We start from the raw sequence: 144179 nt of genomic DNA on the forward strand, positions 1-144179 counted from the left end.
TCCTGACCCAGGGATCAAACCTGTGTCTCTTATGTCTGCTACATAAGGTCTGCCTAAGTAGACCTTATGTCTACTGCATAAGGTGGAATCTTTACCACTACCGCCACCTGAGGAACTGAATCCTTGAATATAAATGACCTACTCTTAGTTCTTTAAAAAAAAAAAAAAATGTGGACCATTTTTAAGCTCTGTATTTAATTTGTTATCATCACTTCTTTTATGTTTATGATAACATAAACACTTGTTTTATGTTTTGGTCTTGAGACACGTGGGATCTTAGCTCCATGTGGATAGAAGCTGCACCCGCTGCATTGGAAGGTCAAGTCTTAAGCACTGGACCACCAGGCAGTTCACTCCCTATTTCACTTTGTGTTACTGGATGTTGATCTCCAGGACAGTTTTTTTTTTTTTTTTTCATTTCCTGGGACAGAACATTTTGGTTTTAAGATGGTTTTATTATCCATCAGTATTTCATTTCAGGATAGTAAATGATCATTTCAAAACATCTGCTACACCACCCTAGGAAACCCCCTTTAATGTGAGAAGGCAAGTGAATAGCAGTGACAGCTCTATGGACTTCTCTGTCATTCTCCAGCTAAGAATGAGAGGGCAGGTAGTGGGGTGTCCACGACCAGGAGCCTAAGCAGGTCCTCAATCTAACTGATAGAAGCAAAGTTTCTTTTGATCACTCTCACATGCTCAGGGTAGAGTTTCTTCTCAATTAGATCTGTACTTGGAAAACGGGCTCTAGACTCCCCCTCCTACCCCAGCAGAGGGCTTCACATAGGCTCACCTGAGACCAGCTCTCGACCCGGTACACCAGTTCTGGAACCATGTGGTAATTCATCAGGTTCGCACCACTGATTTGTTCAGACCCTGGTATATCACCCTTATCAGTCAGTTCACTCTCTTAGTCATGTCTGATTCTCTGTGACCCCATGGAATGCAGTACGCCCTTCCGTACACTTCCCTGTCCATCACCAACTCCCAGAGTTTGCTGAAACGCCTGTCCATTGAGTCAGTGACGCCATCTCACCAGCTCATCCTCTGTCGTCCCCTTCTCCTCCTGCCTTCAATCTTTCCCAGCATCAGAGTCCTTTCCAATCAGTCACTACTTCCCATCACGTGGCCTAGGTATTGGAGCTTCAGCATCAGTCCTTCCAATGAATATTCCAAATGGATTACCTTTAAAATGGACTGGTTGGATCACATTGCAGTCCAAGGGAGTCTCAACAGTCTTCTCCAGCAACACAGTTCAAAAGCATCAATTGTTCGGTGCTCAGCTTTTCTCATGGTCATCCTTATAGCTATTATTAATATTGTCTCCTCCAAACTGAATATATGCCATGCCATATCATGTAGCATGCAGAATCTCAGTTCCCCAAGCAGGCGTCAAACCTGTGCCCCTGCATTGGGGTCCCTGAACCACCAGTGTTAAGGACAGACAGGTAACAAAATTCCTCTATATCAATTCACTGTTAAAGTTAAAGAAATCTTCTTTAAAAAGAAGTGCTTGGACAAAAAGTTGAAGTGCCTCTGAAGGCCCCAGGCACCTCCATGACCCAACCATCCCCACCCCACCCCTTGCCTTTTGCTTGGTGCATCCTTGAGGGCACTCCGGCTCTCCACAGGAAGCTCCAGCCTTTGGACTTTTGAACTCCTTGCTTCCTCTCGGGAAATTCCGTCCTTCTTATGCTCACTGGACTTACTTCCTCTCCTCCCACCTGTGTCCTGCTGTCACCTCGAAACCAGGCCGGCCTTGATCACCACCTACCCTCCCATCCTGACCACCCCTAGACACTCCTCTGTTCTCCATTCTCCACTTTATTTTTCTCCAAAGATCTGGTGGTCAGTTGACACACTTGTTACACTTAGGTGCTGACTGCTTGTAGCCAGGCTATGAGCTTGGTGAAGAATGAGACGGCCTGTGTGTTCTGCTCACTGCCCATGCACAGTGACTGTGCATGAGAGGCCAGCACACAGTAGGTGCTCAGCTAATGGAACTTACATTCCACATGGAGGGTCGTTGATGAAACCATGTGTCACAAAGGTAACTGTTTCTTGACAAGAGAGGAGGAGAAATATTGGGAGCTGGTGGAGGGAATTGCGGGCAGGCCTGGCTGAGCTGGAGGGTGGGAGTGCGAGCTGGGAGGGAATGCTTCCTCTAGAGTGAGCCGGAGCTGGAAAAGCGTGAGTCCAAAGAGCTGGGCAAGGGGAGGAGCCTTCCAGGAGGCTGGAACGGTATATGTATTTTTATCCCCATTTCACCGACTTAGAAACTAAGGCTTGGGGAGTAAGAAAGTGGCAGCATTGGGACTAGAAATGGGTTTTATCCAGTCAGAGGCCCGAAGTTCTTCCTGGGACTTTACTCTTTCTGAGAACGGGGTCAAGTTGTAGATGGCACATTTTATTATCCGCCTACTCAAATTGTATTCCCTTTACCAGCCAGTAGCTGCTTAAAGTCATGATAATCAAAAACATCCCCATGTGCCTCCTGGGGGAGAAGCAACCTCACCTGTAAAGAGTCAAAGACTTAGAGAACTCCAGAAATAGTGATCAAGGGTCATTGGTGAATCAACCCTGCCTCCAGCACCTTCCAGGTTTCTTGTACAATATGATAAACCAATCCTCTCCTGACACTGAAGCTGGTGGCTTTCGTAACTTGTCCACACATTAGAATCCCCCAGGGAACTCAGTAAGTCCCAATGCCAAGCAGCAGCTAGGCCAAAAAAGCAGAACGGTAAATTCGTCAGGGGATCCCAATAGGAGTCACGCTTGAGAACCAATGTTTTCACGAATCACCTGGGAGTCTTGTTAAAGACACAGATCTGACCCAGATGCCTTGGGAGGGGCTTGGAGTCCACATTTCTAACAAGCTCCCAGGAGATGAACTCGTGTGGCTGCTCCAGGGACCACAGTCTGAGTAGTCAGGGCGAAGCCCGAGGTCCTCAACTTCCAACAAGCATCAGAATCACCTGGAGGTCCAGTTAAGATTCAGAGGGCCAAATCCCACCCCAGAGCTGTCAATCTGACAGGTTTGAGATGGGGACCAAAGAATCTGCATTTCCAAGACCCTGCATGTGACCCTGATGCTGCTGGTCCAAGGACCACATGTGGAGCACCACGGTGGGGCTGGAGGCATAATCATGGACGGGCAACACAAGTCATCTCTCCGTCAGCTTCCCCAGACCCAAAGTGGGGATGATGAGATCCTCTCCCAGAGGGTGTCATGAGGGCAACACTGAGTGAGCTAGGATTTGTAAGCCTCTTGGAAGCTGGCACCGAGCAGGTGGGATATGAATGATAGCATCCATTCTTAATGAATTTCCCTTGGTCCTGGGGTGCTCCTGGAGCCCAGGCAGACAGACCCTTCAACCACCATGGATGGCCCTCTCCCTGGCCCACTCACTGCCGACACTGTTTCTGTAGGCATTGTATATCTCCTTCACCCAATGGTCGCAGAAGGCCAGCTTTCCGATCCAGTCCACAGCATAGTGCACACTGGAACCTAGGCACAAGCTGGCTCCCGGGGCGGAACTGTGGAAGCCATCAGTGGAGAAGTTGCAAGTGCTGGGGAGACGGAAGAGGGCAGGGGGATGGAGAAGAGACAGTGTCACTGCGGGGAGCTGGGAGCTTTTTACCAGGAGACCCATGGGTGGGCTTAGGGCTGTGTTTCACTCTGTCCCCGAGTGCGTGAGAGTACTGTGAGTATCTGTCTTCTGGGAGAAGCAGGATCAGAGCTTCCATTAACTGCCCAAACAACAGTGGCTCCCTGTGCTCATGCCCAGTCAGCCTCCATTCTCTTTTCTTCCGGTATCAAAGAACATCTTTGGTTTTTTGAGGGGCAGTCATCCAGTCCCCTGCATGCACTGAGTGACCAAGCCAAAGAAAATCCCTCTATCTCCCACTTTGGGCTTTGGGGCATGAACACAATTACAAAATGTGGTGGGCGTTAGTTCATCCCAAGAGTAGGGTGCAGAAGAAAATACCAGTGGGCTCTTGATATTTTGATCCCCAAATTTGCATGTTTCACATGCCTTGAAAGGCCTGGCTGCTAACCCTTTCTTCCTATTTTGTGAGCATCTCCGTATCTTTCTATAGGCATTCCTCATGTTAATTTTATCTTTTCAATTAGGCGGAGTCAGACTTCTCTGCTGGCCCAGTGGTTGGGAATCCAGTTGGCAATGCAGGGGGACACAGGTTCAATCCCTGGCCCCAGGAGATTTCACATGCTATAGAGTAGTTAAGCCCCCAGGCCACAACTACTGACAACATATTCTAGAGCCTTTGCTCCACAACAGGAGAAGCTACCTCAATGAGAAGACTGCACTCTGCAATGAGGAGTAGCTCCTGCTTGCCCTAACTATAGAAAGCCTGTTCACAGTGTTGAGGCAAAAAAGAAAAAAAAAGTAATAATAATAATAACAATAATAATAATCAGGCAGAGTCAATTGCATACGTACAGAGTACTTTGCATACAGTACCCTCCTTCAGCATGAAGCATGCCCTGGGAACACATCCGAGTGTCATGGGAAGTTAATGACAGGAGTGGCAGCTGAGAGCCAGAAAGGGAGTTGTGGGAAATTTGTCACTGATAGCAGCTAGAGTATGAAAATGAAAATCCCAGCTCTCACGGAACACCGGTGATTTTCTTTCCCTCCACCAGAAGCCTGGTATAGGTCTGCAAAATCACTGGACATCCCAAGGCAATGTGTAGACCAAAAACTTCAAAAAAACTTTTCAGAGAGTAAAAGCCTGGGTGGGGAGCAGTCAGCATGGTACACCAGGGCCTCTTAATGGGTGGATTTGGCTGACACTTTTCTTTTTCTCTTATTTTGCTGTTTCTGGATTTTCTGTGATGAGTTTAAGGGTAGAGATATGATGTACTAGGAATGAAAAAAATGCTTGGGAATTGTACCTAAGGTATTCCCAGATTAATGCCAGTGCTGCCACAGAGAAAACGAATTTGGAAATGGGAAGCACAGGGTCATTCTCTCCTGTGCTTTAGGCTCAGCTTGAATATCAAACCGGAGACAACAAAATCCCTGCAGGATCCACAGAGATGCCTTGAGTGATACCTCAACTTCGAAAGCAAATTTCACCACTGGGGCAGGCAGACCAGAAGAACGCTGACTTAATCTGAAAGGGCTCAGTGGCAGACTCTAGCGTTCTCTCCAGGAGAGGCTGGAAAGACAATCACAGAGATACCAACAGGCTGACAGAAGCTGTTCTTCAGATATCTTCAAATTCTTGCCAATATGCCCAGTAAACATACACTCAAGCACATACACTTTCACTTTAGTCGTTTTTCACAGACATTTGTGAGTGTGTACAAGATTGGAAGCAAGAAAGTGATAATGTCAGGAAGTGGTGTTTTGGAGATGGTGGGAATAGGGGTGATCACAGTCTCTGCTCTGCTCTTTACCGAATTACTCAGATTTAAAAAGATGAGGAATTCCCTGGTAATCCAGTGGTTAGGATTCCGTGCGTTCCCTGCTGAGGGTGTGGGTTCATTCTCTGGTCAGGGTACAGGGAGCCCATAAGCTCTGTAGCATGACAAAAAAAAAAAGAATAATCAAACAAAAATCATGTGCATTTAACTTGATAGACCACTAGCTTGATATCATGGTATTGAACATCCTAACTTCTGAGATCTTGAGAAGATCACCAAAAAATGTTTTCTGCATGAAGATAAGTTGTGGCTGTTCTAATAACTTGCCGGTATGACTCTGTTCCCAGAGCTGACCGCCTGTGTCTCCCAGAGACACTTGGGTTAACACGCCCACTGCTGTTCTGTGTGCAGACTCTCCTCCCCACCATCCATGCACCACAAGGGAGCCTCCACAGTGGATCTGATGTAGTGGATGCTGGCCAGGAAGCCCTGCCTATGCTGGGACCATCTTCCTTGAGTACTAGAAAGTGAAATTATGAAATCCTTCTTCTTCTCCACGAGAGATACCAGTGGGTTTATTACACAGAGGTGTTGCTGTCACTTTTTTCTCATCCTCTCCCTTGGGTGGCAGTAATCTGGGGCTAAAGAGAAAGAAAATACCGCCAACTACTGAAAGGGAGCAGACAACATCTAATCAGAAAGACAGAGAGCCATTTAGTGAGGATTACTCACTGTGCTTGTCACTTTTTGAGCACATTCTTAACTTTATGAGGAAGGGGTTATGTGACTTTATCCCATCAGGGCTTCTCTTTTCCAGAACCTATGAGTTTTCTTTTCACCTGAGAATTTTGATTTATTGGATGTTTTGAAAAATATAAGGTTACTTCTCATTAGAGTGACCACCACTATGACTAACGTAAAATGGAAATCATCACCTAGCTTCTTGTATATAGACAACTACAAGGCCTCTTACTCTTTTTTTTTTCACTTTTCACTCATTATTTTATCAAGTATAGGGAATTTTATGTTTTTGTATCCGTTGATACAGTAAGGGAAAGTTTTTGGATATTTCATGATGCTTTATAAAAATATTAAAACCCTTTTTCCTGAAATTTAATATTTTCCATTTTGAAATAGTATTTAAAACCATGGATATGACTAACCTAATGAGTGAGATTTGACTAGAATTTTTTGCACATGTTGTAAAAATTCATACTTTTTATGAAAGTCAGTGGATTTTGATAAATTACAATACAAGGACCATGTCCCTAGGAAGATACATTATAAGACGCCATGTTCCTAAGTTTTGAAATGCAAATGTCGTTACTAAGGACAATCCTATTCCCGAAGAACGTATGCTCCTTGCCACATGCTCCTCCTTCTCTACTGTCAAAGTTCTCATCTTGCTACATGACTTTGTTTTTTTTTTGTTTATAATTTCTTTCAACCTCTTTTCTGTGGATTTTTTTTTTAAGAGGCTGTGGAAGAGTAGCTTCAGATCATTTCCCATCCAGTGGTCTGAGCACTGAAGTCTCTGGTAGGGAGCCGCTGGGCAGGCATAGACGATATCTGTGTGCCTCTAGACCACAAGATATTAAGAAGAGGTAGCAAGAATACCCAGAAAAACTGTACAAAAAGATGTTCACGATGCGGATAATCACAATGGTGTGATCACTCTCCTAGAACCAGACATTCTGGAATATGATTTCAAGTGGGCTTTACAAAGATATACTAGGAACAAAGCTAGTGGAGGTGCTGGAATTCTAGTAGAGCTATTTTGAAATCCTGAAAGAAGATGCTATGAACGTGCTGAACTCAATATGCCAACAAATCAGGAGAACTCCGCAGTGGCCACAGGATTGGAAAAGTTCAGTTTTCATTCCAATCCCAAAGAAAGGCAGTTGCAAAGAATGCTCAAACTACCGCACAATTGCACTCATCTCCCACACGAGTAAATTAATGCTCAAAATTATCCAAGCCATGCTCCAGCAATATGTGAACCATGAACTTCCAGATGTTCAAGCTGGTTTTACAAAAGGCAGAGGAATAGCATAGTCGAAGCTATGGTTTTTCCAGTAGTCATGTATGGATGTCAGAGCTGGAGTAGTAAGAAAGTTGAGAACCAAAAGAATTCATGCTGTGAAACTGTGGTATTGGAGAAGACTCTCGAGAATCCCTTGGACTGCAAGGAGATTCAACCAGTTCACCCTAAAAGACATCAGTCCTGAATATTCATTGGAAGGACTGATGCTGAGCTGAAACTCCAATAGTTTGGCCATCTGACATGAAGGACTGACTGATTCGAAAGACCCTGATGCTGGGAAAGATCGAAGGTGGGAGGAGAAGGGGACAACAGAAGACGAGTTGGTTGGATGGCATCACCAACTCAATGGACACGAGTTTGAGTAAACTGCGGGGTGTTAATGATGGACAGGGAGGCCTGACTTGAAGCAGTCCATTGGCTCGCAAAGAAATGGACACAACTACGCCACTGAACAGACTGACTGAACTCAAAATCAAAGAAAGGGATTCTAGGAAATGTAGAACTAGCCTAGACAAATTAACACAGCAGAGCACAGACCACTTGACTTACTAAACCCTTCCGCTTTACTTAGTAGGATGAATTGAGCTTTGAAAAGCTGACCTGACTGATAAAGAGACTGTGGACAAGTCTGCAGGGAGGAGACTTTTTAGTCAATGCTTTAATTGTCCATCTTACAAATCTGCACTAGAAACAGTCAGAATCTCATTTTTGCCACCTCCTTTGCAGTCAGAATGTAACCATGTGATATAGGCTCAATCAATTAGATGTACCTAGATGGTACCCAGGCTCAGCCAATCAAATACATCCAGATGGCACCTAAGACTCAATTACTACAGCCACATGGAATGCAGGCTTAACCAATGGATACACCTACAGGTGAAAGCAATGCAAGTGGATTCTGATGCATGGAATTCAATCTAGCAGAGGTGCAAGAGACATAAGCCATCTCACTAGTGACAGCCGCTGTGTCTGAAGCCAGTGGTAGTGACAGTTCAGTTCAGTTCAGTCACTCAGTCGAGTCCGACTCTCTGCGACCCCATGAACTGCAGCATGCCAGGCCTCCCTGTCCATCACCAACTCCCAAAGTCCACCCAAACCCATGTCCATTGAGTTGACGATGCCAACCCACCTTCTTATCCTCTGCCATGCCCTTCTTCTCCTGCACTCAATCTTTCCCAACGTCAGGGTCTTTTCCAATGAGTGACAGAAGATCCTGCAATTAATTTCTGTATTGTCATGGCTGCCTCTCCAGCCTTCCCTCCCAGAAATCTGTGTCACTTAATATTCTTAATAAGTTTCTTTCCTGCTCAAAGTTACCTTTAATGGATTTTATTCTTTTCAAGTAGAAAGCTGACACCCCTCTAACTTCATTTAACCATCAAGCCTCTTTGCAAAACTAGACTAAGTAAGGAACAATGTCCAACCCCATGGGCAGTGGAGTCAGGGAGAGGCATTTTGTCAAATTATTATAGTGCCACAGACTCTGGGCCAGTGTCCCTCTGAGGGGGTCACTGACCTGGGTTGTGAGTCGGGTAGACCCATTTGAATCCAGGCTGTGGTGCTGACTGACCTGTTGTGTGACATGGAGCATATCACTTTCCTCATCTTGACAGTGGACTATGATTAGTACTTGCCTCCTCGGGTTGTCATGGAGACCAAAAGATTCCTGTACGGAGCAATCTCTCAACCACACAGCTCAGCACGTGGGATACACCCACACCAGTGATGCTAGAAGGAATGAGAGTCACCTTTCTTTTGCTGGATTAAAAAAAAATCAGTAATGATAGAGGTGGTGTCCTCATGTAGTCCAAGATGAAGATGGTCTGTGAACACTGCAGTTTAGAAAACAGTTACATGTTTTTCGTTTTGAATTTTTTAGTTTTCTTTCTTTTTTTAATTTATTTATTTTAATTGGAGGCTAATTAGTCTACAATATTGTAGTGGTTTTGCCACACATTGACATAAATCAGCCACGGTTGTGCATGTGTTTCCCATCCTGAACCCCTCACCCGTCCAATCCTATCCCTCTGGGTCACCCCAGTGCCACATCCCTGAACACTCTATCTCATGCATCGGACTTGGACTGGAGGTCTGTTTCATATATGGAAATATACATGTTTCAACACTATTCTCCGAATCCACCCCACACTTGCCTTCTCTCACAGAGTCCAAAAGACTGTTCTATACATCTGTGTCTCTTTTCCTGTCTTGCATATAGGGTTATTATTACCATCTTTCTGAAGCCCATATATATATATATACATATGGCATAGATATGTGTGTGTGTGTGTGTGTGTGTGTGTGTGTGTGTGTGTGTGTGTTATTGGTGCTTTTCTTTCTGGCTTACTTCACTCTGTATAATAGGGTCCAGTTTCATCCACCTCGTTAACACTGATTCAAATGCATTCTTTTGGATATATGAGTAATATTCCATTGTGTGTATATACCACAGCTTTCTTATCCATTCTTCTGCTGATGGACATCTGGGTTGCTTCCGTGTCCTGGCTATTATAAACAGTGCTGCGATGAACATTGGGGCACATGTGTCTCTTTCAGTTCTGGTTCCCTTGGGGCTTACGTCCAGGAGTAGGACTGCTGTTACATATGGCTGTTCCATTTCCAGTTTTTTTTTTAAGGAATCTCCACACTGTTCTCCATAGTAGCTCTACTAGTTTGTATTCCCAACAACAGTGTAAGAGGGTTCCCTTTTCTCCACACCCTCTCCAGGATTTATTGTTTGTAGACGTTTGGATAGCAGCCTTTCTGCCTGGTGTGAGATGGTACCTCATTATGGTTTTGATTTGCATTTCCCTGATAATGAGTGATTTGAGCATCTTTTCATGTGTTTGTTAGCCATCTGTATGTCTTCTTTGGAGAAATGTCTGTTTAGTTCTTTAGCCCATTTTTTGAATGGTTCGCTTATTTTTCTGGAATTGAGCTGCAGGCGTTGCTTGTATAGTTTTGAGATTTATTCATTGTCAGTTGCTTCGTTTGCTATTATTTTCGCCCATTGTGAAAGCCATCTTTTTCCCTTGCTTAGAGTTTCCTTCTTTGTGCAAAAGCTTTTAAGTTTAATGAGGTCCCATTTGTGTATTTTTGCTTCTATTTCCATTACTCTGGGATATGGGTCATAGAGGATCCTGCTGTGATTTCTGTCAGAAAGTATTTTGCCTGTGTTTTCCTCTAGGAGTTTTATAGTTTGTGGTCTTACGTTTAGATCTTTAATCTATTTTGAATTTATTTTTGAGTACGGTGTTAGAAAGTGTTCTAGTTTCATTATTTTACAAGTGGTTGACCAGTTTTCCCGGCATGCTTGTTAAAGAGATTGTCTTGTGTTCATTGTACATTCTTGCCTCCTCTGTCAAAGATAAAGTATCCATAGGTGCGTGGATTTATCTCTGGGCTTGCTATTTTGATTCATTTATCTATATATCTTTTTTGTGTGTGTGCCAGGACCACGCTGTCTCGATGACTGTAGCTTTGTAGTATAGCCTGAAAGCAGGCAGGTCATTTCCTCCAGGTCCATTCTTCTTTCTCAAGATTGCTTTGACTATTAGAGGTTTTTTGTAATTCCATACAAATTGTGAAATTATTTCTTCTAGTTCCCTGAAAAATACCGTCGGTAGCTTGATAGGGATTGCATTGAATCTATAGTTTGCTTTGGGTAGTATACCTATTCTCAGTATATTGATTCTTTCAATGCATGTACATGGTCTATTTCTCCATCTATTTGTGTCCAGTTTGATTTCTTTCACCAGTGTTTTCTAGTTTTCTATATGCAGGACTTTTGTTTCTCTAGGTAAATATAGTCCTCACTATTTTATTCTTTTCGGTGCAATGGTGAATGGAATTGTTTCTTTAATATTTCTTTCAGTTTTCTCCTTGTTAGTATACAGGAATGCAAGGGATTTCTGCGTGTTCATTTTGTATCCTGCAACTTTACTATATTCGTTGATTAGCTCTAGTAATTTTCTGGTGGAGTGTCTCGGGTTTCCTATGTAGAGGATCATGGCATCTGCAAACGGTGAGAGTTTTACTTTTTCTTTTCCAATCCGGATTCCTTGTATTTGTTTTTCTGCTCTGATCCCTCTTGGCCAAAACTTCCAAAACTATGTTGAATAGTAGTGGTGAGAGTGCACATCCTTATCTTGATCCTGACTTTAGGGGCAATGCTTTCAATTTTTCATCATTGAGGATAATGTTTGCTGTGCGTTTGGCATATATAGCTTTAATTATGTTTAGGTATGTTCTTTCTATGACTGCTTTCTGGAGTGTTTTGATGATAAATGGATGTTGAATTTCGTTCAAGACTTTCTCTGCAGCTATTGTGATAACCATATGTTTTTTTATCTTTCAATTTGCTAATGTGGTGTATTATGTTGATTGATTTGTAGATATTGAAGAACCCTTGTATCCCTGGGATAAAGCCCACTTGGTCATGATATATGATCGTTTTAATATGCTGTTGGATTCTGCTTGCTAGAATTTTGTTAAGGATTTTGCATCTATGTTCATCAGTGATATTGGCCTGTAGTTATCTCTTTTTTTGTGGCATCTTTGTCTGGTGTTGGTAGTAGGGTAATGGTGGCTTCATAGAATGAGTTTGGAAGTCTGCATTCCTCTGCAACTGGAAGAGTTTGAGTACTATAGATATTAGCTCTTCTCTCAATTTTTGGTATAATCCAGCTGTGAAGCCGTCTGGTCCTGGGCTTCTGTTTGCTGGAAGATTACTGATTACACTTTCCATTTCCGTGGTTGTGGTGGGTCTGTAAAGATTTTCTGTTTCTTCCTGACTCCGTTTTCGAAAGTTGTACTTTTCTAAGAATTTGTCCACTTCTTCCAAGTTGTCCATTTTATTGGCATATAGTTACTGATAGTAGTCTCTTATAATCATTTGTATTTCTGTGTTGTCTGTTGTGATCTCTCCATTTTCATTTTTAATTTGTTGATTAGATTCTTCTCCCTTTGCCTCTTGATGAGTCCGGCTAATGGTTTGTCAATTTTATTTATCTTCTCAAAGAATCAGCTTTTAGCTTTGTTGATTTTTGCTCTAGTCTTTTTTGTTGCTTTTACACTTATTTGTGCCCTATTTTATGATTTCTTTGCTTCTATTAACCCTGGGGTTCTTCATTTCTTACTTTTCTAGTTGCTTTAGGCAGAGGGTTAGGTTATTTGTTTAACTTTTTTCTTGTTTCTTGAGGTAAGGCTGTTTTGCTCTGAACCTTCGCCTTAGCAGTGATTTTACAATGCCCCATAGGTTTTGGCTTGTTGTGTTTTCATTTTCAATTGCTTCTATGCGTATTTTGATGTCTTTTTGATTTCCTCTGTGATTTGTTGGTTATTTACCAGCGTGACATTCAGCCTCCATATGTTTGAATTTTTAACAGTTTTTCTCCTGCAGTTGACATCTAGTCTTACTGCATTGTGATCAGAAAATATGCCTGGAATGATTTCAAGGTTTTTTGAATTTATCAAGGCTGGACTTATGGCCAAGGATGTGATCTCTTCTGGAGAAGTTTCAATGTGTACTTGAGAAAAAATGTGAAATTCATTGTTCGGTGTAAAATTAGTATAGATATCAATTATGTTTCTCTGTTCTAATGTATCATTTAAAGTTTGTGTTTCCTTGTTGATTTTCTGTTTACTTGATCCATCCATAGGTGTGAGTGTGGTATTACAATCTTCCACTATTATTGTGTGATTGTTAATCTTCCCTTTCATGCTTGTTAGTATTTTCCTTACATATTGCTGTTCTCTTATGTTGGGTGTTTATGTATTTTTAATCATTACATTTTCTTCTCGGTTTGATGTTTTGATCATTATATAGTGTATTTCTTTGTCTGTTCCACAGGCTTTATTTTAAAGTGCATTTTATATGATATGAGTATTGCTACCCCTGCTTTCTTCTGTTTCCCCCCCCCAACCCTTCACTTTCAGTCTGTATGTGTCCCTTGTTTTGAGGTGGGCCTTTTGTAGACAACATAAGTAGCGGTCTTGTTTTTGTATCCGTTCAGCTAGTCTCTGTCTTTTGATTGCGGCATTCGACCCATTTACATGTAAGGTAATTATTGACAGGTATGACCCTGTTGCCATTTGCTTTACTATTTTCGGTTCAGGTTTATGCAACCTTTCTGTTTTTCCTGCCTAGAGAAGATCTTTAGTATTTGTTGAAGAGCTAGTTTGGTGGTGCTGAATTCTCTCCGCTTTTACTTGTCTGTAAAGCTTTTGATTTCTCCTTCATATTTGAATGTGATCCTTGCAGGGTACAGTAATCTGGGTTGAAAGTTTTTCTCTTTCATCACTTGAAGCATGTCCTGCAATTCCCTTCTGGTCTGAAGAGTTTCTGTTGAAAGATCAGCTGTTATTCTTATGAGAATCCTTTTGTGTGTAATGTGTTGATTTTCCCTGGCTGCTTTTAATATTTGTTCTTTGTGTTTGATCTTTGTTAATTTGATTAATATGTGTCTTGGGGTGTTTCACTTTATATTTATCCAGCCTGGGTGTTTCTGGGTTTCTTGCATGTGGGTGACTATTTCCTCTCCCTTTTTAGGGAATTTTTCAACTATTATCTCCTCAAGTATTTTCTCATGGCATTTCTTTTTCTCTTCTCCTTCTGGGACTCCTCTGATTCAAATGTTGGGGTCTTTAACATTGTCCCAGAGGTTTCTGAGGTTGTTCTCTATTCTTTTAATTCTTTTTTTTTTCTATTTTCCTCTCTGCTTCATTTATTTCTACCATTCAATTCTACCTCAGTTATCCTATCTTTTGCCTCTGTTATTCTACTTTTCTTTCCCTCCAGAGAGTTTTTGATCTCATATATTCCATTATCCATTATTGATTGGCCCTTTTTTTTTTTTCCATCTAGGTCCCTGTTCAATGATTCACCATCATCTCAATCCTTGTCTGCAGGCTATTTATCTGTAACTCCATTTTGTCTTCCAGATTTTGGATCTTTTTTAACCTCCTTATTCTGAATTCTTTTTCCAGAAGACTCTCTATCTCCTCCTATTTTGCTTGGTTTGGTGCACATTTATCATGTTCCTTTCCTGCTGATTTACATGTTTAAACCCCAACCTTGACTAACACACATAAAAAATGATGAAAAGGACAAATTTTGTTACATCTCATTTACCATATTTAAAAAAAATGTGAAATACCCAAAGCAATTATACACTTTAAATGCTATCTCAATAAATCCTTTTTAAAATGTCAACCAACCTGGCTTCCCAGTTCCTTCTGATCATAATTTAGCCCCCATACCCCTTGATTTCTTTTCATTCTCTGATCTCATCAGCTCCATCTCCAATGCTGAATCCCTCATTCTGGCCCCCTCAACTTTCTCCTATTCTGAGAAGATCCAGAAGCCCCCTGAGGATTTTTTATTTGCTCTCCCTTCTACCTTGGGTGTTCTTCCAATAAAGGTACAGGCTCTGAGATCTAGCTGCCCAGCAGAATCACCTGAAGAACTTAAGAATGCCCCAACCCCACCTGAGAGAGTCAGATATCGTTACTTGGGGAAAGAGGGTGGCACCTGAACATTTATTGTTGTTTTAATACTTGCCAGGCACTTCTAACATTCAGCCGGCACTACTAAATCACTGCTGAAGACATCGTGCTCAGTTCCCACATAAAGGTTTCAGTTCAAAGGCCAGTTCTACAGGAGGCCATCCCCAATCACACCAACTACTTCCCTTCCATATGCTACATATTTGATTCTGTCCTACCTAAGATTCTATCATATACAGATCTGCTTCCCAGTGAGAATGTCAGATGGATGAAGGCAGAGCCTGTGTCCTCAGTGCTTGGTTCCCCACAGATGCTCAGCACACAACTGTTTCATGAATGACCCTCCACCGGTGCCCTCCTGGGTCCAGCTTCCGCTCTAAGGGCTGCAGTTCTCCATGACGACCATTAGGTGGCGATAGTGCCTGGCTGCATTAAAGGGCATCTCTAGACCCACCAATGGAGAAGGCAATGGCAACCCAATCCAGTGCTCTTGTCTGGAAGATCCCATGGATGGAGGAGCCTGGTAGGCTGCAGTCCATGGAGTCGTGAAGAGTCAGACACGACTGGGCAACTTCATTTTCACTTTTCGCCTTCATGAATTGGAGAAGGAAATGGCAACCCACTTCAGTGTTCTTGTCTGGAGATTTCCAGGGACAGGGGAGCCTGGTGGGCTGCCATGGATGGGGTCCCACAGACTCGGGCACAACTGAAGGGACTTAGCAGCAGCAGGAGACCTACCAGGCCAACTGTGCAGGTCGGGGCAGTGGTAGAAGGGGGTACGTGGTGGGGCCCATCTTGCCCTGTGCTTAGCCATTGCTCAGAGAAAGGAGAAAGGACCACGGCAGACAGTTGTTGGCCTCCCTCTCCTCCTCATTTCTAGACTCTGAGCCACTGAGCCCTGAAAACAGCCCACTCAGACTAAAGTCAGAGGCAGAAGGTCCTGCTTCCCTGTCTGGAACCTCCAAGTCCTGGCCAGTCCCTGAGCCCTGGATGTAACCTCCTGAGATGAATTCCATAGGTCCCTCACCTAGCTGATGACTTGCACACAAGGCTGGTCTGCTGGCCATGGCTGGTATCAGCAGACAACCTGAATATCCATCAACTGGGAGTTGTGACACACACTGCCACCTTCCACGTGGCAGGCTCCCATACCCCGACAGAAGAATAAGGAAGCTCTTGTAAGGTCTTCTCTAAACCAGTTCCATTCCATTCCTTTCACAACACCAGCCAGGGATGGCTTGAGGGGCCAAACATGCCCTGCTTTTGTCTAGCCATGGAGCTGAGGAGTGTTCCCATGTTTAATGATGGAAAAAAAAAATACTTATGTGACCCATGAAGATGAAATGACCAGGATGTGCCTGGGCAGAGTCAAGGTCACACGTTGCCCACAGAGCTCCTTGTAGCTCAGGTTGCCATCTTGGCTACTGAAAGACAAATTCATTCCCTGCCAGTGTTCTTCTGAGACTGACCCCAGATTTCCCTTCTGTCTCCATCTCTGTCAGTAAATTCTCTCGAACTGAACTTCCCAGGAAAGCTGCAAGTGGGGACATTTATTTATAATGTGGAGAGAAACCTTCCCGACCTCATGTGACCCCGTCTCCGTCTTTGGCCCAAACCTGATACATCCATCCTGACCAAATGGAAAACTGTCAGTTCGAGGAAGAGCAAGGCATATTTTTCCCAAAACAGCTTAATTTAAAAAAGGTGAAGATTCTGAAAAAATTAGGGGGTGGGGAGAACCCATAAGAACATACCTCGTGAATCTACTGGTTCAGTCACAAAGAAACACCCTCATCAGAGAAGATATTTAAGTTTCATACAAATGTTATACTAAGAAATTGTGAAAAAAATACTTCCGTATGCGAAAAGCAATTATGCTTCACAAAGAAGGCTAGGTTTTTGTTTCTTTTGACAACTGCAATTGACAAATGTTCTTTCTTGTTTTCCTCTAGTACCCTCTTTTTTATTTCTTTTTATTATGAGTAACTAGCTGGAAACTATACAGTTCACATCCTCTTATCAATAATGAAGAGAAAGGAAACAAGATTAAAGTGTACAACAAAATGTACTGAAATGGTATCGTACAATTAATTTTTATCCTATACATACATCACCTTTTTGCTTTGTTCAATGCTTCTTGAACATACGTACAAAATGGTACTATAGCATACAGAGTGTAACGGCAGAGTGGTGTCCTGCTTCCCCTCAAACTGCTTTTGTTTCATATTGACATATAAACCTAAAATTCCATCGTATAAATATTACATACATGCTTCATCTCAGGCTCAAATGTCCTCCGAGTGTGTCTCGCCTTTGACTTTTCACTTCTATGAAGCATGGCCATCTCTTACCAAGAAGGTGTGAGTGTCTTTAAAGGAACCACAAAGCAAAGAAAATCTCTGTTTTGGAGCTTCGGACTTGAATGCTTTCTACGGTCTTCTCTTCTGCAAACTGCGGTGAGCGGGGTTGTTTCTAGTTAATCATCTGTAAACAAAGATATGGGTTTTTCCTTTTTTTTCTTTTGTCCCTTTTATTGGAGTAGAGTCATCATGGAAATCACATCAGATTAATGAGCACATCTATGTGCTCTTCTGGTCCAGAGAGCTTCCCTTTTAAAACATGGTAACATAGCACTTGAAATGGGCCAGTGGGTGCATGTGACGTGTCCATAGCAGCACTAAACTCCGTGCTGGAAATTCCTGATCCCAATGTGCTGTGTACAGACATAAAATGGAAACAGCTCACAGGGTGTCACAGAGAAGGAGCTGTGCACCATAAAGCAACCCCTGTCCCCTCTCTGTACCCCTGTGTCAGACTGGCTGGGTGACCATCCTTTCTCCAGCATCCAAACATTCTTTTTGTTGTTGTGTGGGTCTTTTGTTTTGTTTTGTTTTGTTTTGTTTTGCTTTTCTCTTTCTCTCTCTCTCTCTCTCTCTCTCTCTCTCTCTTTTAAAGAAGTTAAAGTTAGTACAAGTGTGAAAAGGGGAAGGTACTCTAGGCTTGATGACAGTCACAAATTGTATATTATTTACATCTAAAGCAAAGATTTCATGTGGGTGGAACATTCCACAGTGAAGGGTAATGCCAGACATGATATAATGTGCCCTGCCCTCCATGCCAGTTGCAGAGGCCAAGTCAGAGGGTGGCAGTCCTCCTGTCTCATGTTTCTTTGCCATTTCTGGTTTCCCTGGTGTCTGGATTTTTTCCCTCTATGGAGTGGGTGGTGTGTGTCCTAGCATGTCCCTAGGCACAGAAGGTGTCCAGGTGGGACTCTTTCAGGATGAGGCTCCTTGAACTGGTACCAGTGTTCTGCTCAGAGCGGGCTGAGCCTCGCTTCTCCTCACTGCCGCTCCAGTAAGTGGATTTACTGCTCTGGGAACGGTCTGGGAGGGGGAAAGCCAAGGGGAAAGGGAGATTTAGCTTTCCTGCCCATCCCTGGCCATTCCTGCCCACCCCCTTCTACTTGATCTGCACCTGCTTCCCCAGGAAGCCACCTTCCCCTCCCAACTCTCCAACACACAGGGGGGAAATCCTGCCACTGTTTACTGATCTGGATTTTTGGGTCTTTAAGGATTTAACAAGAGCTGGTTGAAAAGACAGAAGGGCTTTGTGCTCAGAAAAAATAAAGATGAGGGGGGAAACGTATTAACGTATCGAGAAAGGGGTTTCTTATGCAGTAATTGGGACCAGGCACTCTTACTGCATGTGTAGACACAAAGAACCCCAAGCCCTTGTTATATTTAAACTTGGGCACCAAGAAAGGCACTGAGATTTGGTGTTCAGTCTACTTAATCCTGTTAACGGAGTTTCTTTCATCACTGTATAGACAACTTGAAAGCAGACTTATACCTCAACCAGCCAAAGGAAAAAGAGTGAAGACCAGAATGGTTAAGCCCACCTGGGCTTAACGGTTAAGCCCAACTGGCTCCGAGTATGGACAAGCTAATGGATCAACAGAGGATGAAAGAACCACAGTAAGGGCTAAGGGAGTTTCAAGGACACGTGCACCATAAGGAGCTACATTGTGGATGAGTAAGACGTGAGGACACTGAAGAAAGAGCCAAATGAGGTGTCTGTCCAGCGGGGAGACACCCAGCCTGCAGGCTCAGTGGGATGGCCGACTCTGAGAGACCCACCAGCACATCACTGAGATCTCATCATATATTAGATCGTTTACCAAGTTCAGACAGATTGGGACAAAACTTTTTTTTTTTTTTAACTTCTTGAGGTGGGATGATAATATATGAACACAAGAGGTCGACTATCAAGCTTAGAGACAGAATCAGAGTGGGGGAGCAAGGGACCAGATCATCACCTAGAAGGGTAAGTACTCTTATCATCGCCTAGTGATAGGCAGAATGTGTGTGGTTCTGAGCTCTGGTTCGAGAAGAGAAGCAGCAAAGACAGTGATAAGGATCTCCCAAGTCACATATTCACTCAGGAGAGAACACATTCTCGTCACTTGTATCTATGACCCAAAGGGAGCGCTATTGTGGTGGGCAGAGCTGGGTTCCAGGGTGGAGCTATCTTAGGGTTCTTGAGTCCAAATCCACCCCTTCTTAGACATTCTTCCCTACTCGTGACACCTACATTGTTAGTCCTCTGGAAAGTCGGTGATTGAGCTGGTCATCACGACACGGAAACTCTGACAACAATGTACTCAAGTCACATCGAATCTCCCCAGCTCTGACAAAGATGTACTCAAGTCACATCGAATCTCCCCAGCTCTGCTGAAGGCAGAGAACAGCTAGGCAGCGGGGCTTAGCTTACTTAGCACAGGAGCCACATCCCAGAGCCAGGCCACCTGAGTAAGTGCAGAGCCTGACCTCTCCCATGGACAGGACAGGGCACGCTGGCTGATTCAGCCAATCACTGCAGAGGAAATGGGTGTTACTTCAGCACTCACCATGAGAATAGCAAGGATGAAGCCCCTTCAAGAAGCCAGATCGGGAATTCCCTGGCAGTTCAGTGGTTAGGACCTCGTGCTTTCACTGCCAAGGGTACAGGTTCAATCTCTGCTTGGGGAACTAAGATCTCATGAGCTGGTTAGCATGGTCAAAAAATAAATAAATAAATAAAATAAAATAAAAGCAGGAGAGAGAGAGAAGCCAGACCATCCATCCTCTCTCTCTCATATCCTCCTGCTGTTTCCAATGGCCATCAGGAGCACAGTGAGGAAGAAACCAGGCAAAGCCAAGACCCATCACTCAGAAACATACATGCTCACAAAGAAAACACACACACACACACATTCACTCAGGAGACGAGCACACTGCCTGCTGGGAAAAGATCCCCATTGGCTGTCATGAAGTTGGTTCATACTTCCACTTCTGCACTGGGTAGTTTGTGTGAGGCTGGTGCTCTGTGATGTTTGGGGGCAGAGGCAGGTGGTTTGTCACACATGTTGCTAACTGAAGATACAGCAAGGCAACGTCAGAGACTGGCAGAGAGCTAGAGTCTGGAAGAGAGCTCAAGTCCGTACAAACCCACCAGCTCTCTATCCTGCTGCCCAACAGGCTACTGATCTTAGAACTGGAGAGCTTCTGAGTCAGTGTTGCCATTTTCCAAATTGAGGCAGTCATAGAAGACTAAGGCTTTTACAAATGTATATTAAACCATGAACTAAGATCACTGGACGCTGAACGAGATTACAGGTGGAAATAAGGCATACCATGATGTAAAAGCCATAAATTCCCAGAAGTTTGAAAGCAAATTTCCTTCAGAACCACTCTGCCAAGAGCTTAGTTCATCCAGGGAAACTGTAGGCGCTGGCTCCACCACACTTAGGTGGCAAGGCTCCATCAAAGGAACCTAGATTATTTAGGCTAAGTATAACCATGAATCTACTGCCAAGGCTGATGAGAGATCAGGAAAGAGAGTGTGATGGAGGTGCCTGGAGTGACAAGGGTTGAGGAAGGAGCCACAGGTGAGATTTTACTGGACCATACCTCAGCCATGATGGTAGGACTCAGACACATACTTATTTGAAATGGAAGAGCCCAAAATGTGCGCCATGAAGTGTCTCAAGAAAACAACCCTTATGGCAAAGAATTTGGCAGGGAAATGGTTGAAGATATGCGAGTGGTGAGCGGGGAGAAAAAACACCCAGGGAAAAGTAAGGCTATACAGAGATGGAAATGTAATCACAGTGCACTAGTTGACTCTGAGACCAACAGCACGACCATAATGATGGACACACAGATGGTCATCTGGCAACGTTTATGACTCAGCCAACAGCCGGAACTGAGGTGGGCCATCTGCAGTTATAGAATAGAATGCACAAGATCTCTCCACCTTGGTGATGGGAACTCAGAGCAGGAAAATGGAAAAGTCTGAAAATGACAGTGGAGGAGAGGTGAGGGAATAAATGTGCACCAAGAGAGGGGTCCAGAGACAGTTTCCTCCAGCTGGGAGAACAAGGACTAAGGAATAAGTGTTGTACTGGAGCAAGGAAGCCTATAGAGCACGTCAAACAGTGACAGAGTGGTCTTGGAGAGAGGGGAGAAGAGAGGTGATAAGTGACCCCAATTCTCATCTTCAAAAGTCTCAAGTCAACACACAACGTCTAGATAAAGTCAAGAAACAGCAATATGAGGAAATAAGTTATCTATAAATAAGTACAGGATGCAAAAAATAGCCATGAAGACTGGGGCAAGGAATTGTTTTTCCCTGTGTGATTTTACTTTCTCTGACTACACACATCCCGTCGTATCAGGGATGGTACAGGGGATTCATCCCACGACCCACCATGGACAACAGATTGCATGGAAACTTAATCTCATGGCCAGCCCTCCATATCCACATCCACAGACTCAACCAGCTACAGATTGTGTAGAAATTCATTCATTACAGGAACATAATTCCGCTCAGATTTGGACTGCATAATCCAAACCCATGTTGTTCAAGGGTCAACTCGATATGCATGCATCACTTTAAAATCTTAAGATGAAGAGACAAGTGAACAGGAGAGTGATATGGACACCCAAAGGAAGTTCCTAACTCCTGTTTAACCTTTCTTTCTCTCAACTAGACCCTCATCTTAACCAGCCGGGTTCCAGAGGTTGATAAAGAGCACAGGAACCTCCATGTTTGTAACGCTCAGCTTTCCTCCAGCTTCCACCCACACTGTCAGCAAGCAGTGAGCACATACAGAAGTCGTCAGGCATATGAGGAATGAGAAAATGAGCTGGTCTGCCTGCTTTGACACAAGCCTTCAGCCAGAAGGCTGTGGAGTGCAAACAGGGGGAAATGAACAGGCTTGAGCTCACAGTCCTGATCAGGCATCCAGGAACCTCCAGCTCAGCTCACACTCTAGAATAATCATGAAACACTCCCTAATAAATGCTGACAATTGAGGCTCCTTCCCTCTGTCCCCTCTAGTCATCAGGCTCCCTGAGATGTTCTTCTCCTACTCCAGCCTCTGCACCAACTCACCAGCATCTCTAGACCCTTACCTCTTCTCTCCACCCTCCCTTTTCATCCCCTCACACACTAGGGTGCTTCAGGTCGGGTGGTCAACCAATGATGGTCCACAGGCAAAATCCAGCCCAATGCCTGCTTTCCCAAGTGCAAGTTCACTGCAGCACAGGAACGTCTCTTTATGTGCCATCTCTGGCTGCTTTCATCTGACAACAGCAGTTCTGATAAAAACTGGTGGTCCACCAACCCCTAGGCCAGGAAACACCTCATTCACCTCACAACTGCCAGATGCTGTATCTCCCAACCACGTTTGTACATGCAAGCCTCCTTGTCACACCAGATTCTGTACCCCACAGCATCACCAATCCTCCTCTTCCCATGTGGATGACACCACTGTGCTGCTCCAAATCCCCAACAGGGCTCCCTGCCTGCAGCAGTGTTTTCCCAACTTGAACGCTTCCACCGACCAACCACCTCCACGGCTTTGACACATCCAAAGTCCCCCTACTTATGGCTCAGCTAATGTTTCTAAACTCACTTTCCACTTAAGTCAAACAAAAACTCTTCTATCAACACCAAAAGCAGGAAGTCAGAATACCTGCCCTACACAGATGGCAACTCTACAAATCAACATAATGAAAACCCAACTGTAGCAGAAAACTCGAGGTGGGTGCTGTGCTGCTGTTGAAGTCTCAAGTCTCCTCTGCCATTGTTAAAAAGAGAAGCTAGAAGAAGGGATGAGGAAGACACCTCAGCTCCAAACTCAACGTGTCCTCCAGATGCAGTCACAAGACCCGAGTGAGAGTGAGAAGGGAATTGACAGGCGGTTCAGTCATACTTCCATGCCTATTCATCTTCATGTTCCCCCGAAAATCAGCTCATGCCACTCTCTCATCATGTCTCCTGGATCTAAACCCCGCTTCCAGTGCCACTGGGAAACCTCCAGCCACTCTAACAAGATACATCATTTCTGCTCTAAGTACTCAATATGCAGAAACTAACTAACAAACAAAAGTTTGGTTTTCAGCTGAAGACAATAATCTGGGAGAGAGAAAGACCCTGGAGCTGAAGGACCCTGAAAGAAGCAGAACTGTTCTCACTGAGGATGAACCATTTTAGAATGCCCTAAAACTTACTTGAGAGGTTGCAGGGGAAAGCCTAAAGAACACAGCTCAAACTCCACAGAAGAGAACTAGAAAAGTTAGTGCCAGATAATCTACCCAAAACAGCCTGCCAGGTTATTCCTCGATAAGAAATATTTCTACAGAAAGATCACTTCCGTAGAAATGCTTTTCTCCTCTGAAGGCCTCCACGGAATGTGGATGCTGGGAACTCAGGGACAAGTTCACACAGTTTAATTTACTATGGTCATTTCTGAGGGCAGAAGAACTGTCCAAACAAAATGTATCTTCTGCCCCACCTCAGTTCAGCAATAGAAACTCTCTCTGTCTTTGATTCAGAACTGAAAAAAACCAAACAAAACACAGCAAAAAAAAAAAAAAAAAACTAACACAAATAAGGTAAATTCTCAACTTGGAGAAATGCCTCAAAGCTGCTTGCTAAGCCATCCTTCACCTCTACTGACCAGCCCAGGGTTCCCTCAAAGATCCCTAAGGAACCACAGTTTGCAAACCACTTCCCTGAACCCTTCAGACTCCTCTGGAGGAGATGGCTTCCCTGCCCCTGCGAACATGAGAGTACATACAACCATCAGGGGGCCATGTACCAGAGTCTAGCTTGGAGCATAAGAGAAAGGAGAGGGTATTTCCTTGGACCCAGAGAGGTCAAGGATCTAGAAACACAGAAAAAGACAGATGGAGCCAAGGCACTGTTTTAAACAGGGCCTCCCCAGTACCCCGCCCCAGGGAAGCCCGGGGATCCATAGGGGTGCTCATCATGGCCCCGACAACACCTTAACGCCCTCTGCCTGGCATGCTCAGGGAGGGAAGGCCAGGCCAGTCAGTGTGGCCTAAGCCCTGTGCCCTTTTCTGCTCCATCTCCCTGGACACAGAACTAGGGAGGCCCCTTACTCAATGCTAGAGCCTCAGCTTCAAGAACACTGTTTGTCAACTCCCCCCTCTCTGACCTATTCTACTCTCTGGATTTCTATCCTATCCCCAAAGGATGTACAGCCATCCCCTAGTACCCAAGGTGGAATGGTTCCAGGACCCCCCAAGGATACTAAAATCCAAGGACGTGCAAGTTCCTTATATAAAATGGCCTAGAAGGATGAATACAACTGTGCCTTTGTATCCAACGGTTCCACATTCATGTATTCAACCAAACAGAGATGGAATTTTGGTTGTTTGCATGTACACATGAGAAATCCATGGATAGACAAGGCTACCTATATACTAAATCATATTATATCAATTCACTTTTACTCCACAGTAACCTCTTCCTAGGCAATGATATCAATAAAGTCAAAGAGGTTTGACTTCTGGGATGAATTGATGTTTTTCCCTGATACACACGAATTAAAATCATAATGACTACAAATGTAAAAAATGACCAATGTGTCCTGTAAAATAACATCTGCATGCAATCAATATGGCACCCCCTGGGAAAATCAGAAATTTGATGTCTGTGTCCAATATGGCAATCACCAGCCACCCATGGCTATTGTATCTACATTCATTATCATTAAATTAACCTGAAATCCAGGTTTTGGTCACACTAGCCCCAGTTCAAGAGTTCATTGTTCAAGTGCCATATGAGGCTGGTCGCAGGTTTTCACAATGGGCAGAGGGGATGTAGAACATTCCCATCATCACAGGAGGTTCTACTAGACAACACTTGCCCTCTACATGCAGCCTGAAGACAGACAACTTCCCACATCATGGGAATCACCATGGTATTGGGAGGGGGCTGCTCTGAGATTCTGTTTGGCCCTAGGTGTGTGCAATGGATACTCACCGAGCCACTGTCCTTGCATTTCTCAGCTGGCGTCCCCTTCGCTTTCAAGGCGCTGGTTTACAGTGGGGCTGCCTGAGTTTCGGAGGAAGCGCCCTGGGATAACTTATTTAGTGTTTCCGTGTTCACATCGGGGTCTACTTCCTGCTCAGGGGTGGTAGTTGAGTGCAGAGGGGGACAGAAGTCACATATACGCCGAGCATAGTAGTTCCCAGGACTGCGGGGAACCCTGCTCTGTGCAAACCACCATGTGTTAAGACATGCCAACCAGCTCCACCCAGGTTACAGTGTGGTCCCTGAATAGCTGGATCGAAGCCTTCCCAGACACAGGAATTCCAGACTGTGTTTGAAGATATGTTCATTTTTAAGAGTGAGAGAGAAGAGTGAAATGGTTGACTGAAAGCTCAACGTTCAGAAAATTAAGATCACGGCAACTGGTCCCATCACTTCATAGGAAATGGATGGGGAAACAGTGTCAGACTTTTTTTGTGTGTGTGGAGCTCCAAAATTACTGAAGATGGTGATTGCAGCCATGAAATTAAAAGACACTTATTCCTTGGAAGGAAATTTAGGACCAACCTAGATAGCATATTAAAAAGCAGAGACATTACTTTGCCAACCAAAGTCCATCTAGTCAAGGCTATGGTTTTTCCAGTAGTCATGAATGAATGGGAGAGTTGGACTGTGAAGAAACCTGAGCCCCGAAGAATTGATGCTTTAGAACTGTAGTGCTGGAGAAGACTCTTGAGAGTCCCTTGGACTGCAAGGAGATCCAACCAGTCCATCCTAAAAATCAGCCCTGGGTGTTCAATGAAATTATTGATGTTGTAGCTGAAACTCCAATTCTTTGGCCACCTGATACTAACGGTTGACTCACCAGAAAAGACCCTAACGCTGGAATAACTGGGAGCAGGAGGAGAAGGGGACAACAGGAGATGAGGATGGCATCACCACCATCCAGCAGAGTTTGGGTAAACTCTGGGAGTTGCTGAACGACAGGGAGGCCTGGTGTGGTGCCATTCTAGGGGTCGCAAAGAGTGGGACATGACAGATTGACTGAACTGAAAGTCGCTCATTCGTGTCTGACTCTCTGCGACCCCATGAATTGCAGCACGCCAGGCCTCCCTGTCCATCACCAACTCCCGGAGTCCACCCAAACCCATGTTTATCGAGTAGGTGATGCCATACAACCATCTCATCCTCTGTCGTCCCCTTCTCCTCCCGCCCGCAATCCTACCCAGCATTAGAGTCTTTTCCAATGAGTCAACCCTTCGTATGAGGTGGCCAAAGTATTGGAGTTTCAGCTACAACATCAGACCTTCCAATGAACACCCAGGATTCATCTCTTTTAGGATGGATTGATTGGATCTCCTTGCAGTCCAAGGGACTCTCAAGAGTCTTCTCCAACACCACAGTTCAAAAGCGTCAATTCTGTGGCACTCAGCTTTCTTCACCGTCCAACTCTCACATCCATACATGACCACTGCAAAAACCATAGCCTTGATTAGACGGACTTTTGTTGGCAAAGTAATGTCTCTGCTTTTAAATATGCTATCTAGGTTGACCATAACCTTCCTTCCAAAGAGTAAGTGTCTTTTAATTTCATGGCTGCAGTCACCATCAGTTTTATTAAATCATTCTGGAGATATAAGCATGTTCGTGAAGCAAATAGTACGACTGTTCCAATTTCATAATTTCCTATTTTAGACGAGTGTGCACCCCCATGCACTTGCTATCACCCTGTTACAGCATAGTTGAAAGGTTTTCACAGACCACATGGACCACAAATCCTAAAACGTTTATTCTCTAGACCTTCTTAAAAAAAGCTTACAAACCCCTGCCTATGCGTCTCAAACTTGGGTCATTTATCTACCACCCTTGAAAAATTTAGCAATCCACTGACACATTTCCTTGTCACATTATTTATGTTATTTGTGTTTAAATATATTCTTTGAAGTGGAGACTTCTTCTAAACACAGAACTCTAGTATTGGCCATAAATGAGCACTAAGTATAAAATATTACTAATACATATTATTAATCAAGTCTTACTAGGTGGTGTCTCCAGCTAGAGTTTCTTGGCCTGGGATCTGCTTGCTGTGTTTTGGAAAGAGATTTAAAAGGCAGATTAGTTCCAAAGCAGCACTTTGTCCTTCACATAAGCACTAGTGATTGTTATAGCCTTGAGTCCAAGATGGGCTCCATGGTGGGGGCTGTCTAGTATATTGTACATTGTGCATTGCAGAATGGGGTAGAAGATGTGTTTGATTTGTGTGTGTGTGTGTGTGTGTCTGCTTAGTCACTCACATTTCTGACGCTTTGCAACCCCATGAAATGTAGCCTGCCAGACTCCTCTGTCTGCGGCCTTCTCCAGGCAAGAATACTGGAGTGTGTTGCCATTTCGTTCTTCAAGGGATGTTCTCGACCCAGGGATCAAATCCAGGTCTCCTGCATTGCAGGCAGTTTCTTTACCACCTTAGCTACCAGGGATGACCACATTGCTTGGGGCAGAGACAAATATTGCCCCAAGCAGGGAACCACAGCAAACCACATGAAGCTAAAGTCATCTGGGCTGTCATTACAAGCTCCATTCACACAAGTGAATGCATCCAAGTAAACTGGACTGTGGAGACAATGGTCCCTGGAGACTTGGCTATGTGTCTGCCTGCTACTCTCGTGTATGTAGGAGTCATATGTGGTGAGTGAACGTGGCAAGCGCCCTGTGATCCAGGAGGAGCCAAGGACCCATCCACCCCAGTCGGGTCCAGGGGACACTCTTAGTCCCACCTGACTGGGTGCAAGACTTCATGTGCTCGGGCCAGTGGGCCTTCTGGCAGGGGTAGTCAGAGTAGCTGGTATTCCACAGCAGTAGAAAACATCCTCCTTCTTGCAGTTGGTACAATACAGCTTCCTCTTGGTCTCGGCCACTGCCTGCTGCTTCTCCAGCTCCAGTTGCTTCTTCACCTCAGCAATGAGCTGGTCCTGCTCCTGTTCTAGGCTCTGCCGCATCTCTGCCTTTTTCAACTCTGCCAGAGGAGGGGAGGGGAGAGGATATTGACTTCATCGCCCATCCCAAGCCATGGGTTCATTCACACCAGGTCAGAAGGTGAATCCTAACAGGTGTGAAACCTTGGGTCGGGGATGCCCTGGTCATATGAGCCCGTGCAGAGAATCACCCAGCTTCCCTGAGCTCCAATGTCTTCATCTGTAAAATGGGCATCCACCACGCTGACCACGAATGTAAGCATGATCATGAACGTCAGGTCCTGAGGATACTGAAAATGGGGCCCTGCGGTGATTCTGTAGGAAGTACTCACATAAAACCTCTGAAAAATGTCCACTCAATTCACTTTGAAATTTATCATTTGAATAAGTTTTTTCTCTATCAAATACAGAGTACCTATGATCTGTAGGCACTGTTGTAAACACTTTATAAATGTGAACTCTTTTAATCCTTACTCCAACCTTAAGGAGTGTATACTCCTATAATACCCATTTCACAGATGAGGAAACTGAGGCACACAGCTAAGATGAGCAGAGCTGGGGCTACAACTTGGATATATTTCTTTTCTGATGTGTTTAGTGGCAGCAGATCTAATCTTCCAGACAGGGCATCAGGACTGATCATTGGGCTGACAGGACAATGATCAAACTGCTCAGGCTACTGAGATTTCTCTCAGTTTTACAACAGGTCAGAGCTCACAAGCAGGAGAAGCTACCACAGTTGTTGTCATGAATTTGTTGCTGATGTTGGTATTTGGAAGAGAGGAAAACGGGTTTCTGCCAGCTCCTGCTTCATACCTGGTTTCTCCAGGTTAGACTCCCTAAGATGCCGTGTTCTCCCTAAGATTGGTAAGGCGGCCTGGACTACTTTTGACTGAGTGCACATTTGGGCCTAACTCTAGACATGCCAAGAAGTTCCTATCCAAACCTTTGTCAGTGGAGGCCAGGTCAGCAGCACTTACCCAAGTTGTATTTCATGTCCAAGAGCTCCTTTTGGTGCAGCCACTGGATATCCCCCCCCATGCAGTTATATATTTATTTCTCATTCAAATTCTCCATTATTATATTTTTTATTTTTTTTAAATATAAATTTATTTATTTTATTTGGAGGCTAATAACTTTCCAATATTGTAGTGGTTTTGACATACATAGAGATGAATCTGCCACGGGTGTACATGTGTTCCTCATCCTGAACCCACCCCACACCTCACTTCCCATCCCATCCCTCTGGGTCATCCCAGTGCACCCGCCCCGAGCACCCTGTCTCATGCATCAAAAATGGACTGGTGATTCATTTTGCATGCGATGATATACATGTTTCAATTCCATTCTCCCAAATCATCCCACACTTTCCCTCTCCCAAAGAGTCTAAAATACTGTTCTATACCTTTGTGTCTCTTTCCCTGTCTGTCTCGCATTTAGGGTTATCATTACCATCTTTCTGAATCATATATATATATATATATATATATATGTATGTATATATGCATTAGTATGCTGTATTTGTGTTTTTATTTCTGGCTTACTTTACTCTGTATAATAGGCTCCAGTTTCATCCACCTCATTAGACCTGATTTAAATGTTTTTTTTTGTTGTTGTTGTTTTTTAATAAATTTATTTATTTTAGTTGGGGGCTAATTACTTTACAATATTGTAATAGTTTTTGCCGTACGTTGACATGAATCAGCCATGGGTTTACATGTGTTCCCCTTCCTGGACCCCCCACCCACCTCCCTCCCCATCCCATCCCTCTTGGTCATCCCATTGCCCCGGCCCTGAGCCCTTGTCTCATGCATCGAACATGGAAGGGTGTTCTGTTTCACATATGATAATATACATGTTTCAATGCTATTCTCCCAGAACGTCCCACCCTCACCTTCTCCCTCAGAGGCCATACAATTGTTCTATGCATCTGTGTCTTTTATTCTGTCTTGCATATAGGGTTATCGTTACCATCTTTCAAATTCCATATATATGCGTTAGTATACTGTATTGTTGTTTTTCTTTCTGGCTTACTTCACTCTGTATAATGGGCTCCAGTTTCATCCATCTCAGTAGAACCGATTCAAATGTATTTTTTTTAATGGCCGAGTAATATTCCATTGTGTATATGTACCACAGCTTCCTTATCCATTCGTCTGCTGATGGACATCTAGGTTGTTTCCATATCCTGGATATTGTAAACAGAGCTGCGATGAACATTGGGGTACACGTGTCTCTTTCAATTCTGGTTTCCTCGGTGTATATGCCCAGCAGTGGGATTGCTGGGTCATATGGCAGTTCTATTCCCAGTTTTTTAAGGAATCTCCACACTGTTCTCCATAGTGGCTGTACTAGTTTGCATTCCCACCAACAGTGTAAGAGGGTTCCCTTTTCTCCACACCCTCTCCAGCATTTATTGCTTGTAGACTTTTGGATAGCAGCCATTCTGACTGGTGTGAAATGATACCTCATTGTGGTCTTGATTTGCATTTCTCTAATAGTGAGTGATGTTGAGCATCTTTTCATGTGTTTGTTAGCCATCTGTATGTCTTCTTTGGAGAAATGTCTGTTTAGTTCTTTGGCCCATTTTTTGATTGGGTCGTTTACTTTTCTGGAATTCAGCTGCAGAAGTTGCTTGTATATTTTTGAGATTAATTGTTTGTCTGTTGCTTCATTTGCTATTATTTTCTCCCATTCTGAAGGCTGTCTTTTCACCTTGCTTATAGTTTCCTTTGTTGTGCAAAAGCTTTTCATTTTAATTAGGTCCCATTTGTTTATTTTTGCTTTTATTTCCAATATTCTGGGAGGTGGTTCATGGAGGATCCTGCTGTGATTTATGTCGGAGAGTGTTTTGCCTATGTTTTCCTCTAGGAGTTTTATAGTTTCTGGTCTTACGTTTAGATCTTTAATCCATTTTGAGTTTATTTTTGTGTACGGTGTTAGGAAGTGTTCTAGTTTCATTCTTTTACAAGTGTTTGACCAGTTTTCCCAGCACCACTTGTTAAAGAGATTGTCTTTTCTCCATTGTATATTCTTGCCTACTTTGTCGAAGATAAGGTGTCCATATGTGCGTGGGTTTATCTCTGGGCTTTCTATTTTGTTCCATTGATCTATATTTCTATCTTTGTGCCAGTACCATACTGTCTTGATGACTGTGGCTTTGTAGTAGAGCCTGAAGTCAGGCAGGTTGATTCCTCCAGTTCCATTAAGCAAACATTATCCTCAATGGTGAAAAATTGAAAGCATTTCCCGTAAAGTCAGGAACAAGGCAAGGATGCCCACTTTCACCACTACTATTAAACATAGTTTTGGAAGTTTTGGCCACAGCAATCAGAGCAGAAAAAGAAATAAAAGGAATACAGATAGGAAAAGAAGAAGTAAAACTCTCACTGTTTGCAGATGACATGATCCTCTACACAGAAAACCCTAAAGACTCTACTAGAAAATTACTAGAGTTAATCAATGAATATAGTAAATTTGCAGGATATAAAATTAACACACAGAAATCCTTTGCATTCCTATACTCCAATAATGAGAAAACAGAAAGAGAAATTAAGGAAACAATAACATTCACCATTGCAACAAAAAGAATAAAATACTTAGGAATATATCTACCTAAAGAAACAAAAGACTTATATATATAGAAAACTATAAAACAGTGATGAAAGAAATCAAAGAGGACACAAACAGATGGAGAAATATACCGTGGTCATGGATTGGAAGAATTAATACAGTGAAAATGAGTATACTACCCAAAGCAATCTATAGATTCAATGCAATCCCTATCAAGCTACCAATGGTATTGTTCACAGAACTAGAACAAATCATCTCACAATTTGTATGGAAATATAAGAAACCTCGAATAGCCAAAGCAATCTTGAGGTAAATGTATTCTTTTTAATGCCTGAGTAATATTCCATTGTGTATATGTACCACTGCTTTCCTATCCATTTGTCTACTCATTGACATCTAGATTGCTTCCATATCCTGGCTATTATGAACAGGGCTGCAATGAACACTGGGGTATACATGTGTCTTTCAATTCTGGTTTCCCCTTTGTATCTCAATCCTCAGCCTGTGGATCTGTATGGAGACAGAAAGACTTATAAAGTGCATCTGGGCGTTTGTTGTCAATAGGGCTTGGAAGCTCCAGCTATCACGATAGGGTTAATGTCATGTGTTGAGTCAAAGAGCGGGAAGCCTGGTCTCTGCTCGCCTCCCCCAGATGGTTGTCAGTTGGTTAATTCAAATTCATGAGAAATTCTGCTTAAACAAACAAACAAACAAATAAAAAACAAATACCAGTGGTCCATCTTTTCTAAGAGATGCTCCAGTAAAAGCCATTTAAAGTCAAAAAGACCAGATTTTCAAAATAAATAGTACAGTGAGTGACCTACTTATGAACAGGTTCCATTCCTAGAGCATGTTCCTAAGTCCAATTTCTTTGTAGAAATCCAACAAAGTTAGCCTAAGCAACCAACTAACACAATCAGCTAGATAGTACAATACCAGGTATATCACTGCTGCTTTTATGCTTTCTTATGGACATCCTGGGCTTGAAATAAAGATACTGTAATACTGCACTCTGTACAGTAAAGCACACAAAGCACAACGACTTGTAGAGGATGTGTGCGGGTGACAATATACGCCAGGGAGGTGAACTAACTTACAGGATTAAACATGCAAACATTCACGTCTTTCAAAATTCCCAACTTGAAGGTTCACACATAAGACACTTCAGTTCCATTCAGCCCCTCAGTCATGTCCAGCGCTCTGCGACTCCGTGAACTGCAGCACGCCAGTCCTCCCTGTCCGTCACCAACTCCCGAAGTCCACCCAAACCCATGTTCTTTGAGTCGGTGATGCCATCCAACCATCTCATCCTCTGCCGTCCCCTTCTTCTCCTGCCTTCAATCCTTCCCAGCACCAGGGTCTTTGCAAACGAGTCAGCTCTTTGCATCCAGTGGCCAAAGTATTGGACTTTCAGCTTCAGCATCAGTCCTTCCAATGTACGCCCAGGACTGATCTCTTTAGCATGGGCTGGTCGGATCTCCTGCAGTCCAAGGGCCTCTTAAGCGTCTTCTCCAACACTACAGCTCAAAAGCTTAAATTCTTCTGTTCTCAGCCCTCTGGTTATCCCAATTCTCACATCCACACACGCCCACTGAAGAAACCATAGCCTTAACTAGACTGACCTCTGTTGACAAAGTGATGTCTCTGTTTTTTAATATGCTGTCAAGCTTGGTCATAACTTTCCTTTCAAGGTGCTGGGAAAGCTGGTCAATCACTTGTAAAAGAATGGAACTAGAACACTTCCTAACACCATACACAAAAATAAACTCAAAAAGGAGTAAGCATCTTTTAATTTCATGTCTGCAAACAGCATCTGCAGTGATTTTGGAGCCCAGAAAATTTAAGTCAGCCACTGTTTCCACTCTTTCCCCATCCATTTGCCAAGAAGTGATGCGAGCAGATGGCATGATCTTAGTTTTCTGAATGTTGAGCTTTAAGCCAACTTACAGAAAAATACATATGCATACGTGAATTAGAAAAAGACCTTATGGTTAACAATACCTCTGAGAAAGGGTGGAGAATGAAATATGAATTCAATCAAGACTGTAGATTTTTGTGTGTCTAGGCATCCATTTCACTTCGTTCTAAGAAGACATGTATGCACTGTTTGTAAAATGAGAAAAGAAAAGTAAAACAGCAAGCTGCAAATTAATTTTTAAAAATAATGCCAAATGGAACGTGTCAGACCTCTAGGATAGAGTGGCCAGGCAACCAAGGGGAAGTAAACAAATAAAACAAGGACTATTTTTCTCCTGTCCATGAGGCAAAAATAGAGCTGGTGCCATGGAGTGCAGAGTAGGGAGGCTCGGTACATTTCACAGCCTGTCTGTTCTGATATGTCGTCCTCTTGGAAGACTGAGGCTGCTGCTGCTAGCTTTGCTGCTGCTTCTGCTGGTGCTGCATCTTCTGCATGTGCCTCTTTTGGGAGGACGTTTGAAACTTACTTGATGAGTTCCACACAACCTGCTGCATGGCCAGGGCAGTCTCCTTTGGTAAAACTGGCCTCTGCTTTTTCACTGGGTTTCTCATGCTGCTGCTGCTGGTGGTGGTGGTGGTGGTTGCTGGGCCGTGACTGTGCAGACGGTGCCGTTGGCGGCCGTGACCCCAGCCGTGGAAGTTTGGGAGGATGAGTGGGTGAGGACCAGCATTTCGGGGGGAGACTGGCTGCCCATTGTTGTGGATGTTGGAGCTTCACCTACGACGGAAGCCAACACATGAAAAAACAACACAGAAAGTAGATGGGACTCAGGCTGACCTGCAGGGTCTCCAGGTCAGTGAGTTCTAGATGACCATCCCAGGCTGTCATGCCAAGGGCCTCCCCATGAATGGGCATATTCTTGCTTTATATGCTTAGGCCACTTCTTCAGCATGTGCAACTTCAAATATCAGACTCCTTGGGTTACTCAAATGTGGGCTTGCTCACATTTGAGAAACTTGTCAAGGCCTCTGAGGGACTGAGGCCAACATGACCCACCCCTTGGCCTGGAGTTGCCCACCTGTTAGTCGATGACCCACTGGCTGAACAGAATCGCTGCAAGTACCTTGTTTCACAGTTAGAGTTCAGTAAGCACTTTGAGAAAGACTTAGCCAAAGTCCGTCTGGTCATTAACAGGAATCCTTTGCTTGGACAGGAAACCTACAGAGCATGTACCCCAAGGAACCAGACAGCCTCCCAGTGGCCAAAGCACTGAATACCAATGAACCACCCAGAATGAAGAGTGTTCCCTTTCATCTCTTCTAATTCCTTCCCGAAGAGTCTCAGTGTGGTCCTGGCAGTCTTGACACCTACCACTCAAGGGAACTCCACACCAAGGACAGAACCATCCCCAGCACAATGGTATTTATGGAGACTTTAGAAGCCTTGCTTTCGTTTTGACTGTAGTTCTCCATTTTGCATCTTTTATGCACAGCACAAAATACTGTTTTCCCTACTGTGTGCTAGTTAAGTTTCAGTTCCAAATTGAGTTCATTTTTTTTTAAACAGCTGCTGCATCAGATAAAAAATATATACTAGGGCAATAAGTGAACAAGCAGGTTTTGGGAATGACAAAAATAATGACTACGAGTGGCTGAGTTTGAAAAATGCTGCCTTTTGGAGTGCATCTACTGGGAGAAAATGAGCTGTGAGAGTGGAGGGCAGGATTTCAACAGACAGCAGGGAAAATTTGGAAGAGAACAGTTTTAGCCAAGACATGCCCAGGAATAGGCAGAATTTTGGAGGGTGAGGTCAAGCAGTGTGAAGGGCTGGCCCGGGGGTGACCACAGGAGTGTTCATCTGTAAGCGAAGGGGTCCATTACGACTGCAGGGGCCCCAGGCACTGGACAGATGAACATCCATCCCCAGAGAGGATTCCCTCGGGTTCACACAAAAAAACACGGATGCAAGTCAGCATCCTTGGTCTCAGACGATGTGCCTGGACATAAAACTAGGTTTAATAAGGACTGAAAGTGAGTTCGCTCCGTCGTGTCCAACTCTTTTGCAACCTCATGGACTGTAGCCCTCCAGGCTCCTCTGTCCATGGGATTTCCCAGGCAAGAATACTGGAGTGGGTTGTTATTTCTTTCCCCAGGGTATCTAACCAACCCAGGGAAAGAAACCTGGGCCTCCAGGATTGCATGCAGATTCTTTATTATCTGAGTCACCAAGCAAGCCCTTAATGACAACACCTTTTTTGGGGGGCTCAGCATGCTTCCACTGCATGACTCCATGCCTGTCATTTTTAGATTTCTGTCACCCAGAAAAGACGTGAGTTCTTGATTATTCTAGGGGAAATTTTCAGTTAACTGTTGTTCTAGGAAAACCAAGGAGTGTGAAAGGAGAAGAGTGCTGACAGGCTGACTTTTCCACCCGAGGGGGGAGGGGGTCTTGGTGGTTACACAACTGACTGGCCCTCTTGCTCCTCCGGGGAAGAATTCAGCCCAAGTCCTGGGCCAGAACACAGGGTGGGACTGAGAGAAGATCTCTACCTAGAGTGAGGTTGCCCCCACCCGTTCCCAGGACAACCTTTCAGATATCGGTCACAGCCTCTGCCCCTTCCCCTTGCAGGGGCAGAAGTGGCTTTGAGCTTGCCCCTTTTAAAAGGCAGAGATCCCACAGGCAAGGCTTCTAACTTGCAAAAGCAACGTTAGTGCCTCTCTTTTCTGCCATGTGGTTAAGAAACATACTGTCCTTGTGGATAAGCTAGTCTGATACCTTCTTGGGCAAAGGGCAACCACAAAAAGGCCCTTTCTCTCTCTCATCTTGCAAAAGCAAACAACTGGCTTTGTAGAGTGGTAACTTCTCTGAAAGAGTCCCATTCGGGCTCTTTTTCAAATTAAAATAACAAACAAACAAACAACAACAACAAAGCAGGAGTATGCAATCTGAAAACTTTCCAGGCTTGACACACTTTGGGGGAGTTTTCATTTAGTCACTAAAACGCTTTAATTTCTAAAGGATATGGAAGGTTTACTGGGACGGTGGGGAGGAAGAGGAAAGGCCATGGAAAATTCCATTTGTCCTAAAAATTTTGGAGTATATACTCACCTGCAGTCTCAAAAAGAAGTGACTTTCTTAAAAGTCAACACTCCAAAGGTGACCCCACCCAACTAGCCTACTTATATCAGACTTAGGTTACTGTCTTGTACATTAAAAAAGGACTTTTTCAGAGAAGGCTGGAAACGACTGATATGACACATATCATAAGTGGAGTCAAGGTCCTGAAGCGAGCTCCATTAGCCTCTGCTCTGGCATCTCTAGCTAGAAAAGCCATCTTTCGATCTGAGGATTCAGTTTCTCTGTATAAGCTGCACTTCTAACTGAAGATCACTTGGAGGTCACCAAGCACTCTTCAAAGCACCAGTCACTTAATAAACACATAAGTGAAATCACACCTTTTAAAAGATGCTCAACTGCAGAGTCTGACATGAAGCCAATTCTTCAAAACCGAAATCATCCTCAGGTGGCTCTGGATTTCAACTTCTGTGAAGTTCCTCTAACTGACCTATTGTTTCAGAATCATCCTCTACATAAAATTCCCACCACGTTCAGAGGATCCTAGAGAAACTTCCTTCCGACACCAGTGAGAGGAACAGCTCAGCTTCATTTTATCACCTGGAGTGCCTTGTATTTGGGGGGGGGGCATGAGCTCTTTTAAAGCACTCATATGTTTTTTCCCTTTTCATTTCAACTGCAGGAAGCTCAGGGCCAAAAGGGAAGAGTGACTCTGCTAATTCTGAAGGCTGACATAGTTATTTCTGTATGTAAAATTTCCCTACATCTCTCACTATTTCATGTTCATTTTTCTCGGTGTCTTGATTTCCATTTTATCAGTATATCTGAAATCCTTTCTGGAAGCAGTGAAAAAATCCACAACTAAACAAACAGTCGACTTCAGAAAGAAAGGAATAGTTTAAATCTATCACTCATAGGAACACTGCCATCTGGGACCCAACAATTCCACAAACTTCATGGAAAAAATGCTACTCCTGTTGCAGCATTCTGCAGCATCAGAAGTGGTCCCTCAAACCGCAGTCCACACAGAATTGGATGTTTCAGATGCCACTCATAATTTTAAGGGATGAGGTGGTGATCCATCCTTCCTGACCGACTCAACTGCTCTCTATCATCCTACCCTGCATCACTGAGAGATATTCCATCCTCTTTCAATGAATTCCAGGAACTGAGGTTCAGCAACAGTTCACAATGATACAAACACAGAGGAAAAAAGCTCAAAACCCATCCCCCCTCCTGCTTTAAGCAGTGAGACTAAGAAAACCCCAGGGCACACACAACTGAGAAGATGGGTCCTATCAGAAGCTGCCCGTTGTCTGTTTTGTCACTAAGTCGTGTCCAGCTCTTTTGTGATCCCATGGACTATATAGACCACCAGACTCCTCTGTCCATGTAATTCTCCAGGGAAGACTACTGGAGTAGGTTGTCACTGCCTTCTGGGGATTTTCCCAATCCAAGCATCAAATTTTCGTCTCCTGCATTGGCAAGCAGATTCTTTACCACTGAGCTACATAATTAAAACTGGCTATCCGTGTATGTAACTCACAAAGTACAAGAGGTTTTATGGCTACAATCTCCAACTTGTTCTTAGGCCATGTTTCTCCTGGGCTCTTAATTAATTCTTATCTTTCTTGGGCATATCAACAGCCACTTGCCAAGCCAGCGGAGAAATTCACTGACTGCTTCACCAATGGGCCAAATATCTTTTAAATCATTCCTATGTTCCACTGGTATGGATCTAACAGAAGCAGAAGATATTAAGAAGAGGTGGCAAGAATACACAGAAGAACTGTACAAAAAAGATCTTCACGACCCAGATAATCATGATGGTGTGATCACTCACCTAGAGCCAGACATCCTGGAATGTGAAATCAAGTGGGCCTTAGAAAGCATCACTATGAACAAAGCTATTGGAGGTGATGGAATTTCAGTTGAGCTATTTCAAATCCTCAAAGGTGATGCTGTGAAAGCGCTGCACTCGATATGCCAGAAAATTTGGAAAACTCAGCAGTGGCCACAGGACTGGAGGAGGTGAGTTTTCGTTTCAATCCCAAAGAAAGGCAATGACAAATAATGCTCAAACTACCGCACAATTGCACTCATCTCACAGGCTAGTAATATAATGCTCAAAATTCTCCAAGCCAGGCTTCAGCAATACGTGAACTGTGAACTTCCAGATGTTCAAGCTGGTTTTAGAAAAGGCAGTGGAACCAGAGATCAAATTGCCAATATCTGCTGGATCATCGAAAAAAGCAAGAGAGTTCCAGAAAAACATCTATTTCTGCTTTATTGACTATGTCAAAGCCTCTGACTGTGTGGATCTCAATAAAGTGTGCAAAATTCTGAAAGAGATGGGAATACCAGACCATCTGACCTGTCTCTTGAGAAACCTGTATGCAGGTCAGGAAGCAACAGTTAGAACTGGACATGGAACAACAGACTGGTTCCAAATAGGAAAAGGAGTACGTCAAGGCTGTATATTGTCCCCCTGCTTATTTAACTTCTCTGCAGAGTACATCATGAGAAACGCTGGGCTGGAAGAAACACAAGCTGGAATCAAGATTGCTGGGAGAAATATCAATAAACTCAGATATGTGGATGACACCACCCTTATGGCAGAAAGGAAAGAAGAACTAAAGAGCCTCTTGATGAATTTGAAAGAGGACAGTGAAAAAGTTTGCTTAAGGCTCAACGTTCAGAAAACTAAGATCATGGCATCTGGTCCCATCACTTCATGGGAAATTAATGGGGAAACAGTGGAAAGAGTGTCAGACTTTATTTTTTGGGCTCCAAAATCACTGCTGCTGCTGATTGCAGCCATGAAATTAAAAGATGCTTACTCCTTGGAAGGAAGGTTATGGCCAACCTAGATAGCATATTTTAAAGCAGAGACATTACTTTGCCAACAAAAGTCCGTCTAGTCAAGGCTATAGTTTTTCCAGTGGTCGTGTATGGATGTGAGTGTTGGACGGTGAAGAAAGCTGAGCGCTGAAGAATTGATGCTTTTGAACAATGGTCTTGGAAAAGACTCTTGAGAGTCCCTTGGACTACAGGAGATCCAATCAATCCATCCTAAAAGAGATCAATCCTGGGTGTTCATTGGAAGGTCTGATGTTGTAGCTGAAACTCCAATACTTGGCCACCTCATGCGAAGTGTTGACTCATTGGAAAAGACCCTAATGCTCGGTAGGATTGGGGGCGGGAGGAGAAGGGGACGACAGAGGGTGAGATGAGTGGATGGCATAACCGATTCGATGGACATGGGTTTGGGTAGACTCCGGGAGTTAGTGATGGACAGAGAGGCCTGGCGTGCTGCAATTCATGGGGTCACAAAGAGTCAGACACGAATGAGCAACTGAACTGGACTGATGTTCCACTGTAGGGTCTACCAACATGTCTGGGGTGTCTCAAGTTTGAAAGAAGCCACTGGTGGTTCAGTCCCTAACAGCAGTAAAGGGAGAACTGCTAAGACTCAGGCAACAGTTCACAACTAGGTGAGATTTAGCTTTGTCAAGACACTTTTGAAGTCCTCCACTGGGTAGATGCTACTGACAGCCAGTTGGTAAAGACCAGGGATACTGCTAAACATCCTTCAATAAACAGAACAAAGAACTGTCCAGCATAAAATGTCAATAGCGCCAAGGCTGAGAGGCCTTGGGCCCATGTCAGCTAAATGCAAATATGGCAGAAAACAGGCTCTGGTGCGCATCATACAATGCCCCTTGGATTTCTACAGACCTGAAGAAGAACTCAGCAGTCTGGTGCCGCTCACCCGGAAAACCTTATACTCTAGTAAGAAAATGTATTTTGAGATGCCTGGGCAGTGTGAGGGGAGGTAAGGGAGAATAAACTCATCAAGGTCTTTGAACTGAACGCTTTTCTCCATTTCAGCCCTGTCCAACGTCTTAGCATTGATAACCACTTGAGGCATGTAAGTGAACATATTCGAAAGGAAACTGCTTAGGTTCAAAATGACCTGACTGCTGGAAGCACCTATTACTTTCTAAGAGACTTCTTCTCCTGTGCTCAAAATCAACCACATTGGGTATCAAGAAGGTTAAAGGTAGGCAGGCCCAGCTCAAGTCCTTGTCCTGCTCAGTAACTAGCTAGGTGACTTGGAGATACCCCAAGCTTTGTTGTGCACACTTCATGGTGTCTGAGGGTGACATGACATATGATAGTATAAATGGCAATGTGGCATTCTAAAACCAAATCAAGAAAGCAGAAACTGATACAGTCACTTACCCTCCTGCTTGGGAGATGTTTCTTTGGGTTCCTTCCTAGGTTTTCGACTCTCCAGTGCAGAAAGGTCTTCTCTTAAATCTGTGACCAATCCGCTCTCTGAATCAGAATCCAGGCCCAAATGCACTCTTGGGGAGTCAGTCTCACCTTTTCCCTTCAGCTTATCCTTTGTGGGATGAGGAAAGAATTTTGCTTTGTCTGAAAAGTCCTTCTCAAGCTGGGGGCTCATCTTCTCCTTGACTGATCTTGGCTTTCTCACTGGCTGGTGACATGCTTTCAGCTCCTCTTCTATCTCTACTGGGTTTGCCAATTTGGACTTTCTCCTTTTATTTTTTTTTTTTTGAAAGCAGATGGCTCTTTTCCCATCTGAGACAACTCTGTGTCTTCAGCAACTTCTGGCTCATTCTTGGACCTCTGCTCCTCATCACTGATAGGGTCACTTTCGCTACTATCTGACTTTTCTGTATTCCTGGAATCGCTGGGCTTGACAGTCATATAAACACCTTCTGAGATTTCATTTATGCCTACATTAAAAAAAAGAAAGAAAGAAAACAGGATGTAGCATGCTCACAGAAAAAGGAGCAGGACCAGAAAACCACAAATATTTAACATGCTCAATGCTGAAATTTAAAAAAAAAAAAAATCGCATTGCCTCACACTGGCCTGGTGGCATTAGCAGTAGACTTAAGTTGCAGGTGAATACAAGTGACAAATGGAACTTGCCTGGAGAGTGTTTCAGTTACTGACATTCAAAAATGACATCGGACCAAACCACGTGCATTTCTAATTTATACAGAGCTCAATCTTGGCAGCATAGGTAAGTACTGGGAAACATAGAATGGGAGGGATGGAAGGGAACACTACACCGGATTTGTTAAAACTGATCAATTTTCAGTTCAGTTGAGTTCAGTCGCTCAGTCTCGTCTGACTCTTTGCGACCACATTAACAGCAGCACTCAAGGCCTCCCTGTCCACCACCATCTCCCGGAGTGCACCTAAACTCATGTCCATTGAGTCGGTGATGCCATCAAACCATCTCATTCTCTGTTGTCCCCTTCTCCTCCTGCCCTCAATCTTTCCCAGCATCAGGGTCTTTTCTAATGAGTCAGCTCTTCGCATCAGGTGGCCAAATATTGGAGTTTCAGCTACAACATCAGTCCTTCCAATGAACACTCAGGACTGATCTCCTTTAGCATGGACTGTTTGGATCTCCTTGCAGCCCAAGGGACTCTCAAGAGTCTTCTCCAACACCACAGTTCAAAAGCATCAATTCTTCAGCTCTCAGCTTTCTTTATAGTTCAACTCTAGCATTCACACATGACAACTGCAAAAGCCATAACCTTGACTAGACAGACCCTTGTTGACAAAGTAATGTCTCTGTTTTTAATATGCTGTCTAGCTTCATCATAACTTTCCTTCCAAGGAGTAAGTGTCTTTTAATGACATGGCTGCAATCAGCATCTGCAGTGATTTTGGAGCCCAGAAATATAAAGTCAGCCACTGTTTCCTCATTTATTTGCCATGAAGTGATGTGACTGGATGTCATGATCTTAGTTTTCTGAATGTTGAACTTTAAGCCAACATTTTCACTCTCCTCTTTCACTTTCATCAAGAGGCTTTTTAGTTCTTCTTCACTTTCTGGCATAAGGGTGGGGTCATCTGCCTGTCTGAGGTTATTGATATTTCTCACAGCCATCTTGATTCCAGCTTGTGCTTCTATTTTACAGATTAGAAATAAAAGAGGGCCTGAGAAATCCCTTGTCCTGGGACACAAAGAAAACCAAGACAGAGAGGCGAGGCTAGAGACATGGATTCTTGAGTCAACAGTTGGGCTCTTCCCACATATTTCCAAAGCGTTAAGTCTTTTACTCTTTCTGTCCATGACTCAAAGAAATAAGCCAAGCTTTAAAGCAGGGATTGCAAACTCACAGTGCAAGAGCCACGTGGGGCAAGCAGACGTGTTATTTAGGAAGCAATGATTTGACCTAATGCTTTCCAATCTTTCGTTATTTGTCGCTTTTAACTTAGAATGTGCGGCCAATTCAGAAACCCGGAAGTTTCACACAGAAATTAAGATTTTAGGCTTGCCTGAAAGAGCAGAAGACCTGGCCATTCTCAGTCACAGGGCTTCAAGCCTGGCTGGGGCTGAGAACTACTGTCCCATTTCGGTTGGGGGAGCACTGTCTCCAGGTCACCCAGCTGCCCAGCCCCCATCTTGCTCCCTGCCCTGGAGCAGAGTCAACCATCATTGTGCTTCTACTTTTTTTCTACTTGTAACTGAGTCCAGAGGAAAGGCACCCATTTCCATGTCTCAAGGAAAAGGAAAAACGATAAAACAACAGGAGTTTGCTACATATACAAGCAAAAATTGGCAAAAGTCTATTTCTAACAATAATTTCATTTAACCTGTTTGTATTTCCTACTCCCAATAGTGAGCGTCATCCATCTGTAGGTAAATAATCCGTTACCCTACAAGCTTGAAAAGAGGAAATCCCCATCAACTCTGTATTGTCTTCATTCTAGAGCAATGGTTACCATGAGTGGGATCACGGAAGAGAAAATCGTAAAAGGGCAAGAGCCACAAACAGCCCAGCAGGATCAGGAGTGAACTATATCCACCTTCTCCAGGGCTCAAAGGGAAAGAATCAAAAAATCCAATCTGGTTTGATTTCTGGATCTCAGGGCTGGTGCAGTTGGTAACTAATGTTCGGACCCAAGAATGACAAGCATGACCACATTTGCTTGGATACTGGAGCCCAAAGGAGGTGAATTCAGATCCTGCTCCTCTGCTTCTATTAGTTGTGTGACCCTGAACGGGTGGACTACCTCTCTGAGCCTCAGTTTCTTCCCCTGGACAATGGGTTTGATAACATTATCAACCTTCCAGGACAATCTTTGCACAGTGCCGGGGGGATAGGAAGTCCTCCGTAACTCCTTATTGACAATAACAAATCGAGGAGCTAGACTAGCTGCCTGGAAGAACCCAAGAAAGATATGGACTGCATAGTTCCTCCACGTCACTCAATGTCCTAACCAAATGGGCAATCCAGCAAGGAGTGCTTTGGTTAGACAGCCTAGGTGACATCCAACGACAGCTCCTTTCTCACCCAAAGGTCCAGAGCACCCAGTGACAAAGAAATCTGAAGATTCCTTTAAAAACTGTAAATAGAATGGCCACACGACCCAGCAATCCCATTGCTGGACTTACACACCGAGGAAACCAGAACCGAAAGCGACTCGTGTACCCCAATGTTCATCGCAGCCGTGTTTACAATAACTAGCACATGGAAGCAACCTAGATGTCCATCGGCAGATGAATGGAGACGAAGGCTCTGACCCATACGCACAATGGAATTTTACTCAGCCATTAAAAAGAATGCATTGGAATCAGTTCTAATGAGGTGGATGAAACTGGAGCCTATTATACAGAGCAAAGTAAGCCAGAAAGATAAAACACCAATACAGTAAATTAACACATATATATATATGGATCTTAGAAAGATGGTAATGATGACCCTATATGTGAGACAGCAAAAGAGACACAGATGTAAAGAAGAGACTGCTGGACTCGGCCGGAAAAGGCGAGGGTGGGATGATTTGAGAGAATAGCATTGAAACATGTATAGTGTGTGAAATAGATCACCAGTCCAGGTTTGATGCGTGAGACAAGGCACTCAGGGCTGGTGCACTGGGATGAATGACTCTGAGGGATGGGATGGGGAGGGAGATGGGAGGGTCGGGATGGGGAACGCATGTACACCCAGGGCTGCATCATGTGAATGTATGGCAAAAGCCACTACACTATTGTAAAGTAATTAGCCTCCAATTGCTATAAATTTTAAAAAAGAGGTAAAAAATAAAAAGAAAGATTAGAAAATATTTTAACTAAGTGATAATAAAAACACAGCGTATCAGAATTCATGAGATGCATGTCTAGAAGTGTTCACAATTTTAAATGCTTCTATTAAAAATGAATAAAAGCCTAAGGCAATGGAAAAAAGAAAAAACAAAAACAAAAACCTCCCTCAAAGCGTTCAGCAAAGGCTATGTATAGGAAAGGTGAGGGATAGGTGTGATTAGCTCTTGCAAATTTCTTGCTGTCAGATCTTATGTTCTTGAAGTAAGGTGGTGGTCAGCTAACTGTGTTCCTGTAATCCTTGAGGGAAGCAAATATTATTCCCTATTCCCTATTTCCTGAAAAGATAGGTCCCAAGCTTGACGTTCACCCTCCATGGTCCTGGTTGGGGGGGAGGGGTCCCTGTGCAGGCTGGTTTTTCTAGTCATGGAGCATTCATCTAGCACCCACTCTTGTTACTTCCAGCAGTGCTCAGTCCTAGGTAGAAGAGGTAATTCTCAGTTCTCTGTGCCCTCCTCTTACCAAGGCCCCCATACACTGCCCAGCCACCTTCAATGAGGGAGCCAGGTACCCAGCATGTAGCTGACCCTCAGCCTCCTCAGTCTACCCAGTTGGAGAGCTGGGTCCTGTACACTGTGACCCATGCAGATTGCCACAACCATTCGGTCATGGAGGTGGGGATGGAACACGTTGGCCATTGCTTTCAAACCTGGTCCAGACCAGTCAGTGGCTTCAGCAAGGGCTCTGGGACTCTGCAAGACACAGCCTGTTCCCAAGCTCCACAGTTCATTCCCCATCCCAAGGCCCAAGGGCCTAGAGGGCTCTATGGGAAGGCTGTAATATATCTCACTACACTCTGCTCAGAGGCTTTCTGTTGGTGGTATTGGGGTTTGTAACGCCACTGAAGGTCTTGGGCTGAGGTCTGCAGCACCGTTTTCCACCCTGCCTCTATTACAGTATCTTCCTTGATGAGCTTATTCAACCTGGGACTAAAAGTTGGTAACTTGGACCATCACGGACCATTTCCAGTAGCCCAAGAACCACATTCTACTCTGTTTCTATAATGAAGGGATTTCAACTTCACAATGTCATGTGATGTAAAAGATTTCTTCTTCCTCTAACTGAAATATTTAACTTAGAATAATGTCTCAATGGATATATATTGCAAACGAGGCTACCATTTATTTATTCACTGCTGGAATTATACTTGATGTGTAAGGTGATTGAAACAATTATCATTGGGGTATAGTTGCATTACAATGATGCTTTAGTTTCTGAGTACGTATGTCCAAGTGAATCCATTTTAGGTGTACACATATCCCCTCGTTTTTGGATTTCCTTCCCATTTAGGTCACCACAGAGCAGAGTCGAGTCCCCTTGTTCTTTCACTTTTCTCATACTGTAACATTTTGGTAAATGTTAACTGGAGGTTAATTACTATACAATATCGTGATGGTTTCTGCCATGCATCGACATTAAGAAGCCGTAAGTATATCGGGGTCCCACCCATCCTGGAGCCTCTCCCACATCCCCTCCTATGCTATTTTTCTGGGTTGTTCCAGAGCACTGCTTTGCATTCCCTGCTTCGTGCCAAGGAAAATCTGAAAGATGATTTTTCTGTATGAAATATGTAATTTTCTTTATCTCACATGTGAGAACATGGGTGCAGATTTTTCTACGTGAAATAGGAAATATGTACTTCATGTTTGAAAATCTACTTGTATAATTTTTTCATCATATATGGAATCTTGTCTGTTTCACATGTGGATATCTGTGCACACTTTTTCCTACATGAATGGGGAATTCCAGATAGTTCAGATATGAAAAGTTGAGCATATGCTTTCCTGTCTGACCTCTGAAGTTGTATCCATTTCCTATGTAAAAATCTCAATGAAATTTTACTGACATGAAGTATGCAATTAAGATATGGGAACCAACAGGAAATTGGAATTCTATTTCATAAAAGAAATTCTGGGCACCACTGTTTCTTCATGAAATACTTAATTCTTTGTATTTCTTACATAGAAAACAATGACTGTCCACCATGAAATAGGGAGATCTCTGTATTAACTGCATCAAAATCTAGGCACTAATTTTCCTTCATGAAACTTGAACTTCTCTATATTTCACATCTGATAATCAGAATGAACATTTCCCTACGAGAAATAAGGAAATCTCTGCATTTCATGTAAACCATTGGTTCTTCAGTCTCTGAAACACCTGTTTGCATTTGTGTCCCTGTGTTTTACATGTGTGTGTGTACACATATGTGCTTGTGTCACCTGTTCCTGTGTGTGTGTGTATGTGTGTGTGGCCTAATGTAGGTGCTCAGTGTGAAACACCAGACATCCTAGGAGGCAGAGTGTGAGCATTGCATCTATCCAGGCACTTAACGTGAGTGTGCCCACGTTAGCTATGTGGCCGAGAGGAAGAGAGTAAGCGATGGTCAGGAGGAGCACTTTACTCCACTTGAAACACTTGCAGGAGGAGCTCTGCTTCTCTGGGAATTGCATCCGCAGGAGCACATCCTTAGCCGCTGGGGTGCCTGCTTTAAGCCGTGGGCCAGGGGAAAGGCCAAGAGCTGACAGACAGCAGGCCAGGGGCTCCAGGGTGGTTTGGCTTGGGGCTGCATTGTGGGGCCCAAAGAGCGAGCCAAGGAAAGTGTGCTGCTTCATCCTCAGAGTATGGCTGCATTCCTGACACTGCTCAAGCCTAAGGCACACGGTTAGGGACGGACTCTGCAGGCAGTGAACTTTGGTGAGGTCAGCGGTAACAGCGCCTCCCCCGCCGATCCCCACCCCCCACCACACCCACCCACGCTCTGCCCGTGGCTTGCCGTTTAGATCCAAGGTGAGCACCTGTGTCCCTGACGTACCCACGAAACTTGTGTCACCTGTGTGAACCCCTGAGCACACAGAGTCGCCCGCTTCCCCAGTGGCAATTTCAAGCTTGACGGTGGCTGCAGTGTCACCTACAGATTCCTTGCCTTCAACTCCAGCTGGCCTGGCTTGCCCAGTCGCTGGTCTGGCACATCTATACTGTTGGTCAGGCAAACGGCTTGTGTGGACCGGCGCACTGTGCACTGAGCCAAGTTGGGCCCCTGCATGCCCAGAATTCCAAGGGGTGTGTCTGTCCCGTGAATGAACGCCTTTTGACTCCATTTGATTGGTCCTGTGATGAGGTCTGGAGGTCAGGGTATAGAGTTCAGCTCCTTCCCGCCACCATATTACCCGTGCGTGGTGGCACACGGTTCTGCGCATGCCTGTCTCCCTTTCCCTGCTCATTGGCTGTGGGCAAGTAACCAGTTGGTTGTGCCACGTAGACTGCGGCTGGTTGGTGGGCTTTGCTGGCCGCCAGCTGTGCTCTCACGTCCAGCTTCTTTGTGGCTCTGGGCTACGGCCAGAACACCATGGAGACTGAGACGGGGCCAGAGGAAGGCGGCAGCACCCCGGGATCCTGGGTCTTAGTTGTGAGCCCGGGTCTTCTCGAGGGAGGGACCCTGGGGCCTACCAGCGCGGTGGGGGCGGCAGAGGCAATGCAGGCCGCAGGTAGTGCACCAGGCGAAGAGGCCGCCCTCTTCTGGGTGGAGGCGGTAGAGAAAGGTGCAGCCCTGGAGGAGGGAGAGTTGGCGGGATTCGGGCAGGAGTTCCAGCTGCTGGTGTTAGACATCATGGAGGAGGTGGAGGTGGTGGCCTACGAGGAGCAGGAGCAGGTGTCCTCGCAGGAGCAGGGCCAGGAACATCCAAGCCCCAGAGCCCCCAGGGATCAGCCCGCACTGGAGGCCCTGACGGCCCTGCAGCTGGAGCTGGATTTCGTGAATAAGAAAGCCCAAAGGGCCCGCGCTCGCCTGAAACACAAGAACTGCCAGAGGCGGAAGCTGCGTCTAGAACACAGAAGTGCCATCATCGAGGGAATCCGTGGATTCTGGGTCGAAGTTGTATCCCTTGGTGTGGTGCTTGTGAATTTTTTTTTTTTTTCAATCTGGGTAATTGCAGAAGCAGTTTAGAGATCTGGCAGTTCTGGTACAAAATGTATTTTTTTGGATGCTGAGTATTGGTTACCGTTCTGTGTATCTGTTCCCGATATAAGGTGTGATGTCCTTGCTGTTCTGGGTAGCACAAATTGCTACTTGGGCTTTATTTGCAGAGGTCCCAATCAGAATTGTCATTAGCACCAGGGACTCTTCAGAGAAAAGGCTTGTCTGGGATCCAGGTCTTCTCTGAAAAGCTGCGTGAATTTGGCGGTGAGGTTGGGATGTGTAAATGCTCATGCTGCTTGTACGTAGGAGTGCCTGTTTTCCAGAAGTAAGCTAAGTTTTAGGAGGCTGAGATGGAGCTTAGGGCCTTTCCTGTTAGGAACAGAACCTGCTCTGGTAGTGCATTTATAGGCACAGCCTTGGGGCTTGTCATGCCTTCATACAGTCTGCGTTAACAGAAATGTGACGAGTTAACTCGTCGCAAGATGAAGTCAGACAGCGCCATTCTACACTTTAGGCTAGATTTGTCCTTCCAGCACTTTTTTCCTCTAGCATCTAGAGGCTCCTTGACCTAAAGCAGTTTATGAACCACCCTCAGATGTCAGCTATGATGGCTGACCAAGATGAAGACATACTTCACTTCATGACCAACTTAAAGGTCAGGCAGGGGACACTGATAATTGTGGGGGGAAGGTGACTGCGGAGGGGAGAGGACATGATTTACCCCTGAAAACAGGAAAGGACAGCTCTTCTGTAAAGGGGTTTCACACCCATCCACCCCTACCCTACTCCCCACACTTTCCTGGCAGGTGGAGGAACTCAGGCATCCCTCTCATCACTGCAAGATCACATTGTCCTTCTGGAAGAATAGGTATTTCCAGAATGAAGTGACTGTTAAGGATTATCTCATTAATGTCACTGGTAAGAGGCAGCTCCTTGGATTTGGTGGGTGGGGGCAGAAAAGTGTAGGTTGAATTGGAAAGTGATTTAGGTCTTTCTCCCATACTCCTTTTCCTGCAGGATATCGAGCATCTCATTCCACCCTAATTCACTGGAACCAGGGATTTGAACGCAAGGCATACAGCCGCAGGCACCATGACAGCAGCGTTAACTTCTTCAACTGGCCCTTTGACCACAATTTCACAGGATCTGACCGGATTGCTGAGGTAGGGTCCCACGCGGCCACTGGGCCAGAACTGGTGATGTATGTTGGAATTCTTGGCGGTGTACAGGAGGGCTCAGGGTCTGGCCAGCCCCGTGCTGACCTAGCTCATTGCCCTGACAGTTCATCATAAAGGATCTCTGCCCCAATCCCATGTGGTACTATATGAGGAGGAAGGCTCTGACACGAGAGGTACTGGGAGGACGAGAGGCGAGGAGCCCAGGGATTGGGCACTGGCATAAGTGTTTTCCAGAAACTTGGGTCACTTATTTCACTTGTGGAGAAAGTGAGACTCTGTGGAATGCAGAGTAACACCATGGAATGAGGGAATCAGCAAGAGACAGCAGAAGTAGAGAACTGTAGTGAAAAACAGGTTCTAAGTAGAGAAGCTTGAGGTAGATGAAGTGTCCTGGTCAGGGCAATGTCACTCCAATTTATATCTGGCTCAGCTGCACATCTCTGAACTGGCATTCCATGGCCAACAAGGCAACCCTCAGGCTCCTCTTAAATTGGGGCCCACCTACTATTGAAATCCTCTTTCTACAACGGTCTGTGAGTCTCCTTTCTGCTAGGCTGTTCCCCACTGACCATCATTTGATTCCATTTTGATCATCACACTTGTTTCTATTTTTGTTTTCTTTTACATTTTCCCCACATGCCACTCGCATTCTGAGAATACTGACCACTGTGTAGGATTATGGAGAATAGTCTTTTAACTTATTTATTTTACCTGGAGGATGATTACTTTACAAAACCATGATGGTTTTTTTCATACATTGGCCAACACGAATCACCCATAGATATACACGTGTCTCCCCAAATGCTGAACCCAACCCCCACTGCCTTCCCCTACCTGTCTTTCTGGGTTGTCCCACAACATGACTTTGGTTGCCTTGCTTCACGCATCAAATTTGCGCTGGTCGTCTATTTTGCATAAGGTAATGTAAATGTTTGAGGGCTATTTTCTCAAATTAACCCAGACTCACATTCCACCACGGAGTCCAAATTCTGTTCTTTATATGTCTGTGTCTTATTTGCTGTTCTGCATGTTCGATGTCCGGTACCACCTACGTGGTCCTAAACTCCATATATTTGTACTAACGTGCAGTATTTGCTTTTTCTCTTTCTGACTTTCTTCACACTCTTAATAGGCTCCATATTCATTCCAACTCATTAGGACTGAGTTCAAGGCATTCCTTTTTAGAGCTGAGAAACATACCATTGTGTATATGTACCCCAACTCCCTTAACCCTTCATCTGCCGATGGCCATATAGGTTGCTTGCATATCCTAGCTCTTGTAAATAGTTGTACAGTGAAGATTGGGGTGCGTGGTTTAAAAACCTGTATGCAGATCAGGAAGCAACAGTTCGAACTGGACATGGAAAAACAGACTGGTTCCAAATAGGAAAAGGAGTACATCAAGGCTCTACGTTGTCACCCTGCCTGTTTAACTCTCTATGCAAAGTACATCATGAGAAACGCTAGGCTGGAAGAAACACAAGCTAGAATCAAGTTTGCCAGGAGAAATATCAATAACCTCAGATATGCAGATGACACCACCCTTATGGCAGAAAGTGAAGAAGAACTAAAGAGCCTCTTGATGAAAGTGAAAGAGGAGAGTGAAAAAGTTGGCTTAAAGCTCAACGTTCAGAAAACTAAGATCATGGCATCTGGTCCCATCACTTCATGGGAAATAGATGGGGAAACATTGGAAACGGTGTCTGACTTTATTTTGGGGGGGTCCAAAATCACTGCTGATGATGATTGCAGCCGTGAAATTAAAAGACACTTACTCCTTGGAAGGAAGGTTATGGCCAACCTAGATAGCATATTTAAAAGCAGAGACATTACTTTGCCAACAAAAGTCCGTCTAGTCAAGGCTATGGTTTTTTCAATGGTCATGTATGGATGTGAGAGGTGGACGGTGAAGAAAGCTGAGCGCCGAAGAATTGATGCTTTTGAACTGTGGTGTTGGAGAAGACTCTTGAGAGTCCATTGGACTGCAAGGAGATGCCATCAGTCCATCCTAAAGGAAATCAATCCTGGGTGTTCATTGGAAGGATTGATGTTGAAGCTGAAACTCCAATACTTTGGTCACTTCATGCAAAGTGTTGACTCATTGGAAAAGACCCTAATGCTGAGTAGGATTGGCGGGAGGAGGACAAGGGGACTACCGAGGATGAGATGGTTGGATGGCATCACTGACTCGATGGACATAGGTTTGGGTAGACTCCTGGAGTTGGTGATGGACAGAGAGGCCTGGAGTGCTGCAATTCATGGGGTCACAAAGAGTCAGACACGACTGTCCGACTGAACTGAACTGAACCGAACTGAGAGAGGAAATGTAAAAGTTCACAGACTCTCTCTCCTGGAAACTGACTTGAAAGGTTAAAGCTGTCTTTAGTGTTGTTCCGGGAGGCTAGGTTGACATATATGTATCTGTTTCTCTGTCCGTTTTGAAAGGAAACCCCCGATTTTGAGAAACTTATGTTGGAGTGTCCCCCTTTACCTAAAATAGAAAACCTAAGAAGGTGCTTCACATGAAGATCAATGGCCAACTAGTCCTCTCTGACATGAAAGTAATGAAGAGTGGTCTGCTGGTGAAACAGATCGAGAGGGAGAAACCAGTAAACATGAAATAATTCTGAAGGATAAATAGAAAGCATCAACCATAGGTGTCTGTGTATTGTTCGGCCAGGTCCTCAGGACAGATACTTCAACTCCATGTAGGATTCTCACTTTAACGCGTGGGAATTACCAGACCATGGAGAGTTATAGAGGGGGTTAAGTCATATGTTGGGGTTGTGTCAGGGGACAAGTTCTTCCTGTGGGGTGGGGTTGGGGAGGAAGGAGAAGGAAGAGGAGGGGCCATTAACTGTGGGTCTGGCAACTTGACAAGGGAAATGTGGATGTTCATGGAAAGGGTCTGGTGAACAAGAGCCAGAGATCGAAATAGTGGGACACAACTTTGTTGGAAGGTGGTGCCCCAGGTATCGTCACTGTTGGATATCATCAGGCATTTTAAGAGTACAGGACAAGGAAAAAGCCTTAACATTCAACTCACTATGAACCACATAGCCTCCTTGTGTATATGACTGCACAGTTCACCCTTTCTCAGAGTCAGCTTCCCAGGCCTAGGGTTCCAGGTAACATCTTAGGGGATGGGGGCATAAAGTATATGGAGGGGCTGTGGCCCAGAGCAAAAGCGAGGGGGTGGGAAGGCAGTAAGGATATTAATTTCTGGCAAAAGTGACCAGGGGAAAAGATAAATAACCAGGAAACAGACAAACAAAAACAGATCCCATCATGTATGTTTGAGCTCATGTGAACTCTGTTCTTTTTTCCAAGAACTCAATTTAGGTACAAAGTCTGCAGGGGCAGAAGTCAGGGGAATGGGGATGTTAAACAGGCAAAGTCCAGCCTACGCAGCCGTGCACTCTGTGTCGCATGATGGCTCAGTGCTTAATATGCTTTTTTCCAGGAAGGCTTAAGCTCTGTGCCCAAGGCCCTCTGTCAGGCCTAGGTGCAGAAATAACATTTTTCCACAAACCCTCTGGTGACAGGGTCTATTCCTTGCTGAATGGCTCAGCACCGGCTGTATAAAACCACAAGTGGCCTTCTTCTGGGCTTTGTCGCTACTCTGTGGGCCAAGGGCCAATGGGAACACCTGGAGAATACAGAGCTTACGGAGGGACTGGTCGAACTTAGGGTGGCCCTTTCCAGGTAGATGGCTGCTTTCCGGAATCACGTCCACCTCTGGATTGGGCAAAGGACAGACTGGCACAAAGGGAGTAGGGAGAGGTCAACGTTTGTCCTCTCACCCCAGATACAATGGCTCCAACGTGGGCATTCCTGTGGGTGATATTTCTGTCTCACATGGAGTTCTCACTCCAAAAATTGTCTCCCGACAGCAGCATCTCTTTGGAGGGCAAAGGGTAAAGGATGAACGTCAAAGTTCATGGGTTTATGGATGCCCCCTTCAAGGTGCACTGAATGAGATCTCCTGCTCAGGGCCAACTTTTGCATTTGAATATCTTCACCCTAGTATGCCCCTTCTACAGAGGAGCATCTACAGTTCCAGAAGGCAAGGCTTGTCCTTCTCTGGGTGCTTTCTGTACAAGCAGCGCAGCAAACAATGGAAACATGTCTTCTTACTTTCTTAATCTGTAATCTTCAAAGGATCCTGGGGGCTCCGGCAGGCTGGTACCTGTCTTTCTCAGCGCCAGTTCAAAACAAAACAACACAAAGCAGAAACTATGCTGTAATAAGTCTGCTGTGGGTGTGGGATGGTGTATTGGTGCATGTTTTGGGGGACCTTAGACTGGGCTCATTCTAGGGGCTGCATGGTAGTTATCCACATTCAGAAGTTTTAGTAAGGCATTTCAAAGAAGTTAAAGACAAGAAACGTTAAGGACAGGGTTCCCCAACACCTACTATCTCCTGTCTTCAGTATCAGTGCTTCAGTACCAGGGGTAGCTTTAGCTCTAACCTGTCGTGGAGTGAAGAGTGCAGAGATAGTCATGGATCGGTTAGTAAACCTGAACTATGCATGGTTGACTTGATGGTCATTCTCTGGAAACTTGCCATGACATGTGTCCCCATGTCTTTCGGGCTTTCACTTGGGCCCTAAGGTCTAGGCGCTATTAGATTTGACTGCACACTTGGACGTGTTGTGTAAGGTTTTCTTCCATTGAATATCAACGCGTGTGAGACTTGGCAGATTACTGATAATTTCTTGAGCATTCTGGCTCAATCACCCTGAGCTGCATTTGTTTTCTGTTCCCTGGATATGTTCATGTTTTCCTCTGTTTAGAATGAAGATTGGGTGTCTCTGTTGTGCCTGCCCATGAATGTGAGTTGATGTTTCTTCCCGTGGGTCTGCCTATGACTCCTGTCTTCTTTGATGTGGCACCGATGCCTGTGCCATTATACACAGCTCTGCTGCAATAGCTATGTCAGTTCTTGCATGGCCCTATTCAACATACATGAATTGTGTTGCTCGTATTCACTTTTGTTTTTTAAGTTTGTGTGTCTTTGTCAGATTGTGTGTGAATTGGATGATTTCTTTCATTCCTGGATCAAATGTTTCCAACCTCTTGAATTGTGACTTTTTTTTTTTTTAAGAGATACACGATATTTGTGAACAGCAAGAAATGCTTTATCGCAGGAATAGTTAACAGTGACCCACGTTTGGAAACAGCAATACCCACATATTTACAGAAATGCCCGTTGGGCAAGAATATCACTCGTTGAAATGAGAATATGAATCAGGATCACAAAAGGCAAAGATGTTGCAGGAATGCATCTGTCAGAAAATTTTTCGTCTGTCAGGAGAGATTTGGGGTTGATTGTTAAGTGTTCTATAAACACTGCTGCAGAAAAGGAGGACATTGACTATTACCACTTCTTGCAGTGATCGTTAATCGGACATTACCCATGCAGAATTTCTTCATGATTTTAAGTGAAGCATCACTCAGGCAGTAAGAGTTGGGGCTTGCCTTTCTGTGAATAGGAATTTGTTAAAGAATTCTTGTCCTCGGTGACCTTCTATAGCCTGGGGAAAGGGGCTTGCATGATCAAGTACAAGTTCAAAGCCCCTTGCTATTTCTGTGCTTTTTCTGGAAGGAAAGCACAGGGAATGGAATGATGCCAATGTGATTGGCACTGTGAACCAGTCTGTGGTGATGGGAGTAGAGATCAGAGGCACACGTCACTCAACCGTCCACAGTGAGGACTTCCAGCCCTGCCAAACTCTTTGAATGTCAGTCCCCCTCATGAGAAAATCCCATTCACCTTCCAGGATTATCATAGAAGTAGAATAGGATGCTGATTTGATCAACTAGTGAGGGAAAAAAATAATAATAACTGGGCCAAAAAAAGAGGGGTGCTTACCAAAGTCCATTACACTGGACAAGTAAGCAATTAGTTGCACATCTGTGCAAGTTTCTTTTCAGGATTGTTTGTGTGTGTATGTGGGTAGGTGGGTGGGTGAGCATGCAGACACATGTGCGCTGACACAAATGTGTGTGTGAGCTGTCTGAACTGGTCTGGCTGGGGGATGGAAGAATGTACACTGAAAACGCGAAAGAGCTTGTGTAAGATGTAAAGATCATAGGGCAGCAGAAGCACTGACGCCATGGAAAAAAGCCCAGGGATCTCACCGACAGACCAAGCTAGAAGTGTAAACAGGCGTGTAAGTGTAAACATGGATCGCTGAGCAGAAAGGAGAGGCAAGAACAAAGCACCTGGGTGCAGTCAGGGAGGATGCGAAGGAGCAGAGAAATGGAGTGGGCCAGATTCCCAGGCACAGAAGAGGGGCTATGCACAGCCCCTAGGACACCCAGCTACAAAGGGTTTTCTGTCCTTCTCAAGTGCAGGACCATTCTATCCTCGACATGACCAGGCATCTGAGCACAGCTTGCCCTTTTCTGTAAGGTTTGGGAGACTGGTGGCACTGTAGCATAAGCACCTGCTACATGCAGTTTGTCAGTTTGAAACATCACTCCTTAAAAGGGTGTCTTGGGTTGATCCTCTCACCCCTCCCAGTCCCACAGGCCTGGGCTGATGGTGTAGGCTGGGCTGTGTTCTCACGGGGAGGCTGGATGAGAACAGAACCACTTTGAAAGGGCCTCTGTACAATAAATGGACAGACTTCAATTCCTCTGGCAATGGAGAGCCGTGGCCCTTGGTGGGGCGCTATCCTTAGCATCTCTGTATAAATTTCTCTCAACAGAGAGAATTCCATGTCTGTATCACATTTAGACACGAGGGCAAAAGTGTTCTATGTGAAGCATGGAAGTTGGTATTTCACATCTGAATACATGCATGTAGATTTCCTGAATGAAATACAGAATTCGCTGCATTTCGCCTGGGAATATCTCACCACAAACTTTCCAAATTGAGAATGGAATTCCCTATATTTTACAGTATGAAAATGTATGCACATATTAAAACATAATGTGACACACATGAGAAGCAAACTACTAAACGATGGAAAAGATAAAAGATATACTCGCTCTATATATCCTAGCAAATCAGCTCATGACAAAGTTTCCAAAATAATGAGTAGTCCTCAAATAAGACCTGATGAAAACCTTTGTCACACTTTGTCCTAAATTCACCTGGTAACTAGGAGAGCTCTCAGTGTCTGTTAACTTGCTTCACACACAAGAAAAAAACTGCTCATCCTTTTATGAGTGTATGTGGTTTTGAAGTGAGACATTATCTCAAGAGATTCTGTTAACCTCCATAGACTTAAGAGATAAGGTGTTACTGTAACTAAATACCCCTGTACCCAACAACCTTGGGCCAAGCAATATCGAAACATTAAAGTTTAAAGCAGAGTATGTTTTACTGCAGAGCCATGCAAGAAGTGTGGCTTATGCCTTTAAAAACCTCAATCTACCTAAAGAGAAAAAAGAGCTACATATAGAAAAGTATAAAGCACTGATGAAAGAAATCAAACAGTACACAAATAGATGGATAAATATACCGTGTTCATGGATCAGAAGAATCAATATAGTGAAAACGAGTATACCACCCAAAGCAATCTATAGATTCAATGTAATCCCTATCAAGCTACCAGCGGTATTTTTCAGAGAACTAGAAAAAATAATTTCACAATTTGTATGGAAATACAAAAAACCTCGAATAGCCAAAGAAATCTTGAGAATGAAGAATGGAATAGGAGGAATCAACCTGCCTGACTTCAGGCTATGCCACAAAGTTACAGTCATCAAGATAGTATGGTACTGGCATGGAGACAGAAACATAGATCAATGGAACGCAATAGCAAGCCCAGAGATAAATTCATGCACCTATGGACACCTTATCTGTGACAAAGGAGGAAAGAATATAAAATGGAGAAAAGACAATTTCCTTAATACGTGGAGCTGGGAAACCTGGTCAACCACTTGGTAAAGAATGAAACTAGAACACTTTCTAACACCGTACACAAAAATAAACTCAAAATGGATTGAAGATCTGAATGTAAGACCACAAACTATAAAACTATAAGAGTCCTAGAGGAAAACATAGGCAAAACACTATCCGACACAATTCACAGCAGGATCCTCTATGACCCACCTCCAAGAATAATGGAAATAAAAGCAAAAATAAACAAATGGGACCTAATGAAACTTAAAAGCTTTTGCACAACAAAGGAGACTAGAAGCAAGGGGGAAAAGCCTGCCTTCAGAATGGGAGAAACTAATAGCAAACGAACCAACTGACAAAGAATTAATATCAAAAGTATGCAAGCAACACCTGCAGCTCAAGTCCAGAAAAATAAGCGAACCAATCAAAAATTGGGCCAAAGAACTAAACAGACATTTCTCCAAAGAAGACATACAGATGGCTAACAAACACATGAAAAGATGCTCAACATCACTCATTATCAGAGAAATGCAAATCAAAACCTCAACGAGGTAGCATCTCACACTGGTCAGAATGCCTGCCATCCAATAATCTACAAACGATAAATGCTGGAGAGGGTACGGAGAAAAAGGAACCCTCTTACACTCTCAGTGGGAATGCAAACTAGTACAGCCACTATGGAGAACAGTGTGGAGGTTCTGCCATATAACACAGTGAACCCACTGATGGGCATATACACCGAGGAAGCCAGAACTGAAAGAGACATGCTGCTGCTGCTGCTGCTAAGTCGTTTCAGTCGTGTCCGACTCTGTGCGACCCCATAGACGGCAGCCCACCAGGCTCCGCCGTCCCTGGGATTCTCCAGGCAAGAATACTGGAGTGGGCTGCCATTTCCTTCTCCAATGCATGAAAGGGAAAAGTGAAAGTGAAGTCGCTCAGTCGTGTCCGACTCTTAGCGACACCATGGACTGTAGCCTACCACGCTCCTCCGTCCAGGGGATTTTCCAGGCAAGAGTACTGGGGTAGGGTGCCATTGCCTTCTCCGGAAAGAGACATGTGTACCCCAATATTCATCGAAGCCCTGTTTATAATAGCCAGGACACAGAAGCAACCCAAATGGCCATCAGCAGACGAATGGATAAGAAATCTGTGATACATATACACAATGGAATATTACTCAGCCATTAAAATGAATGCATTTGAATCCCTTCTAACGAGGTGGATTAAACCGGAGCCTATTATACAGAGTGAAGTAAATCAGAAAGCAAAACACCAATACAGTATACTAACACATATATATGGAATTTAGAAAGATGCTAGCGATAACCCTATGTGCAGGACAGCAAAACAGACACAGATGTATAGAACAGATTTTTGGACTCTGTGGGAGATTGCAAGGGTGGAATGATTTGGGAGAATGACCTTGAAACATGTATATTATCATATGTCAACCCAGATCATATGCCATATCATGTCATATGCCAGGCCAGATTTAATGCATGAGACAAGGTGCTCGGGGCTGGTGCACTGGGAGGACCCAGAAGGATGGCATGGGGAGGGAGGAGTGAAGGGGCCTCAGGATGGGGAACACATGTGCACCCGTGGCGGATACATGTCAATGTATTCAGAAACCACTTAGATATTGTAAAGTAATTAGCGCCCAATTAAAATAAATAAATTTATATTAAAAAAATAAAAGTTACCTGAAAATAAACTACTTACATTTTCGTCAAAAAGAAAAAAAAAAAAGAATGCTCTTGAACTAACAAGTCTTGGGAACTGAACTTCATGCCATTCTGCCCCTTCAGTTTGGACTAGGCATCAGGTTTTTTTTTTTTGTTTGTTTGTTTTTTGACTACTGAAAAGATGGAGTAGATTTCCTTCCAGTCTTTACATCTACTTAGACATAATCTTTCACAATTTTTTAATGAAACAATGCATCTATTTCTGTTAAAATGTTTATTGTGAGCAAAAACCAACCAAACAAACAACAAAAAAGAAATTGGTGCCCAGATTTTCACATGAGAAACAGAGATAATGCCATCATTCATGCAGGAAAATCTGCAGCCTGATTTTCAGATGTGAAATATAAATAAGTCCCTATTTTATGTAATGAAAACTGTGCTGTGATGTAGATGTTGGAAAATTTGTGAAATTCATATTTAATATAGGAAAATGGATGCCCAGATTTTCTGATGTGAAATACACAGAATTTCAAAACTTCTTGTAGTGATACAGACATGCAGATATTCATAAATAAAATACAGAGAATTTCATATATTATGCTGAAAAAAAAATGGCTTCCAGAGTCTCATATGTGACATATACAGAGGTGCATTTTTCATATGGGAAAATCAAAACCTAGAAATACAAATGTCACTCCAGTTATTTATGCAATTCATGTAGAAATATTGGCACCCAGATTCTCATGTGTGAAATATAGATTATTCCATATATCATGCAAGGCAGCCTTCACGCAGATTTTCAGAAGTGAAATCCAGAGAATTCCAAACTTCAATAGGGAAATCTGTGGCCAGATTTTCATATATGAAATATAGTTGATTCTATATTTGACTGCCTGGCCCAGATATCAATTTCTGAATCACGGAAAATTGCATATTTTATATGTCAAAATCTGACACAAATATTCACATGTGAATAACTGACATTTTGTATCTCACATGAGAAAATATGTCCCCAGATTTTCCAATGCAAAATATACAGAATTCCATATTTCATACTGAAGAGCTTCATGCAAGTTTTCTTGGGTGAAATACAGAGAGTTTCACACCTCAAGCATGAAAACCACTTTATATATGAAATAGAAATTTCTACATTTCTTTAGGAAAATCGATGCAAAGTGTTTCAATTGTTAAATATACAGTATTTTGTAGTGCATGAAGCAAAGCCAATATCCGCTGGATCATCGAAAAAGCAAGAGAGTTCCAGAAAAACATCTATTTCTGCTTTATTGACTATGCCAAAGCCTTTGACTGTGTGGATCACAATAAACTGTGCAAAATTCTGAAAGAGATGGGAATACCAGACCATCTGACCTGTCTCTTGAGAAACCTGTATGCAGGTCAGGAAGCAACAGTTAGAACTGGACATGGAACAACAGACTGGTTCCAAATAGGAAAAGGAGTACATCAAGGCTGTATATTGTCTCCCTGCTTATTTAACTTCTCTGCAGAGTACATCATGAGAAACGCTGGGCTGGAAGAAACACAAGCTGGAATCAAGATTGCCGGGAGAAATATCAATAACCTCAGATATGCAGATGACACCACCCTTATGGCAGAAAGTGAAGAAGAACTAAAGAGCCTTTTGATGAAGGTGAAAGAGGAGAGTGAAAAAGTTGGTTTAAAGCTCAATGTTCAGAAAACTAAGATCATGGCATCTGGTCCCATCACTCCATGGGAAATAGATGGGGAAACAGTGGAAACAGTGTCAGACTTTACTTTTTTTGGCTCCAGAATCACTGCTGATGGTGACTGCAGCCATGAAATTAAAAGACGCTTTCTACTTGGAAGGAAGGTTATGGCCAACCTAGATAGCATGTTTAAAAGCAGAGACATTACTTTGCCAACAAAAGTCCGTCTAGTCAAGGCTATGGTTTTTCCAGTGGTCATGTATGGATGTTACAGTTGGACGGTGAAGAAAGCTGAGCACCACAGAATTGATGCTTTTGAACTTTGGTGTTGGAGAAGACTCTTGAGAGTTTCTTGGACTGCAAGGAAATCCAATCAATCCATCCTAAAAGAGATCAATCCTGGGTGTTCATTGGAAGGTCTGATGTTGAAGCTGAAGCTCCAATACTTTGGCAACCTCATGCGAAGGGTTGACTCATTGGAAAAGACCCTAATGCTGGGTAGGATTGGGGGCGGAAGGAGAAGATGACGACAGAGGATGAGATGGTTGGATGGCATCACCGACTCGATGAAAATGGGTTTGGGTAGACTCCGGGAGTTGGTGATGGACAGAGAGGCCTGGCGTGCTGCAATTCATGGGGTCGCAGAGAGGTGGACACGACTGAGCGACTGAACTGTACTGAACTGAAGCGAAGCAAAGTCAGCACACAGGTTTTCAGATGAGAAATATGAAAAATTCCATATTTCATGTTACAAAACGTGATCTTATTTATTGCCAATTCTATGTGAAATACAAGAATTTCATATTTCAGGGGAAAATGCTCTGTGCCTCGAGTTTCAAATGCAAAAGTAGAGATATCCATATTTCCTGTAGGAAAATCAGTGCCTAGATTGTCATTCATGAAATATAAAGAACTGAATATCTCATGTAGAAAAATCGTGACCCAGATTTTCCTAAATGAGATATAAAAAGTTCATTATCTCATGGATTAGGTCTCTGCCAAGATTTTTTTTTTTACGTGAAATATAAAAGTCTATCCAACAAATGCAGATGCTGAAGAAGCTGAAATAATCAGTTCTCATGAAAACTTACAAGACCTTGTGGAACTAACATCAAATGAAAGAGATCCTTATCATCATCAGTTCAGGTCAGTTCAGTCGCTCAGTCGTGTCCGACTCTCTGCGACCCCATGAACTGCAGCACGCCAGGCCTCTCTGTTCATCACCAACTGCAGGAGTCTACCCAAACCCATGTTCATCGAGTCGGTGATACCATCCAACCATCTCATCCTCTGTCGTCCCCTTCTCCTCCCGCCCCCAATCCTACCCAGCATTAGGGTCTTTTCCAATGAGTCAACCCTTTGCATGAGGTGGCCAAAGTATTGGAGTTTCAGCTACAACATCAGACCTTCCAATGAACACCCAGGATTGATGTCTTTTAGGATGGATTGATTGGATCTCCTTGCAGTCCAAGGGACTCTCAAGAGTCTTCTCCAACACCACAGTTCAAAAGCATCAATTCTGCGGTGCTCAGCTTTCTTCACTGTCCAACTCTCACATCCATACATGACCACTGGAAAAACCATAGCCTTGACTAGACGGACTTTTGTTGGCAAAGTAATGTCTCTGCTTTTAAACATGCTATCTAGGTTGGCCATAACCTTCCTTCCAAGGAGTACGCGTCTTTTAATTTCATGGCTGCAGTCACCATCAGCAGTGATTCTGGAGCCAAAAAAAGTAAAGTCTGACACTGTTTCCACTGTTTCCCCATCTATTTCCCATGAAGTGATGGGACCAGATGCCATGATCTTAGTTTTCTGAACATTGAGCTTTAAACCAACTTTTTCACTCTCCTCCTTCACCTTCATCAAGAGGCTCTTTAGTTCTTCTTCACTTTCTGCCATAAAGGTGGTGTCATCTGCATACCTGAGGTTATTGATATTTCTCCCGGCAATCTTGATTCCAGCTTGTGTTTCCTCCAGCCCAGCGTTTCTCATGATGTACTCTGCATAGAAGTTAAATAAACAGGGGGACAATATACAGCCTTGACATACTCCTTTTCCTATTTGGAACCAGTCTGTTGTTCCATGTCCAGTTCTAACTGTTGCTTCCTGACCTGCATACAGGTTTCTCAAGAGACAGGTCAGATGGTCTGGTATTCCCATCTCTTTCAGAATTTTGCACAGTTTATTGTGATCCACACAGTCAAAGGCTTTGGCATAGTCAATAAAGCAGAAATAGATGTTTTTCTGGAACTCTCTTGCTTTTTCGATGATCCAGCGAATATTGGCAATTTGATCTCTGGTTCCTCTGCCTTTTCTAAAACCAGCTTGAACATCTGGAAGTTCACAGTTCACGTATTGCTGAAGCCTGGCTTGGAGAATTTTGAGCATTACTTTACTAGCATGTGAGATGAGTGCAATTGTGCGGTAGTTTTAGCATTCTTTGGCATTGCCTTATCATCGTAGGGGGTTGGAATTCAAAAGTAGGAAGTCAAGAGGTACCTGGAGAGACAGGCAAGTTTGACCTTGGAGTAAAAAGTGAAGCAAGGCACGGACTAATCAAATTCTGTCAAGAAATGCACTGGTCATAGCAATCATCTTTTACAACAACAGAAGAGACGGCCTTACAGAAGTATGTCACCAAATGGTTTCTGCTGATATCAGATTGATTATATTCTTGGTAGCAATCAAGGAGGAGAAGCTGCATACGATCAGCAAAAACAAGACCTGTGGATCGTCATCAGATCATCATCTTCTCATGGCAAAATGCAGGCTTAAACTAAATGGAGAGGAGTTGGGGTGGGTGCAGAGGGCAGAACGACTAGGTCAGCAAGGTACAATTTAAATGAAATCCCCTCTCAATATGCAGTGTAGATAACAAATAGTTTCAAGGGTTTAGATCTAGTAAACAGTGTCTAAAGTACTGTGGAAGGAGGCCCAAAATATTGTACAAGGAGCAAACCATCCCAACGAAAACTAAAAGCATGAAGGCACAGTGACTGTCTGAGGAGGGTTTCCAAGTTGCTGTGGAAAGGAGAGAAGCAAAAAGCATGCGGACAACGCAAAGGTACCCCAACTAAGTGCAGAGTTCCAGAGAATAACAAGGGGAGACAAGCAGGACTTCTTCAATAAACAATGCAAAGAAATAGAAGAAAACAATAGAAAGGAAAGACTAGAGATCTCTTCAAGAAAATTGGAGGTATCAAAAGGACATTTCATCCAAAGATGAGCATGATAAAGGACAGAAACAGTAAAGACCGAAACTAAGTAGAAGAGATCAAGATGAGATGGAAGAATATACAGAAGTGTAGAAAAACAGGCCTAAACGACTCAGATAAGCATGATGTTGTGACCATTCACCCAGAGCCAGCCATTCAGGAGTGTGAAATCAAGTGAGGTGATGGAGTTCCAGCAGAGCTACTTAAAGTTCTAAAAGACAATGCTATCAAGGTGCTGCACTCAGATCAGTTCAGTTGAGGTCAGTCGCTCAGTCGTGTCTGACTCTTTGTGACGCCATGAATCACAGTATACCAGGCCTCCCTGTCCATCACCGACTCCCGGAGTTCACCCAAACCTATGTTCATCGAGTCGGTGATGCCATCCAACCATCTCATCTTCTGTCATCCCCTTCTCCTTCTGCCCCCAATCCTTCCCAGCATTAGGGTATTTTGCAATGAATCAACTCTTCACATGAGGTGGCCTAAGTACTGGAGTTTCAGCTTGAACATCAGTCCTTCCAATGAACACCCAGGACTGATCTCCTTTAGGATGAACTGGTTGGATCTCCTTGCAGTCCAAGGGACTCTCAAGAGTCTTCTCCAACACCACAGTTCAAAAGTACCAATTCTTCCGTGCTCAGCTTTCTTCACCGTCCAGCTCTCACATCGATATATGACCACTGGAAAAACCATAGCCTTGACTAGACGGGCCTTTGTTGGCAAAGTAATGTCTCTGCTTCTAAATATGGTATCTAAGTTGATCATAACCTTCCATCCAATGAGCAAGTGTCTTTTAATTTCATGGCTGCTATCACCATCAGCAGTGATTTTGGAGCCCCCAAAATTAAAGTCTTTCACTGTTTCCCCATCTATTTCCCATGAAATGATGGGGGCAGATGTATGATCTTAGTTTGCTGAACGTTGAGCTTTAAGCCAACTTTTTCACTCTCCTCTTTCACTTTCATCAAGAGGTTCTTTAGTTCTTCTTCACTTTCTGCCATAAGGTGGTGTCATCTGCATATCTGAGATTATTGCTAGTTCTCGCGGCAATCTTGATTCCAGCCTGAGTTTCTTCCAGCCCAGCGTTTCTCATGATGTACTCTGCATATAAGTTAAATAAGCAGGGTGACAATATACAGCCTTGACGTTCTCCTTTTCCTTTTTGGAAGCAGTCAGTTGTTCCATGTCCAGTTCTAACTGTTGCTTCCTAACCTGCATACAGGTTTCTCAAGAGACAGTTCAGATGGTCTGGTATTCCCATCTCTTTCAGAATTTTCCACAGTTTATTGTGATCCACACAGTCAAAAGCTTTGACCTAGTCAATAAAGCAGAAATAGATGTTTTTTCTGAAACTGTCTAGCGTTTTCGATGATCCAGCGGATGTTGGCAATTTGATCTCTGGTTCCTCTGCCTTTTCTAAAACCAACATGAGCATCTGGAAGTTCACAGTTCACGTATTGCTGAGGTCTGGCTTAGAGAATTTTGAGCATTACTTTACTAGTGTGTGCGGTGAGTGCAATTGTACGGTTTTTGAGCATTCATTGGCATTGCATTTCTGTGACATGGGAATGAAACGGACCTTTTCCCGTCCTGTGGCCACTGCTAAATTTTCCAGATTTGCTGCCATATCGAGTGCAGCACTTTCACAGCATCATCTCTGATGATTTAAAATAGCTCAACTGGAATTCCATCACCTCCACTAGCTTTGTTCATAGTGATGCTTTTACTTTATTTTTTTTTTCTTTTATTTTAGTTGGGGGCTAATTACTTTACAATATTGCAGTAGTTTTTGCCATTCATTGACATGAATCAGCCATGCGTTTACATGTGTTCCCCTTCCTGGACCCCCCTCCCACCTCCCTCTCCATCCCATCCCTCTGGGTCATCCCATTGCCCCAACCCTGAGCATTTGTCTCATGCATTGAACAGGGAATGGTGTTCTGCTTCACATATGATAATAACCATGTTTCAATGCTATTCTCCCAGAACGTCCCATCCTCACCTTCTCCCTCAAAGTCCGTAAGACTATTGTATGCATCTGTCTCTCTTATTCTGTCTCACATATAGGGTTATCGTTACCATCTTTCATATTCCATATATATGCGTTAGTATACTGTATTGGTGTTTTTCTTTCATACTGATGTTTTTAAGGCCCACTTGACTTCACATTCCAGGATATCTGGCTGTAGTGAATGATTGCACCTTTCTGATCACCTGGGACGTGAACATCTTTTTTTTACAGTTTTTCTGTGTATTCTTGCCACCTCTTCTTAATATCTTCTGCTTCTCTCAGGTCCATACCATTTCTGTTTTTTATCGAGCCCATCTTTGCATGAAATGTTCCCTTGATATCTCTAATTTTCTTGAAGAGATCGCTAATCTTTCCCACTCTGATGTTTCCTCTGTTTCTTTGCATTGATCACTGAGGAAGGCTTTCTTATATCACTTTGCTCTTGTTTGGAACTCTGCATTCAGATGGGAATATCTTTCCTTTTCTCCTTTGCTTTTTTCTTCTCTTCTTTCCCAGCTATTTTTCAAGCCTCCTCAGAAAGCTATTTTGCTTTTGTGCACTTCTTTTCAATGGGGATCGTCTTGATCCCTGTCTCCTTTACAGTGTCGCAAACGTCTGTCCATAGTTCATCAGGCACTCTGTCTATCAGATCTAGTCCCTTAAATCTATATGTCACTCCCACTGTTTAATTATAAGGGATTTGATTTAAGTCATGCATGAATGGTCTAGTGGTTTTCCCTACTTTCTTCAATTTAAGTCTGAAGTTGGCAATAAGGAGTTCATGATCTGAGCCACAGTCTGTTCCCAGTCTTTATTTTTTTGCTGAATGTATAGAGCTCCTCCATCTTGGCTGCAAAGAATATATTCAATCTGATTTCGATGTTGACCATCTGGTGATCTCCATGGGTAGAGTCTTCTCTTGTGTTGTTGGAGGAGGGTGTTTGCTATGACCAGTGCTGAACTCGAGATGTCAGCAAATCTCGAAAACCTAACAACTGCCACAGGCCTGGAAAACGTCAATCCTTTTCCCAGTTCCCAAGAAGGGTAGGACTGAAGAACGTTCAAACCACCACACAATTGTGTTTGTCTCCCATGCTAAAAATGTATGCTCAAAATCCTTCATGCTAGGCTTCAGCATTACATGAGCTGAGAAATTCCAGATCTTCGGGTAGCTTTAGAAACAGCAGAGGAGCCAGAGCTCAAGTTGTCACCATTTGCTGGATGAGAGAAATAGCAAATTAATTCCAGAAAAACCTCTACCTCTTTTTCACTGACGACTCTATACAGTCTTTGATTGTATGGATCATAACAAATTGTGAGAAACCCTTAAAGAGATGGGAATACAGGACCATCTTTTACCAGGATCCTGAGAGACCTGTAGGCAGATCAAGAACCAAGCGTTAGAACCACATATGGAAAAACTGACTGCTTCAGGATTGAGAAAGGATGAAAAGGCTGTTGATTGTCACCTTGTTTATTTAACTTAAGCACATAGCACATCATGAGAAATGCCAGGCTGGATGAGTTGCACGTGGAATCATGATTGCTGGGAGAAATGTCAACCACCTACGATATGCGTATGAATACCACTCTAATGATAGAAAACAAAGAGGGACTAAAGAATCTCTTGATGGGGGTGAAGGAGGACAGTGCAAATGCAGGCATAAAACTCAGTATAAAAACGCAGCTCACAATATCCGTTTCCATCACTTCATGGCAAATAGAAAGGGGAAACGGGAAAGCTGTGCCAGATTTCCTCTTCCTGGGCTCTAAAATCTCTGCATATGGTGACTGCAGCCATGAAATCAGAAAACCAATTCTTATTGGCAGGAAAGCTCTGACACACCTAGACAGTGTGTAAAAAAGCAAAGCTATCACGTTGTTGACAAAGGTCCATAGAGTCGAGGCTACGGTCTTTCTGGTAGTCACTTATGGTTGTCTGAGATGGACCACAGTGGAGGCAGAGCGCCAAAGAACTGATGCTTTTTGAACTGTGGGGCTGGAGAAGACTCTTGTGAATCCCTTGGACAGCAAGGAGACCAAACCAGTCAATCTTCAAGGAAATCAACCCTAAATACTCATTGGAAGGACCACTGCTGAAGCTGAAGCTCTAAAACTTTGTCCACCTGATGCGAAGAGCCAACTCACTGGAAAAGACCCTGATGCTGGGAAAGACTGAGGTCAGAATGCAAAGCCAGAAACAAGGATGAGATGGTTGGATGGCATCATCGATGCAATGAATATGAACCTGGGCACACTCCGGCAGATAGTGGAGGACAGGGAGACCTGGTGTGCTGCCACCCACAGCTTCGTAAAGTGTCAGACACGACGTGGCCACTGAACAACGATGTGGAAGTGTCCTAATTTCATTCTTTTACCTTTAGCTGTCAAGATTTTCCAGCATCACTTATGAAAGAGATTATCTTTGCTCCATTGCATATTTCTGCCTCCTTTGTCATAGATTAGGGGACCCATTTGGGCATGAGATTATCTCCTGGTTTTCTGTTGTGTTCCATTTCTCTACATTCCTGTTTCTGTGTTAGTTCCATACCACACTGATTACTGCAGCTTTGTAGTATAGACTGAAATCAGGGAGTCTGAATCCTCCAGCTCTTGTTTTTCTCTCTCAAGGCAACATGGTTCTTCAAGGTCTTCTGTATTTCCATACAAGTTGTATAACTTTTTTGTTCTACTATCTGTGAAAAATGCCATTGGTAATTTCGTAGGAATGGCAGTGAATCTGCAAACTGCATTTTGTAGTGTAGCCATTTTCGCAATATTTTTTCTTCCAGTACATGAGAATGGTGTATCTCACTATCTCTTTATATCACCGTTGTTTCATCCATGCCTTATTTTTTTCTGTGCACCAGTTTGTTCCCAGCCTAGGTAGGTTTGTTCCCAGAAATTTTTCTCTTCTTGGTTCCATGGTGAATGGGATTGCTTCCTTCGTTTCTATTTTTTTTTAATTTTTTGTTGTTATTTTATAGGAAAGCAAGAGTGTTCTGTGTGTTATCTTTGTATCCATCCAATACCCTAACGTCCTGGATTAGTTCTAGTCATTTCCTGGTGGTATCTTTGGATTCTCTGGGCATAGTATCATGCCACGTGCAAACAATGACAGTTTCACCTCTTCTTTCCCAGTTCGTTTGAAAATTGTTTTCTTCTTCTCCTCTGATTGCTCTCACTTGGATTCCAGAGACTATGCTGAGTAACAATGGTGAGAGTGGGCATCTTTATCTTATTCATAACATTAGGGGACATGCTCTCAGGTTTTTACCATTGGGAATCTTGTGTGCAGTGGATTTATTCAATGTGGTGGCCTTTATTAGGTTGAAAAAGATTCCCTGTGATCCCACTGCCTGTACAGGTTTTTGCATACACCCATCATGAATGGGTGTTGAATGTTGTCAAAAGTGTTTTCTGCATCTGTATCCTAAAGAGTTTCAAGGCCTCTTCTTGGAAAACTTAGTTATCTTTCAGTGTTCTTTCTTCCTTTCACCCCCTGATGCAAAGAGCTGACTCAGTAGAAAATGCCCCGATGCTGGGATAGATTGAAGGTGAAAGGAGAAGTGGTCAGCAGATGATGAAATGGCTAGATAACATCACCAACCCTATGGACATGAATCTGAACAAATTCTGGGAAATAGGGAAGGGAAGTCTGGCAGACTAGAGTCCATGGGGTTCCAAAGAGTTGGGTATGACTTACTGACTGAATAACAACACAAATTCTCTCCTTCTGTGATTGACACTACTATTCATTCTTGATTACTTCCTTTTCTAATGCACTTCACCCTATCCATACCTCAGTTTTGTTAATTTTACCCCTTATCATGCTTTAGATTCAGCTACATACCACTGTCTTTATTGCCACTCACCTGGCAGAACATGGGCAGATTTCTCAACTGCAGATGACTCAGTGGACGGCAATCCATTCTCTAGCATCCACGTATGTTCCTCGGACACTGTCTACCTTGCTACAGAGAAAATTGTCACTCACCAGCTAAGCCATGTGATGGCAAGCAAGATCTTGAGAAGAGCCTATGAGGACTCTGGATTCTACCTTATTCTCAATCTTCATGTTGTTCCTTTATTCTTCAATCACACTGACCTTTCAATCTGTTCTCTTTTCTTCTTAGCCTCACCATCTGTGCCTATGCCATTCTACTGCTCCCCTTGATTTCTCTTGTTTGTTAATGCCTATGAGATCTTATTTTAACTTCCTCTTGAAGCTTTTTCTGACTTTACAGATTGTTATTAGGCTACTATGGTAGATTGACCTGTTCAATGCAATTTGATAGATTGTCTTCTCTGACTGGAATAGACGATCATCTCCCAAGTCTATTTCACTTGGGATTTTATTTGATTCTCTTCTGGAATAGAGATCTGTATTTGAAACATACAACCTAAATAATGGAATCAATAAGAAACATGTTTAAACTAACTAATCTTGATAAACTCTGGACTCGAAGACAGATTATTAAGATTCTATCCCTCGAAAAAATGAAGTATATTGTTTATAAGTTAAAATCACCAACTGTGGGTGTCCATCTCAAGATCAGCTAAAGAAATATCATCAGCTTCTAAGAAAACCATATCTTTCCATGACTTATGTGGCCAAGGAACGTCAAAAAGGGGGGAAAAAAACGAAAAAACAAACAAACAAACAAAGTAATCTCACAGGTCTGTACAAAGGATAGTAAATAGCAGCAGACAGTGGCATTTCACCGTAAGAGAAATTGAGACTAGAGTATAAATATTTTTCCCTTTCCTTTTCTTGCCGAATGGTAGTTACTATTCTGTGGTGGGAATGTTTTCCATCAGATTACCTAAAAGCAGAGGCCATGTTTGTTACTCAGATGACTCAATGGTGAGGGTTTTCCAGGAGAAATGGAATAAGAGAAGCAGGATATAGCAGAGGGGAAACAAAATCTAATGTCAAGCAGAGACCAAGTTGCACCAAGCTTTATCTCATTTTGTATTAAGACATCTGCTTCCATGACACTCAGTCCAAATCTCACCCATAGATGTGAGAATTTCACCGCTTGGATGAGGAGGCTTTCCTGTGACCAAAGGCAACTTTCCAGAAAAGGGAACCTTTCACAAACATTAGTGGCCAGGATTTATGGTGTTGAGGGTTGCCTAGTGAAAGAGACCTGAGTTCAGTTCAGTTCAGTCGCTCAGTCGTGTCCGACTCTTTGCGACTCCATGAATTGCAGCACGCCAGGCCTCTCTGCCCATCACCAACTCCCAGAGTCTACCCAAACCCATGTTCATCGAGTCGGTTATACGATCCAACCATCTCATCCTCTGTCGTCCCCTTCTCCTCCCGCCCCCAATCCTACCCAGCATTAGGGTCTTTTCCAATGAGTCAACCCTTCGCATGTGGTGGCCAAAGTATTGGAGTTCCAGCTTCAACATCAGACCTTCCAATGAACACCCAGGATTGATGTCTTTTAGGATGGATTGATTGGATCTCCTTGCAGTCCAAGGGACTCTCAAGAGTCTTCTCCAACACCACAGTTCAAAAGCATCAATTCTGCGGTGCTCAGCTTTCTTCACCGTCCAACTCTCACATCCATACATGACCACTGGAAAAACCATAGCCTTGACTAGACGGACTTTTGTTGGCAAAGTAATGTCTCTGCTTTTAAATATGCCATCTAGGTTGGCCATAACCTTCCTTGCAATGAGTAAGCGTCTTTTAGTTTCATGACTGCAATCACCATCAGCAGTGATTTTGGAGACCCCCAAAATAAAGTCTGACACTGTTTCCACTGTTTCCCCATCTATTTCCCATGAAGTGATGGGACCAGATGCCATGATCTTACTTTTTTGAATGTTGAGCTTTAAGCCAACTTTTTCACTCTTCTCTTTCACTTTCATCAAGAGGCTCTTTAGTTCTTCTTCACTTTCTGCCATAAGGGTGGTGTCATCTGCATATCTGAGGTTGTTGATATTTCTCCTGGCAATCTTGATTCCAGCTTGTGTTTCTTCCAGCCCAGCGTTTCTCATGATGTACTCTGCATAGAAGTTAAATAAGCAGGGTGACTATATACAGCCTTGACGTACTCCTTTTCCTATTTGGAACCAGTCTGTTGTTCCATGTCCAGTTCTAACTGTTGCTTCCTGACCTGCATACAGGTTTCTCAAGAGACAGGCTTTGGCATAGTCAATAAAGCAGAAGTAGATGTTTTTCTGGAACTCTCTCGCTGTTTCGATGATCCAGTGGATATTGGCTGGATATAGGTATATCCAGGTCTAGTCCCTTAAATCTATTTGTCACTTCCACTGTATACTCATAAGGGATTTGATCTAGGTCATACATGAATGGGCTAGTGGTTTTCCCTACTTTTTTCAAATTAACTCTGAATTTGGCAATAAGCAGTTCATGAGCTGAGCCACAGTTTTCCCCCAATCTTGTTTTTGCTGACTGTATAGAGCTTCTCCATCTGTGGCTGCAAAGAATATAATCAATCTGATTTTGGTGTTGACCATCTGGTGATGTCCACGTGTAGAGTCTTCTCTTGTGTTGTTGGAATAGGGTGTTTGCTATTACCAGTGCATTCTCGTGGCAAAACTCTATTAGCCTTTGCCCTGCTTCATTCTATACTCCAAGGCCAAACTTGCCTGTTACACCAGTGTTTCTTGACTTCCTACTTTTGCATTCCAGTCCCCTATAATGAAAAAGACATCTTTTTTGAGTGTTAGTTCTCGAAGGCCTTGTAGGTCTTCACAGATTCAACTTCAGCTTCTTCGGCGTTACTGGTCGGGACGTAGACTTGGATTACCATGATATTGAATGATTTGCCTTGGAAACGAACATAGATCATTCTATCGTTTTTGAGATTGCATCCAAGTACTGCATTTTGGACTCTTTTGTTGACCATGGTGTCTACTCCATTTCTTCTAAGGGATTCTTGCCCACAGTAGTAGATATAATGGTCATCTGAGTTAAATTCACCCATTCCACTCCATCTTAGTTGGCTGATTCCTAGAATGTCGACGTTCACTATTGCCATCTCCTGTTTGACCACTTCCAATTTGCCTTGATTCACGGACCTAACATTCCAGGTTCCTATGCAGTATTGCTCTTTACAGCATCGGACTTTGTGTTTATCACCAGTCACATCCACAGTTGGATATCGTTTTTGCTTTGGCTCCATCCCATCATTCTTTCTGGAGTTATTTCTCCACTGATCTCCATTAGCATATTGGGCACCTACTGACCTGGGGAGTTCATCTTTCAGTGTCCTATCTTTTTGCCTTTTCATACTGTTCATGGGGTTCTCAAGGCAAGGATACTGAAGTGGTTTGCCATGCCCTTCTCCAGTGGACCACTTCCTGTCAGGTGTAGGTATAGTCTGATATAGGTATAGGTATAGTCTGGTGCGTTCTACCCAGCAGGCCACACTGCCTCTCGTTTTTACCACTGGTCTTCCTACTTATTGTATGTCTGAAACAGAGGCTATCTCTGACCCTTGGACCACTAAAATTTGCCACGAAGAAGCCCCACACACCGATTATAGGAGTTGGAAAGTGTCAGTTGCTCAATGGTGTCCGATCTTGGCGACCCCACGGACCGGACCCCACCAGGCTCTTCTGTCCGTAGAATTTTCCAGCCAAGAATACTGGAATGGGTAGACAGTTCCTTTGCCAGGGGATCTTGACAAATTGAACCTCGGTCTCCCACGTTGCAGGCAGATATCTTACTGTCTGAGCCGTGCACATCAAGGACAATGAGAATACCAGGTATTTCACTGACTAGCCACCATACTCAAAGTCCAAGGTCCAGGGTCCAATTGCCCTATTGAATGGTTCCTTTAATGGTTGCTACTAGTAATCCATGCTCTAAAGTCAAAGTGAAAGTTGCTCAGGCATGTCAGAGTCTTTGCGACTCCATGGACTCAGCAGCCCGTGGAATCTTCTGGGCCAGAATACTGGTGTGGGTAGCCTATCCCTTCTCCAGCAGATCTTCCTGATCCAGGAATCGAACCGGAGTCTCCTGCATTGCAGGCGGACTCTTTACCAACTGAGCTATCAGAGAAGCCCAATCCGGGCAGTAAGGTCAACCTCTAAACTGTATGTCCTATTATGTGATGTGCACAGAATCAGATATGTACGAGTAAGAAGGCTTCTAAGGAGCAAAATAATCAAGTGGTTGCTATTGAAAATATCTATATATGAAAGAGTTTAGAAGTTCCAGGGAAATGTCTTGATTATGAAGCTTGCAGGGAAAGGAAAAAAAAAAAAAAAGAAGACAGAGCTTTGCAGGCCCACATTCATTCCATAATTCAGCTCCAACAGCTTAAATAGTATCTATTGCATACACTGTTCTCTGAGGCAGAAAAGGTTAAAGCTTAGAGTTTGGCAACTGGCAATCTGATCCAATTGCTAATCTAATCCACAGACCGGGAGCTGACTGTGACTCAGATCATGAACTCTATTATACTCTTTGCAGCCAAAGATGGAGAAACTTCATAGAGTCAGCACACAAAAGATTGGAAGCTCTCTATGGCTCAGATCATGAACTCCTTATTACCAAATTCAGACTTAAATTGAAGAAAGTGGGGAACACCACTAGACCATTCAGGTATGACATAAATCAAATCTCTTATGATTATGCAGTGGGAGTAAGACACAAACTGAAGGGATTAGATCTGATAGAAAGAGTGTCTGATGAACTATGGACGAAGATTCATGACACTGTACAGGAGACATGGATCAAGACCATCCCAACAAGAAAAAAAAATACAAAAAAGGAAAATGGCTGCCTAACGAGACCTTACAAAGAGCTGTGAAAAGAAGAGAAGTGAAAAGCAAAGGAGAAAAGGAAATATATACCTATTTGAATGCACAATTCCAAAGAATAGCAAGGAGAGTTAAGAAAGCCTTCCTCAGTGATCAGTGCAAAGAAATAGAGGAAAACAATAGAATGGGAAGACTTGAGATTTCTTCAAAAAGTTAGAGATACCAAGGGAACATTTCATGCAAAAATGGACTTGAAAAAGAACCAAAATGGTATGTACCTTACAGAAGCAAAATACATTAATTAGTGGCGACAAGAATACACAGAACTGTACAAAAAACCTTCATGACCAAGATAATCACCATGGTGTGATCACTCACCTAGAGACATGCATCCTGGAATGTGAAGCCAAGCGGGCCTTAGGAAGAAGCACTACGTATAAAGCTAGTGGTAATTATGGAATTCCATTTTTAAATCCTAAAAGATGATGCTGTGAAAGTTCTACACTCAATATGTCAGCAAATTTGGAAAACTCAGAGGTGCCCACAAGACTGCAAAGTGTCAGTTTTCATTCCAATCCCAAGGAAAGGCAATGCAAAAGAATATTCCTTGCTTGGACCTACAATAAACACCACACTACACTTGCTTTCACCACAGCTCACAGTCAGTTGTTTGACTTTACTGCACACAAGCAAGCTCACCCAAGTTTTTTTGGTAAAAGTATTGACTTCTAAGAGTGTGTGTACCAAAGAGTGATACAATAATTTTATTTCAAGAACCAAGTAGACTTATTGATGTAATTTGTTTGTGTAAAATTTCTTGAGGAATGAAATTTTGCGAGTTTCATGTTTGTGGTTTCTATTTAAGTAAGCAGCCTATATTTTCAGTACAGTTCAGTCACTCAGTCATGTCCGACTCTTTGCAACCCCATGAACTGCAGCACGCCAGGCCTCTCTGTCCATCACCAACTCCAGGAGTCTACCCAAACCCATGTTCATTGAGTCGGTGATGCCATTCAACCATCTCATCCTCTGTCATCCCCTTCTCCTTCCGCCCCCAATCCTATCCAGCATTAGGGTCTTTTCCAATGAGTCAACACTTCGCATGAGGTGGCCAAAGTATTGAAGCTTCAGCTTCAACATCAGACCTTCCAATGAACACCCAGGATTGATCTCTTTTTGGATGGATTGATTGGATCTCCTTGCAGTCCAAGGGAATCTCAAGAGTCTTCTCCAATGCCACAGATCAAAAGCATCAATTCTGTGGTGCTCAGCTTTCTCCACCGTCCAAGTCTCACATCCATACATGACCACTGGAAAAACCATAGCCTTGACTAGATGGGCTTTTGTTGGCCAAGTAATGTCTCTGGTTTTAAATATGCTATCTAGGTTGGCCATAACCTTCCTTCCAAGGAGTAAGCATCTTTTAATTTCATGGCTGCAGTCACCATCAGCAGTGATTCTGGAGCCCCAAAAAGTACAGTCTGACACTGTTTCCACTGTTTCCCCGTCTATTTCCCATAGAGTGATGGGACCAGATGCCATGATCTTAGCTTTCTGAACGTTGAGCTTTAAGCCAATTTTTTCACTCTCCTCCTTCACCTTCATCAAGAGGCTCTTTAGTTCTTCTTCACTTTCTGCCATAAGGTTGATGTCATTCGCATATCTGAGGTTATTGATATTTCTCCCGGCAATCTTGATTCTAGCTTGTGTTTCTTCCAGCCCAGCGTTTCTCATGATGTACTCTGCATATAAGTTAAATAAGCAGGGTGACAATATACAGCCTTGATGTACTTCTTTTCCTATTTGGAACCAGTCTGTTATTCCATGTCTAGTTCCAACTGTTGCTTCCTAACCTGCATACAGGTTTCTCAAGAGACAGGTCAGATGGTCTGGTATTCCCATCACTTTCAGAATTTTCCACAGTTTATTGTGATCTACACAGTCAAAGGCTTTGACATAGTCAATAAAGCAGAAATAGATGTTTTCCTGGAACTCTCTTGCTTTTTCAATGATCCAGCAGATACTGGCAATTTGATCTCTGGTTCCTCTGCCTTTTCTAAAACCAGCTTGAACATCTGGAATTTCATGGTTCACGTATTGCTGTAGCCTGGCTTGGAGAATTTTGAGCATTACTTTACTAGCATATGAGATGAGTGCAATTTTGCGGTAGTTTGAGCATTCTTTGGCATTTCCTTTCTTTGGGATTGGAACAAAAACTGACCTTTTCCAGTCCTGTAGCCACTGCTGAGTTTCCCAAATTTTCTGGCATATTGAGTGCAGTACTTTCACAGCATCACCTTTGACGATTTGAAATAGCTCAACTGGAATTCCATCACCTCCACTAGCTTTGTTCATAGTGATGCTTTCTAAGGCCCACTTGACTTCACATTCCAGGATGTCTGGCTCTAGGTGAGTAATCACACCATTGTGATCTTCTGGGTCGTGAAGATCTTTTTTGTACAGTTCTTCTGTGTATTCTTGCCACTTCTTCTTAATATCTTCTGCTTCTGTTAGGTCCATACCATTTCTGTCCTTTATTGAGCCTATCTTTGCACGAAATTTTCCCTTGGTATCTCTAATTTTCTTGAAGAGGTCTCTAGTCTTTCCCGATCTATTGTTTTCCTCCATTTCTTTGCACTGATCGCCGAGGAAGGCTTTCTTATCTCTCCTTGCTATTCTTTGTAACTCTGCCTTGAGATGGGAATATCTTTCCATTTCTCCTTTGCTTTTCGCTTCTCTTCTCTTCCCAGATATCTGTAAGGCCTCCTCAGGCAGCCATTTTGCTTTTTCGCATTTCTTTTCCATGGGGATTTTCTTGATCCCTGTCTCCTGTACAATGTCACGAACCTCTGTCCATAGTTCATCAGGCACTCTGTCTATGAGGTCTAGTCCCTTAAATCTATTTGTCACTTCCACTGTATACTCATAAGGGATTTGATCTAGGTCATACCTGAATGGTCTAGTGGTTTTCCCTACTTTCTTCAATTTAAGTCTGAATTTTGCAATAAGCAGTTCATGATCTGAGCCACAGTCTGCTCCTGGTCTTGATTTTGCTGACTGTATACAGCTTCTCCATCTTTGGCTGCAAAGAATATAGTCAATCTGATTTCTGTTGCGGCTGTGATGGCTCGGCGCAGAAGCGAGGCAGCTGCGACGGCTCAGAGCAGAAGCATGGCCGAGAGGAGCTAGGCCGGGCCAGGGGCCGGGAGCTGGGGTCGGCGGCCGAGAGGGGCTAGGCCGGGCTGGGGCCAAGGGGCCAGAGGTGGCGGCCGAGAGGGCCTAGCCAGGGCCAGGAGCCTGGGGCGGCGGCCTACAGGGCCTAGGCTGGGCCGGGGGCTGGCGGCGGCGTCCTTCAGGGCCTACGCCTGGCCAGGGGCTGGGGGCCAGGGCGGCGGCCGAGAGGGGCTAGGCCGGGCCGGGGTCCGGGGTCCAGGGGTGGTGGCCAAGAGGGGCTAGACTGGGCCGGGGGACGGGTACCAGGGGTGGCAGCCGACAGGGGCTAGGCAAGGCCTGGAGCCGGGGGCGGCGGCCGAGAGGGCCTAGGCCGGGCCAGGGCTCGGGGGCCGGGGGGGCGGCAGCCGAGAGGGGCTAGGCCGGGCTGGGAGCCGAATCCGGCGGCCGACAGGGGATAAGCTGGGCCTGGGGCCGGGGGCGGCGGCCGACAGGGCCTAGGCCAGGGCGGGGGCTGGGGCTGGCGGCGGCGGTGGAGGCAAGAGGAATTACCCAAGGCCCAAGGTAAGAGAAATCCAAGTAAGACCGTAAGTGTTGCGAGAGGGCATCAGAGGGCAGACACACTAAAACTAAAACTACAGAAAACTAGCTAATCTGATCACACGGACCACAGCCTTGTCTATCTCAATGAAACTAAGCCATGCCGTGTGGGGCCACCCAAGATGGATGGGTTATGGTGTAGAGGTCTGACAGATTGTGGTCCACTGGAGAAGGGCATGGCAAACCACTTCAGTATTCTTGCCTTGAGAACCCCATGAACAGTATGAAAAAAGAAAAAGAAAAACACTTAGAAGTAGAATTTGTTATACAAGTAGAATTTGTTATACAAAAGGAGACAATATAACTGATACTACAAAAACAACAAATTATCAGAAGAGACTACAACAAACAATTATAAGTCAATAAAGTTTAGAATCTGAAATCCATGGACAAACTCTCAGAATTTCAAATAAGAAGAAATAGAAAATATTAGCACAGCTATTAGAAACACTAATATTGAAAGTGTGATGGAAAAATTTTCCAGTAAACACAATTAAAGCCATATGGCTTTCCAGGGAAATTTTATGAACCATTGAGAGAACTGCTAACATTTAAGCTTCTGAAACTCTTCCACAATTCTAAAGTAGAAGGAAAACCCAGAAACTCATCCTACAAGGTCACCATCACCCTGATACCGACAGCAAGATAACACAGAAAAGGAAAGTTAGAGACCAATATCACATAGATGAACAGAGTCAAACATCATTAACAAAATGCGACCAAAAAAATCCATCAATCCCTTAAAAGGATCGAACACCATTATTAAGTGGGGTTTATCCAAAATATGCAAACATTCTTCAGTAGCTGCATATCAATATATATTAAAGGATTAAAACTACATGATCATCTCAACAGATGTTGTAAAACCTTTGACATGATTTAACAAGTGTTTGTGATAGAAACTCCCGAAACTGACCATAGCAAAAACTACCTCTACTTAACAAAGGCACACAGATCAAAACTACAGTGAAGTATCACCTCATACCATTCTAAATGCCCATCGATAAAAACAAATCCACAATAGGGGGCTTCCCTGCTAGTCCAGTGGCTAAGACATCATAATCACAATGCAGGTGTCCCAGATTTGGTCCCTTGTCATGGAACTAGATTCCACATGCAGCAAATGACATTTGTCACAACCAAATAAAGAAGTAAATATATGTATATGTATATATATGTATGTGTGTGTGTGTATAATTGTGTAATAATATATAAAGGAGATGGTATAGAGAATAGGGAATCCTCCTGCCCTCCTGCACTATTGTTAGGAATGTAAATGAATGCTGCCCCGTTGCCTAACATTATGGGAGTTATTTAGATAACCAAGAATAAAACTACTATATAACCCAACAATCCCACTATTTGGTATAAACTCAAAGGAAACTATAATTGAAAAAGATATGTACTCCAGTAACCATTGTAATGCCATTTATAATAGCCAATAAAGGGAAGCAACCTTAGTGCCCATGGAACGAAAAATGGATAAAGAAGCTATGTTACATATATAGGACGAAAAATTACCCATAAAAAGAAACAAAATTGGATTATTTGTAGAGTTACAAATGAATCTAGAGCCTATGATGCAGTGAAATAATTCAGAAACAGAAGGACCAATATTGAATATGAAATCTCTAAAACAGGTACTGAAGAATCCGTTTGGAGGGTAGAAAGAGATGCAGTCATACAAAACAGACTTGTGAACACAGAGTGGGATGGAGAGAATGGAATGATTTGAACAAATTGCACTGACAGATGTAAAATACCAAATATGTAGTAGGTAGCTAATGATAGCTAATGTAGTAGATAGCACTTCCTGCTCAGTGCTATGAAGTGCTTTAGTGGAGTGTGTTGTGGGCTAGGGGAGCAGACCCCTGAGGGATATGGGAGGACTGTTCAAAAGGGAGACTCAGCTATATTCACGAATAACTGATTTATTTTGCTGTGCAGCAGAAATAAACACAGCATTGTATATTTATTATACTACAAATTTTAACCATTTTCTTTCAAGTGAAGATAGAAAATCAGTCCTCGGCCAACTTGTGCAAGTGACAAGAAAAGCATCACAGTGTGTGTCATGGAAAATGTGTAACTGGGACTGCCTTAGTATGTATAGACAAAGAAAAAAACAAACAAACAGAAACTTAAAATACAGAGCTAAGTTACCCAGAATAAATTCAGGCTCTACACTTAGGTGTCCCTTCACTTCACCCTTGTCATTGTTTCTAAAAGTAAAGAAAATGTTTTTTAAAATAATGTAAACATGTATGGTTATATGTTTTCCTAAACTTATGTCACAAATTTATGAAAACATAAATTCCCTCAGGTTTTAATAAGTAGTAGCAAGCCTTTGAGTTTCAGAACATTGCTAGGTAGGAATTAGTAAACATAGGCTAAAGCTGAGATGCTGCACAAGAATTTCCTTTTTTTTAAATTTTTTTTGCAATTCTAGAATGTGTGCTAATGACTGAGAAAACTGCATAGCCTAAAAGTGACTATGTTTTCTTCATCAGGACTTTCTTTTTTTTTTTTTTTCTGTTGGTACATATTTTATTGCTTCATTTATTTTTGTTGCTGAGCAATATTTCATCCCATAGATGATACCACATTTTATTTATACATTCATCAGTTGATGAACATTTGGATTGTTCCCACTTTTTAGCTATTATGACTAATACTGCTATGATCCTCCTCTTGAGGACATATGTTTTCATTAACCTTGTATATATTCCTAGGAGTGGAATTGCTGGATTATGTGGTAACTCAATATTTGGACTTTTGAGTAACTGCAAGTCTATTTTTTTTAGAGGCTGCATCAATTTCCAATTTCTCCACATCCTCATCAACACTTTTTATTGTCATATATATCGTATCTCCATCATAATGAGCATGAAATGGTATTTCATTGTGGCTTTGAGTTGCATTTCTCTGATGACTAATGATGTCAGAGCATCTTTTCATGAGCTTGTTGGACAACTGTACATCTTCTTTGGAGAAATGTCTGTCTAGATTCTTTGCCCATTTTAAATTGGGTGTTTGTCTTTTTTTATTATTGAGTTGTAAGAGTTCTTAATCATATTCTAGACTTTCATCCTAAGAAGGTTTTAATCACGTGGAGCAACTTCTTAAGTAATGCGAAAAGACTGCTCTGAAGAAGGATCAGAGGAGCCAGGTTTTACAGAAGTTTTGGTACAATGATCAGGTATGGAGATTGTGCAAATATTATGGTTAACGAAATAAAATCAGAACACATCAAGTGAATGGATTGAGATATTTTCTACCTATGGGAAGATGCAAGAATCTGGGCCCCTTGAAATAATTCCTTTGTTAAGCACCTTAACTATGCTGGGAAAGATTGAGGGAAGGATGAGAAGGGAGCGATAGAGGGTGAGATGGCTGCAAAGCATCACTAACTCAAAAGTCATGGGTTTGAGTAAACTGGTGATTTGAAAGGCAAGGGAACCCAGGGTTCTTGCTGTACATGGAGTCACAAAGAGTCAGACAAGACTGAGTGGCTGAACAACATCAAAAAATTGGTATTGGCAGTGCTTGAGGGGCTTTGTCATTATACATGGGATGATAAGTGAGACTGAGGATAATTAGAAAGAACACAACTCTTGTCGGTTTCCTTGTTTCCTTCCCTCAAAACATACTTCTCACAATGTTTTTTGAGACCTTTGCAGAGAAGGAGAACTCCCGAGGTGTCATGTGGCATCCTGAGATGGAAACCTTACCCTATATGCCACTTGGATCTACAACCTTGGTCTTAGGCAGAAGCAGGCATTGTCTCTAAATATGTGTTAGAGCTGCCCATTTTTTTTTGTACGTTTATTTATTTTAGCTGGGGGCTAATTACTTTACAATATTGTAGTAGTTTTTGCCATACATTGACATGAATCAGCCATGGGTTTACATATGTTCCCCTTCCTGGACCCCCCTCCTCCCCATCCCATCCCTCTGGGTCATCCCATTGCCCCAGTCCTGAGCATTTGTCTCATGCATGGAACATGGAATGGTGTTCTGTTTGACATATGATAATATACATGTTTCAATGTTATTCTCTCAGAACGTCCCACCCTCACCTTCTCCCTCAGAGTCCATAAGACTGTTCTATGCATCTGTGTCTCTAATTCTGTCTCGCATATAGTGTTATCATTATCATCTTTCAAATTCCATATATATGCATTAGTATACTGTATTGGCGTTTTTCTTTCTGGCTTATGTGTTAACAGTCATGATATGTGATCTTAAGGAAAGGGTGAGAGGTAAACAAACTTATAGCTTCTCAATCAATCTCTGTAATCCTGGGAGAAGCATCTTTGACTTGTGCATCCTAGTCACCCTTAGGAATGCTTGCAAGGGATTACATTACTGAGCATGGATGTAGGCAGGAAGCTGGATCCATTTTGACTTTACCACTTGCCTTTTCTGTGAACAGACCATTCCTCTTCTCTTAATGTCACAGTTTTTTCTTCAGATGAAGGTTGAGCATTGTGTGTGTGAATGCATGTGAAATCCCCAACTGGTGAGTGTGCAGCCTCCTATAGGAAGGTAGTATCCTATTACAGGAAGGCCCGGTTGAAACTCCAGGCCTCTACATGGCCTTCTTTGCTACTGCCATATTAGAGGCTGGGTGTTTTGTTACTGCCAGACATAATAGATACTTAAGGTCCCACTCATCTTTTGCTGGGCTGATTGGGAGAGTTTCAAAGTTTTTAATTATGTTTGGATGGAGTAGCTTGGGTATTATTGAAATGTTTTCAACCTTTGATGCATCCGTTTATCTTGCACTTTGAAAAGAAAAAGAAGACTTTTGAATGAGCATTTAAATTTGTACCTGTTTATACTTTTGAATGAATTATTTCTTCAGCAGAAATTTCTAACATAAAAGACCAAAAGAGAGCTCAGACATATACTCACAAACACATTCTTAACCTGATGTACACACACACGCACAGTCACAATCTTATATGCTTAAACACAATTACAAAAAGAAAAGAAAACCCAAGGACTCACTGAAGGACACCTATGAACTTCCCAGAGTTTCTCTGATACGTCTCTAGGCTTAGTTTTGGAAATTATTTTGTACTTGAATGATTTCTCTCTAGCGACTTTTTAAATCAGAATGTTTTAAAAGATATAACTTTGTTGTGCATTCCATGGGATCTTGAAATGTTTTGCATGTAAGACTATTCTGTGATTTGCTAAAATGAAAATAATTTGTAGTGTAACAATACTGAAGTCATATTGACCTATTTAGGTCCTGCTGTTACACATTTGCTTGTTACATTGTAAACATCCAATTTTATCCTCTGATCATCTCCCATCAGTTTTTCTACTTCTTGTCTCATCTTCTGTGTTTAATTCCCTTAAATTTTGTTCTCACTTTTACTATTTTAGGCACCAATTATAAAATAAATAAGTAAAGGAAAGAAAATTGAACTCTTGTACAATATTTCCCTAATGTATTGAGCTATTTTCTCTATCAGCTTTTGAGAATTAAAGGTACTGATATGTTAAAGCCATATGGGAATTGATCAACAAGGTAATGTATCATGTAACCAGGCTTCCCGTGGTAGGGCAATTGAGGGACAATTTAATAATATGTTTTCAGGAGGGAACAAAAACAGTAGCTTTTCCACACGATATAGTGAATGGCCTTATGCCTTTTCCCAGTTACCACAGAGCACTAAGGGAATTAATCCTGTTCTTTTTGAGAAGGACCTGCCACACAAAGCAGAACAGGAAAGAAGATAAAAGGGAGTGAGAAGGAATAATCAGTAAATGACAATGAAATAGAAGACGTGATTGCTTTAAGGTGCTATTTCTCAAAGCATGCAAATTTGACTACAAAGTAAGATGCCTGAAATTGAAAACAAGACCATTGGATTTTGGGCTTGAAATGACAACGAAGGACACCAATTTCAATAACTCTTATAATGGCTACAAAATGCTTACCTCTCTAAAGCATAGTATTCTCAGCCAAATTCAATGAAAACTTTCAGTGAAAGAAGAAGAGTGTGCTGTGTGGACACCTCCCTTATCTACACAAATATTCCACAGCTGTCACTGTCCATTAGCCCCAAACATGAGAACGGTGAACTTTAACTTGGTGTTGTCCTGTATGGGTTACCATACCAGAACAGGGCCATGACTTAACATTGCCACCACCGGCTAAAGGAATGGCCACAAAGTGGAGATTGCCAAGATCCCGAGGTAGTGTTCATGAGAGTCTGCATAGTCCAAAGGCAGACACTCTGCTCATCGTATTTCGTTGTGAACTATATGAAGGATCAGTCATTGATTTTGATCCCTCCTTACTCCATTACTCTTATAGATGATTTAAATGAATGATTCTTTTTTGTTTGTTTGTTTGTTTTTTCATAAGTATCTCTATAACTACTACTGAGTTTTAGGGAACTGCGGCCTGAAACAACATGCTCAGTATGGGTTCTTAGAGACTGTAAACTTCATAAGAGCAGCAATCATTGTATAATTTGAATTCCCACATTTGACATTCATGTAAATATAATATATATATTTCTCAACTGGGAAAATTTTCTCAGTAAGTAGGAAAGGCCAATTATGATAATAGTGCAGGTTGTAGGCTGTTGTAGAGTAATGTATATAGCATTGGATTGGTGATTACTTTTCATTATTGATAATTCAGTAAGTACTTACAAAATGTCATTTGCAGGGTCTACGTTTTAGCTGATGTGAAAGATACATAAAGAAAAGGGGGTAGACCCAAAACACATTGAAGCCCTGATATCTGTGCTCACCTTGGTAGGAGGGCGAACAGAGGTTCCTTCCAATGTCAAGAAAGAGTTGAGGCAAAATTGTGAGAAGGGGCTTAGCACATCTGAAAGCAGTGTGTGTGATTGTAGCTCCAGAAGCAAGGTGTAACAAAAAGATAATGAAACTACTACGGAAAACAAATATCTTGTCCTCAAAGAACTTAACCATCCTGAGATGCTGCAATCACCACAGGAATTTATTTTGTCGTGAGGGAACAGATAAACAAAATATAAATATTCATCAGGAAATATAGGGTGGAATCACCGTGGCAGGAAATAAAAGTATGCTTTAAGGAGAGCAGAGCTAAAATGACACTATACAATACCACTTGTAAAATATCTATCTTGTGCTGAGCATTGTCCAGTCACTGATTATGTCCTGTAATGTTTGGTATCACAGTGACGGTATAACGGTTATCCTAATTTTGGACATGCTACAATATCTATATTTTCAAGTATGAAATGAATTTCTATAATGAAGACACTCTCCTGTCTAATGTCTTAAGACTCTGCTGCTGCTAAGCCGTTTGACTTGTGTCCAACTCTGTGCAACCCTATGGACAGCAGCCCACCGGGAGCCGTTTTGCAGGGAATTCTCCAAGGGCAAGAATACTGGAGCGGGGCACCATTTTCTTCTCCATCTTAAGACCCTCAGTTCAGTTCAGTCACTCACTCGTGTCCGACTCTCTGTGACCCCATGATTTGGAGCACGCCAGGCTTCTCTGTCCATCACCAACTCCCGGAGGCTACCCAAACCCATGTTCATCGAGTCGGTGATGCCATCCAAACATCTCATCCTCTGTCGTCCCCTTCTCCTCCTGCCCCCAATCCTACCCAGCCTTAGGGTCTTTTCCAATGAGTCAACCCTTTGCATGAGGTGGCCAAAGTATTGGAGTTTCAGCTTCAACATCAGACCTTCCAATGAACACCCAGGATTGATGTCTTTTAGGATGGATTGTTTGGATCTCCTTGCAGTCCAAGGGACTCTCAAGAGTCTTCTCCAACACCACAGTTCAAAAGCATCAATTCTGCGGTGCTCAGGTTTCTTCACCGTCCAACTCTCACATCCATACATGACCACTGGAAAAACCATAGCCTTGACTAGACGGACTTTTGTTGGCAAAGTAATGTCTCTGCTTTTAAACATGCTATCTAGGTTGGCCATAACCTTCCTTCCAAGGAGTAAGCGTCTTTTAATTTCATGGCTGCAGTCACCATCAGCAGTGATTCTGGAGCCAAAAAAAGTAAAGTCTGACACTGTTTCCACTGTTTCCCCATCTATTTCCCATGAAGTGATGGGACCAGATGCCATGATCTTAGTTTTCTGAACGTTGAGATTTAAGCCAACTTTTTCACTCTCCTCCTTCATCTAGAGGCTCTTTAGTTCTTCTTCACTTTCTGCCATAAGGGTGGTGTCATCCGCATATCTGAGGTTATTGATATTTCTCCCGGCAATCTTGATTCCAGCTTGTGTTTCCTCCAGCCCAGCGTTTCTCATGATGTACTCTGAATATAAGTTAAATAAGCAGGGATACAATATACAGCTTTGACCTACTCCTTTTCCTATTTGGAACCAGTCTGTTGTTCCATGTCCAGTTCTAACTGTTGCTTCCTGACCTGCATACAGGTTTCTCAAGAGACAGGTCAGATGGTCTGGTATTCCCATCTCGTTCAGGATATACCACAGTTTATTGTGATCTACACAGTCAAAGGCTTTGGCATAGTCAATAAAGCAGAAATAGATGTTTTTCTGGAACTCTCTTACTTTTTCGATGATCTAGCGGATATTGGCAATTTGATCTCTGGTTCCTCTGCCTTTTCTAAAACCAGCTTGAACATCTGGAATTTCACGGTTCACGTATTGCTGAAGCCTGGCTTGGAGAATTTTGAGCATTACTTTACTAGCATGTGAGATGAGTGCAATTGTGCGGTCGTTTGAGCATGCTTTGGCATTGCCTTTCTTTGGGATTGGAACAAAAACTGACCTTTTCCAGTCCTGTAGCCACTGCTGAGTTTTCCAAATTTGCTGGCATATCGAGTGCAGCACTTTCACAGCATCACCTTTGATGATTTGAAATAGCTCAACTGGAATTCCATCACCTCCACTAGCTTTGTTCGTAGTGATGCTTTCTAAGGCCCACTTGACTTCACATTGCAGGATGTCTGGCTCTAGGTGAGTGATCACACCATCGTGATTATCTGGGTCATGAAGATCTTTTTTGTGCAGTTCTTCTGTGTATTATTGCCACCTCTTCTTAATATCTTCTGCTTCTGTTAGGTCCATACCATTTCTGTCGTTTATCGAGTCTATCTTTGCATGAAATGTTCCTTTGGTATCTCTAATTTCCTTGAAGAGGTCTCTAGTCTTTCCCAATCTATTTTTTTCCTCTATTTGTTTGCACTGATCGCTGAGGAAGGCTTTCTTAGCTCTCCTTGTTATTCTTTGGAACTCTGCATTCACATGAGAATATCTTTCCTTTTCTCCTTTGCTTTTCGCTTCTCTTCTCTTCCCAGCTATCTATAAGGCCTCCTCAGACAGCCATTTTGCTTTTTTTGCATTTCATTTCCATGGGGATTTTCTTGATCCCTGTCTCCTATACAATGTCCTGAACCTGTGCCGTAGTTCTTCAGGCACTCTGTCTATCAGGCCTAGTCCCTTAAATCTATTTGTCACTTCCACTGTATACTCATAAGGGATTTGATCTAGGTCATACCTGAATGGTCTAGTGGTTTTCCCTACTTTCTTTAATTTAAGTCTGAAGTTGGCAATAAGCAGTTCATGATCTGAGCCACAGTCTGCTCCCGGTCTTGTTTTTGCTGACTGTATAGAGCTTCTCCATCTTTGGGTGCAAAGAATATAATCAATCTGATTTCGGTGTTGACCATCTGGTGATGTCCACGTGGAGAGTCTTCTCTTGTGTTGTTGGAATAGGGTGTTTGCTATTACCAGTGCGTTCTCGTTGCAAAACTCTATTAGCCTTTGCCCTGCTTCATTCTGTACTCCAAGGCCAAACTTGCCTGTTTCGCCAGGTGTTTCTTGACTTCCTAGTTTTGCATTCCAGTCCCCTATAATGAAAAGGACATCTTTTTTGAGTGTTAGTTCTAGAAGGTCTTGTTAAGACCCTACCTACACCTTATAGAATATCATGTAAATGTGAATGCACTAAGGTATGTACTGTGTATGTGCACTTTTTAATTTTATTTGTATGTCTTCCTTCACCCGTACCATTCTCATTTAGACACCCATTCATTTCAGCAGGGATGATTTCCCAAATCACTTTACATCCATTACCTCTTTTCCCTTTGTTCTCATTTTCTTGCTTAGAAACAATAGGCTAGGTGCCATTTACCTAGGATGCCTAACGGATGTTTTCTTGAACTGAAGAGTTTATAAAAGAGTGCAGAAAAATAGCCAGACATTGAAATAAAGCCTTAATTTACTCTTCATTGTTTCAAAATAGAAAACAAAACTGTGCAGAGGAACGTGTAACTTTATTGTTCAAATACAAGAATTGTAGGTATTTGTTGACATCTCCCAACGTAAATTTTAATCTTCATTAGGTTCCATAAGCTGATACTTATTTGATAGGTCAGTTTTAATTAGCATGGTTTTCACATAAGGAATATAATTGATGAATTGACTTGAAAGAGCGGAGGTGGGTGTATAAGCGATCATTGGCACTGGGGACCTTGAGTTGCCTCTCTGTTGCTGGTTAGGAAAAGGACTGTCATGGGCTGACATATCGCTATACCTGCCTGGAAATGTAGAAGGCTCCACCATCAGTCCAAAAGAACTGCTCCGAAATGGAGATAGAATGTGGTTCTGAGAAGTAGAGGTAGCGGTAGTAGCAAAGTCCTCAATGTGGCCATTTACTTGAGTGTAGGTGCTATGGGAGTGCCAATAAAAACGCTCAACTGGTTTAAAAGAGCAGGTTGATCTACCACATTCTGTTCTGTTTGTCTAACTGATATTGATGATGGAGAAGATAAGTCACCCGGAGAAAGGGCGCTTGTTTTAGGGACTATCTGGCTGGTATATGTCTTTTGTGTGAAAGGCACACTTAAACTTGTGGAAGCTGAAAATGGACTCTCTCCACTAGTTTCAGGATGAAAACCAGAGTTACGATCATCTATGTTAACCCTTGCTTTTACATGCTTCTTCTTGTAATCTCGAACTAATGAAGATTTTGGAAACACATTGTTAATCCCAACTCTTCTTTTCATTCTTCCTAAAATTTGGGAATAACCTCTTTTGAAATTTGGATTATGGTAGACCTGTACCTAAAATCAAAGGATACAATTATTTCATTTTTTATACACCAAGGTACCCTTGAAAAGCAAAGCTAAACTATAAAAATGTATTCCTTTAATGATACCAATTAAAGAGCATCAAATAAAACGTCTCCATTAGTAGTTTTAACACCTTACATGTTAGAAACAGGTATGCTCCTCAGTTAAAAAAATATGTTGTTATATATACAGTAAATACCACTTAAAGTAACTTGAGGACAAGTATCCGGTTTCAAGTTGCTAGGAGAGTATGTTAAATATCAAATATTTTAACCTCCAGCTGTTCTCAACTTCAAAAAATAAAATGTTTTCAACAATTTTCTATCTCAATTTTAAATTCAGTTTTAGCTATATATGTGAACATGCTTTGTAAGTCACATGAATTAATCTTACATATTACCAATAAGTGGAAATTTTGGAATACCTTGCTCAAAACAGAGACATTGCTTTCTTCTTCCAGAAACTCAGGTAGTGAAGCAGATCTTTGATAAGTTTGTCGCTTTTTACTAAACCCATAAAGGTTAAGCTGGCGAACTAAACTTTTCATACTATCAGTTTTAAATATCCTGAAAGGGACCTTTCTTTCCAAGACTGCTTTCTTAAAGATTTCTTCATTGATCACTATAGAAGTGCCACTCTCATCCCACCAAACAGATTCAAACTGTTCACTTTCAAGTATAGTCCAGAGTTTTTGTGGAAAAGTTAGTGAAAGAAAATCATTCAACTCATTTGTTTCAGAGACAGAAAATATGTAGCATGGCCTTTTTATCCCAACTTCCTCAGACAAAGCCTGAAAAGCATATTCTTCAATCATAGATCTCAAAACTGAGTCCCCAGTTAGTGTGTAATCACACAAAGAAGATCTAATGGAGGTTTTGGAACCAGTTGATTCATCTTTAAGAGGCACATCTTGAATTTCTGAAGGAATATGTGCCATCTCAGAGAAATCTTTTTTCAGATACTTTCCTCATTTGTCTGATTTTACACACTCCAACTTCAAATGCTGCTTGGCTGGCATACAGAGATAAACTCTCTAGACCATCAACATGGTTCTCAAGGTCAAAAAGCTGCGACATCACAAAGTCACTGGTCTCCTAGCAACTGAAGGGTAGCTCTGACATCATAAAGTCACTGGTCTTCTCACAATTGAAGGGCAATGTTCAACCAGTGTTTACTTCTACATCAACTTAAAATAAAGGTTGCTTACATAAATAGTAACCAAAAACATGAAACCTGTAAAATGTCATTCCTAAAGTATTTTTACACAGAAAAATCACATCAATAAATCTACTTAGTTCCTGAAATAAAAGTGATTGATCACCCTTCTATACACATTCTTAACATTCAGACTGTTACCAAACCAAACATGGGTCTGCTCACTTTGATGCAATAATGTCAATCAACTGACTGTGGGGTTCAGTGAAAGCAAGTGTACTGTTTTTTGTATGACCTTGAAGAGAAGTGTTTATATTACTGCGAGTAAAATAGGAACTTAAATTAAGAGTAATTTTACTCTTATTTTTTTCAAAATAGAAATTGGCAATATGAAGATGAATATGTAACTTTATTCTTCAAATAAGAGAATTGTAGGAATTTGTTGACATCTCCCAGCATTAATTTTACACTTCAATATCCTCTATAATCTGACACCTATTTGGTAGATGAGTTGTCTTAGGACAGTTTTCAAATAATGAAGATGGTTGATGAGTGGATCTTGAAAGAGAAGCAGCAGATGTATCAGGGATCTTTGGCACTGGGAAAAATAAATTGTCTGACTATTGTAGTTTAGGAAAAGGATGGTCATGGGCTGACATATTACCATACAAACCTGTAAAGGTAGAAGGCTAGATCCTCAGCCCAAACTAACTGTTCTGTAATGGAGATATGTTATGGTACAGAGAAATAGAAGTAGACATAGCTGGAAAATTTTCACTGGAGACATTTGATTTAGTGTAGTGGCTATGTGTAGTCCCGTGACAAATGATCAACCTAGATTGTTGGATGGGGAGGGAGATGGGAGGGTATTCCCAAAGGGAAGGGATATATGTGCCTGTATGTTTGATTTATTTTGAATTCTGACAGAATACAGAAAAATTCTGTAAAATTATTCTTCAATTAAAACAACAACAACAACTAAAGCAGCACCAGATTGCTGTATCACAATATGCTTCTGTGTCCTAACTGATATTTATGATGGAGAAGAGAAATCACTTCAAGTTCGGGCACTTGTATCAGGAGCTCTCTGGATGGTAGAAGGCTTTCATAGGAATGGCACACTTAAACTTGTTCAGGCTGAAAATATACACTGTCCTCTAGTTTCAGGATGAAAGTCAGAGTTTTGATCATCCACATTACCCCTTGCTTTAACATGCTTCTTATAATCTCAGACTAATGAAGATAATGTAGAGACATTTTTATTCCCAACTCTTCTTTTCATTCTTACTAAATTTGAGGATTACCTCATTCAAAATTTCGATTATGATAGAATGCAACTAACATCAAAGGAAAACATTTATCTAGTAAATTTTTAAACACAGGTAAATCAGAAAAACTAAGAAAAATCGATTCCTTTAATCATAAGAAGTTAATAGCATCAAATAACCCCCTGTATTAGTATTTTTAAAAACTTACATAACAGTAAAAATTATTCTCCTCAAGTAAAATATGTTACAAATCTCCAGTAAATACAACTTTAAATGGCTTCATACTTGTGTCTTGTTCGAAGTTTTTCTGTCTCTCTCTCTTTTTTTTTTTTGTGTGAAAATGTAATTTCAAGCCTGTTTATTAAGCTGGCAAAACAATTGCCACACCCAAGAGAGTAAATGAACTATTTGGTATAAGTTTCAGGCTGAACAATTTCGGTCCTCTTGCTCAAGGCTATGCCATTACCTTGCTCATCTTCTGTTATTCTTTCTATAATAAGAGCTGGATTTCGAATATCTGATGAGACCTGCAGCCATAAAATTGCGACTGTAAAGTGTTTAAAGATATTGTTCTAAGAAAGCAGCTGCTATCTTTACATTGGATAAAATTTTAAAAATTAAAGTTCCAGTAGCAAAGGAACATATCTGAACAATATTCCTAGTGGTCAACTACTTAAATTTGGGATACAGCTACTACCTTTTTTTAGAAAAATATATTACCCTTGAATGGGTAAAATAGATGCAAAATGCACAGTGCATAGGTCATAATCAGGCTACTCTAAATAGCCTAACAATGAAAGTCAATGTTGTATACATCAGAATATCTTCCCCATACCTCAATAGGTAAAATTTTATTTCATCACTAACTTTTTGTTCCAAATATTACAATAGAAAGCATGGATGAATCAGATTTCTGTCCCTTCATACCATGGTGGTTCAGCTGCCTGCCCCCTCTCCATGTCATATCTTCTTGGTATTGTCATCCTTTGCATTTGCCTAGTTTCCATATTAGGGGGGGGAAAAAGAAAAACCCGATATCTTGAACAGTCTTAAGACATTACGTTAATGTCAAAGTATTTCACAGGTTGGGTATTTTATCAACATTTCACCAAGTTTTCACAGAATCATAGTAAACACGATTTCAGTAGGAAAATTAAAATCATCAGTATTACATAAAATGAGTAGCTATTGTGTTAGAAAACATGTAGAGAGTAATTTCTTATCTTAAACACTGAGGGAAAACAAAGTTACAAGAAAACAATAGTTGTCACTAATTATACAGAAACATTTGCTAAACAGTACATTTGAATAGTCAGTATTACAAGAAATAAGATCATGGCGTCTGTTCCCACTAGTTCAAGGCAAATAAAACGGGAACATGCAGAAAAAAATGAGAGATTTCACTTTCTGTGGCTCTAAATTCATTGCAAATGGTGACGACAACCTTAAAATTACAAGACAGTTGCTTCTTGACAGAAAAGCTGTGACAAATTTAGAATTTTTTAAAAAAAACTAAGACATGATTTGGCCAGTAGAGGCCAATAGAGTCACAACCACTGTCTTTCCAAAGACATGTACAGGTGTGAGAACACCAAAGTATTGTTTATTTTCAACTACTCTGCTGTGGTGGCCTAGTGAGAGTTCCTTGGACTGCAGGAAGATCAATCCAGTGAGTCTTAAGTTGATCAGCACTGAAGATTCATTGAAAGGTCTGATGCTGAAAATAAAGCTCCAAACCTTGTCCATCTGAGGCAAAGAGCTGATGCATTAGAATAGACACTGATCTTTAGAAAATGTTGAAAGCAGGAGGAGCAATAGGTAAGAAAGGATGAGACATTTGGAGAGCATCAGCGATTCATAGGACGTGATCTTGGGAAGTCTATGGGAGATGGTGAGGGACAGAGACGCCTGATGTGTTACAGTCCAAGGGGACACAAAGAGTCAAAGATGACTTAGTGGCTGAAGAACAGCAACACTTCAGTTAATAAAATGGCACTTGCATATTGAAGTTTGATTCCAAAATATCAGAGGAATAGGAGACAAAGACCACTCTCTCCCCAATGAGTTCATCTAAAGATCAACTACACATGGAAGAACTTTCAGAAAACAAATTGTGAACACGGTTGACTGGCCCAAGATACCGAGAAAGTCAAACATGTCTTTTCAAAAGGAGGTAGACAAAATAAAAGAGGTATAAAAAGAGACAAAGTATTTAGGGGCTGAGGCTGGTCTTGGAGAGGATGTTGTAAAAGAGTAGTAAACCCTCTGAGAACAGTGACAGTGGAGAACTCTGGGATCACATAGAGCAACATAATCAAGGGAAAGAAAAACAAAAACACATGTCCTTAAGTGAAACTACCAGCAGAGAAGAAGCTCAGATGCTCCTGTCCACTGTCATTGAGGTGGACCTGGGAGGGATATCTGGGCTGTATCATCTTCCCTATGGTAAAGACCCAGCTTTAATGCTCTGAGGACAATCTGACAGAGGTGAGGTGATGTAGCAACCTAAACCATGGATATACTAGAGACAAAAATGCAAAAAGGGGCCGTTCTTGAGAGAAGTCTCGAAGGCCACATAGAGAAAACTGACACACTCACAGCACAAATATTACACATTACAGATATCAAAGGTGTGTAGCATACTTAACATTTATGGCCCTTTTCTCCACGGAGGCAGAGAGGAATGTTTGGACCAGTGAGAAAAGAAAGCAAGATGCTGCTGTTGTATTAGCCTCTGAGAAAACATCTCCCTCCAAGATCTGAGCAGGCTACCAGTTGCTAATCATGTCTTCATGCATTCATGTACAGTTTACATAGGAGAGAAGGGTCAGAGCCTGAGTTCAGCACCCCTCCAGAGACACACACTCTTGCAATTTGTCCTGATGGCAAAGCCAATAATAAAGAAAAGTTACATGTCTCTAAATCAGTTTAGTTCAGCTCAGTCACTCACTCATGTATGACTTTTGCAACTGCATGAGTCGCAGCATGCCAGGCCTTTCTGTCCAACACCAACCATGATTCAAAATCATGTCCTTCTAGTCAGTGATACCATCTAGCCATCTCATCCTCTGTCTTCCCCTTCTTCTCATGCCCTCAATCCTTCCCAGCATCAGGGTCTTTTCCAGTGAGTCAACTATTCGCATGAGGTTGCCAAACTATTGGAGATTCTGCTTCAACATCAGTTCTTCCAAAGAATATCCAGCACTGATCTCCTTTAGGATGGACTGATTGGACCTTCTTGCCATCCAAGGGACTCTCAAGAGTCTTCTCCAACACCACAGTTCAAAAGCAATTCTTCAGCGCTGAGGCTTCTTCACCGTCCAACTCTCACATCCATACATGACCACTGGAAAAACCATAGCCTTGACTAGACGGACCTTTGTTGGCAAAGTAATATCTCTGCTTTTCAATATGCTATCTAGTTTGGTTACAATCTTCCTTCCACGAAGTAAGCCTCTTCTAATTTCATGGCTGGATTCACCATAGCAGTGATTTTGGAGCCCAAAATGATAACGTCTGACACAGTTTGCACGGTTTCCCCATATATTTCCCGTGAAGTGATGGGACCAGATATCATGATCTTAGTTTTCTGATTGTTGAGCTTTAAGCCAACTTTTTCACTCTCTTCTTTCACTTTCGTCCAGAGGCTCTTTCGTTCTTCTTTGCTTTCTTCCATAATAAAAGTTGCATGTCTCTAAATCAGTTCCGTTAAGCTCAGTCCCTCAGTCGTGTCTGACTTTTGCAACCATTTGAATTGCAGCACGCCAGGCCTTCCTGTCCATCACCAACTTCTGGAGCTTATCCAAACTCATCTCCTTCGAGTCAGTGAAACCATCCAGCCATCGCATCCTCTGTCGTCCCCTTCTCCTCCTGTACCCCAATCCTTCCCAGCATCAGGGTCTTTTCCAATGAGGCAAATCTTCTCATGAGGTCACCAAACTATTGCAGAATCAGCTTCAACATCAGTCCTTCCAATGAACACCCAGGACTGATGGCCTTTAGGATGGACTGGTTGGACCTTCTTGCAGTCCAAGGGACTCTCAAGAGTCTTCTCCAACACCACAGTTCCAAAAGCATCAATTCTTGAGTGCTCAGCGTTCTTCACTTTCCAACTCTCACATCCATACATGACTACTGGAAAAACCATAGCCCAGACTAGACGGACTTTGTTGGCAAAACGATGTCTCTGCTTTTTAATATTCTATCTTGATTGGTCATAACTTTCCTTCCAAGGAGTAAGGGTCTTTTAATTGCATGGCTGCTAAATAGCCTGGAGTTAAAACTCCCCGTAATGTCCTCTAAACCATTCAATGAAAAACAAAGAACTGTCTCACCTGAAAGAAACATAGACATTAAGGCTGTTATACCCAGCTCCAAGTGGGTCTAGCCTCTGGCCGATCTCCAGAATTCCTTGCTCCAGCCATTTAAGAGATGTCTACTCAAAACAACCTTGGAGAAGAACAGGCCCCCTTAAGAGAGTAGCTTTCCACATATATGCCTATATATACTTACTCTTTTCTTGGATTAGTGCAGCAGCTCATTTATCTTACTGCTGCCCCTTTTTGCCTCATTAAAGGTGACCTGTTCCTATGAAGTGCCAGTCTCATTATTTTTCTGAACCTCACCTTCTCTAACTCCCTTACCCTAAAAACAAACCGAGTGGCTGGGACATGATAGATACTTAAGATGCATGGCCTATATTGGACAGTGCCTTGCCTGCCACCCAATTGCCTGAGAAACTTGGACCTGGGAGGGAAAGAAAGCACATAGTTGAATGTGGTCAGTGCCCTTGCACACCACCCGAGAACTTGAGTGGCTTAGACTTGGGACATGCGTGAAACAGAGGGCCCACTTTGGACAGTGACCTCGCGGATCACCTGGGAACCTGAGCAAGGTGGACCCAGAAAGTACATGTCACATTAGTCAATAGCAAGCCCACTTTGGTGGCCCATCCACCTTAAGCACCCCACATAACCCAGTGGTATTTGTTTTCAGTGTCCTCCCCGTCTCCACCAGCACCACCACTGCACCGCTGAGCAAGTGAGGTCGAATAACAGCCTTCTGTCCCCTCGTGTGATGGTGCAAACTACTGCTGCTGCTTCTGCTAAGTCGCTTCAGTGTTGTCCAACTCTGTGTGACTCCATAGACAGCAGCCCATCAGGTTCCCCCGCCTCTGGGTTTCTCCAGGCAAGAACACAGGAGTGGGTTGCCATTTCCTTCTCCAGGTGCAAACTAGTCATAAGTAAATTAGTCATGAAAGACAGCTGCAAACTGAAGAAGTAAGAATAATCAAAGAAGGGCGAAGTACCCCAAAAGTTACAGGTGCAACAAATGGAAGCACTGAAGTTAATGCAGAAACTGTGTAATCCAGAGACAACAATAGCTTTTGACAACAAGTAGAAGGAGGACAAAGAGGCTATCTGACACTGGTCTGACACAACAAAGCTCAGAGCAACTTTAGAGAAATTGTTAGACTATTCTCTATTATTTTCATGTTTTGTTGTTGTTGTTGCTCTTTATCATTCCCTTTACTTTCATTTCTATACACTACATTATAATTTTGAGAATGACTTTGGCTTCCATCTTTCTTCCAGTATTTATAGTAGTTTAAATTCTATTCTAGGTACTTAATCTTTGCTTTTTGATTTTTTTAAATCAATGATTATACCTTTAGGAATTTGATCTTTAGAACTGATTTCCATTTACGGATTTAATTCCTGAGTTGACTGTACTCTTCCATTTTTACTCTCCCTTTTCTCCTCTTAGAAATCTTTATCTCCCTCCTCAACTTGTTCTGCTCTGTATAATTCTATGAATCCCTTTGACTGTTTTTGGCTATGGAGAACTGCTTCACCATCAACCTTGGGTTTTATCTTCTGTTCTGTGGATGCAGAATTCTTGATGCTACTGTAACTCAGGGACCAAAACCCAGAGGCCACGAGGTCAATTCCAGATCTTTAGATCATTTTTGAACCTCTGACATCAGTGAACATTAAACGAGAAATGCATCCAAAAGTTCCCACGCCTACATGGAAATCAAGCCCTAAGCTGAAGCCAGTAATTTCAGTGCACGACAACCCACAGGTATTCTTCAGCAAAGCTGAAACACAAAAATAAATATTACAAAAGGTGCTGCATGAAGCCATATCAAAGTCACAGACACCACAAAGCACATTATAGGACAATTGATTGCACTTCAGAGAGAAGTGATCAAGCTCCACCTGACAGACCACAGGAACAAGATCCCCCAAGAATTAAACCTTGACAACTTACAGGTCCAATCCCACCCACAAAGATCAGCTGCCACAGCAAAGTGGAGTCATAGCCCTCCAGCCTGCAGAAAGGGGACCCAAACCACAGGATCTAAACAAAATGAAATGGGAGAGAGATATGCAGCCGGTGAAGGAACATGATAAAAACCCACCAAAATAAACAAAGGAAGAGGAGATAGGAAGTCTTCCTGAAAAGGAGCTCAGAATAATGATAGTAAAGATGACCAAAAGCTTGAACGCTAAATGGAGTCACCAGTAATTAGAACTGGGGGCCCACACTGAGAAGAAATAAACATATTTACCATGGATCTATAACGAATAAAGAAAAGTCAAGCAGTAATGGTCAGTGCAAAAATGGAGATTAACAACACCCTGGAAGGAACCAACAGTAGAATAACTGAGAGAGAGAAAGAACTATTAAGCTGGAGGTAGAAAAGAGGAAATAAACGAAACACAGTGTGGTGTGCAAAAAAAAAAAAAAAGAAAGAAAAGGAAACAGGAAAAGCTCTGTGCATTCTGTGAAAATATTAAATCCTACGATGAGAATTGTAGGTCTCCAAATGGAGAAGACTAAAAAAAAAAGAAAAAAAAAGGGGGGAGAGGTTGCTCCATGAGAAAATTCTTGAAGAGATAAAAGTAAAGAACCTTCATTAAATGGAGAAAGAAATAGCTCCCTCAGTCCCAACACACCAGAGAGTCCCACATAGGATGAATCCAAACTGAAACACCCCACAACAAATATTTTAATTAAACACAGAAGATTTAAACACACACACACAAACAAAAGCAAACATCAAGTACCACGAGAAGAAAGACATAAATATTATACATTTGGATCCCCATAAGGATAGCTGCTGATCTTTCAGTAGAAATTCTTTTGTCCAATAGAGGATGGTAGCACATTCTCAAAATGATGAATGAGCCAAATATAAAACCAACAAGGATCTCATTCAGATATGAAGGAGAAATTGAATGATTTAATCCAAAACTGCACACATTCATTAACATGAATTTGCTAAACTGTTAAGGATGCTGTTAAATTGGGGCCCTGGGTTCATATGTCATCAGATTTGGAAATCTCAAGTACAGCCATGAGATTGGAAAAGGTCAGTTTTTATTCCAACACCAAAGAAGGGTAAAGCTAGAGTGTTCAAACAAGCATGCACTCTTGCTCCTTTCACATGCTAGCTAGGTAATACTCAAAATTTGTAGGCAGTACATAAACCACAAAATCCCACATGTGAAAGCTAAATTTGGAAACAATAGATGAGCCAGAGAACAATTTGGGAACATTCATTGGCTTCTAGAGGAAACAACGGGATTTCAGAAAAGCATTTACTTCTGCTTCAGTGATTCCACCAAAGACATTAGCTGAGTGTGTCACAGTAAACTGTGGACAGTTTGAAAGAGACAGGAGTCACAGACAATCTTACCTCTCACCTGAGAAACGTGAACTTAGGTCAAGATGGAAGAATTGGAAAAAGACATGGAACAATTGACTAGTTTAAACCTGGGAAAAGATAGTGACAGAACTGATGATTATCACTCTGCTTATGTGAAATATATGCAGACTATACTATTCAAAATGCCGGGCTGGATGAATAATAAGCTGAAATCAAGGTTTCTGCGATAAGCTTTAACAACCTTACATATTCAGATGGGAACACTGTAGGAAGAGAAAGTGAAGAGGAACTAAAGAGTGTCTTGATGAGGATAAATGAGGAAAGTGAAAAACTTTGCTGAAAACTCAACATTCAAAAAGCCAAAACCAGGGAATCTGGTCCCATCACTACTTGGCAAATAGAAGAGAAAAACGTGGAATCAGTGACAGACTTAATTTTGGGGGCTCCAAAAATCACAGTGAATGGAGACTGCAGTCATCAAATTAACAGATACTTGCTTCTTGGAGGAAAAGCAATGAAAAACCTAGACTTTTTTTTGTTAAAAAGTGGTGCTGGGAAAACTGGTCAACCACTTGTAAAAGAATGAAACTAGAACACTTCCTAACGCCGTACACAAAAATAAACTCAAAATGGATTAAAGATCTAAACGTAAGACCAGAAACTATAAAACTCCTAGAGGAAAACATAGGCAAAACACTCTCCGACGTAAATCACAGCAGGATCCTCCATGAACCACCTCCCAGAATATTGGAAATAAAAGCAAAAATAAACAAATGGGACCTAATTAAAATGGAAAGCTTTTGCACAACAAAGGAAACTATAAGCAAGGTGAAAAGACAGCCTTCAGAATGGGAGAAAATAATAGCAAACGAAGCAACAGACAAACAATTAATCTCCAAAATATACAAGCAACTTCTGCAGCTGAATTCCAGAAAAATAAACGACCCAATCAAAAAATGGGCCAAAGAACTAAACAGACATTTCTCCAAAGAAGACATACAGATGGCTAACAAACACATGAAAAGATGCTCAACATCACTCATTATTAGAGAAATGCAAATCAAAACCACAATGAGGTATCATTTCACACCAGTCAGAATGGCTGCTATCCAAAAGTCTACAAGCAATAAATGCTGGAGAGGGTGTGGAGAAAAGGGAACCCTCTTACACTGTTGGTGGGAAAGCAAACTAGTACAGCCACTATGGAGAACAGTGTGGAGATTCCTTAAAAAACTGGGACTAGAACTGCCATATGATCCAGCAATCCCACTGCTGGGCATATACACCGAGGAAACCAGAATTGAAAGAGACGCGTGTACCCCAATGTTCATCGCAGCACTGTTTACAATAGCCAGGACATGGAAGCAACCTAGATGTCCATCAGCAGACGAATGGATAAGGAAGCTGTGGTACATATACACAATGGAATATTACTCAGCCATTAAAAAAATACATTTGAATCGGTTCTACTGAGATGGATGAAACTGGAGCCCATTATACTGAGTGAAGTAAGCCAGAAAGAAAAACAACAATACAGTATACTAATGCATATATATGGAATTTGAAAGATGGTAACGATAACCCTATATGCGAGACAGAATAAGAGACACAGATGCATGGAACAATTGTATGGACTCTGAGGGAGAAGGTGAGGGTGGGACGTTCTGGGAGAATAGCATTGAAACATGTATATTATCATATGTGAAACAGAACACCATTCCATGTTCGATGCATGTGACAAGGGCTCAGGGCCGGGGCAATGGGATGATCCAGAAGGATGGGATGGGGAGGGAGGTGGGTGGGGGGTCCAGGAAGGGGAACACATGTAAACCCATGGCTGATTCATGTCAATGTATGGCAAAAACTATTACAATATTGTAAAGTAATTAGCCCCCAACTAAAATAAATAAATTTATATAAAAAAAAAAAAAGACATATAGGAATAGAGCAAAGGTGTAATGTGTCAAGATATGTGAGGATGTAGCCAGGTTTCCCTAGGTTGGATGATTGAGGCATAATTTGATAATATGTGCCAATTTGATATTATTCAGGAGTGCATAGAAGCAGAGGCTTGTCAACTTGAGATATCTTGATGCCAATATCCATGCCTTTTTTTTTAATAAATTTATTTATTTTAGTTGGGAGCTAATTACTTTGCAATATTGTAGTAATTTTTGCCATACATTGACATGGATCAGCCATGGGTTTACATGTGTTCCCCATCCTGAACCCCCCTCCCACCTCCCTCCCCATACCATCCCTCTGGGTCATCCCATTGCCCCATCCCTGAGCATTTGTCTCATGCATCGAACATGGAATGGTGTTCTGTTTCACATATGACAATATACATGATTCAATGCTATTGTTCCAGAACTTCCCACCCTCACCTTCTTCCTCAGAGTCCATAAGACTGTTCTATGCATCTGTGTCTCTTATTTTGTCTCGCATATAGGGTTATCATTACCATCTTTCAAATTCCATAAATATGCATTAGTATACTGTATTGGTGTTTTTCTTTCTGGCTTACTATCCATACCTTTTATTAGCTATCCCAAAGGACTATAGAGATTAATCCTGTTATCTTTCGGAAGGACCTTTCACTCAAGGTAGAATATGAAAAGAAGCTGAAAGGGAGTCAGAAGGAATAGTCTGTAGAAGGCAATTAAATCGAAGATGCAATCACGTTTATGTAGATTCTGCTCAAAGCATGCACTTTTGCCTACATATCACGATGCCTGAAATCTAAACTGAGGCTATTTTACTTAGTGCTTGAAATGATAATTAAGGACACCAATTTCAGTGACTCAGATTTGCTGCAAAATGCTTAATTCTCTAATGCATAATATTCTGACCTGCATTTTAAAGACAATTTTCAGTGCAAGAAGAAGAATGTGCTCCTGTGAACAACTCCCTTATCTACGCAAAGATTCCCCAGACCTCACTGTGCATTAGCTGTAAGAATGAGAATGATGACCTTAACTTGGTGTTGCCCTATGTGGAGTAGCAAACAAACATACGGACATGACTCGATGTTGCCACCACTGCCTAAGGGAATGGCTACAAGTGAGATCGCCCACAGTTCTAAATAGAGTTCATAAGAGTCTGGGTAGCACAGGCCAGCAAGCAGATACTCTGCTCAGAGTATTTCATTGCACAATATATTAAGCAGCAGCCATTGATTTTGGGCCACGCTTTCTCCATGATTTTGCTAGATGATTAAACTGAATGCTAACATTTTGTTTTATATTTATGTATAATTCCTATTGAATTTTATGGAAGTGCAGGCTGAAGCAACATGCTTAGAATGAGTTCTAATAGACTGTAAATTTCTTGAGAAGATACAATCATTCTATAATTTGAATTATCTCATTTGCCTTGCACATAAATATAATACATATTTGATAAAGCAAAAAATTCTCAGTCAATTATAAGGGTCATTTATAGCAATACTGGAGGATATGGGATGTTGTTGAGTAATGAATATATCTTTTGATTGGTTATTACACTTCTTTACTGCTAACCCAGAAAGTACTTAAAATACTTCATTTGGCAGGCACTATATGTTTGCTGATGTGCAAGATACATAAGGAAATGTGTGTAAATACATAGAAGGCCTGATATCTGTGCTTACTTTGGTAGGTAGGCTAACAGGTGCCTTCCAACTGCAAGAAAAGGTTGAAGCAAAGTGGTGAGAAAGGGCTTAACATGACTGGAAGTAGTTTGCCTTCTGCAGCTACGGAAGGACAGTGAAAGAGGCATTTAATGAAGCTACTAAAGCAAGCAGATATTAGGTCTTCCAAGAATATCTGAACCAAGCTGAAGTGTTGCATTCCACAGAAGGATGTAAGTCTGTCTTTGCAGGAACAGGCAAGAAACATCAAAATATACATTTGGAAAAATAATGTGAAATCCTGTTGGTAGGAAATAAACATATGCATCAAAGACAGAAGAGCAAAAGTGACCGTTTATAATACCATTTGTAAAATATCTATTTTGTGCTATGTTACAATTTTTCACTCTGTCATCTTCTCTCTGATATTATCATCCTGATCACGATTACTGAGCAGGCTACACCACATATATTTTCAAGTGTGAAACATACTTTTTAATGGAGAAACCTCATGTCTAACTTTTTTCTTTTAAGTGAGAGACTAGGATGCAGCTGAGACAGCAGTAAGATACATACTGTGCATTTGCTTTTTCTCAGATAGATTTGTATCTCTGCTTTCTCCCATACCATCCTAATTTTGATATCCATTCAGATCAGCCTGAGTGATTTCAAAAGTCACTTTATCCATGACTTCTTTGCCTTTTGCTTTCATTTCCTTTTTTTTTTCAAACAATTGATTATATATAATTTACATAGGATGCTTATCAAAAAGTTCCTGGAAGTAAAGTGTTTATATTAAAATGCAGTCCAATAGCCAGATATTGAAGGAAAGTGTAATTTTACTCTTATTAAAAAAAAACTAAGATGAGCATATATCTTATTGTTGAAATAAGAGATGTAAGAATTTATTAACGTGTACCAGCATTAATTTCACTCTTCATTACCCTGCATAATCTGACACTTGTTTGTTAGATCATTGTAATTTGCATAATTTTCATATAAGAAAGACAGTTGATGAGTTAACCTTGAAAGAGAGGCAGCAGATGTATCGGCGATCATTGGCGCTGGGAACCATGAATTTCCTGTATGTTCCAGCTTAGAGAAAGGACCATAATGTGCTGACATATCTCTGTACCTAACTGGAAAGTTAGACATCTCAATCATTAGTCCACAATAACTGCTCTGTCATGGAGATAAGATGTGGTACTGTGACATAGAGGTAGTCATAGTAGCAAACTTCTCAATATGATCATTTGTTTGATGTAGCTGTTATGTGAGTGTTGATAGAAAAATGTTCAAGTGATTGAAAACCATAGGTTGATCTATCACAGTTTGCTCTGGTGGCCTAACTGATATTGATGATGGAGAAGAAAAATCCCTTTGATTTGGGGCACGTGTATTACCAATCATCTGGCTAGTAGAAGGTTTTAGTATGAAAGGTACACTTAAACTTGTTGAGGCTGAAAATACACTCCTCTAGTTTCAGAAGGAAAAGCAGAGGAAAACTAGATTGTGACAATCCACATTGTCCCTTGCTTTAACATGCTTCTTCTTGTCATCATTTATTATAATGAAGATAGTGGAGAGATATTTTTAATTCCAGTTTATTGTTTTCATTCTTACAAAAAGCTGAGGATAGCCTCGTTTAAAATTCAGATTATGATAAAACTGTTTCTAAATCCCAAGAAGAAAATTAGTGAGTTTATAAAGCACGGTAAAATGAAAAAGCATAGCTCAAATATAAAACCGATTCATTTAAGCATACAAAGTTATTAGCAACTAAACACCTCCATTAGCAGTTTTAAATACATACATATTCGAATTTATTGTGTTCCACAAGTAAAAATATATTGTATAGTAACAGTAAATAACACTTTCAGTGGCTCCAGGATTTCTTTCCAGTTGAAACTTGCTAGGAAATTTTTGAAATTGCAAATGTTTCAACCAATTCTTTCTGCATAAATGCATCTAAGGATCATTGGCACATGGAACAACTTCCATAGAACAACTTGTTAACTCTGTTGCCTGGCCCTTCAACTCAGTTCAGTTCAGTTCATTTCAGTTGCTCAGTCGTGTCCGACTCTTTGCGACTGCATGAACCACAGCATGCCAGGCCTCCCTGTCCATCAACAACTCCCAGAATTTACCCAAACTCATGTCTATTGAGTCAGTGATGCCATCCAGCCATTTCGTCCTCTGTCGTCCCCTTCTCCTCTTGCCCACAATCCTTCCCAGCATTAGGATCTTTTCTAATAAGTCAGTTCTTTGCAAGAAAGTATTGGAGTTTCAGCTTCAGCATCAGTCCTTCCAATGAACACCCAGGGCTGATCTCCTTTAGCATGGACTGGTTAGTTCTCCTTGCAGTCCAAGGGACTTTCAAGAGTCTTCTCCAAGAACATAGTTTAAAAACATCAAGTCTCCGGTGCTCAGCTTACTTCACAGTCCAGCTCTCACATCCATACGTGACTACTGGAAAAACCATAGCATTGACTGAATGGACTTTGTTAGCAAAGTAATTTCCCTGATTTTTATTTTATTTTATTTTTTAAAATTAGTTTATTTATCTATTTTTTAACTTTTCAATATTGTATTTGTTTTGCCTTACATTGACATGTATCCACCATGGATGTACATGTGTTCCCCTTCCAGAATCCCCCTCCCGCCTCCCTCACCATCCCATCCCTCTGCGTCATCCTGGTGCACCAGTCCCTTGTACTCTGTAATATGCTATCTAGGTTGGTCATAACTTTCCTTCCAAGGAGTAAATGACTTTTAATTTCATGGCTCCAACCACAATCTGTAGTAATTTTGGAGCCCAAAAATACAATGTTTGACACTGTTTCCACTGTTTCTCCATCTATTTGCCATGAACTGATAGAACCAGTTGCCATGATCTTAGTTTTTCTGAATGTTGAGCTTTAAGCCAACTTTTTAACTCTTCTCTCTCACTTTCATCTAGAGGCACTTTAAGTCTTCTTCACTTTCTGCCATAATGGTGGTGTCATCTACGTATCTGTTGTTATTGATAATTCTCCCAGCAGTCTTGTTTCCAGCTTGTGCTTCGTGAGAGCCCAGCGTTTCTAATGATGTACTCTGCATGTAAGTTTTATAAGTAGGGCCAATATACAGCCTTGAATTTTTCCTTTCCCTATTTGGAACCAGTCTGTTGTTCCATGTCCAGTTCTAACTGCTGCTTCCTGACCTACATACAGGTTTCTCAAGAGCCAGGTCAGGTGGTCTGGTATGCCCATCTCTTTTAGACATTTCAACAGCTTACTGTGACCCATACAGTCAAAGGCTTTGGCATAGTCAATAACGCAGAAATAGATGGGTTTTTTGTGTGTTTGTTTCTGGAACTCTCTTGCGTTTTTTGATGATCCACCGGATATGTTGGTAATTTGATCTCTGGTTCCTCTGCCTTTTCTAAAACCAGCTTGAACATCTGGAAGTTTATGGTTCATGTATTGCTGAAGCCTGGCTTGGAGAATTTTGAACATTACTTTACTAGCATGTGAGATGAGTGCAATTGTGCGGTAGATTGTGCAGTCTTTGGCACTGCCTTTCCTTGGGATTGGAAGAAAATTGACCTTTTCCAGCCCTGTGGCTGCTGCTGAGTTTTCCAAATTTGCAGGCATATTGAGTGCAGCACTTTCACAGTATCATCTTTCAGGATTTGAAATAGCCCAACTGGAATTTCACCACCTAGATGTCCAGAAAGGCAAACAAATTTCTTCAAGAGGTGGAAGGACAAACTATAAGAAACATAAACAGAGATAAATTACTCTGGGGATGGATTCCCATTTTGTAGAGGGAATCGTAAAGGAGGAGAAGCTTGCACACAATAGGAAACCCTCTCACATCGATGTCAATGGGGAGCTTGTGAGCGCAGAGGGCAGCCTACCTGGGGAGAACAAAACAAAAACAAAAACACAGACTATATCCTTAAATGCAATTATCCACAAAGAAGTGACTCAGAAACTCCTGTACACGATCATTTAATGGGTCTTAAAAGGTAGGCCCAGACCATATCATCTACCCCACGGTAAAGGCCAGCCTTTAATGTCTTGAGGACAATTTGACAGAGCAAAGGTGGTATAGCAACCTAAACTGTGGGGAAACTAGAGATAAAAATTATGGGGAAAAAAAAAAAAAAACTTTCTTCCAAAAAGGCTGTAAGGCCACATAGTGAATGCTGTCATGCTCACAAAACAAGCATTTACACACTGGAAAATACACAAGGAGACCACATCAGCCACCTTTTACGACCTTTTTGCCAGGGAGGCAGAGTGCAATGTGTGTGACAGCAAGAGGCAGAAGCCAAGGCGCTGCTCATATCTCAGCCACAGAGACGACATCTCCCACCAAGCTCTGAATAGGCTGCCGATTGTTCACCGTGTCTTCCTGGGTTCATGGACAGTTCACATTGGCCAGCAGCCTCACAGCCTGAGATCGGCTCCATTCTGGAGACAAGTGGCACACCTGCAACCGTGCCCTTTTGGCACAGCTAGCAAAGAGAGTGCCTGGGACCATACAGGTGAGTAAGATGCATAGCCCATCTGGGACAGTGCCTTGCTCACCACCCACTCACTTGATCCTCACGGACCTTGCCAGGGGACAAAGCACATAGACAATCAAAATCAGTTGCCTTGCAGAAAACCTGAGAAACTGAGTTGCTTAGACCTGGAAAGTGTATGAAATGCAGGGCTCGTTTGGTTCAGTGGACCTGTGGAACAGCCAGGTACCTGAACAGAGTGGATCAAGAAACTACATGACACCTTTGGAAATGGTAAGCCCACAGTGGTCCATCCATTCAAAAATCCACAGATATCTCAGTGGTAATTGTTTTCAATGTTCCCATTCTCACCACCAAACCACTGAGCATGTGAGCTTGAATGGGGGTCGCTGCTCCCTCACCTCAGGGTGGAAAATCAACACAGAATTGACTTGCAAACAAAGGAAGTGAAATTAAATGAAGAAGGGTAAAATACCCCAGAAGTAACATGTGCAACAGATTAAAACTCAGCAGCTAATATGGAGATTGTTCAGTTGAGGGTCAATCGTAGCCATTCATGACAAGTAGAATCTGGAACAAGTGACTATCTGACACTGAACTGCATCACATAACAAACAACTCAAAGGAAGTACCTAGACCTCTCTTTAAATTATGCTTATTATCATTTTTAAGTTTGTTTTCATTATTATTTCCTTAACTTTCATTTCTATATTTTGTCCACGTTATGCAAAGGGCTGACTCATTTGAAAAGACCCTGATGCTGGGAAAGATTGAAGGTGAGAGGAGAAGGGTACGAAGGGGAGGAGATGATTTGATGGCATCACCGACTCAATGGACATGAGTTTGAGTACTCTCCAGGAACTGGTGAGACACAGCAAGGCCTAGTATACTGCAGTCCATGCGGTTGCAAATGACTGAATAACTGAAGTGAAGTGAAATGAATGATTGCCTTTCTAATAATAATAATAATAATACTAAGCAAACCTATTTATTAAAATATTTCATATATATACATTTCATATATAGTAAGGTAGAAAACAACTGTGATCTGGGAGTCTACTCTCTTTCTAAGCTCTTAATTTGTTTTTAAATTTGCTATCAATGATATAACCTTAGGAATCTAACCTTTAGGATCTGTTTTAATTTATGTTTTTTAATCCCGAGTTGACTGCTGTATCCCACTTTGATTCTCCATTTTCTTCTCCCAGACACCTCTATATCTCCGCTCTGTGTATTTCTGTGAATCCTATTTTTTACTTCTGACTATGGAGAGTTGCTTCACCATTAACCTTGATTTTTATTTTCAGTTTTGTATGCACACAGAATTCTTGATGATACTGTAATCAATTCAGTTGCTCAGTCATGCCCAACTCTTTGCCCACAAATCCTTCCCAGGATAAGGGTCTTTTCAATTGATTCAGCTCTTTGCATCAGGTGGCCGAAGTCTTGGAGTTTCAGCTTCCACATCAGTCCTTCCAATGAACACTCAGGAGTGATTGGCTTTAGGATGGACTGGCTGGATCTCTTTGCAATCCAAGGGACTCTCAAGAGTCTTCTCCAACAACACAGATCAAAAGAATCAATTCTTTGATAAATACGGGGAGCCCAGCTCCTCATTTACCCAGAGACTTCATTCTTTGTCATCCTAATCTCAAGCTCACATTAGAAAGAAAGGGAAAATAGGAACTTCCTTGGTACCTGCAGGTACAGACATTAACACTCCATATTCCAAATGCAGGGAGCCCAGGTTTGATCTCTAGTCAGGGAACTAGATTCCACATGCCACAACTAAGGGTTCACATGCCACCAAGGAAGGTCAAAGATCCTGCGTCTCACAAATAAGACCCTGCCTAGCCAAATAAATATTTATAGAATGGGAAAATAGAAGACAGACAGATACTCCAGGTGGTGTGCTGTATCTCCTTTTGGCTCCTTGCATCTATCTGAGGAATAGGGACTGATTAGTCTTGCACATGAACGTGCATCTTATTGCTCAGGTAGGGTGCCAACTCCTCCTCACACTGACTGTGGGCAAAGGCCTCTACTTAATGACTCAGGTCCAAAGTTCCCACCTGTCCCTACCACCAACTCAACCCCCATGTCTGCTGTGGGTCTTTGTTTGACCAAGCTGGCCCAGATTCCCAAGGATCCATGAGCTTGCATTTCTTGAATTCCTTCCCCTCTTCCTCTGCTGTCACCTCTAGTGACCCCCAAACCATAGCAAGGGGACAAAATGGTGGAAGCAGCAAAGTCCCAGAAAACAGTGAGAGACTATGCAGACAGGAAACATTGTCTTTCACCCTGACATCACCTCCGATAGACCCGAATGCTCTTGGGCTCTGATAAGGGGTGCCAAGTTCCTCTGACTGATCCCTGAAAGCAGGTCAGAAAGGATGTGGGATCCCTCAAGGATCACTCAGGAACAAAGATGAGCCACCTCTGAGTTAGTTCCACTGGCTCTGAGCTCACTGCTGACTTCTCCCATCTCTTTGCTATCCCTACCCAGAACGTCACCTCCATCCACCAACCTGGTACAAAGACCAAGGTACAGACTGAGTGCTGGAATGCAGGGCTCCTCCAAAGCCTTCATTCTCCCCCTTAACATGACCCTTGCATGTTGCCCTGCACCCAAGAAGCCGGGGGGGAGTGATGCTCATAATTCCACACACCAGAGACTTACCATTTTAAGGGGCCACAGGCAGTCACCCCAAATCCCCACCCAACCCACTTACTCATAGGAGACTGGAGGCCCAAATTGCTCTAACTTCATTTTTCACCATAATGAGGCAAGATTAGGAAGGGCCTTGTCCCAAGGACACACTTGGGGTCGACCACCAGGGAGAATCCAAAAGTGAGCTTTCAAAGTAAACTGGGACAGCAATCTTGTCATTAAAGAAATAGCTCTAAAAATTCTCACGCGAGTGTGCACGTGTGCATTCATGTGCTTGTCTGTTGTGTGTGTACCTGCTGATCTGGGGCCCTTCAGAGAGACTCTCAGGGCCAGGACTGAAGATGCTTGCAAGGAGAATGGCTGAATGTGCAGCTACTTTAGAAGGGGAAGAATGTGCATTCAATTTTACTGGAGAGGCCTCTTACAAACTGAACAGACAGCATGAAAGAGGGATAAATGAACGACTGAGTGACTGAACTGAACTGAACTGATGATGATAAGGATCTCTTTCATTTGATGTTAGTTCCACAAGGTCTTGTAAGTTTTCATGAGAACTGATTATTTCAGCTTCTTCAGCCTCTGCATTTGTGGGATAGACTTTTATATTTCACGTAAAAAAAAAAAATCTTGGCAGAGACCTAATCCATGAGATAATGAACTTTTTATATCTCATTTAGGAAAATCTGGGTCACGATTTTTCTACATGAGATATTCAGTTCTTTATATTTCATGAATGACAATCTAGGCACTGATTTTCCTACAGGAAATATGGATTTCTCTACTTTCGCATTTGAAACTCGAGGCACAGAGCACTTTCCCCTGAAATATGAAATTCTTGTATTTCACATAGAATTGGCAATAAATAAGATCACGTTTTGTAACATGAAATATGCAATTTTTCATATTTCTCATCTGAAAACCTGTGTGCTGACATTGCTTCGCTTCAGTTCAGTTCATTTCAGTGGCTCAGTCGTGTCCGACTCTCTGCGACCCCACGAATTGCAGCACGCCAGGCCTCTCTGTCCATCACCAACTCTCGGAGTCTACCCAAACACATTTTCATCAAGTCGGTGATGCCATCCAACCATCTCATCCTCTGTCGTCCACTTCTCCTTCTGCGCCCAATCCTACCCAGCATTAGGGTCTTTTCCAATGAGTCAACCCTTCGCATGAGGTGGCCAAAGTATTGGAGCTTCAGCTTCAACATCAGACCTTCCAATGAACACCCAGGATTGATCTCTTTTAGGATGGATTGATTGGATCTCCTTGCAGTCCAAGAAACTCTCAAGAGTCTTCTCCAACACCACAGTTCAAAAGCATCAGTTCTGCGGTGCTCAGCTTTCTTCACCGTCCAACTCTCACATCCATACATGACCACTGGAAAAACCATAGTCTTGACTAGATGGACATTTGTTGGCAAAGTAATGTCTCTGCTTTTAAACATGCTATCTAGGTTGGCCATAACCTTCCTTCCAAGGAGTAAGCGTCTTTTAATTTCATGGCTGCAGTCACCATCAGCAGTGATTCTGGAGCCAAAAAAAGTAAAGTCTGACACTGTTTCCCCATCTATTTCCCATGGAGTGATGGGAGCAAATGCCATGATCTTAGTTTTCTGAACTTTGAGCTTTAAACCAACTTTTTCACTCTCCTCTTTCACCTTCATCAAAAGGCTCTTTAGTTCTTCTTCACTTTCTGCCATAAGGGTGGTGTCATCTGCATATCTGAGGTTATTGATATTTCTCCCGGCAATCTTGATTCCAGCTTGTGTTTCTTCCAGCCCAGCGTTTCTCATGATGTACTCTGCAGAGAAGTTAAATAAGCAGGGGGACAATATACAGCCTTGACGTACTCCTTTTCCTATTTGGAACCAGTCTGTTGTTCCATGTCCAGTTCTAACTGTTGCTTCCTGACCTGCATACAGGTTTCTCAAGAGACAGGTCAGATGGTCTGGTATTCCCATCTCTTTCAGAATGTTGCACAGTTTATTGTGATCCACACAGTCAAAGGCTTTGGCATAGTCAATAAAGCAGAAATAGATGTTTTTCTGGAACTCTCTTGCTTTTTCGATGATCCAGTGGATATTGGCTTTGCTTCATGAGCTACAAAATACTGTATATTTAACAATTGAAACACTTGGCATCGATTTTCCTAAAGAAATGTAGAAATTTCTATTTCATATATGAAGTGGTTTTCATGCTTGAGGTGTGAAACTCTCTGTATTTCACCCAAGAAAACTTGCATGAAGCTCTTCAGTATGAAATATGGAATTCTGTATATTTTGCATTGGAAAATCTGGGGACATATTTTCTCATGTGAGATACAAAATGTCAGTTATTCACATGTGAATATTTGTGTCAGATTTTGACATATAAAATATGCAATTTTCCGTGATTCAGAAATTGATATCTGGGCCAGGCAGTCAAATATAGAATCAACTATATTTCATATATGAAAATCTGGCCACAGATTTCCCTATTGAAGTTTGGAATTCTCTGGATTTCACTTCTGAAAATCTGCGTGAAGGCTGCCTTGCATGATATATGGAATAATCTATATTTCACACATGAGAATCTGGGTGCCAATATTTCTACATGAATTGCATAAATAACTAGAGTGACATTTGTATTTCTAGGTTTTGATTTTCCCATATGAAAAATGCACCTCTGTATATGTCACATATGAGACTCTGGAAGCCATTTTTTTTTCAGCGTAATATATGAAATTCTCTGTATTTTATTTATGAATATCTGCATGTCTGTATTACTACAAGAAGTTTTGAAATTCTGTGTATTTCACATCAGAAAATCTGGGCATCCATTTTCCTATATTAAATATGAATTTCACAAATTTTCCAACATCTACATCACAGCACAGTTTTCATTACATAAAATAGGGACTTATTTATATTTCACATCTGAAAATCAGGGTGCAGATTTTCCTGCATGAATGATGGCATTATCTCTGTTTCTCACGTGAAAATCTGGGCACCAATTTCTTTTTTGTTGTTTGTTTGGTTGGTTTTTGCTCACAATAAACATTTTAACAGAAATAGATGCATTGTTTCATTAAAAAAATGTGAAAGATTATGTCTAAGTAGATGTAAAGACTGGAAGGAAATCTACTCCATCTTTTCAGTAGTCAAAAAACAAACAAACAAAGAAACAAACAAAAAAAACCTGATGCCTAGTCCAAACTGAAGCGGCAGAATGGCACGAAGTTCAGTTCCCAAGACTTGTTAGTTCTAGGGCATTCTTTTTTTTTTTTCTTTTTGACGAAAATGTAAGTAGTTTATTTTCAGGTAACTTTTATTTTTTTAATATAAATTTATTTATTTTAATTGGGCGCTAATTACTTTACAATATCTAAGTGGTTTCTGAATACATTGACATGAATCTGCCACGGGTGCACATGTGTTCCCCATCCTGAGGCCCCTTCACTCCTCCCTCCCCATCCCATCCTTCTGGGTCCTCCCAGTGCACCAGCCCCGAGCACCTTGTCTCATGCATCAAATCTGGCCTGGCATATGATATGATATGGCATATGATCTGGGTTGACATATGATAATATACATGTTTCAAGGTCATTCTCCCAAATCATTCCACCCTTGCAATCTCCCACAGAGTCCAATAATCTGTTCTATACATCTGTGTCTGTTTTGCTGTCCTGCATATAGGGTTATCGCTAGCATCTTTCTAAATTCCATATATATGTGTTAGTATACTGTATTGGTGTTTTGCTTTCTGATTTACTTCACTCTGTATAATAGGCTCCGGTTTAATCCACCTCGTTAGAAGGGATTCAAATGCATTCATTTTAATGGCTGAGTAATATTCCATTGTGTATATGTATCACAGATTTCTTATCCATTCGTCTGCTGATGGCCATTTGGGTTGCTTCTGTGTCCTGGCTATTATAAACAGGGCTTCGATGAATATTGGGGTACACATGTCTCTTTCCGGAGAAGGCAATGGCACCCTACCCCAGTACTCTTGCCTGGAAAATCCCCTGGACGGAGGAGCGTGGTAGGCTACAGTCCATGGTGTCGCTAAGAGTCGGACACGACTGAGCGACTTCACTTTCACTTTTCCCTTTCATGCATTGGAGAAGGAAATGGCAGCCCACTCCAGTATTCTTGCCTGGAGAATCCCAGGGACGGCGGAGCCTGGTGGGCTGCCGTCTATGGGGTCGCACAGAGTCGGACACGACTGAAACGACTTAGCAGCAGCAGCAGCAGCATGTCTCTTTCAGTTCTGGCTTCCTCGGTGTATATGCCCATCAGTGGGTTCACTGTGTTATATGGCAGAACCTCCACACTGTTCTCCATAGTGGCTGTACTAGTTTGCATTCCCACTGAGAGTGTAAGAGGGTTCCTTTTTCTCCGTACCCTCTCCAGCATTTATCGTTTGTAGATTATTGGATGGCAGGCATTCTGACCAGTGTGAGATGCTACCTCGTTGAGGTTTTGATTTGCATTTCTCTGATAATGAGTGATGTTGAGCATCTTTTCATGTGTTTGTTAGCCATCTGTATGTCTTCTTTGGAGAAATGTCTGTTTAGTTCTTTGGCCCAATTTTTGATTGGTTCGCTTATTTTTCTGGACTTGAGCTGCAGGTGTTGCTTGCATACTTTTGATATTAATTCTTTGTCAGTTGGTTCGTTTGCTATTAGTTTCTCCCATTCTGAAGGCAGGCTTTTCCCCCTTGCTTCTAGTCTCCTTTGTTGTGCAAAAGCTTTTAAGTTTCATTAGGTCCCATTTGTTTATTTTTGCTTTTATTTCCATTATTCTTGGAGGTGGGTCATAGAGGATCCTGCTGTGAATTGTGTCGGATAGTGTTTTGCCTATGTTTTCCTCTAGGACTCTTATAGTTTTATAGTTTGTGGTCTTACATTCAGATCTTCAATCCATTTTGAGTTTATTTTTGTGTACGGTGTTAGAAAGTGTTCTAGTTTCATTCTTTACCAAGTGGTTGACCAGGTTTCCCAGCTCCACGTATTAAGGAAATTGTCTTTTCTCCATTTTATATTCTTTCCTCCTTTGTCACAGATAAGGTGTCCATAGGTGCATGAATTTATCTCTGGGCTTGCTATTGCGTTCCATTGATCTATGTTTCTGTCTCCATGCCAGTACCATACTATCTTGATGACTGTAACTTTGTGGCATAGCCTGAAGTCAGGCAGGTTGATTCCTCCTATTCCATTCTTCATTCTCAAGATTTCTTTGGCTATTCGAGGTTTTTTGTATTTCCATACAAATTGTGAAATTATTTTTTCTAGTTCTCTGAAAAATACCGCTGGTAGCTTGATAGGGATTACATTGAATCTATAGATTGCTTTGGGTGGTATACTCGTTTTCACTATATTGATTCTTCTGATCCATGAACACGGTATATTTATCCATCTATTTGTGTACTGTTTGATTTCTTTCATCAGTGCTTTATACTTTTCTATATGTAGCTCTTTTTTCTCTTTAGGTAGATTGAGGTTTTTAAAGGCATAAGCCACACTTCTTGCATGGCTCTGCAGTAAAACATACTCTGCTTTAAACTTTAATGTTTCGATATTGCTTGGCCCAAGGTTGTTGGGTACAGGGGTATTTAGTTACAGTAACACCTTATCTCTTAAGTCTATGGAGGTTAACAGAATCTCTTGAGATAATGTCTCACTTCAAAACCACATACACTCATAAAAGGATGAGCAGTTTTTTTCTTGTGTGTGAAGCAAGTTAACAGACACTGAGAGCTCTCCTAGTTACCAGGTGAATTTAGGACAAAGTGTGACAAAGGTTTTCATCAGGTCTTATTTGAGGACTACTCATTATTTTGGAAACTTTGTCATGAGCTGATTTGCTAGGATATATAGAGCGAGTATATCTTTTATCTTTTCCATCGTTTAGTAGTTTGCTTCTCATGTGTGTCACATTATGTTTTAATATGTGCATACATTTTCATACTGTAAAATATAGGGAATTCCATTCTCAATTTGGAAAGTTTGTGGTGAGATATTCCCAGGCGAAATGCAGCGAATTCTGTATTTCATTCAGGAAATCTACATGCATGTATTCAGATGTGAAATACCAACTTCCATGCTTCACATAGAACACTTTTGCCCTCGTGTCTAAATGTGATACAGACATGGAATTCTCTCTGTTGAGAGAAATTTATACAGAGATGCTAAGGATAGCGCCCCACCAAGGGCCACGGCTCTCCATTGCCAGAGGAATTGAAGTCTGTCCATTTATTGTACAGAGGCCCTTTCAAAGTGGTTCTGTTCTCATCCAGCCTCCCCGTGAGAACACAGCCCAGCCTACACCATCAGCCCAGGCCTGTGGGACTGGGAGGGGTGAGAGGATCAACCCAAGACACCCTTTTAAGGAGTGATGTTTCAAACTGACAAACTGCATGTAGCAGGTGCTTATGCTACAGTGCCACCAGTCTCCCAAACCTTACAGAAAAGGGCAAGCTGTGCTCAGATGCCTGGTCATGTCGAGGATAGAATGGTCCTGCACTTGAGAAGGACAGAAAACCCTTTGTAGCTGGGTGTCCTAGGGGCTGTGCATAGCCCCTCTTCTGTGCCTGGGAATCTGGCCCACTCCATTTCTCTGCTCCTTCGCATCCTCCCTGACTGCACCCAGGTGCTTTGTTCTTGCCTCTCCTTTCTGCTCAGCGATCCATGTTTACACTTACACGCCTGTTTACACTTCTAGCTTGGTCTGTCGGTGAGATCCCTGGGCTTTTTTCCATGGCGTCAGTGCTTCTGCTGCCCTATGATCTTTACATCTTACACAAGCTCTTTCGCGTTTTCAGTGTACATTCTTCCATCCCCCAGCCAGACCAGTTCAGACAGCTCACACACACATTTGTGTCAGTGCACATGTGTCTGCATGCTCACCCACCCACCTACCCACATACACACACAAACAATCCTGAAAAGAAACTTGCACAGATGTGCAACTAATTGCTTACTTGTCCAGTGTAATGGACTTTGGTAAGCACCCCTCTTTTTTTGGCCCAGTTATTATTATTTTTTTCCCTCACTAGTTGATCAAATCAGCATCCTATTCTACTTCTATGATAATCCTGGAAGGTGAATGGGATTTTCTCATGAGGGGGACTGACATTCAAAGAGTTTGGCAGGGCTGGAAGTCCTCACTGTGGACGGTTGAGTGACGTGTGCCTCTGATCTCTACTCCCATCACCACAGACTGGTTCACAGTGCCAATCACATTGGCATCATTCCATTCCCTGTGCTTTCCTTCCAGAAAAAGCACAGAAATAGCAAGGGGCTTTGAACTTGTACTTGATCATGCAAGCCCCTTTCCCCAGGCTATAGAAGGTCACCGAGGACAAGAATTCTTTAACAAATTCCTATTCACAGAAAGGCAAGCCCCAACTCTTACTGCCTGAGTGATGCTTCACTTAAAATCATGAAGAAATTCTGCATGGGTAATGTCCGATTAACGATCACTGCAAGAAGTGGTAATAGTCAATGTCCTCCTTTTCTGCAGCAGTGTTTATAGAACACTTAACAATCAACCCCAAATCTCTCCTGACAGACGAAAAATTTTCTGACAGATGCATTCCTGCAACATCTTTGCCTTTTGTGATCCTGATTCATATTCTCATTTCAACGAGTGATATTCTTGCCCAACGGGCATTTCTGTAAATATGTGGGTATTGCTGTTTCCAAACGTGGGTCACTGTTAACTATTCCTGCGATAAAGCATTTCTTGCTGTTCACAAATATCGTGTATCTCTTAAAAAAAAAAAAGTCACAATTCAAGAGGTTGGAAACATTTGATCCAGGAATGAAAGAAATCATCCAATTCACACACAATCTGACAAAGACACACAAACTTAAAAAACAAAAGTGAATACGAGCAACACAATTCATGTATGTTGAATAGGGCCATGCAAGAACTGACATAGCTATTGCAGCAGAGCTGTGTATAATGGCACAGGCATCGGTGCCACATCAAAGAAGACAGGAGTCATAGGCAGACCCACGGGAAGAAACATCAACTCACATTCATGGGCAGGCACAACAGAGACACCCAATCTTCATTCTAAACAGAGGAAAACATGAACATATCCAGGGAACAGAAAACAAATGCAGCTCAGGGTGATTGAGCCAGAATGCTCAAGAAATTATCAGTAATCTGCCAAGTCTCACACGCGTTGATATTCAGTGGAAGAAAACCTTACACAACACGTCCAAGTGTGCAGTCAAATCTGATAGCGCCTAGACCTTAGGGCCCAAGTGAAAGCCCGAAAGACATGGGGACACATGTCATGGCAAGTTTCCAGAGAATGACCATCAAGTCAACCATGCATAGTTCAGGTTTACTAACCGATCCATGACTATCTCTGCACTCTTCACTCCACGACAGGTTAGAGCTAAAGCTACCCCTGGTACTGAAGCACTGATACTGAAGACAGGAGATAGTAGGTGTTGGGGAACCCTGTCCTTAACATTTCTTGTCTTTAACTTCTTTGAAATGCCTTACTAAAACTTCTGAATGTGGATAACTACCATGCAGCCCCTAGAATGAGCCCAGTCTAAGGTCCCCCAAAACATGCACCAATACACCATCCCACACCCACAGCAGACTTATTACAGCATAGTTTCTGCTTTGTGTTGTTTTGTTTTGAACTGGCGCTGAGAAAGACAGGTACCAGCCTGCCGGAGCCCCCAGGATCCTTTGAAGATTACAGATTAAGAAAGTAAGAAGACATGTTTCCATTGTTTGCTGCGCTGCTTGTACAGAAAGCACCCAGAGAAGGACAAGCCTTGCCTTCTGGAACTGTAGATGCTCCTCTGTAGAAGGGGCATACTAGGGTGAAGATATTCAAATGCAAAAGTTGGCCCTGAGCAGGAGATCTCATTCAGTGCACCTTGAAGGGGGCATCCATAAACCCATGAACTTTGACGTTCATCCTTTACCCTTTGCCCTCCAAAGAGATGCTGCTGTCGGGAGACAATTTTTGGAGTGAGAACTCCATGTGAGACAGAAATATCACCCACAGGAATGCCCACGTTGGAGCCATTGTATCTGGGGTGAGAGGACAAACGTTGACCTCTCCCTACTCCCTTTGTGCCAGTCTGTCCTTTGCCCAATCCAGAGGTGGACGTGATTCCGGAAAGCAGCCATCTACCTGGAAAGGGCCACCCTAAGTTCGACCAGTCCCTCCGTAAGCTCTGTATTCTCCAGGTGTTCCCATTGGCCCTTGGCCCACAGAGTAGCGACAAAGCCCAGAAGAAGGCCACTTGTGGTTTTATACAGCCGGTGCTGAGCCATTCAGCAAGGAATAGACCCTGTCACCAGAGGGTTTGTGGAAAAATGTTATTTCTGCACCTAGGCCTGACAGAGGGCCTTGGGCACAGAGCTTAAGCCTTCCTGGAAAAAAGCATATTAAGCACTGAGCCATCATGCGACACAGAGTGCACGGCTGCGTAGGCTGGACTTTGCCTGTTTAACATCCCCATTCCCCTGACTTCTGCCCCTGCAGACTTTGTACCTAAATTGAGTTCTTGGAAAAAAGAACAGAGTTCACATGAGCTCAAACATACATGATGGGATCTGTTTTTGTTTGTCTGTTTCCTGGTTATTTATCTTTTCCCCTGGTCACTTTTGCCAGAAATTAATATCCTTACTGCCTTCCCACCCCCTCGCTTTTGCTCTGGGCCACAGCCCCTCCATATACTTTATGCCCCCATCCCCTAAGATGTTACCTGGAACCCTAGGCCTGGGAAGCTGACTCTGAGAAAGGGTGAACTGTGCAGTCATATACACAAGGAGGCTATGTGGTTCATAGTGAGTTGAATGTTAAGGCTTTTTCCTTGTCCTGTACTCTTAAAATGCCTGATGATATCCAACAGTGACGATACCTGGGGCACCACCTTCCAACAAAGTTGTGTCCCACTATTTCGATCTCTGGCTCTTGTTCACCAGACCCTTTCCATGAACATCCACATTTCCCTTGTCAAGTTGCCAGACCCACAGTTAATGGCCCCTCCTCTTCCTTCTCCTTCCTCCCCAACCCCACCCCACAGGAAGAACTTGTCCCCTGACACAACCCCAACATATGACTTAACCCCCTCTATAACTCTCCATGGTCTGGTAATTCCCACGCGTTAAAGTGAGAATCCTACATGGAGTTGAAGTATCTGTCCTGAGGACCTGGCCGAACAATACACAGACACCTATGGTTGATGCTTTCTATTTATCCTTCAGAATTATTTCATGTTTACTGGTTTCTCCCTCTCGATCTGTTTCACCAGCAGACCACTCTTCATTACTTTCATGTCAGAGAGGACTAGTTGGCCATTGATCTTCATGTGAAGCACCTTCTTAGGTTTTCTATTTTAGGTAAAGGGGGACACTCCAACATAAGTTTCTCAAAATCGGGGGTTTCCTTTCAAAACGGACAGAGAAACAGATACATATATGTCAACCTAGCCTCCCGGAACAACACTAAAGACAGCTTTAACCTTTCAAGTCAGTTTCCAGGAGAGAGAGTCTGTGAACTTTTACATTTCCTCTCTCAGTTCGGTTCAGTTCAGTTCAGTCGGACAGTCGTGTCTGACTCTTTGTGACCCCATGAATTGCAGCACTCCAGGCCTCTCTGTCCATCACCAACTCCAGGAGTCTACCCAAACCTATGTCCATCGAGTCAGTGATGCCATCCAACCATCTCATCCTCGGTAGTCCCCTTGTCCTCCTCCCGCCAATCCTACTCAGCATTAGGGTCTTTTCCAATGAGTCAACACTTTGCATGAAGTGACCAAAGTATTGGAGTTTCAGCTTCAACATCAATCCTTCCAATGAACACCCAGGATTGATTTCCTTTAGGATGGACTGATGGCATCTCCTTGCAGTCCAATGGACTCTCAAGAGTCTTCTCCAACACCACAGTTCAAAAGCATCAATTCTTCGGCGCTCAGCTTTCTTCACCGTCCACCTCTCACATCCATACATGACCATTGAAAAAACCATAGCCTTGACTAGACGGACTTTTGTTGGCAAAGTAATGTCTCTGCTTTTAAATATGCTATCTAGGTTGGCCATAACCTTCCTTCCAAGGAGTAAGTGTCTTTTAATTTCACGGCTGCAATCATCATCAGCAGTGATTTTGGACCCCCCCAAAATAAAGTCAGACACCGTTTCCAATGTTTCCCCATCTATTTCCCATGAAGTGATGGGACCAGATGCCATGATCTTAGTTTTCTGAACGTTGAGCTTTAAGCCAACTTTTTCACTCTCCTCTTTCACTTTCATCAAGAGGCTCTTTAGTTCTTCTTCACTTTCTGCCATAAGGGTGGTGTCATCTGCATATCTGAGGTTATTGATATTTCTCCTGGCAAACTTGATTCTAGCTTGTGTTTCTTCCAGCCTAGCGTTTCTCATGATGTACTTTGCATAGAGAGTTAAACAGGCAGGGTGACAACGTAGAGCCTTGATGTACTCCTTTTCCTATTTGGAACCAGTCTGTTTTTCCATGTCCAGTTCGAACTGTTGCTTCCTGATCTGCATACAGGTTTTTAAACCACGCACCCCAATCTTCACTGTACAACTATTTACAAGAGCTAGGATATGCAAGCAACCTATATGGCCATCGGCAGATGAAGGGTTAAGGGAGTTGGGGTACATATACACAATGGTATGTTTCTCAGCTCTAAAAAGGAATGCCTTGAACTCAGTCCTAATGAGTTGGAATGAATATGGAGCCTATTAAGAGTGTGAAGAAAGTCAGAAAGAGAAAAAGCAAATACTGCACGTTAGTACAAATATATGGAGTTTAGGACCACGTAGGTGGTACCGGACATCGAACATGCAGAACAGCAAATAAGACACAGACATATAAAGAACAGAATTTGGACTCCGTGGTGGAATGTGAGTCTGGGTTAATTTGAGAAAATAGCCCTCAAACATTTACATTACCTTATGCAAAATAGACGACCAGCGCAAATTTGATGCGTGAAGCAAGGCAACCAAAGTCATGTTGTGGGACAACCCAGAAAGACAGGTAGGGGAAGGCAGTGGGGGTTGGGTTCAGCATTTGGGGAGACACGTGTATATCTATGGGTGATTCGTGTTGGCCAATGTATGAAAAAAACCATCATGGTTTTGTAAAGTAATCATCCTCCAGGTAAAATAAATAAGTTAAAAGACTATTCTCCATAATCCTACACAGTGGTCAGTATTCTCAGAATGCGAGTGGCATGTGGGGAAAATGTAAAAGAAAACAAAAATAGAAACAAGTGTGATGATCAAAATGGAATCAAATGATGGTCAGTGGGGAACAGCCTAGCAGAAAGGAGACTCACAGACCGTTGTAGAAAGAGGATTTCAATAGTAGGTGGGCCCCAATTTAAGAGGAGCCTGAGGGTTGCCTTGTTGGCCATGGAATGCCAGTTCAGAGATGTGCAGCTGAGCCAGATATAAATTGGAGTGACATTGCCCTGACCAGGACACTTCATCTACCTCAAGCTTCTCTACTTAGAACCTGTTTTTCACTACAGTTCTCTACTTCTGCTGTCTCTTGCTGATTCCCTCATTCCATGGTGTTACTCTGCATTCCACAGAGTCTCACTTTCTCCACAAGTGAAATAAGTGACCCAAGTTTCTGGAAAACACTTATGCCAGTGCCCAATCCCTGGGCTCCTCGCCTCTCGTCCTCCCAGTACCTCTCGTGTCAGAGCCTTCCTCCTCATATAGTACCACATGGGATTGGGGCAGAGATCCTTTATGATGAACTGTCAGGGCAATGAGCTAGGTCAGCACGGGGCTGGCCAGACCCTGAGCCCTCCTGTACACCGCCAAGAATTCCAACATACATCACCAGTTCTGGCCCAGTGGCCGCGTGGGACCCTACCTCAGCAATCCGGTCAGATCCTGTGAAATTGTGGTCAAAGGGCCAGTTGAAGAAGTTAACGCTGCTGTCATGGTGCCTGCGGCTGTATGCCTTGCGTTCAAATCCCTGGTTCCAGTGAATTAGGGTGGAATGAGATGCTCGATATCCTGCAGGAAAAGGAGTATGGGAGAAAGACCTAAATCACTTTCCAATTCAACCTACACTTTTCTGCCCCCACCCACCAAATCCAAGGAGCTGCCTCTTACCAGTGACATTAATGAGATAATCCTTAACAGTCACTTCATTCTGGAAATACCTATTCTTCCAGAAGGACAATGTGATCTTGCAGTGATGAGAGGGATGCCTGAGTTCCTCCACCTGCCAGGAAAGTGTGGGGAGTAGGGTAGGGGTGGATGGGTGTGAAACCCCTTTACAGAAGAGCTGTCCTTTCCTGTTTTCAGGGGTAAATCATGTCCTCTCCCCTCCGCAGTCACCTTCCCCCCACAATTATCAGTGTCCCCTGCCTGACCTTTAAGTTGGTCATGAAGTGAAGTATGTCTTCATCTTGGTCAGCCATCATAGCTGACATCTGAGGGTGGTTCATAAACTGCTTTAGGTCAAGGAGCCTCTAGATGCTAGAGGAAAAAAGTGCTGGAAGGACAAATCTAGCCTAAAGTGTAGAATGGCGCTGTCTGACTTCATCTTGCGAGTTAACTCGTCACATTTCTGTTAACGCAGACTGTATGAAGGCATGACAAGCCCCAAGGCTGTGCCTATAAATGCACTACCAGAGCAGGTTCTGTTCCTAACAGGAAAGGCCCTAAGCTCCATCTCAGCCTCCTAAAACTTAGCTTACTTCTGGAAAACAGGCACTCCTACGTACAAGCAGCATGAGCATTTACACATCCCAACCTCACCGCCAAATTCACGCAGCTTTTCAGAGAAGACCTGGATCCCAGACAAGCCTTTTCTCTGAAGAGTCCCTGGTGCTAATGACAATTCTGATTGGGACCTCTGCAAATAAAGCCCAAGTAGCAATTTGTGCTACCCAGAACAGCAAGGACATCACACCTTATATCGGGAACAGATACACAGAACGGTAACCAATACTCAGCATCCAAAAAATACATTTTGTACCAGAACTGCCAGATCTCTAAACTGCTTCTGCAATTACCCAGATTGAAAAAAAAAAAAAATTCACAAGCACCACACCAAGGGATACAACTTCGACCCAGAATCCACGGATTCCCTCGATGATGGCACTTCTGTGTTCTAGACGCAGCTTCCGCCTCTGGCAGTTCTTGTGTTTCAGGCGAGCGCGGGCCCTTTGGGCTTTCTTATTCACGAAATCCAGCTCCAGCTGCAGGGCTGTCAGGGCCTCCAGTGCGGGCTGATCCCTGGGGGCTCTGGGGCTTGGATGTTCCTGGCCCTGCTCCTGCGAGGACACCTGCTCCTGCTCCTCGTAGGCCACCACCTCCACCTCCTCCATGATGTCTAACACCAGCAGCTGGAACTCCTGCCCGAATCCCGCCAACTCTCCCTCCTCCAGGGCTGCACCTTTCTCTACCGCCTCCACCCAGAAGAGGGCGGCCTCTTCGCCTGGTGCACTACCTGCGGCCTGCATTGCCTCTGCCGCCCCCACCGCGCTGGTAGGCCCCAGGGTCCCTCCCTCGAGAAGACCCGGGCTCACAACTAAGACCCAGGATCCCGGGGTGCTGCCGCCTTCCTCTGGCCCCGTCTCAGTCTCCATGGTGTTCTGGCCGTAGCCCAGAGCCACAAAGAAGCTGGACGTGAGAGCACAGCTGGCGGCCAGCAAAGCCCACCAACCAGCCGCAGTCTACGTGGCACAACCAACTGGTTACTTGCCCACAGCCAATGAGCAGGGAAAGGGAGACAGGCATGCGCAGAACCGTGTGCCACCACGCACGGGTAATATGGTGGCGGGAAGGAGCTGAACTCTATACCCTGACCTCCAGACCTCATCACAGGACCAATCAAATGGAGTCAAAAGGCGTTCATTCACGGGACAGACACACCCCTTGGAATTCTGGGCATGCAGGGGCCCAACTTGGCTCAGTGCACAGTGCGCCGGTCCACACAAGCCGTTTGCCTGACCAACAGTATAGATGTGCCAGACCAGCGACTGGGCAAGCCAGGCCAGCTGGAGTCGAAGGCAAGGAATCTGTAGGTGACACTGCAGCCACCGTCAAGCTTGAAATTGCCACTGGGGAAGCGGGCGACTCTGTGTGCTCAGGGGTTCACACAGGTGACACAAGTTTCGTGGGTACGTCAGGGACACAGGTGCTCACCTTGGATCTAAACGGCAAGCCACGGGCAGAGCGTGGGTGGGTGTGGTGGGGGGTGGGGATCGGCGGGGGAGGCGCTGTTACCGCTGACCTCACCAAAGTTCACCGCCTGCAGAGTCCGTCCCTAACCGTGTGCCTTAGGCTTGAGCAGTGTCAGGAATGCAGCCATACTCTGAGGATGAAGCAGCACACTTTCCTTGGCTCGCTCTTTGGGCCCCACAATGCAGCCCCAAGCCAAACCACCCTGGAGCCCCTGGTCTGCTGTCTGTCAGCTCTTGGCCTTTCCCCTGGCCCACGGCTTAAAGCAGGCACCCCAGCGGCTAAGGATGTGCTCCTGCGGATGCAATTCCCAGAGAAGCAGAGCTCCTCCTGCAAGTGTTTCAAGTGGAGTAAAGTGCTCCTCCTGACCATCGCTTACTCTCTTCCTCTCGGCCACATAGCTAACGTGGGCACACTCACGTTAAGTGCCTGGATAGATGCAATGCTCACACTCTGCCTCCTAGGATGTCTGGTGTTTCACACTGAGCACCTACATTAGGCCACACACACATACACACACACACAGGAACAGGTGACACAAGCACATATGTGTACACACACACATGTAACACACAGGGACACAAATGCAAACAGGTGTTTCAGAGACTGAAGAACCAATGGTTTACATGAAATGCAGAGATTTCCTTATTTCTCATAGGGAAATGTTCATTCTGATTATCAGATGTGAAATATAGAGAAGTTCAAGTTTCATGAAGGAAAATTAGTGCCTAGATTTTGATGCAGTTAATACAGAGATCTCCCTATTTCATGGTGGACAGTCATTGTTTTCTATGTAAGAAATACAAAGAATTAAGTATTTCATGAAGAAACAGTGGTGCCCAGAATTTCTTTTATGAAATAGAATTCCAATTTCCTGTTGGTTCCCATATCTTAATTGCATACTTCATGTCAGTAAAATTTCATTGAGATTTTTACATAGGAAATGGATACAACTTCAGAGGTCAGACAGGAAAGCATATGCTCAACTTTTCATATCTGAACTATCTGGAATTCCCCATTCATGTAGGAAAAAGTGTGCACAGATATCCACATGTGAAACAGACAAGATTCCATATATGATGAAAAAATTATACAAGTAGATTTTCAAACATGAAGTACATATATCCTATTTCACGTAGAAAAATCTGCACCCATGTTCTCACATGTGAGATAAAGAAAATTACATATTTCATACAGAAAAATCATCTTTCAGATTTTCCTTGGCACGAAGCAGGGAATGCAAAGCAGTGCTCTGGAACAACCCAGAAAAATAGCATAGGAGGGGATGTGGGAGAGGCTCCAGGATGGGTGGGACCCCGATATACTTACGGCTTCTTAATGTCGATGCATGGCAGAAACCATCACGATATTGTATAGTAATTAACCTCCAGTTAACATTTACCAAAATGTTACAGTATGAGAAAAGTGAAAGAACAAGGGGACTCGACTCTGCTCTGTGGTGACCTAAATGGGAAGGAAATCCAAAAACGAGGGGATATGTGTACACCTAAAATGGATTCACTTGGACATACGTACTCAGAAACTAAAGCATCATTGTAATGCAACTATACCCCAATGATAATTGTTTCAATCACCTTACACATCAAGTATAATTCCAGCAGTGAATAAATAAATGGTAGCCTCGTTTGCAATATATATCCATTGAGACATTATTCTAAGTTAAATATTTCAGTTAGAGGAAGAAGAAATCTTTTACATCACATGACATTGTGAAGTTGAAATCCCTTCATTATAGAAACAGAGTAGAATGTGGTTCTTGGGCTACTGGAAATGGTCCGTGATGGTCCAAGTTACCAACTTTTAGTCCCAGGTTGAATAAGCTCATCAAGGAAGATACTGTAATAGAGGCAGGGTGGAAAACGGTGCTGCAGACCTCAGCCCAAGACCTTCAGTGGCGTTACAAACCCCAATACCACCAACAGAAAGCCTCTGAGCAGAGTGTAGTGAGATATATTACAGCCTTCCCATAGAGCCCTCTAGGCCCTTGGGCCTTGGGATGGGGAATGAACTGTGGAGCTTGGGAACAGGCTGTGTCTTGCAGAGTCCCAGAGCCCTTGCTGAAGCCACTGACTGGTCTGGACCAGGTTTGAAAGCAATGGCCAACGTGTTCCATCCCCACCTCCATGACCGAATGGTTGTGGCAATGTGCATGGGTCACAGTCTACAGGACCCAGCTCTCCAACTGGGTAGACTGAGGAGGCTGAGGGTCAGCTACATGCTGGGTACCTGGCTCCCTCATTGAAGGTGGCTGGGCAGTGTATGGGGGCCTTGGTAAGAGGAGGGCACAGAGAACTGAGAATTACCTCTTCCACCTAGGACTGAGCACTGCTGGAAGTAACAAGAGTGGGTGCTAGATGAATGCTCCATGACTAGAAAAACCAGCCTGCACAGGGACCCCTCCCCCCCAACCAGGACCATGGAGGGTGAACGTCAAGCTTGGGACCTATCTTTTCAGGAAATAGGGAATAGGGAATAATATTTGCTTCCCTCAAGGATTACAGGAACACAGTTAGCTGACCACCACCTTACTTCAAGAACATAAGATCTGACAGCAAGAAATTTGCAAGAGCTAATCACACCTATCCCTCACCTTTCCTATACATAGCCTTTGCTGAACGCTTTGAGGGAGGTTTTTGTTTTTGTTTTTTCTCTTTTCCATTGCCTTAGGCTTTTATTCATTTTTAATAGAAGCATTTAAAATTGTGAACACTTCTAGACATGCATCTCATGAATTCTGATACGCTGTGTTTTTATTATCACTTAGTTAAAATATTTTCTAATCTTTCTTTTTATTTTTTACCTCTTTTTTAAAATTTATAGCAATTGGAGGCTAATTACTTTACAATAGTGTAGTGGCTTTTGCCATACATTCACATGATGCAGCCCTGGGTGTACATGCGTTCCCCATCCCGACCCTCCCATCTCCCTCCCTATCCCATCCCTCAGAGTCATTCATCCCAGTGCACCAGCCCTGAGCACCTTGTCTCACGCATCAAACCTGGACTGGTGATCTATTTCACATACTATACATGTTTCAATGCTATTCTCGCAAATCATCCCACCCTCGCCTTTTCCGGCCGAGTCCAGCAGTCTCTTCTTTACATCTGTGTCTCTTTTGCTGTCTCACATATAGGGTCATCATTACCATCTTTCTAAGTTCCATATATATATGCGTTAATTTACTCTATTGGTGTTTTATCTTTCTGGCTTACTTCGGTCTGTATAATAGGCTCCAGTTTCATCCACCTCATTAGAACTGATTCCAATGCATTCTTTTTAATGGCTGAGTAAAATTCCATTGTGCGTATGGGTCAGAGCCTTCATCTCCATTCATCTGCCGATGGACATCTAGGTTGCTTCCATGTGCTAGTTATTGTAAACACGGCTGCGATGAACATTGGGGTACACGAGTCGCTTTCGGTTCTGGTTTCCTCGGTGTGTAAGTCCAGCAATGGGATTGCTGGGTCGTGTGGCCATTCTATTTACAGTTTTTAAAGGAATCTTCAGATTTCTTTGTCACTGGGTGCTCTGGACCTTTGGGTGAGAAAGGAGCTGTCGTTGGATGTCACCTAGGCTGTCTAACCAAAGCACTCCTTGCTGGATTGCCCATTTGGTTAGGACATTGAGTGACGTGGATGAACTATGCAGTCCATATCTTTCTTGGGTTCTTCCAGGCAGCTAGTCTAGCTCCTCGATTTGTTATTGTCAATAAGGAGTTACGGAGGACTTCCTATCCCCCCGGCACTGTGCAAAGATTGTCCTGGAAGGTTGATAATGTTATCAAACCCATTGTCCAGGGGAAGAAACTGAGGCTCAGAGAGGTAGTCCACCCGTTCAGGGTCACACAACTAATAGAAGCAGAGGAGCAGGATCTGAATTCACCTCCTTTGGGCTCCAGTATCCAAGCAAATGTGGTCATGCTTGTCATTCTTGGGTCCGAACATTAGTTACCAACTGCACCAGCCCTGAGATCCAGAAATCAAACCAGATTGGATTTTTTGATTCTTTCCCTTTGAGCCCTGGAGGAGGTGGATATAGTTCACTCCTGATCCTGCTGGGCTGTTTGTGGCTCTTGCCCTTTTACGATTTTCTCTTCCGTGATCCCACTCATGGTAACCATTGCTCTAGAATGAAGACAATACAGAGTTGATGGGGATTTCCTCTTTTCAAGCTTGTAGGGTAACGGATTATTTACCTACAGATGGATGACGCTCACTATTGGGAGTAGGAAATACAAACAGGTTAAATGAAATTATTGTTAGAAATAGACTTTTGCCAATTTTTGCTTGTATATGTAGCAAACTCCTGTTGTTTTATCGTTTTTCCTTTTCCTTGAGACATGGAAATGGGTGCCTTTCCTCTGGACTCAGTTACAAGTAGAAAAAAAGTAGAAGCACAATGATGGTTGACTCTGCTCCAGGGCAGGGAGCAAGATGGGGGCTGGGCAGCTGGGTGACCTGGAGACAGTGCTCCCCCAACCGAAATGGGACAGTAGTTCTCAGCCCCAGCCAGGCTTGAAGCCCTGTGACCGAGAATGGCCAGGTCTTCTGCTCTTTCAGGCAAGCCTAAAATCTTAATTTCTGTGTGAAACTTCCGGGTTTCTGAATTGGCTGCACATTCTAAGTTAAAAGCGACAAATAACGAAAGATTGGAAAGCATTGGGTCAAATCATTGCTTCCTAAATAACACGTCTGCTTGTCCCACGTGGCTCTTGCACTGTGAGTTTGCAATCCCTGCTTTAAAGCTTGGCTTATTTCTTTGAGTCATGGACAGAAAGAGTAAAAGACTTAACGCTTTGGGAATATGTGGGAAGAGCCCAAGTGTTGACTCAAGAATCCATGTCTCTAGCCTCGCCTCTCTGTCTTGGTTTTCTTTGTGTCCCAGGACAAGGGATTTCTCAGGCCCTCTTTTATTTCTAATCTGTAAAATAGAAGCACAAGCTGGAATCAAGATGGCTGTGAGAAATATCAATAACCTCAGACAGGCAGATGACCCCACCCTTATGCCAGAAAGTGAAGAAGAACTAAAAAGCCTCTTGATGAAAGTGAAAGAGGAGAGTGAAAATGTTGGCTTAAAGTTCAACATTCAGAAAATTAAGATCATGACATCCAGTCACATCACTTCATGGCAAATAAATGAGGAAACAGTGGCTGACTTTATATTTCTGGGCTCCAAAATCACTGCAGATGCTGATTGCAGCCATGTCATTAAAAGACACTTACTCCTTGGAAGGAAAGTTATGATGAAGCTAGACAGCATATTAAAAACAGAGACATTACTTTGTCAACAAGGGTCTGTCTAGTCAAGGTTATGGCTTTTGCAGTTGTCATGTGTGAATGCTAGAGTTGAACTATAAAGAAAGCTGAGAGCTGAAGAATTGATGCTTTTGAACTGTGGTGTTGGAGAAGACTCTTGAGAGTCCCTTGGGCTGCAAGGAGATCCAAACAGTCCATGCTAAAGGAGATCAGTCCTGAGTGTTCGTTGGAAGGACTGATGTTGTAGCTGAAACTCCAATATTTTGGCCACCTGATGCGAAGAGCTGACTCATTAGAAAAGACCCTGATGCTGGGAAAGATTGAGGGCAGGAGGAGAAGGGGACAACAGAGAATGAGATGGTTTGATGGCATCACCGACTCAATGGACATGAGTTTAGGTGCCGTCCGGGGGATGGTGGTGGACAGGGAGGCCTTGAGTGCTGCTGTTAATGTGGTTGCAAAGAGTCAGACGAGACTGAGCGACTGAACTCAACTGAACTGAAAATTGATCAGTTTTAACAAATCCTGTGTAGTGTTCCCTTCCATCCCTCCCATTCTATGCTTCCCAGTACTTACCTATGCTGCCAAGATTGAGCTCTGTATAAATTAGAAATGCACGTGGTTTGGTCCGATGTCATTTTTGAATGTCAGTAACTGAAACACTCTCCAGGCAAGTTCCATTTGTCACTTGTATTCACCTGCAACTTAAGTCTACTGCTAACACCACCAGGCCAGTGTGAGGCAATGTGATTTTTTTTTTTTTAATTTCAGCATTGAGCATGTTAAATATTTGTGGTTTTCTGGTCCTGTTCCTTTTTCTGTGAGCATGCTACATCCTGTTTTCTTTCTTTCTTTTTTTTAATGTAGGCATAAATGAAATCTCAGAAGATGTTTATATGACTGTCAAGCCCAGCGATTCCAGGAATACAGAGAAGTCAGATAGTAGCGAAAGTGACCCTATCAGTGATGAGGAGCAGAGGTCCAAGAATGAGCCAGAAGTTGCTGAAGACACAGAGTTGTCTCAGATGGGAAAAGAGCCATCTGTTTTCAAAAAAAAAAAAAAGAAAAGAAGAAAGTCCAAATTGGCAAACCCAGTAGAGATAGAAGAGGAGCTGAAAGCATGTCACCAGCCAGTGAGAAAGCCAAGATCAGTCAAGGAGAAGATGAGCCCCCAGCTTGAGAAGGACTTTTCAGACAAAGCAAAATTCTTTCCTCATCCCACAAAGGATAAGCTGAAGGGAAAAGGTGAGACTGACTCCCCAAGAGTGCATTTGGGCCTGGATTCTGATTCAGAGAGCGGATTGGTCACAGATTTAAGAGAAGACCTTTCTGCACTGGAGAGTCGAAAACCTAGGAAGGAACCCAAAGAAACATCTCCCAAGCAGGAGGGTAAGTGACTGTATCAGTTTCTGCTTTCTTGATTTGGTTTTAGAATGCCACATTGCCATTTATACTATCACATGTCATGTCACCCTCAGACATCATGAAGTATGCACAACAAAGCTTGGGGTATCTCCAAGTCACCTAGCTAGTTACTGAGCAGGACAAGGACTTGAGCTGGGCCTGCCTACCTTTAACCTTCTTGATACCCAATGTGGTTGATTTTGAGCACAGGAGAAGTCTCTTAGAAAGTAATAGGTGCTTCCAGCAGTCAGGTCATTTTGAACCTAAGCAGTTTCCTTTCCAATATATTCACTTACATGCCTCAAGTGGTTATCAATGCTAAGACGTTGGACAGGGCTGAAATGGAGAAAAGCATTCAGTTCGAAGACCTTGATGAGTTTATTCTCCCTTACCTCCCCTCACACTGCCCAGGCATCTCAAAATACATTTTCTTACTAGAGTATAAGGTTTTCCGGGTGAGCGGCACCAGACTGCTGAGTTCTTCTTCAGGTCTGTAGAAATCCAAGGGGCATTGTATGATGCGCACCAGAGCCTGTTTTCTGCCATATTTGCATTTAGCTGACATGGGCCCAAGGCCTCTCAACCTTGGCGCTATTGACATTTTATGCTGGACAGTTCTTTGTCCTGTTTATTGAAGGATGTTTAGCAGTATCCCTGGTCTTTACCAACTGGCTGTCAGTAGCATCTACCCAGTGGAGGATTTTAAAAGTGTCTTGACAAAGCTAAATCTCACCTAGTTGTGAACTGCTGCCTGAGTCTTAGCAGTTCTCCCTTTACTGCTGTTAGGGACTGAACCAGCAGTGGCTTCTTTCAAACTTGAGACACCCCAGGCATGTTGGTAGACCCTACAGTGGAACATCAGTCCAGTTCAGTTCAGTTGCTCATTCGTGTCTAACTGTTTGTGACCCCATGAATTGCAGCACGCCAGGCCTCTCTGTCCATCACTAACTCCCGGAGTCTACCCAAACCCATGTCCATCAAATCGGTTATGCCATCCATCCATCTCACCCTCTGTCGTCCCCTTCTCCTCCCGCCCCCAATCCTACCCAGCATTAGGGTCTTTTCCAATGAGTCAACACTTCGCATGAGGTGGCCAAAGTATTGGAGTTTCAGCTACAACATCAGACCTTCCAATGAACACCGAGGATTCATCTCTTTTAGGATGGATTGATTGGATCTCCTGTAGTCCAAGGGACTCTCAAGAGTCTTTTCCAACACCATAGTTCAAAAGCATCAATTCTTCGGCGCTCAGCTTTCTTCACCGTCCAACACTCACATCCATACATGACCACTGGAAAAACCATAGCCTTCACTAGACGGACTTTTCTTGGCAAAGTAATGTCTCTGCTTTTAAATATGCTATCTAGGTTGGCCATAACCTTCCTTCCAAGGAGTAAGCATCTTTTAATTTCATGGCTGCAATCACCAGCAGCAGTGATTTTGGAGCCCAAAAAATAAAGTCTGACACTCTTTCCAGTGTTTCCCCATTAATTTCCCATGAAGTGATGGGACCAGATGCCATGATCTTAGTTTTCTGAACGTTGAGCCTTAAGCAAACTTTTTCACTGTCCTCTTTCAAATTCATCAAGAGGCTCTTTAGTTCTTCTTTACTTTCTGCCATAAGGGTGGTGTCATCCACATATCTGAGTTTACTGATATTTCTCCCAGCAATCTTGATTCCAGCTTGTGTTTTTTCCAGCCCAGCGTTTCTCATGATGTACTCTGCAGAGAAGTTAAATAAGCAGGGGGACAATATACAGCCTTGACGTACTCCTTTTCCTATTTGGAACCAGTCTGTTGTTCCATGTCCAGTTCTAACCGTTGCTTCCTGACCTGCATACAGGTTTCTCAAGAGACAGGTCAGATGGTCTAGTATTCCCATCTCTTTCAGAATTTTCCACAGTTTATTGTGATCCACACAGTCAGAGGCTTTGGCATAGTCAATAAAGCAGAAATAGATGTTTTTCTGTAACTCTCTTGCTTTTTCGATGATCCAGCGGATATTGGCAATTTGATCTCTGGTTCCTCTGCCTTTTCTAGAACCAGCTTGAACATCTGGAAGTTCACAGTTCATGTATTGCTGAAGCCTGGTTTGGGAATTTTGAGCATTATATTGCTAGCCTGTGAGATGAGTGCAATTGTGCGGTAGTTTGAGCATTATTTGCCATTGCCTTTCTTTGGGATTGAAACGAAAACTGACCTCCTCCAGTCCTGTGGCCACTGCTGAGTTTTCCAAATTTTCTGGCATATCGAGTGCAGCGCTTTCACAGCATCACCTTTGAGGATTTGAAATAACTCAACTGAAATTCCGTCACCTCCAATAGCTTTGTTCATAGTGATGCTTTCTAAGGCCCACTTGATTTCACATTCCAGGATGTCTGGCTCTAGGTGAGTGATCACACCATCATGATTATCTGGGTCGTGAAGATCTTTTTTGTACAGTTCTTCTGTGTATTCTTGCCACCTCTTCTTAATATCTTCTGCTTCTGTTAGATCCATACCAGTGGAACATAGGAATGATTTAAAAGATATTTGGCCCGTTGGTGAAGCAGTCAGTGAATTTCTCTGCTGGCTTGGAAAGTGGCTGTTGATATGCCCGAGAAAGATAAGAATTAATTAAGAGCCCAGGAGAAACATGGCCTAAGAACAAGTTGGAGATTGTAGCCATAAAACCTCTTGTACTTTGTGAGTTACATACACAGATAGCCAGTTTTAATTATGTAGCTCAGTGGTAAAGAATCTGCTTGCCAATGCAGGAGACGCAAATTTGATCCTTGGATTGGGAAGATCCCCAGAAGGCAATGACAACCTACTCCAGTAGTCTTCCCTGGAGAATTACATGGACAGAGGAGTCTGGTGGTCTATATAGTCCATGGGATCACAAAAGAGCTGGACACGACTTAGTGACAAAACAGACAATGGGCAGCTTCTGATAGGACCCATCTTCTCAGTTGTGTGTGCCCTGGGGTATTCTTAGTCTCACTGCTTAAAGCAGGAGGGGGGATGGGTTTTGAGCTTTTATCCTCTGTGTTTGTATCATTGTGAACTGTTGCTGAACCTCAGTTCCTGGAATTCATTGAAAGAGGATGGAATATCTCTCAGTGATGCAGGGTAGGATGATAGACAGCAGTTGAGTCGGTAAGGAAGGATGGATCACCACCTCATCCCTTAAAATTATGAGGGCATCTGAAACATCCAATTCTGTGTGGACTGCGGTTTGAGGGACCACTTCTGATGCTGCAGAGAGTAACAGGAGTAGCATTTTCTCCATGAAGTTTGTGGAATTGTTGGGTCCCAGATGGCACTGTTCCTATGAGTGATAGATTTAAACTATTCCTTTCTTTCTGAAGTCGACTGTTTGTTTAGTTGTGGATTTTTTCACTGCTTCCAGAAAGGATTTCAGATATACTGATAAAATGGAAATCAAGACACCGAGAAAAATGAACATGAAATAGTGAGAGATGTAGGGAAATTTTACATACAGAAATAACTATGTCAGCCTTCAGAATTAGCAAACTCACTCTTCCCTTTTGGCCCTGAGCTTCCTGCAGTTGAAATAAAAAGGGAAAAAACATATGAGTGCTTTAAAAGAGCTCATGCCCCCCCCAAATACAAGGCACTCCAGGTGATAAAATGAAGCTGAGCTGTTCCTCTCACTGGTGTCGGAAGGAAGTTTCTCTAGGATCCTCTGAACGTGGTGGGAATTTTATGTAGAGGATGATTCTGAAACAATAGGTCAGTTAGAGGAACTTCACAGAAGTTGAAATCCAGAGCCACCTGAGGATGATTTCGGTCTTGAAGAATTGGCTTCCTGTCAGACTCTGCAGTTGAGCATCTTTTCAAAGGTGTGATTTCACTTATGTGTTTATTAAGTGACTGGTGCTTTGAAGAGTGCTTGGTGACCTCCAAGTGATCTTCAGTTAGAAGTGCAGCTTATACAGAGAAACTGAATCCTCAGATCGAAAGATGGCTTTTCTAGCTAGAGATGCCAGAGCAGAGGCTAATGGAGCTCGCTTCAGGACCTTGACTCCACTTACATGTGTCATATCAGTCGTTTCCAGCCTTCTCTGAAAAAGTCCTTTTTTAATGTACAAGACAGTAAGCTAAGTCTGATATAAGTAGGCTAGTTGGGTGGGGTCGCCTTTGGAGTGTTGACTTTTAAGAAAGTCACTTCTTTTTGAGACTGCAGGTGAGTATATACTCCAAAATTTTTAGGACAAATGGAATTTTCCATGGCCTTTCCTCTTCCTCCCCACCATCCCAGTAAACCTTCCATATCCTTTAGAAATTAAAGCGTTTTAGTGACTAAATGAAAACTCCCCCAAAGTGTGTCAAGCCTGGAAAGTTTTGATTGCATACTCCTGCTTTGTTGTTGTTGTTTGTTTGTTTGTTATTTTAATTTGAAAAAGAGCCCGAATGGGACTCTTCCAGAGAAGTTACCACTCTACAAAGCCAGTTGTTTGCTTTTGCAAGATGAGAGAGAGAAAGGGCCTTTTTGTGGTTGCCCTTTGCCCAAGAAGGTATCAGACTAGCTTATCCACAAGGACAGTATATTTCTTAACCACATGGCAGAAAAGAGAGGCACTAACGTTGCTTTTGCAAGTTAGAAGCCTTGCCTGTGGGATCTCTGCCTTTTAAAAGGGGCAAGCTCAAAGCCACTTCTGCCCCTGCAAGGGGAAGTGGTAGAGGCTGTGACCGATATCTGAAAGGTTGTCCTGGGAACGGGTGGGGGCAACCTCACTCTAGGTAGAAATCTTCTCTCAGTCCCACCCTGTGTTCTGGCCCAGGACTTGGGCTGAATTCTTCCCTGGAGGAGCAAGAGGGCCAGTCAGTTGTGTAACCACCAAGACCCCCTCCCCCCTCGGGTGGAAAAGTCAGCCTGTCAGCACTCTTCTCCTTTCACACTCCTTGGTTTTCCTAGAACAACAGTTAACTGAAAATTTCCCCTAGAATAATCAAGAACTCACGTCTTTTCTGGGTGACAGAAATCTAAAAATGACAGGCATGGAGTCATGCAGTGGAAGCATGCTGAGCCCCCCAAAAAAGGTGTTGTCATTAAGGGCTTGCTTGGTGACTCAGATAATAAAGAATCTGCATGCAATCCTGGAGGCCCAGGTATCTTTCCCTGGGTTGGTTAGATACCCTGGGGAAAGAAATAACAACCCACTCCAGTATTCTTGCCTGGGAAATCCCATGGACAGAGGAGCCTGGAGGGCTACAGTCCATGAGGTTGCAAAAGAGTTGGAAACGACGGAGCGAACTCACTTTCAGTCCTTATTAAACCTAGTTTTATGTCCAGGCACATCGTCTGAGACCAAGGATGCTGACTTGCATCCGTGTTTTTATGTGTGAGCCCGAGGGAATCCTCTCTGGGGATGGATGTTCATCTGTCCAATGCCTGGGGCCCCTGCAGTCATAACGGACCCCTTCGCTTACAGATGAACACTCCTGTGGTCACCCCCGGGCCAGCCCTTCTCACTGCCTGACCTCACCCTCCAAAATTCTGCCTATTCCTGGGCATGTCTTGGCTAAAACTGTTCTCTTCCAAATTTTCCCTGCTGTCTGTTGAAATCCTGCCCTCCACTCTCATAGCTCATTTTCTCCCAGTAGATGCACTCCAAAAGGCAGCATTTTTCAAACTCAGCCACTCGTAGTCATTATTTTTGTCATTCCCAAAACCTGCTTGTTCACTTATTGCCCTAGTATATATTTTTTATCTGAAGCAGCAGCTGTTTAAAAAAAATGAACTCAATTTGGAACTTAAACTTAACTAGCACACAGTAGGGAAAACAGTATTTTGTGCTGTGCATAAAAGATGCAAAATGGAGAACTACAGTCAAAACGAAAGCAAGGCTTCTAAAGTCTCCATAAATACCATTGTGCTGGGGATGGTTCTGTCCTTGGTGTGGAGTTCCCTTGAGTGGTAGGTGTCAAGACTGCCAGGACCACACTGAGACTCTTCGGGAAGGAATTAGAAGAGATGAAAGGGAACACTCTTCATTCTGGGTGGTTCATTGGTATTCAGTGCTTTGGCCACTGGGAGGCTGTCTGGTTCCTTGTGGTACAGGCTTTGTAGGTTTCCTGTCCAAGCAAAGGATTCCTGTTAATGACCAGAGGGACTTTGGCTAAGTCTTTCTCAAAGTGCTTACTGAACTCTAACTGTGAAACAAGGTACTTGCAGCGATTCTGTTCAGCCAGTGGGTCATCGACTAACAGGTGGGCAACTCCAGGCCAAGGGGTGGGTCATGTTGGCCTCAGTCCCTCAGAGGCCTTGACAAGTTTCTCAAATGTGAGCAAGCCCACATTTGAGTAACCCAAGGAGTCTGATATTTGAAGTTGCACATGCTGAAGAAGTGGCCTAAGCATATAAAGCAAGAATATGCCCATTCATGGGGAGGCCCTTGGCATGACAGCCTGGGATGGTCACCTAGAACTCACTGACCTGGAGACCCTGCAGGTCAGCCTGAGTCCCGTCTACTTTCTGTTTTGTTTCTTCATGTGTTGGCTTCCGTCGTAGGTGAAGCTCCATCATCCACAACAGTGGGCAGCCAGTATCCCCCCGAAATGCTGGTCCTCACCCACTCATCCTCCCAAACTTCCACGGCTGGGGTCACGCCCACCAACGGCACCGTCTGCACAGTCACGGCCCAGCAACCACCACCACCACCACCACCAGCAGCAGCAGCATGAGAAACCCAGTGAAAAAGCAGAGGCCAGTTTTACCAAAGGAGACTGCCCTGGCCATGCAGCAGGTTGTGTGGAACTCATCAAGTAAGTTTCAAACGTCCTCCCAAAAGAGGCACGTGCAGAAGATGCAGCACCAGCAGAAGCAGCAGCAAAGCTAGCAGCAGCAGCCTCAGTCTTCCAAGAGGACGACATATCAGAACAGACAGGCTGTGAAATGTACCGAGCCTCCCTACTCTGCACTCCATGGCACCAGCTCTTTTTTTGCCACATGGACAGGAGAAAAATAGTCCTTGTTTTATTTGTTTACTTCCCCTTGGTTGCCTGGCCACTGTATCCTAGAGGTCTGACACGTTCCATTTGGCATTATTTTTAAAAATTAATTTGCAGCTTGCTGTTTTACTTTTCTTTTTTCTTTTCTCATTTTACAAACAGTGCATACATGTCTTCTTAGAACGAAGTGAAATGGATGCCTAGACACACAAAAATCTACAGTCTTGATTGAATTCATATTTCATTCTCCACCCTTTCTCAGAGGTATTGTTAACCATAAGATATTTTTCTAATTCACGTATGCATATGTATTTTTCTGTAAGTTGGCTTAAAGCTCAACATTCAGAAAACTAAGATCATGCCATCTGCTGGCATCACTTCTTGGCAAATGGATGGGGAAAGAGTGGAAACAGTGGCTGACTTAAATTTTCTGGGCTCCAAAATCACTGCAGATGCTGTTTGCAGACATGAAATTAAAAGATGCCTACTCCTTTTTGAGTTTATTTTTGTGTATGGTGTTAGGAAGTGTTCTAGTTTCATTCTTTTACAAGTGGTTGACCAGCTTTCCCAGCACCTTGAAAGGAAAGTTATGACCAAGCTTGACAGCATATTAAAAAACAGAGACATCACTTTGTCAACAGAGGTCAGTCTAGTTAAGGCTATGGTTTCTTCAGTGGGCATGTGTGGATGTGAGAATTGGGATAACAAGAGGGCTGAGAACAGAAGAATTTAAGCTTTTGAGCTGTAGTGTTGGAGAAGACACTTAAGAGGCCCTTGGACTGCAGGAGATCCGACCAGCCCATGCTAAAGAGATCAGTCCTGGGCGTACATTGGAAGGACTGATGCTGAAGCTGAAAGTCCAATACTTTGGCCACTGGATGCAAAGAGCTGACTCATTTGCAAAGACCCTGGTGCTGGGAAGGATTGAAGGCAGGAGAAGAAGGGGACGGCAGAGGATGAGATGGTTGGATGGCATCACCGACTCAAAGAACATGGGTTTGGGTGGACTTCGGGAGTTGGTGATGGACAGGGAGGACTGGCGTGCTGCAGTTCACGGAGTCGCAGAGCGCTGGACATGACTGAGGGGCTGAATGGAACTGAAGTGTCTTATGTGTGAACCTTCAAGTTGGGAATTTTGAAAGACGTGAATGTTTGCATGTTTAATCCTGTAAGTTAGTTCACCTCCCTGGCGTACATTGTCACCCGCACACATCCTCTACAAGTCGTTGTGCTTTGTGTGCTTTACTGTACAGAGTGCAGTATTACAGTATCTTTATTTCAAGCCCAGGATGTCCATAAGAAAGCATAAAAGCAGCAGTGATGTACCTGGTATTGTACTATCTAGCTGATTGTGTTAGTTGGTTGCTTAGGCTAACTTTGTTGGACTTCTACAAAGAAATTGGACTTAGGAACATGCTCTAGGAATGGAACCTGTTCATAAGTAGGTCACTCACTGTACTATTTACTTTGAAAATCTGGTCTTTTTGACTTTAAATGGCTTTTACTGGAACATCTCTTAGAAAAGATGGACCACTGGTATTTGTTTTTTATTTGTTTGTTTGTTTTTTTAAGCAGAATTTCTCATGAATTTGAATTAACCAACTGACAACCATCTGGGGGAGGCGAGCAGAGGCCAGGCTTCCCGCTCTTTGACTCAACACATGACATTAACCCTATCGTGATAACTGGAGCTTCCAAGCCCTATTGACAGCAAACGCCCAGATGCACTTTATAAGTTTTTCTGTCTCCATACAGATCCACAGGCTGAGGATTGAGATACAAAGGGGAAACCAGAATTAAAAGAGACGCGTATACCCCAGTGTTCATTGCAGCCCTGTTCATAATAGCCAGGATATGGAAGCAATCTAGATGTCAATGAGTAGACAAATGGATAGGAAAGCTGTGGTACATATACACAATGGAATATTACTCAGCCATTAAAAAGAATACATTTACCTCAAGATTGCTTTGGCTATTCGAGGTTTCTTATATTTCCATACAAGTTGTGAGATGATTTGTTCTAGTTCTGTGAACAATACCATTGGTAGCTTGATAGGGATTGCATTGAATCTATAGATTGCTTTGGGTAGTATACTCATTTTCACTATATTAATTCTTCCAATCCATGACCACGGTATATTTCTCCATCTGTTTGTGTCCTCTTTGATTTCTTTCATCAGTGTTTTATAGTTTTCTATATATATAAGTCTTTTGTTTCTTTAGGTAGATATATTCCTAAGTATTTTATTCTTTTTGTTGCAATGGTGAATGGTATTGTTTCCTTAATTTCTCTTTCTGTTTTCTCATTATTGGAGTATAGGAATGCAAAGGATTTCTGTGTGTTAATTTTATATCCTGCAACTTTACTATATTCATTGATTAACTCTAGTAATTTTCTTGTTCCTGACTTTAGGGGAAATGCTTTCAATTTTTCACCATTGAGGATAATGTTTGCTTAATGGAACTGGAGGAATCAACCTGCCTGACTTCAGGCTCTACTACAAAGCCACAGTCATCAAGACAGTATGGTACTGGCACAAAGATAGAAATATAGATCAATGGAACAAAATAGAAAGCCCAGAGAAAAACCCACGCACATATGGACACCTTATCTTCGATAAAGGAGGCAAGAATATACAATGGAGAAAAGACAATCTCTTTAACAAGTGGTGCTTGGAAAACTGGTCAACCACTTGTAAAAGAATGAAACTAGAACACTTCCTAACACCGTACACAAAAATAAACTCACAATGGATTAAAGATCTAAACGTAAGACCAGAAACTATAAAACTCCTAGAGGAAAACATAGGCAAAACACTCTCCGACATAAATCACAGCAGGATCCTGCATGAACCACCTCCCAGAATATTGGAAATAAAAGCAAAAATAAACAAATTGGACCTAATTAAAATGAAAAGCTTTTGCACAACAAAGGAAACTATAAGCAAGGTGAAAAGACAGCCTTCAGAATGGGAGAAAATAATAGCAAACGAAGCAACAGACAAACAATTAATCTCCAAAATATACAAGCAACTTCTGCAGTTGAATTCCAGAAAAGTAAACGACCCAATCAAAAAATGGGCCAAAGAACTAAACAGACATTTCTCCAAAGAAGACATACAGATGGCTAACAAACACATGAAAAGATGCTCAACATTACTCATTATTAGAGAAATGCAAATCAAAACCACAATGAGGTATCATTTCACACCAGTCAGAATGGCTGCTATCCAAAAGTCTACAAGCAATAAATGCTGGAGAGGGTGTGGAGAAAAGGGAACCCTCTTACACTGTTGGTGGGAAAGCAAACTAGTACAGCCACTATGGAGAACAGTGTGGAGATTCCTTAAAAAACTGGGAATAGAACTGCCATATGACCCAGCAATCCCACTGCTGGGCATATACACCGAGGAAACCAGAATTGAAAGAGACGCATGTACCCCAATGTTCATCGCAGCACTGTTTACAATAGCCAGGACATGGAAGCAACCTAGATGTCCATCAGCAGACAAATGGATAAGGAAGCTGTGGTACATATACACAATGGAATATTACTCAGCCATTAAAAAAAATACATTTGAATCGGTTCTACTGAGATGGATGAAACTGCAGCCCATTATACAGAGTGAAGTAAGCCAGAAAGAAAAACAACAATACAGTATACTAATGCATATATATGGAATTTGAAAGATGGTAATGATAACCCTATATGCGAGACAGAATAAGAGACACAGATGCATAGAACAATTTTATGGACTCTGAGGGAGAAGGTGAGGGTGGGACGTTCTGGGAGAATAGCTTTGAAACATGTATATTATCATATGTGAAACAGAACACCATTCCATGTTCGATGCAGGAGACAAGGGCTCAGGGCCGGGGCAATGGGATGACCCAGAGGGATGGGATGGGGAGGGAGGTGGGTGGGGGTCCAGGAAGGGGAACACATGTAAACCCATGGCTGATTCATGTCAATGTATGGCAAAAACTATTACAATATTGTAAAGTAATTAGCCCCCAACTAAAATAAATAAATTTATAAAACAACAACAACAACAAAAAAAACATTTAAATCAGGTCTAATGAGGTGGATGAAACTGGAGCCTATTATACAGAGTAAAGTAAGCCAGAAATAAAAACACAAATACAGCATACTAATGCATATATACATACATATATATATATATATATATATATATATATATATATGATTCAGAAAGATGGTAATGATAACCTTAAATGCGAGACAGACAGGGAAAGAGACACAAAGGTATAGAACAGTATTTTAGACTCTTTGGGAGAGGGAAAGTGTGGGA

The 144179-nt window shown here is 42.8% G+C and overlaps 1 protein-coding gene and 2 pseudogenes across 1 annotated transcript; 1 reads left to right on the forward strand and 2 right to left on the reverse strand.

Moving 5' to 3' along the window:
• Positions 1–24741: 24741 nt before the first annotated feature.
• On the reverse strand, positions 24742–70480 carry LOC145537736 (MYND-type zinc finger-containing chromatin reader ZMYND8-like; annotated as a pseudogene).
• An 18844-nt stretch (positions 70481–89324) lies between these two features.
• Positions 89325–91226, reverse strand: LOC145537515 (heat shock transcription factor, Y-linked-like). The gene is made up of 2 exons (XM_081568204.1): positions 90566–91226; positions 89325–90132 (listed from the first exon to the last, which is right to left on the reverse strand). Exons 1-2 carry the CDS (start codon positions 91076–91078, stop codon positions 89722–89724), a joined length of 924 nt encoding a protein of 307 aa, XP_081424330.1. The 5' UTR covers positions 91079–91226; the 3' UTR covers positions 89325–89721.
• Positions 91227–108046: 16820 nt separating this feature from the next.
• LOC145537737 (MYND-type zinc finger-containing chromatin reader ZMYND8-like) overlaps positions 108047–144179 on the forward strand; it is a 41007-nt pseudogene continuing 4874 nt past the window's right edge.

The sequence above is a fragment of the Giraffa tippelskirchi genome, chromosome Y, assembly GCF_054371585.1.
Source record: "Giraffa tippelskirchi isolate mGirTip1 chromosome Y, T2T-mGirTip1v1.2.pri, whole genome shotgun sequence".
Lineage (NCBI taxonomy): Eukaryota > Metazoa > Chordata > Mammalia > Artiodactyla > Giraffidae > Giraffa > Giraffa tippelskirchi.

Coding starts and splice junctions, on each gene's coding strand:
- LOC145537515 (XM_081568204.1), bottom strand. CDS start 91,078: ATGGCACATATTCCTTCAGAAATTCAAGATGTGCCTCTTAAAGATGAA. Junction 90,133..90,565: donor ATGTCTCTGTTTTGAGCAAG/GTATTCCAAAAT, acceptor CTTTGATTTTAG/GTACAGGTCTACCATAATCC.